The 124238-nt window shown below is 40.0% G+C and overlaps 2 protein-coding genes and 2 long non-coding RNA genes across 15 annotated transcripts; 3 read left to right on the forward strand and 1 right to left on the reverse strand.

Annotated features, from left to right (window-relative positions):
• The first annotated feature begins 21935 nt into the window (after positions 1-21935).
• On the forward strand, positions 21936-68348 carry LOC133558198 (uncharacterized). 8 transcript variants are annotated; one of them, XM_061909399.1, is made up of 42 exons: positions 21936-22072; positions 24596-24616; positions 31165-31327; positions 31402-31670; positions 31746-31891; positions 31975-32263; positions 35122-35284; positions 35361-35629; positions 35711-35856; positions 35983-36274; positions 37969-38131; positions 38208-38476; positions 38558-38703; positions 38832-39123; positions 40843-41005; positions 41082-41350; positions 41432-41577; positions 41705-41996; positions 47704-47866; positions 47944-48212; positions 48288-48433; positions 48541-48829; positions 50490-50652; positions 50730-50998; positions 51074-51219; positions 51327-51618; positions 53280-53442; positions 53519-53787; positions 53863-54008; positions 54117-54408; positions 58335-58497; positions 58574-58842; positions 58918-59063; positions 59172-59463; positions 64088-64250; positions 64328-64596; positions 64672-64817; positions 64896-65328; positions 65441-65612; positions 67118-67383; positions 67463-67569; positions 67646-68348. In XM_061909399.1, the coding sequence occupies exons 1-42, from the start codon at positions 21958-21960 to the stop codon at positions 67910-67912; spliced, it is 8913 nt and encodes a 2970-aa protein (XP_061765383.1). In that variant the 5' UTR covers positions 21936-21957; the 3' UTR covers positions 67913-68348. The 8 variants fall into 8 exon arrangements, with proteins under 8 accessions (XP_061765383.1, XP_061765390.1, XP_061765387.1 ...); XM_061909406.1 differs by lacking the exons at positions 58918-59063; positions 59172-59463; positions 64088-64250; positions 64328-64596; XM_061909403.1 differs by lacking the exons at positions 54117-54408; positions 58335-58497; positions 58574-58842; positions 58918-59063.
• Positions 68349-77899: 9551 nt separating this feature from the next.
• On the forward strand, positions 77900-102363 carry cenpt (centromere protein T). Of its 5 annotated transcripts, XM_061909416.1 has the most exons (15): positions 86324-86579; positions 86812-86918; positions 90037-90154; positions 90225-90369; positions 90438-90528; positions 90622-90758; positions 94831-94882; positions 94956-95095; positions 95225-96568; positions 98083-98214; positions 98287-98364; positions 98432-98525; positions 101556-101726; positions 101809-101913; positions 102016-102363. In XM_061909416.1, exons 2-15 carry the CDS (start codon positions 86833-86835, stop codon positions 102143-102145), a joined length of 2823 nt encoding a protein of 940 aa, XP_061765400.1. In that variant the 5' UTR covers positions 86324-86579; positions 86812-86832; the 3' UTR covers positions 102146-102363. The 5 variants fall into 5 exon arrangements, with proteins under 5 accessions (XP_061765397.1, XP_061765401.1, XP_061765400.1 ...); XM_061909413.1 differs by lacking the exon at positions 86324-86579 and adding an exon at positions 77900-78201 and having other exon boundaries at positions 98083-98364; XM_061909412.1 differs by having other exon boundaries at positions 86331-86579; positions 98083-98364.
• On the reverse strand, positions 96289-104396 carry LOC133558204 (uncharacterized). The gene is made up of 2 exons (XR_009807912.1): positions 102979-104396; positions 96289-96772 (listed from the first exon to the last, which is right to left on the reverse strand). It is a non-coding gene; the product is annotated as an uncharacterized LOC133558204 (long non-coding RNA).
• On the forward strand, positions 103417-105180 carry LOC133558203 (uncharacterized). Its single transcript, XR_009807911.1, has 3 exons — positions 103417-103813; positions 103903-104074; positions 104162-105180. It is a non-coding gene; the product is annotated as an uncharacterized LOC133558203 (long non-coding RNA).
• The last annotated feature ends 19058 nt before the right edge of the window (positions 105181-124238 follow it).

The raw sequence follows: 124238 nt of genomic DNA on the forward strand, positions 1-124238 counted from the left end.
TATTTTTGGTTTGTTTAATACTTAAAACAAATTTAAATATTGCGATCAGTTGATAAAACATTGTCCTTTACAATTATAAAAGCTTTTTGAAAAAATCTACTACTCTGCTTGCATGTCAGCAGACTGGGGTAGATCCTGCTGAAATCCTATGTATTGAATGAACAGAGAATCCTTTTGAATCGGGGGGAAAAAAATCGGTTCTGAATCGAGAATCGTGTTGAATTGAAAAAAAAAATAAATCGATTTTGAATCAAATCGATATTGAATCGAATCATGGGACACCCAAATTTTCACAGCCCTAATTGATACACACATATATATATATATATATATATATACATATATACACACACACACATATATATATATATGTACACACATACATACATATATACTGTATATATACACACACACACACACACACAAACAATACAGCGCTACGCAAGCTGATCTGAAGGGAGGATTCAAGGAAGCCAAGATGGAGAGAGGATCAAAAACCATCTCTCAAGCAACAACCCACGGAAGAAGTGGCAGGGCATACAGCACATCACCAACTAGAGGCTGTGACGCAAGAACCTGAGACTGGGATGTATCGCTGGCAGAGGAGCTGAACTGCTTCTTTCCTCGCTTTGAGACATCCCAACCAGTCACAGCCACACCAACCCCAGGCCCCAGCACTCCCACACTCACTCTTGAGGAGCACAAAGTCAGGCGGGTGCTCATGGCAGTGAACCCTAGGTAGGTAGCTGGTCCAGACAGAGTACCAGGGAAGGTGTTCAAAGACCAGCTCTCCTACATTGTCACTGTCCTCTTCAACTTTTCCTTGGCACAGGCACTCATCCCACTCTGCCTTAAATCCGCCACAATTATCCCGGTACCCAAGAAAGCTGCCACAAACAACCTCAACGACTATCGCCCAGAACACTGTCACCTGACCTGAAGGCGGTGTCGCGGGCCTTGAGGAGCATGCGGACCTGGCTTGTCATCCGGGGTTTCTGGTTTGGGTCAACCCGGATGTTTTTCTCCACAGTGACATTGCTGATACAGTACTTCATGTAGGAAAGTACTGACTCTGTGTGTGTGTGGGCAGGTCCTGGTCTTCAAAAACATCCCATGCAGTGTGTGCAATGCAGTCCTGTAGCTGGGAGAGTGCATCCTAAGGCCAAGTTATAACAGTTTTTGTCACTGTTTTTGTTCTTGCTCTGAAAGGGGTGTAGGAGGGGGAAACAGCAAGGAGAAGAGGTCTGACCGGCCTCGGTGGGGTTTTATATGTGGCTCTATATGCCTCTTTGATGTTTGGAGTAAACATGGTCAAAAGTGTTTCCCCCTCTAGTTGGGCATATACCATACTGGTAGTACTGTTTTCAGGTTTCACAAAAATGTGTGAAAATTTGAAAAAAATGGTGATTTGTGTTGAAGCAATTGGGAAAAACTAATGTGTTAATGTGTGTCTATAGGTGTGTAGGGAAGTGGCATGATGACTAAGGATTCAAGGTTCTTTATTGCCATACCAGTTCAAGAGACACCTGAGATGCCACAAAATGTAGTAATCCGTACCCGCAAATTACTAGTTCAGACTGGTTTCAATTGGAACACCTCCAAAGGTAAGATTTCCTACTCAGAATGTTGGAGAATCCTCACCAGCCCTTAGTTGGCTTTCAAAGATGGCTTCTCTGAGTGTAAACCACCATGTAAGCTCCAGGATTTTTTTCTCCAATGAACTTGATCGATTCATCGGAGAGAGCTGAGAAAATAATCGATATCCATTATTTGAGTTCTCCTTTTTCCCAATAAAATTAGTTATGATACACAGCACAAGCATGTTTTCTGTTAAAGTAGCATTAAATTAATTTGACCAAGGAATATACAAAACAATAGTTAAACCTAACACATGCAACTTAAGTTTCACGTGCAAAGGGGATAGATGCAGCAACCGACAGCGCTCAGACGCCAGCTAAAAACTGTCTCGTGGGGGTCTCTGTCACGTTTGGGTGGAATGATGATGCGGGATTTTGTTCTCCCAGGGATGCAAAGGGTGGTTTCCTCCGCCGGGTGGCGGGGCTCTCCCTTAGAGATAGGGTGAGAAGCTCTGCCATCCGGGAGGAACTCAAAGTAAAGCCGATGCTCCTCCACATCGAGAGGAGCCAGATGAGGTGGCTCGGGCATCTGGTCAGGATGCCACGCGAACGCCTCCCTAGGGAGGTGTTTGGGGCACGTCCACCCGGTAGGAGGCCACGGGGAAGACCCAGGACACGTTGGGAAGACTATGTCTCCCGGCTGGCCTGGGAATGCCTCGGGATCCCTCGGGAAGAGCTAGACGAAGTAGCTGGGGAGAGGGAAGTCTGGCCCCCGCGACCCGACCTCGGATAAGCGGAAGATGATGGATGGATGGATGGATGGAGGGATGCAAAGGACACTCCGGACGAAAACTTAAAGGTGGGATGATTTAATAAATAATACATAGTACTTAACAGACAGACACAAACAAAAGAACAGCGTGCCAAATGCACGGGAAGCTAAGGCTAACACTTAGCACAGAGTCTGGAAACAAAAGAACAGCATGCCGAACGCACGGGAAGCTAAGGCTAACACTTAGCACAGAGTCTGGAACCAGAAACATAAACGCGACTGTTGCTTACCGCAAACAAGGAACCCAGGACGAGCGATAAAAAGGGCAGGCTTAAATATAGTCTCTTGATTGGACACAGGTGTGTCCCAAAAAACCGAGGCAGGTGAAAATCATACGTAACTATGGTAACCAACTGAGAAGTGCACAAACAGGAACCAAATGAGTCCAAAACCAACAGAAAAACACAAGTGACCCGAAAAAAACCCAAACAGAATATGATCCATGCAGCGGATCATAACAGGTTGCATCTTTATGCGGGGTCGTTCTCCCGGGATGCAGACGGACAACTCCGGACAAAACGTGACGGTAGAAGATGATTTATTCTCCATAAAGCATACACAGTCAATACAAAGAGGAAATAAACAAAATAAATGTGTGCCGATCGCATGAGAGGCAAAGGGAAAAAACTTAGCACAGGAATCAGCCAGGAAACCAAACAATAATCTACGTGAATGATGAATATAGCAAAACAACGAAGCCAGCAACGTGAATAAACAGCTCTGTAATTAGTGCCCGTCAGCAGGTGAAGGTGCCGAACACTAACCAGAGGCAGGTGAAACCAATCAGTACCCATGGTGACCAAAACAAACCCAGAAGTGCACAAAACCAGGAACTGACTAAACAAAACATGATCCGGGTCACGGATCATGACAAAAACCAGACAATACATCCAAAATGCAACAAGTCACTTTATCTGTATTCATAATTAATGAAAATAGACAAATATGTAAGCTGGGGAACAATCGTCCATATCAGATCGGGGAGAGAGGGAGGAAGAAAGACGCTGAGAGCAGGATTTGAATCCCAGACACAGCAGAGTCATAAATAACACATTTTTATTTTTGTTCTTTTTTCCTTTCCTGCAATCGCTGTGGTGTGTCATTTGTTACATAGACTGTGGCTAGTTTAATCTGTTCTTACTGCTAATAATATGGTTTCAAATGGTAAAATATAGTCTATGAATGTACTGTATGTATACTGTATACCATTGAACACCATTTTATAGTTTATGAGGACATATTTACCTGTTTTTATTTGATTTTCTATTACCAAACTCAAAAACATATATGAGCTCTGAAATTATGTACTACAAAGATTAAAAAAAACAACCTAGTGAAGTCTCATGTTCAATTACATATTCAACAAATAACACAAACACAACCTTGATACATTCATCTATAACATCCAGTAAGATATGTACAGTAAATATACAAAAATATACAGTACATACATACAGAGAGCAAGTTACAGTATACACTATTTACACTGTAAATAAACACAAAGCAAGCTAATTGGACAACGATGGACTACAGTGGCTAAAGGTAAGTGACTTCTTCCCGGAAGTGATCAACCAAGCTAATTTGGCTGTTGTACAGCAAGCAACACGCAAACTATTCGAGTACAAAAGAGGCTTAAATCTTCCTGCAAAAAGCAGATACGAGCAAAAAATCAAGCTATGCAATGGAATAGATCCCTATACTTTATCAAAAAACAGATTTGTCGAGTGATATTAGAATTACGTTGGTCGCGTTCCCAGACATATCTAATGATTGGGCTCCAGACATCATCCTACGCTACAAAAGACATGAAAAAGCTTGAAAACGCATGGAGGTCTAATAATTCTTTGAGTGTGGCTGGGTCAAGGAAATTGGTAACAAGGCTCTGCCGGATAAACATGCATCGTTTTTGCCGGGGTAAAGTTGCATTTCATGATTTATCTTCGTGTTTACTGCCATTTTGTTGCTGTTGTGTGCGTCGTTTACAAGTAGCATGTTTTCCACATCTTTATCAAAATATAACTATAGATGTCATAAATGTCGCTTCATTTATGATTGGTGACCTTTGGTAAGAGCTTAACTCTTCCAGGTTTTGTTCACATTTGCCTTCTTTTATTTAGAGACGTCGATGAGGTGGCGACTTGTCCATGGTATACCTACACTACCGCCCGAATGCAGCTGAGATAGGCTCCAGCACCCCCTGTGACCCCGAAAGGGACAAGCAGTACATAATGGATGGATGGATGGAATTGGTGCTTTTGAAACACTTGTAGCAAATGTGTTTAAGAAATTCAAATGATATCAAGATAATATTTAAATCAGAATTATTAACCGTTAAAAGTATATCAAACAAACCTTAAACGAAGTGATCACTGCAAACTTATGCATTCTTCGACTCTGCTCCCTTGGACTGGAGTCTGAGCTGCTTTCCTCGTCGTTGTTTCCACAAATCTTGCACTTTTCCGCTGTTTTTGATTACCTCTCGAGGAACCCTGAAGAAACGTTTATTCCTTCCGCGATTTGAACGGTTCGTACAGCCGAAAACAACACAAGCAAAGGGCATGTTTTCTTCAAGAAAGGCTAAATAGCGCCTAGTACTCATTGAGAACAGAGCTAGCTTGACCACCATCCGTATTCATTCGGCGGGACGTTGGCGGACATGACATCAGTAACATCCCAGCAATGGCAAGACTGTGCTCTACTCACATGTTTGTGTAACTCTACATAAACAACAGTATGTGATTCGTTATGTGTATTGACATTTTACTACCTATTTTTGATTAATTTGGTATTACCTGACAAAGTACTGTACAGTATGTCTCTTGTCAACTCAATAGGGAAGGATGGGGGGAGGTGTCCTTGAAAACTCTTTACCATGAATTGATTAACGTGGACCCCGACTTAAACAAGTTAAAAAAACGTAATGGGGTGTTACCATTTAGTAGTCAATTGTACGGAATATGTACTGTACTGTGCAATCTACTGATAAACGTTTCAATCAATCAATCAATCAATCAATCAATCAAAAACCGAGTCACGTTTCTGCTTCTTGCAGTAGGGAAGAGCTTTATTCACTCAATTTTGATAGTTTTTGCCTTGTGTAAATGTTCACCTAATAATCAGAGGTGGGTAGTAACGCGCTACATTTACTCCGTTACATCTACTTGAATAACTTTTGGGATAAATTGTACTTCTAAGAGTAGTTTTTATGCAACATACTTTTACTTTTACTTGAGTATATTTATAGAGAAGAAACGCTACTTTTACTCCGCTCCATTTATCTACAATCAGCTCGTTACTCGCCACTTTTTTTTTTTTATCGATCTGTTAATGCACGCTTTGTTTGTTTTGATTTTGTCAGACACGCATTCAAAGTAGGAACTACGCATGCCTGCGTTTCACCAATCACATGCAGTCACTGGTGAGGTTGGACCAATCAAACAAAACCAGGCGGTCACGTGACCGCCACACGTCAAATCCGACCTAAAAAAGTAGAACAACTTATTGGGGTGTTACCATTTAGTGGTCAATTGTACGGAATATGTACTGTACTGTGCAATCTACTAATAAAAGTTTCAATCAATCAATCAAAAGTGTAAAGGAAAAAAGACACTTTTTATTTCAACCGTACTTCCCGTCAAAAGCCTAAAGACTGATCGCACAGTTCCTGTCTTCACAATAAAAGTGCTGCTCCATCGCGCCTGCGCTAACAAAATAAGAGTCGCCGAAAGCCAGCGCAAACAAGCTAGCAAGCTACGGAGTTTGCCGCCAATGTATTTCTTGTAAAGTGTATAAAACGAATATGGAAGCTGGACAAATAAGATGCCAAAAACCAACGACTTTTATGTGGTATTAGACAGAAAGGAAGAACTTTTTTTCTCTTCCATTTGAAAATGTGGACATTATCAGCACTACAGTCTGATTCCAATCAATACAAGTCATCAGAATCAGGTAATACACCAACTTATATTATTGTCTTCATGAAAGATAGGAATCTATATGTTAAACATGCATGTATATTCATTAAAACACCTTTAACATGTCAACAAAAACGGCAAAATAAATAACTATAAATTAATTATATACTGTATATATATATATATATATATATATATATATATATATATATATATATATGATATGTGTGTGTATGTATATATGAGGTAGATCACCTTGACTTGGTCATTTATTAAGTAATTGATTAACGTTGAAAAACTTATTGGGGTGTTACCATTTAGTGCTCAATTGTACGGAATATGTACTGTACTGTACAATCTACTAATACAAGTTTTAATCAATCAATCAATCAATAAATGCCTATTGAGCCTATGGTGCTGTTAAGTTATTGTGGCTCAATTTGCCTTAATTTTTTTATTTTAATGTATTATTATTTAATATATATTATTGTTTTAGTTGCTTAAGAGATATTCCTGGCTATGAATTTGCTCATTGCTATTTTTATGTTTTTGTGCATTATTTGTTGCCGTAATCATTAAACAAACAGGTTAATCATCAGTTACTCAGTACTTGAGTAGTTTTTTCACAACATACTTTTTACTTTTACTCAAGTAAATATTTGGATGACGACTCCTTACTTGTACTTGAGTAATAAATCTCTAAAGTAACAGTATTCTTACTTGAGTACAATTTCTGGCAACTCTACCCACCTCTGCTAATAATGATCATTCCTGCCCTGCAATGACCCTTTATCACTACAATGGCCAAAACTGTACATTTCATTATTTTAAAAGCAGTATTTTGCCTCGTTATGCATCCTTCACAGCACTAGACAGAGCTACAGTAAATTAAGTTTATTTGTAAATTAGATATGAAAGAGAAGAGAATACTTTGTTGACAATAAAAAAACAACATTGTTTTATTTCCCAAAATGTCAAATATAGGACTTTATCTTGTAGAGATACCTATCTTTAAAGAGTGTTACGATACTGCATAGGTTCTCGTACACTGCAGAAACGCATACGCTGTTTGCAAAATATGACAAGGTTTGTGCACACGACACATCTTAGAGAGCAGGGTCATTATTGAGCAAATACACTCAATAGCAAATAGGTTTAGTCTCTCTTTGGATTGTCGCCGTTAAAAAAATGATTGAGGTCGTGGTCTGTATTGTACGAGTGTGTGGATAACAGGTTGTAAGCTAGCGTTATCCAATCGAATAATAGACCTTTTGAAATTCGACCTACCTATAAAAAGTAAATCAAAGTTACACCGAACAAAAACATAAAGGCAACACTTTTCTTTTTGCTCCCATTTTTCATGAGTCAAAGATCTAAAGCTTTTACTATACACACAAAAGACCTAATCGTCTCAAATTGCTCAGACGCGTCCAAAACATCCACTGGTCTGAGCATGCTACCTTGGAGCACATGTACGGAGCTATTATGCCACTATCTTAGAAGGTCGCTAAGCAGAGGCTCTCGTTGGCTGGGCACTGCTATGGTGCCACTGGGGAAAACATTCAGCCACTACTGCTGTGGAAACCCAGCGGCCCTGTCTGCTACAGAGGCCTCACCTTCCCAGATTTACTAACAAGTGATGCAGGGCTCGAGAAACAGTACCTCCCCATTGCCATGGCAAACCGCGAAGTGTGGCGGCATGTAATCGAGTGTGCCCCGGTCCCCCACCCCAAAATAATTCATCTCACCACACAGGTGTGTCATATCAAGATGCTGATTAAACAGCGTGGTTATTGCACAGGTGTGCCGTAGACTGGCCACGATAAAAGCCCACTTTGAAATGTGTAATTTTATCACACAGCACAATGCCACAGATGATGCCAGTTTTAAGGGAGCGCGCAATTTGCATGCTCGTGAATTGAATGTTCATTTCTCTACCATAAGCCGTGTCCAAAGGAGTTTAAGAGAGTTTGGCAGTACATCCAACCGGCCTTACAACCACAGACCACGTGTACCACACCAGCCCAGGACCTCCAAATCCAGCAGGTGCACCTCCTTGATCGTCTGTGACCAGCAACTGCAACAATTGGTTTGCATAACCAAATAATTTCTGCACATACTGTGAGAAACCGTGTCAGGGAAGCTTATCTGTGCACTTAAGATGTGACTTTAAGGTTTTACTACTTCCGTATAAAATACTACACGGTCTAGCTCCAGCCTATCTTGCCGATTGTATTGTACCATGTGTCCCGGCAAGAAATCTGTGATTCCCGAAGCCCAAAAAGAGTCTGCGGGCTATAGAGCGTTTTCCATTCGGGTTCCAGTACTCTGGAATGCCCTCCCGGTAACAGTTCAAGATGCCACCTCAGTAGAAGCATTTAAGTCTCACCTTAAAACTCATTTGTATACTTTAACCTTTAAATAGACTTCCTTTTTAGACCAGTTGATCTGCCGTTTCTTTTCTTTTTTTCCTATGTCCCGCTCTCCCTTGTGGACGGGGTCCGGTCCGATGGCCATGGATGAAGTACTGGCTGTCCAGAGTCGGGACCCAGGATGGACCGCTCATCCAGAGTCGGGACCCAGGATGGACTGCTCGCCTGTGTATCGGTTGGGGACATCTCTGCGCTGCTGATCCGCCTCCGCTTGGGATGGTTTCCTGCCGGCTCCGCTGTGGACGGGACTCTCGCTGCTGTGTTGGATCCGCTTTGGACTGGACTCTCGCGGCTGTGTTGGATCCACTATGGATTGAACTTTCACAGTATCATGTTAGACCTGCTCTACATCCATTGCTTTCGGTTCCCCTAGACGGGGGAAGGGGGGTGGGGGGGGGTTGCCCACATATGTGGTCCTTGCCAAGGTTCTCATAGTCATCATTGTCACCGACGTCCCACTGGGTGTGAGTTTTGCTTGCCCTTATGTGGGCCTACTGAGGATGTCGTAGTGGTTTGTGTTATGGTTTGTGCAGCCCTTTGAGACACTAGTGATTTAGGGCTATATAATTAAACATTGATTGATTGATCTGCATGCTCGTCATTCTCATATGAGTCTCGACCTGACTGCAGTTCGACGCCGTAACCGACTTGAGTGGGCAAATGCTCACAGCAGGTGGCGTCTGAGGGCTGTTCTCATCACGGATTAATCCCTGTTTTCACTGTTCATTTTGAATGCACGGAGATACCGTGACGAGATCCCGAGGCCCATTGTTGTGCCGTTCACCTGAGAACATCACCTCATGTTGCAGTATAACAATGCACGGCCCTTTGTTGCAAGGATCTGTACACAATTCCCGGAAGCTGAAAACATCCCAGTTCTTGCACGGCCAGCATACTCACCAGACATGTCACCCATTGAGCACGTTTGGGATGCTGTGGATCGGCGTATACGACAGCGTGTTCCAGGTCCTGCGAATATCCAGAAATTTTGTACAGCCATTGAAGAGGACCAGCATTCTACAAGCCACAATCAACAACCTGATCAATTCTATGCGAAGGGGATGTGTTGCACTATGTGAGACAAACGGTGGCCAGTGACTGCTTTAACTGACCCCTCAGATCCTCAATGAAGCAAAACTCCACATTTTAGTTTTGCCTTTTATTGTGGGCAGCCTAAGGCACACCTGTGCAATAATCGTGCTATTTACTCAGCATCTTGATATGCCACACCTTATCTTGGTAAAGAAGAAGTGCACAATAGGGTCTTGCATAATACTTTGTAATAATGTACATACCCTCCGATGACGATCTGACATTCTAAACCAGCGTCTCCGTTAAAAACATTTCTCCTAAAGGGCCTCTATTTCCGAGTAGAATAAGAAGCGGTATTTCTGCATTTTTGCTCCATGACGCCAGTCACGTTTTCTTTTCTCACAAAACCAGTTGTTCCCATAGTTGGCCTACTAAATATTGAGAGGCTGCAGATGCTTTGTTTGACGTGTTTTGGTTTATTCAATCTAATCCAGACTCAACAAAATGGATGATCAAGCATTACCTTTGGTGCACAGAGATTCACTTGCTGTACAATCAGGTTTGTTACTCAAAGACGTCAGTGTGCAACTTAAACGATTTCCTAGATCCTACTGTTAACACTTGAGAGAAAAGACACTTACATTAAAACAAAAAAGTGCCCCCGTTCTCAAGGTAAATCCCAAACAGTATTACAACATTACTTCATAAAACTCCTATACTTGATTGTAGTACTGTATTTTCCGCACTATAAGGTGCACCGGATTATAAGGCACACCTTCAATGAATGGCCTATTTAAAGGGGAACATTATCACCAGACCTATGTAAGCATCAATATATACCTTGATGTTGCAGAAAAAAGACCATATCTTTTTTTAACCGATTTCCGAACTCTAAATGGGTGAATTTTGGCGAATCAAACGCCTTTCTATTATTCGCTCTCGGAGCGATGACGTCACAACGTGACGTCACCTAGGTAGTCAATCCGCCATTTTCTCAAACACATTATAAATATTGAGTCAAATCAGCTCTGTCATTTTCCGTTTTTTTGACTGTTTTCCGTACCTTGGAGACATAATGCCTCGTTGGTGTGTTGTCGGAGGGTGTAACAACACGATCAGGGACGGATTCAGGTTGATTTACGTAGAGTGTGCATCGATTAGCACGGCATGCTAATCGATGCTAACAGGCTATTTAGGTTAGCTGTATGTACATTTGTAGCTATATTTGCATCCAGTCTTTCCCTCCACTCACATTTAATGCCAAACAAACACTTACCAATCGACGGATTTAAGTTGCTCCAGTGTCCCAAGATGCGAAAGTCCCGATCGTTTGGTCTGCACATTTTAACGGTGATGCTAAGGCAGACATGGCACAGAGATGTATGGATATCCTGCAAATGCATTTCCAACGATAAAGTCAACGAAATCACAAAGGTGAGTTTTGTTGATGTTATTGACTTATGTGCTAATCAGACATATTTGGTCGCGGCATGACTGCCAGCTAATTGATAATAACATGCTATTTAGGCTACCTGTATGTACATTTGTAGCTATATTTGCATCCAGCGTTTCCCTCCACCCTTATTTAATGCCAAACAAACACTTACCAATCGACGGATTTAAGTTGCTCCAGTGTCACAAGATGCGAAAGTCTCGATCGTTTGGTCTGCACATTTTACCGGCGATACTAAGGCAGACATGGCCGAAGAGCGTCAATAGCTTCAGTTTCTTCTTCAATTTTGTTTTCGCTGTCTGCCTCCATACTCCAACCATCCGTTTCAATACATGCGTAATCTGTTGAATCGCTTAAGACGCTGAAATCGTAGTCTGAATCCGAGCTAATGTCGCTATATCTTGCTGTGCTATCAGCCATGTTTGTTTGTATTGGCATCACTGGATGACATCACAGAAAAATGGACGGTGGCTTCACAGATAGCGAAAATCCACTTTAAAGCCTTTTTTCGGGATATTCCATGATGGGTAAAATTTTGAAAAAAACGTCGAAAAATAAAATAAGCCACTGGGAACTGATTTTTATTGGTTTTAACCCTTCTGAAATTGTGATGATGTTCCCCTTTAAAAACTTTGTTCACATATAAGGCGCACCGCATTATAAGGCGCATAGAATAGGTGCTACAGTAGACGCAGGGGTTACATTATGCATCCATTAGATGGAGCTGCGCTAAAGGGAATGTCAACAAAACAGTCAGATAGGACAGTCAAACTTTTTTAATAGATTACAAACCAGCGTTCTGACAACTCCGTTCACTCCCAAAATGAATAAACAGGTGTCAAATTATTTTCCCCGAGGTAAAGTCAGTGACGTGGTATTTTGTTTATCTTTTAACAACAGCAAGGTATAACATGTATAACATGTATTCAAGATGGCGGTGCGCACGGACGTAGCGGCTTACAGCTCCCACTTTCGGTGCTTCCTTTTATGTTTTATATGGTTTTGGTTATGTCTATCTACTTTCGCGACACAACACAGTCGTCAAAACCTACTGGACATTGGTTTTCGACACAAGATAGCTGTTTCGAGCGATTTCCACCGCTCACACAACATACCCGACGAGATAGCGAGACCGCCGGAATCTCCGTGGATTGTTATCGGGTCAGGCAGGCGACGCAGGCGGCGGCGGGAGAGGAAACAAAAGCGGGGCTGCCGGTCTAGTCTCTTAAAGAGAATCAAGAAAGAGCCCCACAAGCCTCCGCTGCCGAGCATTTACCTCACCAACGCCAGATCCGTGGCTCACAAAATGGACGAGCTAAAACTTGAGCTAGCTGGAAATAGCCATATCCAGGTCTGCTGTTTTTTGGTCATTTCCGAGACCTGGCTTCACCCCCTAATCCCCGACACTGCGGTGCAGCCAGCTGGCCGCACGCTGCTACGGCGGGACCGAAACGAGGACTCGGGTAAGAGCAGGGGAGGTGGTCTCTGTGTTTATGTACATAACGCATGGTCTAATAACAGCACTATAATAGACAGTCACTGTTCCCCCGACCTGTAATATCAAAGAGGCATATAGAGCCATCCCCCTCCCCCACCTAGGCCAGTCAGACCACCTCTCTATGCTGCTCATCCCTGCTTACACCCCCCTCAGATCAAGGACACAAGCAGTAATAAAGACTGTTACAACTTGGCCTGAGGATGCACTCCCCCAGCTACAGGACTGCTTTGCACAAACAGCGTGGGATGTTTTCAAAGACCAAGACCTGCCCACACACACAGAGTCGGTACTATCCTACATAAAGTACTGTATCAGCAATGTCACTGTGAAAAAAAACATACGGCTTTACCCAAATCAGAAACCCTGGATGACATGCCAGGTCCGCATGCTCCTCAAGGCCCGGGACATTGCCTTCAGGTCAGGTGACAGTGCTCTATACAGCGCTGACCTGAAGAGAGGACTCAGAGAAGCCAAGATGGACTATAAAGAGAGGATCGAAGACCACCTCTCGAGCAACAACCCACGGCAGATGTGGCAGGGCATACAGCACATCACCAATTACAAAGGCTGTGACGCAGTCACAGGGGACTGGGATGCATCGCTAGCAGAGGAGCTGAACTGCTTTTTTGCACGCTTTGAGACGTCACAATCAGTCACAGCCACACCACCACCAGCACCCCCAACCCCCCCAACCCCCAGTCCCCCCACACTCATTCTTGAGGAGCACAAGGTCAGGCGGGTGCTCAAGGCAGTGAATCCCAGGAAGGCGACTGGTCCAGACGGTGTACCTGGGAAGGTGCTCAAAGCATGCGCCGACCAGCTCTTCTACATTATCACCGTCCTCTTCAACCTTTCCTTGGCACAGGCATTCATCCCACCCTGCCTTAAATCTGCCACAATCATCCCGGTACCCAAGAAAGCTGCCACAAACAACCTCAATGACTATCGCCCAGTAGCACTCACACCTGTCATCATGAAGTGCTTCGAGAGGCTGGTCCTCCACCACATCAAAGCCTGCCTCCCCCCCACCCTAGACCCACAGCAGTTTGCCTACCGGGCAAACAGATCCACAGATGACGCCATATCCATGGCTCTCCACTCCACACTGAGCCACCTGGAACACCGGGGGAGCTATGTCAGGATGCTTTTCATTGACTATAGCTCCGCCTTCAATACCATCAGTCCAGACATCCTGGTCACCAAACTGCTGGATTTAGGCCTACTCTCACCCATCTGTCTTTGGATTAAGGACTTCCTGACCAACCGACCTCAGACAGTAAAACTTGGCCCCCATCTCTCCTCCCCCCGCACACTCAGCTTCGGATCCTCACAGGGCTGTGTGCTGAGCCCTTTGCTGTACTCCTTCTACACCCATGACTAGTCCAGCCCACTCGGAGAACACCATCATCAAGTTCGCCGATGACACAACGGTAGGGGGTCCTATTACAGGGGGGGATGAGTCTGCATACAGAGATGAGGTCCTGAAACTATCAGCGTGGTGTTCAGTGAATAATTTGGCACTGAACACCACAAAAACCAAGGAACTCATCTTTGACTTCAGGAAGAACACTGCAGACATCTACATCAACGGCGAGGAGGTGGAGAGAGTCAGCTCCTTCAAGTTCCTCGGCACCCTCATATCTGCTGACCTGTCCTGGACCCAAAATACAACTGCGGTCATCCGGAAGGCCCAGCGGAGACTCCATTTCCTGAGGGTGCTGAGGAAGAACAGACTGGAGAGGCAGCTGATGGTGACCTTCTATCGCTCGGCTGTCGAGAGCCTGCTGACGTACTGCATAACAGTGTGGTACGCCAGCTGCACTGAAGCAGACAAACAGGCGATTCAGAGGGTCATAAAGTCGGCACAAAAAATCATCGGCTGTCCCCTGCCCTCCCTGAAGGACTTACACAACTCCCGTTGCCTCAACAGAGCAAAAAACATTACCAAGGACAGCACACACCCTGGCTTCCACCTGTTCGACTTGCTACCATCATGCAGGCGCTACAGGTGCATCAGAGCCAAAACAAACAGGCTCAGAGACAGCTTCTTTCCCAAAGCTGTCACCATGTTGAACTCTAACTTATAATAATAATAATTCACCCCTATACAATATAATGCCCTAATACCCTACTGTGCAATAATACCCTTCGAGTGCAATACGTCCGTCACTGATTGTTATTTATTACTTCGGTACTCCTGTCTTGCTCTGTATATTGTACAGTATTTGTATTTTGTACTTCTATAGTGTTTTGTATATTGTACAGAATTGCTTATTATTTTTATTGGATAGTAGTCTGTTTATTTCAATTGTTAGTTTTTCCTTTATTACCTCTTATGTCATTTATTTCACCCCATATTTGTTCCCACTACCGCACCTTAAGTTGGAGTCTTTAATCTCGTTATATGCAAATATAATGACAATAAAGTTCATTCTATTCTATTCTATTCTATTCTATTCTATTCTATTCTATTCTACAATATACTGTTACGGTAAATCAAACATGAGTGCAACATTAGCATGCTATCGAAATAGTGCAAAGCAATAACAATATATCAATATCTCAACGTTGCTCAAACATTAATGTCACACAACACAACACACAAAATAAACACGTAAAGCTCACTTTAAGTCATTCCTCATCCACGAATCCCTCAAATTCTTCTTCTTCAGTGTCCGAATGAAACAGTTGGGCTAATACAGCATCCAACATGGCCGGCTCCGTCGCTTCGAAGTCATCATTAATGGAGTCAGTGTCGCTGCTGTAGTCTAGCAGTTCAGTGACAATTCCTGCCTTCCTGGAAGCTCGGACCACAGTTGAGACTGATATATCAGCCCAGGCATTTACGATCCACTGGCAGATAGTGGCGCATGTCGTCCGGCGCTGTCTCCCTGTCTTGGTGAACATGTGTTCACCTTCTGGCATCTACTGTTCCCACGCAATTTGCAGTCTAGCTTTGAATGCCCTGTTGACACCAATATCTAGCAGCTGGAGTTCTTTTGTCAATCCACCCAGAATGACGGCGAGTATTGAATTAGTGTGCTTCACTTTTTTGTTGACCCTATCTGTGATATGGGAGCGCATGGAGTCGTAAATCAATAGGGACGGAACTGTGTGAAAAAAGCCACCAAGTCTCTTCACGTAAATTTCTCTCAACCACTCGCTCATCTTTTCTTCATCCATCCATCCTTTCGAGTTAGCTTTGATGACGACGCCGGCTGGAAAGTTTTCTTTTGGCAAGGTTTTCCTTTTTAAAATAACCATGGGTGGACGTTTCTGGTCATTAGCCTGGCAAGCAAGAACTACAGTGAAGGACGACTTCTCGTTCCCTGTGGTGCGAACATTTACCGTACGTGCTCCCGTTTTATCCACACTGCGGTTCACAGGAATATCAAAGTCCATGTTGATGATGTGCTCTGGCCGGATCTATTTTTCAGTAATCTTGTTTTTGCAATATGCGCGGAAAGTGGCCAGCTTTTCTTTGTAGTCTTTTGGCAGTTGCTGTGAAACAGTAGTTCGTGTGCGGATGGAGAGATTACGTCTTTTCATAAACCGAAAGCACCAAGAAGCACCGCCTTTAAAGTCATTAATGTTAAGTTCGCTTGTTAGCGCTGTTGCCTTCATTCGAATAGTGATTGTACTAACACTTCTACTTGCTGCTCTCTGTTCAACAACCCACTGTTCGAGTTTGTCCTCCAACTGAAGCCATCTTGCTTTGTTCCCTCGGAAACTCTTTTTGGTCTTCTTTAATTGGCGCAGGTCATCTTGTTGCTTCCTCCACTTCCACACCATTGATTCGTTGATGTTTAATTCTCTCGCTGCTGCTCTATTCCCGTGTTCTATTGCGTGACTGATTGCCTTGAGTTTAAACTCTGCGTCATAAGCGTGTCTCTTGGTAAGAGCCATTTTGGGATCTTTAAAAGGGGACATTATCACCAGACCTATGTAAGCGTCAATATATACCTTGATGTTGCAGAAAAAAGACCATATATTTTTTAACCGATTTCCGAACTCTAAATGGGTGAATTTGGGCGAATTAAACGCCTTTCTGTTTATCGTAATGTGATTTTCTCAAACACATTACAAACGCCGGCTCTCAGCTCTGTTATTTTCCGTTTTTTTTTTACTATTTTCTGGAACCTTGGAGACAGCATGCCTCGTCGGTGTGTTGTCGGAGGGTGTAACAACACCAACAGGGAGGGATTCAAGTTGCCTAAAGATGCGAAAGTGGCAAGAAATTGGACAAAATTTGTTCAAAATACGAGGGTGTGTTGAAAGCTGACGAAATGGTCAGTTGTTTGTTCCGCACACTTTACCGACGAAAGCTATGCTACTACAGAGATGGCAAGATTGTGTGGATATCCTGCGACACTCAAAGCAGATGCATTTCCAACGATAAAGTCAAAGAAATCTGCCGCCAGACCCCCATCGAATGTGCCGCAATGCCTGCACATTTTAACGGCGATGCTAAGGCCGACATGGCATAGAGATGTATGGATAACCTGCAGATGCATTTCCAACGATAAAGTCAACCAAATCACAAAGGTGAGTTTTGTTGATGTTGTTGACTTATGTGCTAATCAGATATATTTGTTTGCAGCATGACTGCCAGCTAATCGATGCTAACATGCTATTTAGGCTAGCTGTATGTACATTTCAAACTATATTTGCATCCAGCGTTTCCTTCCACCCACATTTAATGCCAAACAAACACTTACCATTCGACGGATTTAAGTTGATCCAGTGTCACAAGATGTGAAACTTCCGATTTTTGGTCTGCACATTTTACCGGCGATGCTAACGCAGACATGGTCGAATAGCGTCAATAGCTATTCGCTCAATAGCTTCAGTTTTTTCTTCAATTTCGTTTTCGCTATCTGCCTCCATACTCCAACCATCCGTTTCAATACATGCGTAATCTGTTGAATCGCTTAAGCCGCTGATATCCGAGTCTGAATCAGAGCTAATGTCGCTATATCTTGCTGTGGTATCCGCCATTGTTTGTTTGTATTGGCAGCACTGTATGACGTCACAGGAAAATGAACAGTGGCATCGAGAGAGCGAAAAAAAGGCACTTTAAAGCTTTTTTTAGGGATATTCCGGGACGAATAAAATTTTGAAAAAAACTTCAAACAATAAAATAAGCCACTGGGAACTGATTTTTATTGGTTGTAACCCTTTTGAAGTTCTGATACTGTTCCTCTTTAAACATCAGAATAAACACAGAAACGGCACGCCTCCCGCAGTCATATTCCAGCATGCACCACGCGCTTCTTCCTCTACAGGGAAAAGGAAGTTGGCGGCTGCTTACCGTAGTTGCGAGACCTCCATCCATCCATCCATTTCTACTGCCTATTGTGGCTCAATATTGGTCCATATATAAGGCGCACCGGATTATAAGGCGCACTGTCAGCTTTTGAGAAAATTTGAGGTTTTTAAGTGCGCCTTATAGTGCAGAAAAAAATGGTATATGCTATTGTAATGTATTTCACACCATATTTCATATCTAAGAGTTCTTTTTTTTTTTAAAGGCATGTTACATGTCAAAATTGTGGTGCTCTGGGAGGGCCAATCACTTCAAAGAAGGTAAAAAAAATATATTTATACATTTCATCCATCATTAATATGTATTTCTCCATTGTTGATATAAATGTGTTTTCGTGTAAATATTGTTTGGAATGCATTGAATGGATTAATTGAATTTATAGTATTTACAGGAACAACTTTTCTGCACGATTCGGTTTTGGCCTGATCTTTTAGAATAGATTAGTAAAAAATGAATAATTATTAATTGGAATTATAACAAAAACTAAAGTAGCACTGTAGTTGCCTGGCCTTTCTGTAAAGAGGAAATGAAAAATAAACAGGAATGACAATGGATTGTGTAAACACTCCTGGAAAGTACAGTAGTATGGGCGCATTCCATATGAGTTGAACCGCAACGGCATTAATTATTTTGTTACGTACCTGGAAAGGCACACACAAGACTGCAGTACAGCATTCTCAGCGATGATATGAAACACTCGGACTCAGGTGCCGTGAAGTGTTTCTGATGGGGGCAGATGAAGCTCATGGTTGGGCACCATTGAGCCAAATCTGCTCGAATTAAAGTTTTATTCGGTTTTTGCGACAGAGTTTGCAAAATGGGCACATTTTTTTTTAACCCTTAAAAGCCCAAACTTTTTCCGCTAAAGACCACAGGCTGAAAAACAAAGGATGCTGGGATCATTTTGGTATTTTTCACAAAACCTTTGGACATTTTTTTTGAAGAACTAGGCAATGTAATTTTAGCAGATATTGAGGCTGAAAAGCCAAAGCAGATCAGAAATGCTAATAATTAGCACACTGGCCAGCACACTGGTATAGCTCGTTTGGTAGAATGCGCATGCCAGCAACTTGAGGGTTCCAGGTTCGAACCCCGCTTTGGCCATCCTAGTCACTTCCAATGTGTCCTTGGGCAAGCCACTTTACCCACCTGATCCCAGTGCCACCCACACTGGTTTAAATGTAACTTTGATATTGGGTTTCACTATGTAAAAGTGCTTTAAGTCACTAGAGAAAAACGCTGTATAAATATCATTCTGATTTATTAAATTGTATAAAAGTGCAAAATATTGCTAATTTGTAGTGGTCTTTCTTGAACTATTTGAAAAAAAAAGACATAAAAATAACTAAAAACTTGTTGAAAAATAAACAAATGATTCAATTATAAATAAAGATTTCTACACATAGAAGTAATCATCAACTTAAAGTGCCCTCTTTGGGGATTGTAGTAGAGATCCATCTGGATTCATCAACTTAATTAACATTTCTTCACAAAAAATAAATCGTTAACATCAATATTTAAAGCTCATGTCCACAAAAAAATCTAGCTTTCAACACAGAATATTGTTGTATTTTTTTTCCCCCAGTTTATGGACTTAGATTCATATTTTGTTGAAGTATTATTTAATAAATATATTTATAGAGGATTTTTGAATTGCTGCTATTTTCAGAATATTTTTTAAAAAATCTCACGTACCCCTTGGCATACCTTCAAGTACCCCCAGGGGTACACGTAGCCCCATTTGAGAACCACTGCTTTACCATATATGGAGATGATTGCTAACGTAACTATGGGAAAATATGTCAATAAAATCTCAAATTCCAAACGGCTTGTTTGGAGCTAAAACGTATAACTATCACTGCCATGTTTCCATGGTTTGAGTTCAGATTTTGCAAAACCGAGAAATATTAGTCTTGGATATTTGGATGCATGTTTTGGTTCTGACTACCTGAGTTTGGAATTTCAGTAGCTGTCCACACAATGAATAATTCCAGGAAGTAGGAAGATTTATCCGATTATCTTTTGCTAAATGTCTTTTTTTCCCCCTGATATTTAAGTTTTGGTAATGTTTTTCTTTTTCCTTTTTACTCAACTGTCAAATGTATTTTTAAAAAAAGAAGCTTAGAAGCAGTAGTGGAAGTACAAGTAGTAAGTACAGCGCTAATGGAGGCGGAGAAAAGGTGAAGGTTTTGGCAGAAATTTAAAAAAAAAGCAGCCTTGACAGAAAAAATAATTGAGAAGTACTGGGTTAAGTTTTGAGGTTAAGTCAGGTTTGCTGTGTACTGTATGTCCCCTCCATTGGTAAACTCATACCTAGGCCCTTGTCTTAGGGCATTATGTAAAAATTGTGCCGCCATAAAGAGTTTTTAATTTAATCTACTTTGAGTGTCAAAACAAGAAGGAACCACGGCAATAAATTGTTGCTCGTAAGCCAGGCCCAAGAGTATTAAGCGCTGCTCTGAAGTAAATGACAGGTGGTGCATAATTGCACTTGACAACTTTTGTCATAACTATAAAAAGACAGTTTTTCAACCATGGGGTATATCAAGTATTTGGCATTTTTTCAGTTTGGCCAAGTAGAAAAAAGCTGAAATGCAACCTTTAATACCGTTTCAATTCATCCATAATAATTACCGGCACAATGAATCTGTCTTTCTGAACTTTTTTCCAATGATAAAAGCTTTAAAGGCCTACTCAAACCCACTACTACCCACCACGCAGTCTGATAGTTTATATATCAATGATGAAATAGTAACATTGCAACACATGCCAATACGGCCTTTTTAGTTTACTAAATTACAATTTTAAATTTCCCGGGAGTTTCGCCTTGAAAACGTCGTGTAATGATGACGTGTACGCAAGACGTCACGCGTTTTTAGGAAGTATGAGCGCTAAGCACACACACAGCTAAATGTCGTCTGCTTTAACGGCATAATTATACAGTTTTTTGGAGATCTGTGTTGCTGAATCTTTTGCAATTTGTTCTATTAATATTGGAGAATTCACAGTAGAAAGATGGAGTTAGGAAGCTTTAGCCTTTAGCCACACAAACACACGGTGATTCCTTGTTTAAAATTCCCGGAGCTGAAACTTTCCTATGGATCAGATCGCGGTCAAGCAAACATGGATCCTAACCGAATGTCAACCAGCAGGTTTCGGTGAGAAAATTGTGGTTAAAAAGTCAGTTCTTACCGGAGAAAAGCTGAGCTTGTACCGTCCATAGCTGCCGTCGACTTCCCTGAGACACTGCGAGTCAAGACACCTGTGGAGACACCTTTCCGACTATCAGGTACTATTAAACTCACTAAAACACTAGCAACACAATAGAAAGATAAGGGATTTCACAGAATTATCCTAGTAAATGTGTTTAAAAACATCGGAATCCGTCCCAATGCAATCACGTTTTTTTTTTTAACTAGTTTATTTATTTATTTTTTTCTAGTCCGTCGCTATCAATATCCTCAAACACGAATCTTTCATCCTCGCTCAAATTATTGGGGAAATTGTCGTTTTCTCGGTCCAAATATTACTTTTTGTTAGAGGCTCCCATTAAAAACAATGTGAATATGTGAGGAGCCATCAACATGTGACGTCATCGTCTGCGACTTCCGGTAGAGGCAGGGCTTTTCTCTTAACACCGACAGTTGCGAACTTTATCGTGGATGTTCTCTACTAAATCCTTTCAGCAAAAATATGGCAATATCGCGAAATGATCAAGTATGACACATAGAATGGACCTGCTATCCCCGTTTAAATAAGAAAATCTCATTTCAGTAGGCCTTTAAGGAAGTGATTTACCTTCTTTGCAAGTATTGGAAGTTGTGAGAGGTGGTAGGTACACACCTCTAAGCACATTGGAAGGTGTGATGGGTGACAAGGACACACCTCCAAGAATGGTGAGATTATCATACAAGCTTAATAGATGGAGAGAGTCAGATATGTGCATTCACACAATGGCTGGAAGGGAATACCTCTACAAACTGACTCTGCTGAGTATTTTAACTGCAAGTAAGTTGGACTTTTAAAACCTGTTTAGGCTGTGTGTTACTTGAGACAAAATACCTGCACAATGGCTATGTTCATATTCTGGCTAATGTAGGGGGAATATTTGCCACCTTAAAAGCAGAACCGGGATTCTCACTGCTTGTTCCCTTTGTTCTGTTCAAGGACAAAACACTAAAGATTTGCTTGTACTAAAACTTATGGAAACTTTATACCGAATGCAAAGCTGATCTACAACACTGGTGCGCTCTTCAGTGAGAAGAATAAAGGGCACTTGTGTTCTCTGTCCATACACTGCAAACAAAAGAGCGGACAAAATATAATATAAAAAAATACTAGGATTTGGGCAAAACAATTATGAAAACTAGTGAAATTATCTGTCAATGCAGCAAATTAATTTTACTTGATCAGACATCCTAAAATAATATTTGTGTATCTAGAAATTAGCAGGACATTTAGCTGGAAATAAGTATTTTGTTCTGAAAACAGCACTATTTAACTTGCAATTCCTAAATTAAGCATCCTCGAGAATCTTTAAACAAGATCTTTTTATGCGGGAAACCCAAAATATCTTATTTGAACTGTTATTTTCTCACTTTTAACATTTTAAACTACAACAGACAAAATATACAGTGGGGCAAAAAAGTATTTAGTCATCCACCGATTGTGCAAGTTCTCCTAGTTAAAATGACGACAGAGGTCCGTAATGTTCATCATAGGTACACTTCAACTGTGAGAGAAAGAATGTGAAAAAAATCCAGGAATTCACATTGTAGGGAATTTTAGAAAATGTATTTGTAAAGTATGGTGGAAAATAAGTATTTGGTCAACCATTCAAAGCTCTCATTGATGGAAGGAGGTTTTGGCTCAAAATCTCACGATACATGGCCCCATTCATTCTTTTCTTAACACGGATCAATTGTCCTGTCCCCTTAGCAGAGAAACAGTCCCAAAGCATGATGTTTCCACCTCCATGCTTCACAGTAGGTATGGTGTTCTTGGGATGCAACTCAGTATTCTTCTTCCTCCAAACACGACGAGTTGAGTTTATACCAAAATGGATACATGGATGATACAGCAGAGGATTGGGAGAATGTCATGTGGTCAGATGAAACCAAAATAGAACTTTTTGGTATAAACTCAACTCGTTGTGTTTGGAGAAAGAAGAATACTGAGTTGCATCGCAAGAACACCATACCTACTGTGAAGCATGGGGGTGGAAACATGCTTTCGGGCTGTTTTTCTGCTAAGGGGACAGGACAATTGATCCGTATTAAGGAAAGAATGAATGGGGCCATGTATCGTGAGATTTTGAGCCAAAACCTCCTTCCATCAGTGAGAGCTTTGGATGGTTGACCAAATACTTATTTTCCACCATATTTACAAATAAATTCTTTAAAATTCCTGCAATGTGAATTCCTGGATTTTTTTTCACATTTTGTCTCTCACAGTTGAAGTGTACCTATGATGAAAATTACAGACCTCTGTCATCATTTTAAGTGGGAGAACTTGCACAATCGGTGGCTGACTAAATACTTTTTTGCCGCACTGTAATTATTCGGGCTAAAATTAAGATTATGATATAAAGTTAATGAATAAGCATAAGTAAAAAAAACTCTTAAAACTAGGGAAAGTTCTAGAAATAAATGGGCTGTTTGCAACAATTACACAGGTCTTTTACACCAGTGGTCCCCAACCACCTGGCCGCAGAATACTTTTTTATTAATTTACATTTATTATTATTATTTTTTTAAATAAATCAACATAAAAAACACAAGATACACTTACAATTAGTGCACCAACCCAAAAAACCTCCCTTTTCATGACAAAAATCTCCCTTTTTCATTACAAAGGAAACTGACATAGGAAAAAAACCTTTTGCGATATCTTGCAAAAAGTATTGCGTAATCTCGCAAAACATTTTTTTCCCTCCGTGTCTGTTTAGGGGCTTTGCATGTCAACATACTGTATTTGGACTGTTAGAAATAAACATGTTAGACATATATATTTATTCTATGTTCTATATCTTCTAATAGCTGCTGGATAAGTTAAGTGGGGTCGTATTATGATTTTCTTCAACACTTAAAACACTTATTTGTGGCCTACATAACATGTAATGGTTGTTTTTTGGTCAAAACTTTGCATAGATTATGTTTTACAGACCGCCATTAAGTCACTCTCTGAACATCTCTTAAAGGAGAAACTGCACTTTATTCCGATTGGAAAAAAAATCACTGATATTGCGCATCACTTTTCTAAACAGGCTTGTTTTCAACAAGGAATGGAAATAATGAAGATATGCTCAGTGGAAGTTAATTAGTGGTTAGTTGATATTTTCATTGTTAACAGTGTGTTTAAACACTGGAAACTAACAGTTGAGATTCAGTCCATTCATTAAAATGAACAGGCTTAGCAAAGGTATGCAGACTGTCGTTTTTTTCATTATTACACAAGATGAACCTCTGCAATGAACTCTGTATTGTTGGTCTTTATTCCTGATTGACTCATTTCTGTACTGTGTTTCCGCAGCGTCACATGCTCAGCTGGATGGTAAGTACCACTGGTGTACACAGACTATCTTTTGATACTCATTAACACCACAAATATTTACATATGTAGTAGTTCTAAGTGGATGTGGGTACTAAAAGGAGCTACAACTACGTATACTACAGCTAAAACAGGTTTGCGAGAACAACATATTCATGACACTAGGAATGCTAGCAATGGAGGTGGTTGAACTTTAGTATGGTACATTTATTCCACATACACACCCCGTTTCCATATGAGTTAGGAAATTGTGTAAGACGTAAATATAAACGGAATACAATGATTTGCAAATCCTTTTCAACCCATATTCAATTGAATGCACTACAAAGACAAGATACAGTATTTGATGTTCAAACTCATAAACTTAATTTTTTTTTTTTTACAAATAATAATTAACCTTAAATTTCATGGCTGCAACATGTGCCAAAGTAGTTGGGTTAGGTCATGTTCACCACTGTGTTACATCACCTTTTCTTTTAAAGGGGAACATTATCACAATTTCAAAAGGGTTAAAAACCCCCCAAAAAATCAGTTCCCAGTGGCTCGTTGTATTTTTTGAAATTGTTTTCAAAATTTTACCGGTCCTGGAATATCCCTAAAAAAGCTTTAAAGTGCCTTATTTTCACTCTCTCGAAGCCACTGTTAATTTTCCTGTGACGTCATACAATGCTGCCAATGTAAACAAACAATGGCGAGTAGCACAGCAAGATATAGCGACATTAGCTCGGATTCAGACTCGGATTTCGGTGGCTTAAGCGATTCAACAGATTACGCATGTATTGAAATGGATGGTTGAAGTATGAAAGTATTGAAGAAGAAACTGAAGCTATTGAGCGAATAGCTATTGACGCTATTCATAGCCATAGCGTTAGCATCGCCATTAAAATGTGCGGACCAAACGATCAGGACTTTCGCATCTTGTGACACTGGAGCAACTTAAATCCGTCGATCGGTAAGTGCTTTTTTCGCAATAATTGTGGGTGGAAGGAAACGTAATATATTTTCAAATGTACATCCAGCTTTAGCCTAAATAGCATGTTAATATCGATTAGCTGGCAGTCACGCCGCGACCAAATATGTCTGATTAGCACATAAGTCAACAACATCAACAAAACTCACCTTTGTGATTTTGTTGACTTCATCGTTGCAAATGCATCTGCATCTCTGTGCCATGTCTGTCTTAGCATCGCCGGTAAAATGTGCAGACACTCCGGCACATTCAATAGGGGTCTGGCGGCAGATTTCTTGCCACTTTCGCATCTTCGGGACAGTGGTGCAACTTGAATCCCTCCCTGTTAGTGTTGTTACACCCCCCGACAACACACCGACGAGGCATGATGTCTCCAAGGTTCCAAAAAATAGTCGAAAAAACGAAAACTAACAGAGCTGAGACCTGGTGTTTGTAATGTGTTTGTTACCTAGGTGACGTCACGTTCTGACGTCATCGCTCCAAGAGGGCTAAACAGAAAGGCGTTTAATTCGCCAAAATTCACCCATTTAGAGTTCGGAAATCGGTTAAAAAAATATATGGTCTTTTTTTCTGCAACATCAAGGTATATATTGACGCTTACATAGGTCTGGTGATAATGTTTCCCTTTAACAACACTCAATAAACGTTTGGGAACTGAGGAAACTAATTGTTGAAGCTTTGAAAGTGGAATTTTTTTCCCATTCTTGTTTTATGTAGAGTTTCAGTCGTTTAACAGTCCGGGGTCTCCGCTGTCGTATTTTACGTTTCATAATGCGCCACACATATTCGATGGGAGACAGGTCTGGACTGCAGGCGGGCTAGGAAAGTACCCACACTCTTTTTTTACAAAGCCACTTTGTTGTAACACGTGCTGAATGCGGCTTGGCATTGTCTTACTGAAATAAGCAGGGGCATCCATGAATAAGACAGCGCTTAAATGGCAGCATATGTTGTTCCAAAACCTGTATGTACCTTTCAGCATTAATGGTGCCTTCACAGATGTGTAAGTTACCCATGCCTTGGGCACTAATGCACCCCCATACCATCACAGATGCTGTTTTTTTAACTTTGCGTCGATAACAGTCTGGATGGTTTGCTTCGCCCTTTGGTCCGGATGACACGATGTCGAATATTTCCAAAAACAATTTGAAACGTCGACTCGTCAGACCACAGAATACTTTTCCACTTTGCATCAGTCCATCTTAGATGATTTCGGGCCTAGAGAAGCCGACGGCGTTTCTGGATGTTGTTGATAAATGGCTTTTGCTTTGCATATTAGAGCTTTAACTTGCACTTCCAGATGTAGCGACCAACTGTATTTAGTGACAATGGTTTTCTGAAGTGTTCTTGAGCCCATGTGGTGATATCCTTTAGAGATTAATGTCGGTTTTTGATACAGTGCCAACTGAGGGATCGAAGGTCACGGTCATTCAATGTTGGTTTCCGGCCATGCCGCTTACGTGGAGTGATTTCTCCAGATTCTCTGAACCTTTTGTTGTTATTACGGACCGTAGATGTTGAAATCTCTAAATTTCTTGCAATTGCACTTTGAGAAACGTTGCTCTTAAACTGTTTGACTATTTGCTCACGCAGTTGTGGACAAAGTGGTGTACCTCTCTCCATCCTTTCTTGTGAAAGACTGAGCATTTTTTGGGAAGCTGTTTTATACCCATTCATGGCACCCACCTGTTCCCAATTAGCCTGCACACCTGTGGGATGTTCCAAATAAGTGTTTGATGAGCATTCCTCAACTTTATCAGTATTTATTGCCAACTTTCCCAACTTCTTTGTCACGTGTTGCTGGCATTAAATTCTAAAGTTAATGATTATTTGCAAACAAAAAAATGTTTATCAGTTTGAACATTAAATATGTTGTCTTTGTAGCATATTCAATTGAATATGGGTTGAAAAAGATTTGCAAATCATTGTGTTCCGTTTATATTTACATCTAACACAATTTCCCAACTCATATGGAAACAGGGTTTGTAGAATACACAAGACACTTAAACAGTAATATTTTAACAGTAGCCCTGAATTAAAACCAGTACTATAATAAAATACTTAAATTTTGTTAAACACAAATGGTCCCGCACTAAAACACACACACGGCAAATATAAGGGAATACACCAAAATAAAACCAAGCCTTAAAATAACAGCAGCAGATATCAATCAATCAATCAATGTTTATTTATATAGCCCCAAATCACAAATGTCTCAAAGGACTGCACAAATCATTACGACTACAACATCCTCGGAAGAACCCACAAAAGGGCAAGGAAAACTCACACCCAGTGGGCAGGGAGAATTCACATCCAGTGGGACGCCAGTGACAATGCTGACTATGAGAAACCTTGGAGAGGACCTCAGATGTGGGCAACCCCCCCCCCCCCCCCCCCCCCCCCCCTCCTCTAGGGGACCGAAAGCAATGGATGTCGAGCGGGTCTAACATGATACTGTTCAATCCATAGTGGCTCCAACACAGCCGCGAGAGTTCAGTTCAAGCGGACCCAAGACAGCAACGAGAGTCTTGGGCTGGGCGATTTGGACAAAAAAGTCAATCTCGATATATTTTTTCTTATACTCGATATTCGATATATATGCCGATATATTTTTCGGTGAAAGTATACAAATACAGATATTAATTTTTTAGCGATATTCACTGAAATTGTAGCTTGAAAGCAAGACAACTTGAAGTATCGTTTGACACACAAAAACGTGTGCGTCGTTTATTCATCGACGCAAGACGAGAATGAATGACTGCGTACAGCCGGCGACTCAAAATGGCGGTCACAACAAACCCCCACCTTTGGGAAAATCACGTGACGGTCACTTAAAGGGGCCACTCCGAAACACTCACTCTCAACTGCATATATAAATGCTAAACAAGAACAACATTGTTACGTGCACAATCGAACAATGACAGTGAATAATGATGAGAAAGTCAAATATACAGGTCAGGTGACTTATGTCCTTAAAGCAACCGCTACACACGTCAACCCAGAATTCGCCATCATAAAAAACTAAACAGTCAATGGACATGGGCACGGACGGGCCGACCAGACCGGGTGCGCCGGACTGGTACTAATGCCGGGGAGTCAGCGGGAGGGACCAGCAGGGCATCTGCACTGTCGAAGGTCCCGGGGGCACACGTAAAAGGATGCAAAACATTATCATGGGGCCCAGGAAGAGCGGGCAGACGACGCCAGTTCGGGGGTACGATCGTGGTAACCGGCTGACTAAGATTCAAGTGGTTATTTCAGACCGACCCCCGATATCCAACAGGAAATGCTTGTTTCCACTCTCCAGGACGCAAAATGGCCCATTGTAAGGAGGCTGAAGGGGGCTGCGGAAAACAAATGCCATTCTTTGTAACGAATCAGGGACATGAGACGGCGTAACGCCGTGTTGGGAAGTGGGGATGGGGGCAAAACCCTTGGCGGCATCGAGGAGAGCAGCTCGCTGCTCACCGGCGGACCAAGGTGCCGTAGTGCTAGGAATAAAGTCATCTGGCACTCGGAAAGGCTGGCCATACACCAACTCTGCCGAGGAAGACTGCAGGTCTTCTTTGGGGGCAGTCCGAAGCCCCAGCATCATCCAAGGGAGTTTGTCTACCCGAGCGCTGCCTTCATGGAACGGTGTAACCGCTCTTACATACCAATTGCCTGTGGGTGATACGCCGTCGTGTGGTGGAGTTTCACTCCCAAGCTCTCTGCCACAGCAGCCCAGAGCTCAGAAGTGAAGTACCAGCCCCGGTCAGATGATATGTTTGACGGGGTATTGAAACGGGCAACCCATGTCCCAATGAACGCATGAGCCATCTCTGCACAGGCTGACGTCAGAGGTACTGCCTCCGGCCAGTGGATGGTCCTGTCGACCATCGTGAAGAGGTATGTGCAGCTGTGTGAAGATATGAGAGGCCCGACCAGGTCCACGTTGCCATGGTCAAAACGGCGCTCCTTAACCATAAACGGTGTCAGCGGAGCTCATGCTTGTGGATTCATGATTACAACAGCAGTCTTGACTGATTGGCAGGGAAATCAAATTTCCAAGTTCAACAGTTTAACTCGGACCCCATGGTATGGCACGGAATGATAAATCCTGAACGAGCTTGCCTTTCCCCTGCGGGAGTTCCAACTGTACAGTAGGATTGGGCATCATCGGTGAGAACCTGGTCTTACATTCTGGTTCTCTCGGAGCCGTCCACATTTTTAATCGTCTATTTCAGTTCGTAATGCTCAGAGGCGGGTAAGCTTTTTATCTCCATACATTGTGTGGAGTACGTAATCTAAGTCAATTGTCCTCCATTGTGGCAACTAACAACTAACATTATCACTGGGGAACAAAGCTAAACAAGCTAGACACAAAGTAAGAGCTGGGAAGAGCAGGCAAGGTAATCGCCAGGCTAACCGCTAAGCTACCCAGTAAACTACTTGGTACTTAGTAAACTTTAAGAAGTATATATGGAACCACGTTACAGCAGAAAGCAAGCAGCTACTGACCGGAAATGAATAAGTAGCTTTAAAGCTATAGTTACTTTCTTTCCTGTTTAAAGCTATAGTTACTTTCTTTCCTGTTTTTAGCCAACCTCTTTTCTTATTGTCTGTTACATGTTTTATATACAGTGTGACATTGTTTGTATTTTAGTGCTGTCTGCCACCTGTGTTGGTGAGCCAATGACAATTTTTCACCCCGGTGGACAATAAAGATGTACTGTATTCAATTCTGTTTTTATTACTGTAAGAGTCAATAGTCTATAGCGAGGACAATATCACAACTGTTGGTCTCCTCTTTTGCTGTTTAGCAGCCACTACCAGGCCTACACGCAAAGTAAAAAATGGATTGATTGATACTGTAATTTGATAGTGTTCATTCAAGGGTAACCTCAGTATATGATGGATACTAGAGTGACCAGATTGTTATTATTTTCCTTATAATTTTTTTTGCTGAAGTCATGTTTGTTAATGTTTGCAAATTCAAGAAATAAGGCCGCTGGACACAGGAGGACTTGGAACGTAAAAAGCAAAGGATTTAAATGAGTAATAGATAGTAGTTTTTGTTTTGTTTAGTTATTGTGTACTATTGACTTTGTTTAGCTCAAACAATGTTATTAATAAAAAATAAATTAATCAATACTTGTTTTAAAATTGTTTTTGGAGGTTTTTCAAAAATAAAGCAAAAGTGTACCCTCGTGGAAATATAACTACATAACATAAATATTTCGGTTCAAAGGATCAACTTTTTGATCCAACCTCTTAAATGAATTGAATCCTTGACAACCAAAATCGAAACCAAGAGCCGGAATTTAAATTGGAATTGTCCAAATTCAAACTCTACTCAACCCTAAGTTGCAGTGTTCTAGCGCCAACTTTTTGGCTCGGTAACACGTTATATCCTCTCCCAAGGATAATTTGCCAAGGACATTGGTGCAAGAGTGTTAATTATTTCAGCATCCTTCACAACTGTTGACTTTGTGAACTCTGACAGTATGTATTCGGCAAGAAAAAGACATTTGCGTAATTGTCCTTCTCCGGCTATTGTGTACCAGTTTCCTTGGATTCTAATAAGATTGCATGTTTGCAGTGTGTGGCATCCCACCAAAGAACACGAGGATAGTTGGAGGTGAAGACGCTCAAGAAGGAAATTGGCCGTGGCAGGCCAGTCTGCAGTTTTTTGACAGCCATGTTTGTGGTGGTTCACTCATAAACAAAGAGTGGGTGATGTCTGCTGCCCACTGCTTCTCCAGGTAGGTCACCTGAACCTGATTTTATATATTTTGAAACTATTAGAACCATCTAACCTTCGGCATTGTCTCTGTAGCACAAATACCTTTGGATGGTCAGTTTCTCTTGGTCGTCAGAACCTGCAGGGCAACAACACAAACGAAGTGTCAAGAATTGTTGAAACAATCATTTTGCATCCAAACTTTGACCAATTTAGCTTTGACAACGACATCGCTCTGCTAAGACTTTCCTCACCGGTTAATTTCACAGCCTACATCAGACCTGTGTGTCTGGCAGCCAGTAACAGTAACTTCATCAATGGAACCGACAGCTGGGTCACTGGTTGGGGAACAGTTCAGGAGGGAGGTAAAGTAGTTAACTAGTAAAAGAATATAATGTTTCCTTTGACTACACCTAATGGATTTTCCCTCTACTGTTTAGTGTCCCTCCCCTTCCCTCAAACGCTACAAGAAGTGGAGGTTCCAATTGTGGGGAATAGACAGTGTAACTGCCTGAATGGTGAAGGTTCTATTACAAACAACATGATCTGTGCTGGTTTCCTTGAAGGAGGGAAAGATGCTTGTCAGGTAAATTAGTTCTTCTCATTTACCTCTTTGGCATAAAATATTTCAGGTATGATCTGACACACAATTCGTATATACACCATTAGGGCGACTCAGGAGGTCCAATGATGAGCCAGCAGGATTCAATCTGGATCCAATCAGGAATTGTCAGTTTTGGTGTTGGCTGTGCTCGACCTAATCTGCCGGGAGTTTATGCCAGAGTGTCCAGCTACCAGTCCTGGATCAACTCACACATCAGTTCTGATAAACCAGGTTTTGTCCAGTTCAACTCCACTGGGCTGGATACTGACACCAACTTCACATGCTCTGGTCCTTCTCCTGTTACTAGTATTATTCCTACGACAGAACCAGAGCCCAGCATCTCAAGTGCTAAACGTAAGTATCTCAATCGTCACTGCACAGACTTAATCCTCTGCATTTACTGCAAATTCACAAGGATATACGAACCCCGTTTCCATATGAGTTGGAATATTGTGTTAAATGTAAATATAAACGGAATACAATGATTTGCAAATCTTTTTCAACCCATATTCAATTGAATGCACTACAAAGACAAGATATTTGATGTTCAAACTCATAAACTCAATTTTTTTTTTTTTTTTTGCAAATAATAATTAAATTAGAATTTCATGGCTGCAACACGTGCCAAAGTATTTGGGAAAGGGCATGTTCACCACTGTGTTACATCACATTTTTCTTTTAACAACTCTCAATAAATGTTTGTGAACTGAGGAAACTAATTGTTGAAGCTTTGAAAGTGGAATTCTTTCCCATTCTTGTTTTATGTTGAGCTTCAGTCATTCAACAGTCCGGGGTCTCCGCTGTCGTATTTTACGCTTCATAATGTGCCACACATTTTTGATGGGAGACATGTCTGAACTGCAGGCGGGCCAGGAAAGTACCCGCACTCTTTTACTACAAAGCCACGCTGTTGTAACACGTGGCTTGCCATTGTTTTGCTGAAATAAGCAGGGGCGTCCATGATACCCCGTTTCCGTATGAGTTGGGAAATTGTGTAAGATGTAAATATAAACGGAATACAATGATTTGCAAATCATTTTCAACCCATATTCAGTTAAATATGCTACAAAGACAACATATATGATGTTCAAACTGATAAACATTTTTTTTTTGCAAATAATCAACTTGAGAATTTGATGCCAGAACACGTGACAAAGAAGTTGGGAAAGGTGGCAGTAAATACTGATAGAGTTGAGGAATGCTCATCAAACACTTATTTGGAACATCCCACAGGTGTGTGGGCTATTTGAGAACAGGTAGGTGCCATGATTGGGTATAAAAGCAACTTCCATGAAATGCTAAGAAACAAGGATGGCGTGAGGGTCACCACTTTGTAAGCAAATTGTTGAACAGTTTTAGAACATTTCTGAACGAGCTATTGCAAGGAATTTAGGGATGTTACCATCTACGGTCCATAAAATCATCAAAAGCTTTAGAAAATCTGGAGAAATCACTGCCCGTAAGCGACGATATTACGGACCTTTGATCCCTCAGGCGGTACTGCATCAAAAAAACGACACTGTGTAAAGGATATCACCACATGGGCTCAGGAACACTTCATAAAACCACTGTCAGTAACTAAAGTTGGTCGCTACATCTGTAAGTGCAAGTTAAAACTTTACTATGCAAAGCGAAAGCCGTTTATCAACAACACCCAGAAATGCCGCTGGCTTCAGTGGGCCCAAGCTCATCTAAAATGGACTAATGCAAAGTGGAAAAGTGTTCTGTGGTCTGACCAGTCCATATTTCAAATTATATTTGGAAACTGTGGACGTTGTGTCCTCCGGAACAAAGAGGAAAATAACCATCCGGATTGTTGTAGGCGCGAAGTTCAAAAGCCATTATCTGTGACGGTATGGGGGTGTATTCGTGCCCAAGGCATGGGTAACTTACACATCTGTGAAGGCACCATTATTGCTGAAAGGTCCATACAGGTTTTGGAGCAACATATGTTGTCATTAAAGCAACATTATCATGGACGCCCCTGTTTATTTCAGCAAGACAATGTCAAGCCACGTGTTACAACAGCGTTGCTTGGTAGTAAAAGAGTACGGGTACTTTCCTGGCCCGCCTGCAGTCCAGACCTGTCTCCCATCGAAAATGTGTGGCGCATTATGAAGCATAAAATACGACAGCGGAGACCCCGGACTGTTGAACGACTGAAGCTCTACATAAAACAAGAATGGGAAAGAATTCCACTTTCAAAGCTTCACCAATTAGTTTCCTCCGTTCCCAAACGTTTATTGAGTGTTGTTAAAAGAAAAGGTGATGTAACACAGTGGTGAACATGCCCTCTCCCAACTACTTTGGCATGTGTCGCAGCCATGAAATTCTAAGTTAATTATTATTTGCAAAAAAAAATAAAGTTTATGAGTTTGAACATCAACTATCTTGTCTTTGTAGTGCTTTCAATTGAATATGGGTTGAAAAAGATTTGCAAATCATTGTATTCCTTTTATATTTACATCTAACACAATTTCCCAACTCATATGGAAACGGGGTTTGTGTAAAGCGATACTAGAGAGGGAAAGTACAAGTATCTGACCAGAGAATGACTTTAGCAGAAGTTGAAGTCATACTTTAGAAAAGCACCTCAGTAAAGGTAAATAAGTACCTGATACAAAATGCACTTAAAAATTAGAACTACATTTTTTTTAAACAAATTAAACAAATATAATGTTTATTTGTTATGTGGCTTTTTTATTAAAAAAAAAACAAATCATAATACATATTCAGGTACAGTAAAATAGAAGAGGCTTTACCTTGTTAAACATTGAAATTAAACCCTTACAGTCATGTAGAGCTCTCTCCCTCTCTCTCTCTTTCTCTCTCTCTCTTTCTCTCTCAACCTCTCTGTATGTTATAAAAACAAACTCAACTTGTTTTTAACAGAAACCTTAAGTGAAAATGCACTTTTTTTGGGGGATTGTGTCTATCATATACTATCAATATGTAAAACAAGCACTCATTAGTTTTGCTTTTTTTATGCATTCTAACCTGTAAATAAATGCAAGTGAAACTGGAAAATGGGTAGCTCTTACCACCAAGACTTTCTGTGTTGTTCTTTGAGCAACACTGCAACATTTTACAGTTTAGCAGCAGACGTGTTAGCGGTTTCTGGGGACGCCGCTCTGAGTTGAACAGTGCTCCCTGACTAGTTTTAACTACAGTATGTGTTCATCAACTTGGATTCTAATGAGACCTGTTTGCAGTGTGTGGCACCTCTCCACTGAACACGAGGATAGTTGGAGGTGAAAACGCTCAAGAAGGAAGTTGGCCTTGGCAGGTCAGTTTGCAGGATCTTGGCAACCATGTTTGTGGTGGTTCTCTAATAAACAAAGAGTGGGTGATGTCGGCTGCCCACTGCTTCTTCAGGTGGGTCACCTGAAAATGATATCATATATATTTTGAAACTACTTGAACCATCTAAACATTGGCGTTGTCTCTTTAGCACAAATACCTTTGGATGGTCCGTTTCTCTTGGTCGTCAGAACCTGCAGGGCAACAACACAAATGAAGTGTCCAGAACTGTTGACACAATCATTTTGCATCCAAACTTTGACACTTTTAGCTTTGACAATGACATCGCTCTGCTTAGACTTTCCTCACCGGTCACTTTCACAGACTACATCAGACCTGTGTGTCTGGCAGCCAGTAGCAGTAACTTCATCAGTGGTACTGATAGCTGGGTCACTGGTTGGGGAACAGTCCAGGAAGGAGGTAAGGTAGTTAACTAGTAAAGAAATATAACGTTTCCTTTGACTACACCTACATGTAATAGACTTTCCCTCTACTATTTAGTGTTACTCCCCTTCCCTCAAACGCTACAAGAAGTGGAGGTTCCAATTGTGGGGAACAGACAGTGTAACTGCCTGAATGATGAAAGTTCTATTACAGACAACATGATCTGTGCTGGTTTACTTGAAGGAGGGAAAGATGCTTGTCAGGTAGATAACTTCTTTTAATTTACCTCTTTTGCCTAAAATAATAAACATCTTTTAATTTCCCTCTTTGACTTATGAAAATAATAATTTGAATATGATTTGACACACAATTTGTATTCACATCATAAGGGTGACTCAGGAGGTCCAATGATGAGCCAGCAGGATTCAATCTGGATCCAATCAGGAATTGTCAGTTTTGGTGTTGGCTGTGCTAGACCTGATCTGCCGGGAGTTTATGCCAGAGTGTCCAGCTACCAGTCCTGGATCAATTCACACATCAGTTCCGATAAGCCAGGCTTTGTCCAGTTCAACTCCAGTGGGCTGGATACTGACACCAACTTCACATGCTCTGGTCCTTCTCCTCCTGTTACTAGTATTATTCCTACGACAGGACCAGGGCCCAGCATCTCAAGTGCTGAATGTAAGTATCTTAATTGTCACTGCACTGACTAAATACTCTGTATTTACTGCAAATTCACAAGAAAATAACATGAATTTCAACTGGCGTGACAGTATTTATATAGCATTTAAACCACATTTCCATCAAGTGTTACAGTTCAACTAAGCCCCCCATCATATAGTTTGGAGGAGAACACCCTTATTTGGCGTTTTTTTTCCACTGCTCACTGATCATTAGACAATTGTCTACTATGACAGAGGGAGTGATTTTAATTCAATAAGGCAATAACATGAAGAAACAAAAACAATCCAACCGTTTTTTTTTTTTCAAAAAACAAACATATAAGTCGGCTAATTTACACCTGTTGCCCGTTAGCAGTCATTGCAGCTCACATAGAAGGTTTGTTTAATCGTCACACGCTAAAAGTGTGTTAAGGTGTACAGGAATGTTGCAATTTTCTCTCTGTTCGTGCCATCATCGAGTCGACACTTGGCAAAACGTTTTCGCTCGATGATTGCAGTCAAGTCAAGGCTCCAAATTTTCAAGCCTTTGAATTCTTCATCATTGTCTAGGAAGGTCTTTTTTTGACTTCTCATTGATCGCTTCCCCTTAACCAGTCTTGTATAAAATACTTAAAAGCGATACTTGAGTAAAAGGACAAGAATTTAACCAGAGATTGACTTTGGCAGAAGTTGAAATTTAGAAAAGTTGTTTCAGTAAAAATCAATAAGTACCTGATAGAAAATGCACTTAAATATTAGAAGTACATGTATTTAAACAAAGTGAGAAATTATAATGTTTACATGTTATGTGGCTTTCTTATTAAAAAAAAAAAAAAACATAACATAATACATATTCAGGTACAGTAAAATAGAAGAGGCTTTAACTTGTTAAACATTGAAATTAAACCTCGACTGTCATGTAGATTTCTCTCTCTCTCTCTCTCTCTCTCTCTCTCAACCTCTCTGTATGTTATAAAAAAAAACTCAACTTATTTTTAACAGAAACCTTAAGAGAAAATGCACTTTTTTGGGGGGATTGTGTCTATCATGAACTATCAATATGTAAAACAAGCACTCATTAGTTTTGCTTTTATTATGCATTCTAACCTGTAAATAAATGCAAGTGCAACTGGAAAAAGGGTAGCTCTTACCACCAATACTTTCTGTGTTATTCTTTGTGCAACACTGCGACATTTTACAGTTTAGCAGCAGACTTATTAGCGTTTTTTGGGGACGCCGCTCTGAGTTGAACATTGCATCGATTTACTTACAATTTTGTGCTCCCGGTGTAAAATGAAATTGTTTGCATTTAATATGTCACAATTATGGCATTAGGTCTCAAAATCAACTTTTGTTTTAGAATAAAGAGTTACAAAGATAATTCATGAAAATGTATCTCTGTAAAGTAGTCTTTTTTTTTAAAGCATTTTGAAAAGTAAAAGCAAAAGTTGTCGAAATAAGTGTAAATGTTAAAAATGATAAAGTAAGTAATTGTACATTAAGTACAGTAACAAAGTATGTGTACTTTACAAAACTGCTTCTTACTTAAAAAAAAGAAAGATTAAGCCTTGGAGTTGGAAACAACCTCATCATTCAATCAATGCTAAAAGCTGTTCTGCCCAGTTGCAAAATACCATCCGTGCCCAACGCCCTGACTAGTTTTAACTACAGTATGTGTTCATCAACTTGGATTCTAATGAGACCTGTTTGCAGTGTGTGGCACCTCTCCACTGAACACGAGGATAGTTGGAGGTGAAGACGCTCAAGAAGGAAGTTGGCCTTGGCAAGTCAGTTTGCAGGATCTTGGCAACCATGTTTGTGGTGGTTCTCTAATAAACAAAGAGTGGGTGATGTCGGCTGCCCACTGCTTCTTCAGGTGGGTCACCTGAAAATGATATCATATATATTTTGAAACTACTTGAACCATCTAAACATTGGCGTTGTCTCTTTAGCACAAATACCTTTGGATGGTCCGTTTCTCTTGGTCGTCAGAACCTGCAGGGCAACAACACAAATGAAGTGTCCAGAACTGTTGACACAATCATTTTGCATCCAAACTTTGACACTTTTAGCTTTGACAATGACATCGCTCTGCTCAGACTTTCCTCACCGGTCACTTTCACAGACTACATCAGACCTGTGTGTCTGGCAGCCAGTAGCAGTAACTTCATTAGTGGTACTGATAGCTGGGTCACTGGTTGGGGAACAGTCCAGGAAGGAGGTAAGGTAGTTAACTAGTAAAGAAATATAACGTTTCCTTTGACTACACCTACATGTAATAGACTTTCCCTCTACTATTTAGTGTTACTCCCCTTCCCTCAAACGCTACAAGAAGTGGAGGTTCCAATTGTGGGGAATAGACAGTGTAACTGCCTGAATGATGAAAGTTCTATTACAGACAACATGATCTGTGCTGGTTTACTTGAAGGAGGAAAAGATGCTTGTCAGGTAGGTAATTTATTTTTAATTTACCTTTTTGGCCCTCAAATAATAAACATCTTTTAATTTCCCTCTTTGACTTATGAAAATAATAATTTGAATATGATTTGACACACAATTTGTATTCACATCATAAGGGTGACTCAGGAGGTCCAATGATGAGCCAGCAGGATTCAATCTGGATCCAATCAGGAATTGTCAGTTTTGGTGTTGGCTGTGCTAGACCTGATCTGCCGGGTGTTTATGCCAGAGTGTCCAGCTACCAGTCCTGGATCAATTCACACATCAGTTCCGATAAGCCAGGCTTTGTCCAGTTCAACTCCAGTGGGCTGGATACTGACACCAACTTCACATGCTCTGGTCCTTCTCCTCCTGTTACTAGTATTATTCCTACGACAGGACCAGGGCCCAGCATCTCAAGTGCTGAATGTAAGTATCTTAATTGTCACTGCACTGACTAAATACTCTGTATTTACTGCAAATTCACAAGAAAATAACATGAATTTCAACTGGCGTGACAATATTTATATAGCATTTAAACCACATTTCCATCAAGTGTTACAGTTCAACTAAGCCCCCCATCATATAGTTTGGAGGAGAACACCCTTATTTGGCGTTTTTTTTCCACTGCTCACTGATCATTAGACAATTGTCTACTATGACAGAGGGAGTGATTTTAATTCAATAAGGCAATAACATGAAGAAACAAAAACAATCCAACCGTTTTTTTTTTTTTTTTAAAAACAAACATATAAGTCGGCTAATTTACACCTGTTGCCAGTTAGCAGTCATTGCAGCTCACATAGAAGGTTTGTTTAATCGTCACACGCTAAAAGTGTGTTAAGGTGTACAGGAATGTTGCAATTTTCTCTCTGTTCGTGCCATCATCGAGTCGACACTTGGCAAAACGTTTTCGCTCGATGATTGCAGTCAAGTCAAGGCTCCAAATTTTCAAGCCTTTGAATTCTTCATCATTGTCTAGGAAGGTCTTTTTTTGACTTCTCATTGATCGCTTCCCCTTAACCAGTCTTGTATAAAATACTTGAAAGCGATACTTGAGTAAAAGGACAAGAATTTAACCAGAGATTGACTTTGGCAGAAGTTGAAATTTAGAAAAGTTGTTTCAGTAAAAATCAATAAGTACCTGATAGAAAATGCACTTAAATATTAGAAGTACATGTATTTAAACAAAGTGAGAAATTATAATGTTTACATGTTATGTGGCTTTCTTATTAAAAAAAACAAAACATAACATAATACATATTCAGGTACAGTAAAATAGAAGAGGCTTTAACTTGTTAAACATTGAAATTAAACCTCGACTGTCATGTAGATCTCTCTCTCTCTCTCTCTCTCTCTCTCTCTCTCTCTCTCTCTCTCTGTCTCTCTCTCAACCTCTCTGTATGTTAAAAAAAAACTCAACTTATTTTTAACAGAAACCTTAAGAGAAAATGCACTTTTTTGGGGGGATTGTGTCTATCATGAACTATCAATATGTAAAACAAGCACTCATTAGTTTTGCTTTTATTATGCATTCTAACCTGTAAATAAATGCAAGTGCAACTGGAAAAAGGGTAGCTCTTACCACCAATACTTTCTGTGTTATTCTTTGTGCAATACTGCGACATTTTACAGATTAGCAGCAGACTTATTAGCGTTTTTTGGGGACGCCGCTCTGAGTTGAACATTGCATCGATTCACTTACAATTTTGTGCTCCCGGTGTAAAATGAAATTGTTTGCATTTAATATGTCACAATTATGGCATTAGGTCTCAAAATAAACTTTTGTTTTAGAATAAAGAGTTACAAAGATAATTCATGAAAATGTATCTCTGTAAAGTAGTCTTTTTTTTTTAAAGCATTTTGAAAAGTAAAAGCAAAAGTTGTCGAAATAAGTGTAAATGTTAAAAATGATAAAGTAAGTAATTGTACATTAAGTACAGTAACAAAGTATGTGTACTTTACAAAACTGCTTCTTACTTAAAAAAAAGAAAGATTAAGCCTTGGAGTTGGAAACAACCTCATCATTCAATCAATGCTAAAAGCTGTTCTGCCCAGTTGCAAAATACCATCCGTGCCCAACGCCCTGACTAGTTTTAACTACAGTATGTGTTCATCAACTTGGATTCTAATGAGACCTGTTTGCAGTGTGTGGCACCTCTCCACTGAACACGAGGATAGTTGGAGGTGAAGACGCTCAAGAAGGAAGTTGGCCTTGGCAGGTCAGTTTGCAGGATCTTGGCAACCATGTTTGTGGTGGTTCTCTAATAAACAAAGAGTGGGTGATGTCAGCTGCCCACTGCTTCTTCAGGTGGGTCACCTGAAAATGATATCATATATATTTTGAAACTACTTGAACCATCTAAACATTGGCGTTGTCTCTTTAGCACAAATACCTTTGGGTGGTCCGTTTCTCTTGGTCGTCAGAACCTGCAGGGCAACAACACAAATGAAGTGTCCAGAACTGTTGACACAATCATTTTGCATCCAAACTTTGACACTTTTAGCTTTGACAATGACATCGCTCTGCTCAGACTTTCCTCACCGGTCACTTTCACAGACTACATCAGACCTGTGTGTCTGGCAGCCAGTAGCAGTAACTTCATCAGTGGTACTGATAGCTGGGTCACTGGTTGGGGAACAGTCCAGGAAGGAGGTAAGGTAGTTAACTAGTAAAGAAATATAACGTTTCCTTTGACTACACCTACATGTAATAGACTTTCCCTCTACTATTTAGTGTTACTCCCCTTCCCTCAAACGCTACAAGAAGTGGAGGTTCCAATTGTGGGGAATAGACAGTGTAACTGCCTGAATGATGAAAGTTCTATTACAGACAACATGATCTGTGCTGGTTTACTTGAAGGAGGGAAAGATGCTTGTCAGGTAGGTAATTTATTTTTAATTTACCTTTTTGGCCTAAAATAATAAACATCTTTTAATTTCCCTCTTTGACTTATGAAAATAATAATTTGAATATGATTTGACACACAATTTGTATTCACATCATAAGGGTGACTCAGGAGGTCCAATGATGAGCCAGCAGGATTCAATCTGGATCCAATCAGGAATTGTCAGTTTTGGTGTTGGCTGTGCTCGACCTAATCTGCCGGGTGTTTATGCCAGAGTGTCCAGCTACCAGTCCTGGATCAATTCACACATCAGTTCCGATAAGCCAGGCTTTGTCCAGTTCAACTCCAGTGGGCTGGATACTGACACCAACTTCACATGCTCTGGTCCTTCTCCTCCTGTTACTAGTATTATTCCTACGACAGGACCAGGGCCCAGCATCTCAAGTGCTGAATGTAAGTATCTCAATTATCACTACACTGACTTAATACTCTTTATTTACTGCAAATTCACAAGAAAATGATATGAATTTCAACTGGCGTGACAGTATTTATATAGCATTTAAACCACATTTCCATCAAGTGTTACAGTTCAACTAAGCCCCCCATCATATAGCTTGGAGGAGTACACCCTTATTTGGCGTTTTTTTTCCACTGCTCACTGATCATTAGACAATTGTCTACTATGACAGAGGGAGTGATTTCAATTCAATAAGGCAATAACATAAAGAAACAAAAACAATCCAACCGTTTTTTTTTGTTTGTTTTTTTTAAAAAACAAACATATAAGTCGGCTAATTTACACCTGTTGCCCGTTGGCAGTCATTGCAGCTCACGTAGAAGGTTTGTTTAATCGTCATACGCTAATAGTGTGTTAAGGTGTACAGGAATGTTACAATTTTCTCTCTGTTTGTGCGAAAAATTGAGTCGACGCTTGGCAAAAAATTTCGTCTCGATGATTGCAGTTAAGTCAAGGCTCCAGATTTTCAAGCCTTTGAATTTTTCATCATTGTCTAGGAAGGTCTTTTTTTGACTTCTCATTGATCACTTCCCCTTAACCAGTCTTGTATAAAATATTTGAAAGCGATCCTTGAGTAAAAGCACAAGAATCTAACCAGAGAAGGACTTTGGCAGAAGTTGAAATTTAGAAAAGTTGTTTCAGTAAAAGTCAATAAGTACCTGATACAAAATGCACTTAAATATTACAAGTACATTTATTTAAACAAAGTGAGAAATTATAATTTTTACATGTTATGTGGCTTTCTTATTAAAAATAACAAAAAACATATTCAGATACAGTAAAATAGAAGAGGCTTTGACTTGTTAAACATTGATATTAGACTTCTAGTGTATCTACTATATCCAACATTTACCAGAAGATGGCAACAAACAACTTATATCACTCTATTACATTCCTCCCCTTTTAGAGATGTAGAAGTTACTCAAAAAGAAAAAAAACACAGAACCAAAAAATGCAGCAGGCTCAATAAAAAAACGGATCCTAAGTCATATTCTTTTCTTTAGTACTGAACTCTTAACCCTTATTTGTAAACAAGAACATACGTATTATACATACAGTATTTGTACACACTTCACACAGATTTATATACTGTCTTCAAAGATTCAGTTTTTGTGGTGGTGCCTGAACCTTACTGGGTACCTGTGGATTACTGGTGAGGTTTTGGTTGTGGGTGATCTGGGTTCTGATGATGGCAACTCAGCAGCCCTTGAATCTGGTTCAGTGATGACAGTGGTTTGTGTCGGACTCACTGATGGTCCTGGTGATGGAACTGAAACAGCACCGTCCAGTTGTACTGATGGCACATTTATTGCAACTGGTGGAAACAAGATAATTGGCAGTCTCTCCACATTTTCTCGCCATGGTAACATGTGATTTTCATGCACTGTGCGCTGTCTCTGTCCCTCTTGGATCAGGTAATTGACCGTTACCAGTCTTTTCAGTATTTTTGCCTGAATCCATTTCTCCACTACGCCCCTGAAATTTCTGAGGCAAACCGCCTCTCCCTCCAGGAAATAGCGTACAGGGGGAGCCCTTTTGTCATGATGATGCTCCTGCGCTGCTTGTTTTCCTTCGATCTGTCTGGCAAGCACCGGCTTGAGCAAACTGAATTGAGTTCTCAACTGCCGTGTCAGGAATAACTCAGCTGGAGTACGTCCCGTCACTTTGTGGGGTGTGCTATGGTACATGAGAAGGAAATTTGCCAGTCTGCGACTGAGTGGCAAGGAAGACTTGCCATCTGCTTCCAGCACATTCTTCCTCGGAGCCCGTTTCAGGATTTGTACTGATCTCTCTGCTGCTCCATTTGATGCTGTGTGGTAGGCTGGTACAGCAGTGTGTTTGACACCATTACTCTCCAGGAACTGAGTAAACTATTTTGCCACCAGCTATGGACCATTGTCTGAAACTAGCTCTTCTGGCAGTCCAAACAAGCAAACAGACCGCGCAGCACTTTAACGGTGTTGTGAGAAGTGGTGGAGGACATGGGGAAAACCTCTAACCACTTTGAATGGTGACAACCAAAAAATACTGTTTATCTTTCTCTGCAAAATATATGTGAATTATTTGCCACACTCTTTCTGGCCACTGCCAAGGATGTAACGGTGCCACAGCTGGCATTTTCTGTACTGCTTGAAAGACTGAGCACTTGTTCACCAGTTCTTGAATTTCACCATCACAGTCTGGCCACCAGAGGTATCTGCGGGCAAGAGCCTTTATACGGCAGATACTTAGATGTTCATGATGGAGATCCTCCAGTAATCTCTGTCGATAACCTGGGGGTATGATGACTCGCTGTCCCCAGAGAATGCAGCCTTGATCTGCTGATAACTCCTGTCTGTGAACAAAGTAAGGCCTCAATGCTACATCTTGCACATAACTTGGCCAGCCATTTAATGTGTAGTTCCACACCTTGCTGAGTACAGGATCTTTAAGAGTAGCACTCTCAATGTATTTTGCACACACAGGGAGTTCCTCCAAGTGTGAAAAGTAGAAGATACTTCCCTCTTCGGCTGTGTTGTTCATCACTACTCGGCGTAGGGATGACAAAGCATCTGCATTAGCATGATCAGCTGACTTCTTATAATCAATCTCATAATTATAGGCCATGAGAAAAATTGCCCAGCGTTGCATTCTTAATGCTGCCAATGTTGGAACTGCTGATTTTGGCCCTAGGATGGCCATACGTGTGAATTTCTTTCCGTAAAGATATTCATGAAATTTCATTGATCCAAAATCTTTTAGCAAGTGCCTCCTTTACAATTTGGGTATACTTCCTTTCTGGTTCAGTGATTGTTCTCGAGGCAAATGCCACAGGTCGTTCTTCTCCATTTTATGTTACATGTGACATTACAGCCCCAACTCCATAAGGCGAAGCATCACATGTACCAACACCTTGTTCTGCAGCAGAAGTTGCTTTGTATCTTAAAATTATTTCGCAAATTCAACAGTCCAAACCCACTTTGAGTCCTTTTTAAGCAGGTTGCGCAGAGGCTGGAGCATGGTAAAGGGGTTTTGCAGGAATCTGCTGTAATGGTTCAGAAGGCCTAAGAAAGACTTTAGTTCTGTTACATTTGTGGGCTCTGGTGCATTTGTTATGGCAGTCACCTTTTCTTCTGTGGTATGTAAACCCGTCTTATCAATGCGATGTCCCAGATGCTCGACACTGCTCTGGAAAAACTGACATTTTGATAGCTTCACCCTGATGCCATGCTTCTCCAAACATGTGAGAACAATATCAAGTCTTGTCAAATGCTCCTCCTCCGAGGAAGCAGTGATGAGGATGTCGTCCAAAAAACATGTCACATGGTCCATCCCTTGCAGAATCTGGTCCATAACAGACTGAAATATTGCAGCAGCACTCGAAACTCCATAACTGAGGCGGAGATGAATGTACATGCCTTTGTGTGTGTTTATAGTCGGATATTTTTATTACTCTGCATGCAACTGTAGTTGTTGGTAGGCATGTGAAAGATCCAGTTTACTGAAAGATGTTCCTTCTGCTAATGTAGCGAACAGATCTTCAGTATTCGGTAGTGGATATGTCTGCTCTTCAATGCATTAACACTGACCTTGTAGTCACCACAAATCCTGATAGTTTTCTCGACCATAGGTACGGTGACTCTTGGAGCTGCCCACTCACTTTTGTCAATCTTTGAAATCATTTTCTCACTCTCCAACCTCTCCAGCTCTCTCTCTCTACAGCTTCCTTTAGTGCGTAAGGAACTGGGTGAGCCTTGCAGAAATTTGGTGTGGTATCAGTCTTGGTGTGGATTTTAGCTTTGAACCCTGTGATACAGTCTTGGCCCTCTGAGAACATTGCCTGATGTCTCTCTATCACCTTGTGTACTCCTGTGTTACAATGTATCCTTGTATGCACCTTGGGTACTGTAAAAATCTGTTTCCAGTTCAGCCATAGCTTTTTTTAGCCAGTGGCGGCCAATCAGGGCAGGTCTGCTTCCCTGTACAATGACCAGTGGAAGTGTCACTTGCTGGTCCTCGTACTGTAATGGCAACATGATGTACCCTCGAACAGCAACCATTTGGCCTGAGTCTGATTTCAACTTTAACTTTAAAACTGGTTTCAAAGAAAATATAGTGAGGTTTGCCTGGTAAAAGCTGTCAAAAATCACTGACACTGCTGAACTTGTGTCCAGTAACATTGTGGGGCTCTTGTTTCCCGGTCCAAGATCCACTGTGTAACTTTTTTCCCAGTTTGAGGTTGAGTCAACTGCGTACAATCCAAAAATTTCTGCCTCATCACCACTTCTGGATGCACTCCCTTCAGTTTCAACATACTGAGTTGAAGATTGGCCTTTAGTCCTCCTACATGCACAGGCACTGTCTCCAATTTTGGAGCAAGCATGACACTTTTCATTTTTAAATCTGCAGTCATGTGCTGAGTGCTTGCCACCACATCTGTAGACGTTTTGCCACCACACCTGTAACATGTTTTCTGCCCCCCAGTGTCTCTTTTTGTTCCTTTGCTTTGTTATTATTTTTCCATCTGGACTGTCCTTTCCTCCCCTTCTCAGAAAAATTATTAACACCTGAAATGACATTTACCTGGTGAGGTCCTCTGTGTCCAGAAAACTCCATTGTATTTTAGGAAGCAAGCTCCATTGAGTCTGCGATTTCACGAGCACGGGGAAAGGTCAGGTTTCTTGCAGACAACAGCCTGCGTTGCACTGCATCAGAATGTAATCCACCCACAAAACAAACTCTCATGGCATCGTCCAAATATTAACCAAAATTGCAAGTGACTGACAACTGCCCCAAAGCCACAATGTAATCAGAAACAGCATCTCCTTCTTTCTGATTACGTTTCTGAAAGCGAAAACGCTCCGCTATCACAACAGGTGCCGGCTTGTAATGTCCACTTAGCGCCCTCGTCAGCACATCATATCCTAAAGTACTTGGCCATGCTGTAGACGTGAGGTTTTTTAGTAGCTTATAAATGTCTGTTCCAATAACAGAAAGGATAACACACACCTTCTTGTCATCTTCAATCTTGTTAGCCAGCATGCACTGCTCCAAACGCTCCAGTTATGAATCAAAATCCTCCTTTGAATCATTGTATATGCGACCCACTGTCAGAGCCATATTAGCATCCGGTGCTACTGCTAATCCGATACATGCCCGGACCCTCCACAAAGTAGGCTACTCGTCAGTCTTACCTACGACCAGTGCACAGCCCTCCAATAAAGTCCCTTCAGGCAGTGGGCTTCTTTTAAATCCTTGTCGCCATTTAAAATATTCTGGTTTAGAGTCAATAAACAGGTGAGGTGATGAAGGTACGTCTCTTTACTTTAGACTTGAGAACAGACTCCTACACTTGCCGTCAGGTAGCACAATACAATGTAAATCATTGGCCAACCAAAAAGTAACCACAGAAAACTATACCCAACATTCACCAGGAGATGACAACAAACAACTTAGATCTCTGTATTACATGCACTTTAAAAACTGCCTCTGATTTAAAAAATGAAAATAAAAATACTAAGGCATGGATTTGGGAAAAAACCTCATCATGTAATCTTTGCTGACAACTGATCTGCCCAGTTGCAAATTGCCATCCGTGCCCCTGACTAATTTTGAATACTGTATGTGTTCATCAACTTGGATTCTAATGAGACCTGTTTGCAGTGTGTGGCACCTCTCCACTGAACACGAGGATAGTTGGCGGTGAAGACGCTCAAGAAGGAAGTTGGCCTTGGCAGGTCAGTTTGCAGGATTTTGGTAGCCATGTTTGTGGTGGTTCTCTTATAAACAAAGAGTGGGTGATGTCGGCTGCCCACTGCTTTTTCAGGTGAGTCACCTGAACATGATATCATATATAATTTGGAACTATTTGAACCATCTAACCTTTTGGTGTTGTCTCTGTAGCACAAATACCTTTGGATGGTCCGTTTCTCTTGGTCGTCAAAACCTGGAGGGCAACAACACAAATGAAGTGTCCAGAACTGTTGACACAATCATTTTGCATCCAAACTTTGACACTTTTAGCTTTGACAATGACATCGCTCTGCTTAGACTTTCCTCACCGGTCACTTTCACAGACTACATCAGACCTGTGTGTCTGGCAGCCAGTAACAGTAACTTCATCAGTGGTACTGATAGCTGGGTCACTGGTTGGGGAACAGTTCAGGAGGGAGGTAAGTTAGTTAACTAGTAAAATAATATAATGTTTCCTTTGACTACATCTAATAGACTTACCCTCTACCGTTTAGTGTTACTCCCCTTCCCTCAAACGCTACAAGAAGTGGAGGTTCCAATTGTGGGAAACAGACAGTGTACCTGCCTGAATGATGAAAGTTCTATTACAGACAACATGATCTGTGCTGGTTTACTTGAAGGAGGAAAAGATGCTTGTCAGGTAGGTAACTTGTTTTTAATTTACCTCTTTGGCCTAAAATATTAATACAATTAATAATAATAATAATTCAAATATGATTTGACATACAATTTGTATTCACTCATTAGGGCGACTCAGGAGGTCCAATGATGAGCCAGCAGGATTCAATCTGGATCCAATCAGGAATTGTCAGTTTTGGTGTTGGCTGTGCTCGACCTAATCTGCCGGGAGTTTATGCCAGAGTGTCCAGCTACCAGTCCTGGATCAACTCACACATCAGTTCTGATAAGCCAGGCTTTGTCCAGTTCAACTCCAGTGGGCTGGATACTGACACCAACTTCACATGCTCTGGTCCTTCTCCTGTTACTAGTATTATTCCTACGACAGGACCAGGGCCCAGCATCTCAAGTGCTGAACGTAAGTATCTCAATTATGACTACACTAACTTAATACTCTGCATGTACTGCAAATTCACAAGAATATAATATAAATTTCAACTGGCACGGCAATATTTATGTAGCATTTAAATCACATTTCCATCAAGTGTTACGGTTCAACTAAGCTCCCATGTGACTTTGAGGAGTACACCCTTATTTGGCTTTTGTTTCCACTGCTCACTGATCATTAGACAACTGTCTACTATGACAGAGCGACTGATTTCAATTCAATAAAGAAATAACATGAAGAAGCAAAAACAATCCAAGCAATTTTTTTTTTTTTCAAAAAACAAACATGTATGTCGGCTAATTTACGTCTGTTGCGCGTTGGCAGTCATGGCAGCTCACATAGAAGATTTGTTTAAATGTCGTACGATAATAGTGTGTTAAGGTGTACAGGAATGTTGCAGTTTTCGCTCTCTTTGTGCCATCATTAAGTCGACGTTTGATAAAACATTTGGGTTCGATGATTTCAGTCACGTCAAGGCTCCAGATGTTCGAGCCTTTGAACTCTTCATAATTGTCCAGGAAGGTCTTTCTTTGACTCCTCATTGATCACTTCCCTATAACCAGTCTTGTATAAATTTCTTGAAAGTGATACTTGAGTAAAAGCACAAAAATCTGACCAGATATTGACTTTGGCAGAAGTGAAAGTCATATTATAGAAAAGTATTTCAGTTAAAGACAATAAGTAACTGATACAAAATGAACTTAAGTATAAGAAGTGCATTTCTTTTAACAAAGTTAACAATTAGAATGTTTACGTGTTATGTGGTTTTCTTATTTAAAAAACATAATACATTTTCAGGTACCGTACAAGAGCAGACGCTTTATCTTGCTAAACATTGAAATTAAACCTCTAATGTCCTGTAGGTCTCTCTGTCTCTCAACCTCTCTGTATGTCATCAAAACAAACTGAACTTGTTTTTAACAGAAACCTTAAGTGAAAATGCATTTTTTTTGGAATTGTGTCTATCATACAGTAACCAAATGTAAAACAAGCACTCATTAGTTTTGCTTTTATCATGCATTCTAACCCATAAATTAAGGCAAGTTTAACTGGAAAAAGGGTAGCTCTTTCCACCAAGTTTTTCTGAGTTATTCTTCTTTGAGCAACACTGCGACATGTTACATTTTAGCAGCAGACTTGCTCGCGGTGTTTGGGTGCGCCGCTCTGAGTTGAATATTGCATCAAATTACTTATGGTTTTGTGCTCCCGGTGTAAAATCAACTTATTTGCATTTAATATGACAAAATTGTGGCATTACGTCTCAAAATCAACTTTTGTTTTAGAGTTAAGAGGTACGAAGAGAATTCATGAAAACGTATCTCAGTAAAGGTAGTCATTTTTTTTTTAACATTTTGAAGAGTAAAAATCAAAAGTAGTCAAAATAAGTGTAAATGTTAAAAATTATACAGTAAGTAATTGTACATTTTCTACAGTAACAAAGTATGTGTACTTTACAAACCTGCTTCTGACTTTGAAAAAAAAGATTGAACCCTGGAGTTGGATAAAAACTCATCATTCAATCATTGCTAACAGCTGTTCTGCCCTGTTGCAAAATACCATCCCTGCCCCTGAATAATTTTGAATACTGTATGTGTTCATCAACTTAAATTTTAATGAAACCTGTTTGCAGTGTGTGGCACCTCTCCACTGAGCACGAGGATAGTTGGAGGTGAAGACGCTCAAGAAGGAAGTTGGCCTTGGCAGGTCAGTTTGCAGGATCTTGGCAACCATGTTTGTGGTGGTTCTCTAATAAACAAAGAGTGGGTGATGTCGGCTGCCCACTGCTTCTTCAGGTGGGTCACCTGAACATGATATCATAGATATTTTGAAACTATTTGAACCATCTAACCTTTTGGCGTTGTCTCTGTAGCACAAATACCTTTGGATGGTCCGTTTCTCTTGGTCGTCAGAACCTGCAGGGCAACAACACAAAGGAAGTGTCCAGAACTGTTGACACAATCATTTTGCATCCAAACTTTGACACTTTTAGCTTTGACAATGACATCGCTCTGCTTAGACTTTCCTCACCGGTCACTTTCACAGACTACATCAGACCTGTGTGTCTGGCAGCCAGTAACAGTAACTTCATCAGTGGTACTGATAGCTGGGTCACTGGTTGGGGAACAGTTCAGGAGGGAGGTAAGTTAGTTAACTAGTAAAAGAATATAATGTTTCCTTTGACTACATCTAATAGACTTACCCTCTACCGTTTAGTGTTACTCCCCTTCCCTCAAACGCTACAAGAAGTGGAGGTTCCAATTGTGGGAAACAGACAGTGTACCTGCCTGAATGATGAAAGTTCTATTACAGACAACATGATCTGTGCTGGTTTACTTGAAGGAGGAAAAGATGCTTGTCAGGTAGGTAACTTATTTTTAATTTACCTCTTTGGCCTAAAATATTAATACAATTAATAATAATAATAATTCAAATATGATTTGACATACAATTTGTATTCACTCATTAGGGCGACTCAGGAGGTCCAATGATGAGCCAGCAGGATTCAATCTGGATCCAATCAGGAATTGTCAGTTTTGGTGTTGGCTGTGCTCGACCTAATCTGCCGGGAGTTTATGCCAGAGTGTCCAGCTACCAGTCCTGGATCAACTCACACATCAGTTCCGATAAGCCAGGCTTTGTCCAGTTCAACTCCAGTGGGCTGGATACTGACACCAACTTCACATGCTCTGGTCCGTCTCCTCCTGTTACTAGTATTATTCCTACGACAGGACCAGGGCCCAGCATCTCAAGTGCTGAATGTAAGTATCTCGATTATGAGTACACTAACTTAATTCTCTGCATGTACTGCAAATTCACAAGAATATAATATAAATTTCAACTGGCATGGCAATATTTATGTAGCATTTAAATCACATTTCCATCAAGTGTTACGGTTCAACTAAGCTCCCATGTGACTTTGAGGAGTACACCCTTATTTGGCTTTTGTTTCCACTACTCACTGATCATTAGACAACTGTCTACTATGACAGAGCGACTGATTTCAATTCAATAAAGAAATAACATGAAGAAGCAAAAACAATCCCAGCAATTTATTTTTTTTCAAAAAACAAACATGTATGTCGGCTAATTTACGTCTGTTGCGCGTTGGCAGTCATGGCAGCTCACATAGAAGATTTGTTTAAATGTCGTACGATAATAGTGTGTTAAGGTGTACAGGAATGTTGCAGTTTTCGCTCTCTTTGTGCCATCATTAAGTCGACGTTTGATAAAACATTTGGGTTCGATGATTTCAGTCACGTCAAGGCTCCAGATGTTCAAGCCTTTGAACTCTTCCTAATTGTCCAGGAAAGTCTTTCTTTGACTTCTCATTGATCACTTCCCTATAACCAGTCTTGTATAAATTTCTTGAAAGTGATACTTGAGTAAAAGCACAAAAATCTGACCAGATATTGACTTTGGCAGAAGTGAAAGCCATATTATAGAAAAGTATTTCAGTTAAAGACAATAAGTAACTGATACAAAATGAACTTAAGTATAAGAAGTGCATTTTCTTTTAACAAAGTTAACAATTAAAATGTTTACGTGTTATGTGGTTTTCTTATTTAAAAAACATAATACATTTTCAGGTACCGTACAAGAGCAGACGCTTTATCTTGCTAAACATTGAAATTAAACCTCTAATGTCCTGTAGGTCTCTCTGTCTCTCAACCTCTCTGTATGTCATCAAAACAAACTGAACTTGTTTTTAACAGAAACCTTAAGTGAAAATGCATTTTTTTTGGAATTGTGTCTATCATACAGTAACCAAATGTAAAACAAGCACTCATTAGTTTTGCTTTTATCATGCATTCTAACCCATAAATTAAGGCAAGTTTAACTGGAAAAAGGGTAGCTCTTTCCACCAAGTTTTTCTGAGTTATTCTTCTTTGAGCAACACTGCGACATGTTACATTTTAGCAGCAGACTTGCTCGCGGTGTTTGGGTGCGCCGCTCTGAGTTGAATATTGCATCAAATTACTTATGGTTTTGTGCTCCCGGTGTAAAATCAACTTATTTGCATTTAATATGACAAAATTATGGCATTACATCTCAAAATCAACTTTTGTTTTAGAGTTAAGAGGTATGAAGAGAATTCATGAAAACGTATCTCAGTAAAGGTAGTCATTTTTTTTTTAACATTTTGAAGAGTAAAAATCAAAAGTAGTCAAAATAAGTGTAAATGTTAAAAATTATACAGTAAGTAATTGTACATTTTCTACAGTAACAAAGTATGTGTACTTTACAAACCTGCTTCTGACTTTAAAAAAAAAAAGATTGAACCCTGGAGTTGGATAAAAACTATCATTCAATCATTGCTAACAGCTGTTCTGCCCTGTTGCAAAATACCATCCCTGCCCCTGAATAATTTTGAATACTGTATGTGTTCATCAACTTGGATTCTAATGAGACCTGTTTGCAGTGTGTGGCGCCTCTCCACTGAACACGAGGATAGTTGGAGGTGAAGACGCTCAAGAAGGAAGTTGGCCTTGGCAGGCCAGTTTGCAGGATTTTGGCAGCCATGTTTGTGGTGGTTCTTTAATAAACAAAGAGTGGGTGATGTCGGCTGCCCACTGCTTCTTCAGGTGTGTCACCTGAACATGATATCATATATAATTTTAAAACTACTTGAATCACTAAACATTGGTGTTGTCTCTGTAGCACAAATACCTTTGGATGGTCCGTTTCTCTTGGTCGTCAGAACCTGCAGGGCAACAACACAAATGAAGTGTCCAGAACTGTTGACACAATCATTTTGCATCCAAACTTTGACACTTTTAGCTTTGACAATGACATCGCTCTGCTTAGACTTTCCTCACCGGTCACTTTCACAGACTACATCAGACCTGTGTGTCTGGCAGCCAGTAGCAGTAACTTCATCAGTGGTACTGATAGCTGGGTCACTGGTTGGGGAACAGTTCAGGAGGGAGGTAAGGTAGTTAACTAGTAAAATAATATAATGTTTCCTTTGACTACATCTAATAGACTTTCCCTCTACTGTTTAGTGTTACTCCCCTTCCCTCAAACGCTACAAGAAGTGGAGGTTCCAATTGTGGGGAATAGACAGTGTAACTGCCTGAATGATGAAAGTTCTATTACAGACAACATGATCTGTGCTGGTTTACTTGAAGGAGGAAAAGATGCTTGTCAGGTAGGTAACTTATTTTTAATTTACCTTTTTGGCCTAAAATAATAATACAAATAATAATCATAATAATTCAAATATGATTTGACACACAATTTGTATTCACATCATAAGGGTGACTCAGGAGGTCCAATGATGAGCCAGCAGGATTCTATCTGGATCCAATCAGGAATTGTCAGTTTTGGTGTTGGCTGTGCTCGACCTAATCTGCCGGGAGTTTATGCCAGAGTGTCCAGCTACCAGTCCTGGATCAATTCACACATCAGTTCTGATAAGCCAGGCTTTGTCCAGTTCAACTCCAGTGGGCTGGATACTGACACCAACTTCACATGCTCTGGTCCTTCTCCTCCTGTTACTAGTATTATTCCTACGACAGGACCAGGGCCCAGCATCTCAAGTGCTGAACGTAAGTATCTCAATTACCACTGCACTGACTTAATCCTCTGCATTTACTGCAAATTCACAAGAAAATAACATGAATTTCAACTTGCATGACAATATTTACACAGCATTTAAACCACATTTCCATCAAGTGTTACAGTTCAACTTAGCCCCCATCATATGGCTTAGAGGAGTACACGCTTATTTGACTTTTGTTTCCACTGCTGGACATGAATGGTAATTTCATGGTAATAGATGGCACACAGTACTGGGAGATGTCTTCCTCAGATTCATAGCTATACACACTATGAATCACACATACTCTTCCCTTACATGAAGTGATAGCTATTGCTTGCAAAACCGAGGATTAATGTTCCGGTAGTTCGACAAATTTACTTTGCAGGGCCCGTTGAAATTGATGTTTGTGTGATAAGCTAACGGTGCGTTCAAGGTGAATACGAATGTCAAGATTTTACTGAAGGTCTCAAAGACGACCTAATTCAATAAGGAAATAAAATAAAAAATAAAAAACAATCCAACAGTTTTTTCCCAAAAAACAACATGCAAGTCGACTAATTTACACCTGTTGCCTATTGGCAGTCATTGCAGCTCACATAGAAGATTTGTTTAATACTCCTACTCTAACAGTCTGTTAAGGTGTACAGGAATTTTGCAATTTTCTCTCTCTTTGTGCCATCATTGAGTCGATGCTTGATAAACAGTTTTGGCTCGATGATTGCAGTCACGTCAAGGTTCCAGATGTTCAAGCCTTTAAATTCTTCATAATTGTCCAGGAAGATCTTTCTTAAACTTCTCATTGAGCGCTTTCCTGTAACCAGTCTTGTATAAAATACTTGAAAGCGATACTTGAGTAAATGTACGAGAATCTGACCAGAAAATGTCTTTGGCATAAGTTGAAGTCATATTTTAGAAAACTATTTCAGTAAAAGTCAATATGTACCTGATACAAAATGCTCTTCAGTATTACAAGTACATTTTTTTAAACAAAGTTAACAATTACAATGTTTACATTTTATGTGGCTTTTTTAAAAAAAAAAACACACATAATACATATTCAGGTACAGTAAAAGAGAAGAGGCTTTATCTTGTTAAACATTGAAATTTTACTTCTACTGTCATGTAGATCTCTCTCTTTCAACCTCTCTCTATGTCATAAGAACAAACTCAACTTGTTTTGAACAGAAACCTTAAGTGAAACTGCACTTTTTTTGGAATCGTGTCTATTATTTACTATCAATATGTAAGAAAGACACTCATTAGTTTTCCTTTTATTATGCATTCTGATCCATAAATAAAGGCAAGTGAAACTGGAAAAAGGGTAGCTCTTACCTCCAAGACTTTCAAAGTTATTCTTTGAGCAACACTGCGACATTTTACAGTTTAGCAGCAGACTTGCTAGTGTTACAGATCTCACAGGCTTGTGAGTTCAGTAGACAAAAGGTTGTGTTCAAAGTCTGGGTTGTGTTCATAGTCTAACCCCTGGAAAAACACAGGCAACGTTTAAGAAGAGTGAAGACATGAACAATCCTTGAATATTCCCGAGTTTCCTCAGTTTATTACACATTATATTTCCTATAATCCAAAATAACAATATAATTATTATTCTCTAAATTCAATATTACATTCTTAAAACATATCTTCTCCATAGCACAATAGCTATTATAATGATGTACACTACTGTGTATTCACATTTCTTTATAGTGTTGTTACAGAAACATCTTGAGTAATAAACTCTTTTTTTGTTGTTGTTTTACAAATGGGGAAGTACCATTTAGAAATTAAATGTCATTGGGAAGTATACTTGGAGTCAAACAAAATGTATCCACATCCCTCAGTTCATTATCTATTTACAAATATAAGAAACAACAATAATATATTTACACAGTAAATAATATGACCTTGAGTGAGATAGAGATAGAAGAGTATTTCTCTACAACACAGAACTAAGGCTGGGCGATATATCGATATACACGATATATCGCGGGTTTGTCTCTGTGCGATATAGAAAAAGACTCTATCGTGATATTCGAGTATAAGTTCTCACGCAGTTGCTTTTAGCTACGGGCATTACACTACAGGCTCTCCTCGCTCTTTCCTGTCTCTCCTTCTCACAGGCAGAAAGCGCACCTACTTACATATGTCACATACTGTCACGTCATACGTCACATACGTATACGCCCTCGCGGAGCAGAGAGGTAGCAGCATGGGTAACGTTAGCTGTGATGCTAGCAGAGCCGTGCGAGTGGTAATACGAGAGAAAGCAGGTGCGAATGAAGAAAGAAGTAATTCCCAAGAAAAACAGCAGGGGGTCCATTGTCTGACGGTGGTTTGGCTTCAAGTGGGAATATGTCGAGCAGATAACCGTAATAAATCATTACTGCTAATACTTAGCATCATTTGAAAAGTCACCTGCTAGAGAATGAAGAGTGATTACTACGCATGTCAACATCTCTGTTCGGTGCCGCACGCACACACCATCAAAATGCTGAGGCAAACATTTCCACATCAACACCGTATGAAAAAAATAGAATTTAATAACGTCCGTAGTAACCTACCGCATAGCGAAGGACGAACCCTATTTGATTTCCTATTACGCAGCTCATTTTTATTTGACACTTAAAATGTCTCTGACAATCTTACACTTTCTGTTTTGGAAATGACATGAACGGTTGTGCCATTGCTTAATAACTATTTAATAAATACAGTTTTGGTCAATTGACTTAATTGTGATTTCCTTCTCTGCATGAAAGTTTAATAGTAGCATATATTAATGCAGTATGAAGAAGAATGTTTTAATGTAGACACATAGAATCATCATAATGCTGTGATTAACTGTATCAAGTGTTCATTCAAGTCCAAGGCAAAATATCGAGATATATATCGTGCATCGCGATATGGCCTAAAAATATCGAGATATTAAAAAAAGGCCATATCGCCCAGCCCTACACAGAACTATATATACACACTGCAGTGCTCTTCGGTTGGCATAAAAAGGGTTAACTGCTCTCAACTGACCCACACGCATAGAAGAGCTAGCTAGATGCTAACACACTGTGGTATTAAAGTCTAAAGGCACCAAAACATCAATCTCTGTCGCTGAACCACTATATATTTGAATTGTAGGGTGTTTAATTATCAAAATGTTTACATTTGAGATATTTCATAACATTACTAACCTGGAAAGACACAGGCAATGTTTAAAAAGAGTGAAGACATGAACAATCCTCGAAGCTTCCCAAGTTTCCACTGAGGGGAGGGGGAGGAAATACCCACACCTATAAAGGGACCTACGGGCAACTACTTCACTACACATTAATTCCGCTCTTCATTTCTGTCTTTACATTAGCTTGGATGGAAAACGGCTATAACCTTTGTCAATCAAAAGTGATTGACAAAAAACATATATATCCCACTTTGTGAAGGCATCACACTAGCGGTTTCTGGGGGCGCCGCTCTGTGTTGAACATTGCATCACTTTACTTACGGTTTTGTGCTCCCGGTGTAAAATCAAATTGTTTGCATTTAATATGACAAAATGATGGCATAAGGTCTCAAAGTCAACTTTTGTTTTAGAGTAAATAGTTACAAAGATAATTCATGAAGATGTATCTCAGTAAAGGTAGTCATTTTTTTTCAAACATTTTGAAGCGGAAAAGCGAAAGTAGTCAAAATAAGTGTAAATGTTAAACAAATAAACAGTTAGTAATTCTACATTGAGTACAGTAACAAAGTATGTGTACTTTAAAAAACTGCCTCTGATTTAAAAAAACAACAACAATTGATTAAGGCCTGGAGTTGGGGAAAAAAACTCATCATTCAATCATTGCTGAAAGCTGTTCTGCCCAGTTGCAAAATACCATCCGTGCCCCTGAATAATTTTCAATACAGTATGTGTTCTTCAACTTGGACAATAATGAGACCTGTTTGCAGTGTGTGGCAGCTCTCCACTGAACACGAGGATAGTTGGAGGTGAAGACGCTCAAGAAGGAAGTTGGCCTTGGCAGGTCAGTTTGCAGGATCTTGGCAGCCATGTTTGTGGTGGTTCTCTAATAAACAAAGAGTGGGTGATGTCGGCTGCCCACTGTTTCTCCAGGTGTGTCACCTGAACATGATATCATATATAATTTTAAAACTACTTGAATCACTAAACATTGGTGTTGTCTCTGTAGCACAAATACCTTTGGATGGTCCGTTTCTCTTGGTCGTCAGAACCTGCAGGGCAACAACACAAATGAAGTGTCCAGAACTGTTGACACAATAATTTTGCATCCAAACTTTGACACTTTTAGCTTTGACAATGACATCGCTCTGCTTAGACTATCCTCACCGGTCACTTTCACAGACTACATCAGACCTGTGTGTCTGGCAGCCAGTAACAGTAACTTCATCAGTGGTACTGATAGCTGGGTCACTGGTTGGGGAACAGTTCAGGAGGGAGGTAAGTTAGTTAACTAGTAAAAGAATATAATGTTTCCTTTGACTACATCTAATAGACTTTCCCTGTACCGTTTAGTGTTACTCCCCTTCCCTCAAACGCTACAAGAAGTGGAGGTTCCAATTGTGGGAAACAGACAGTGTACCTGCCTGAATGATGAAAGTTCTATTACAGACAACATGATCTGTGCTGGTTTACTTGAAGGAGGGAAAGATGCTTGTCAGGTAGGTAACTTTTTTTTTAATTTACCTCTTTGACCTAAAATATTAATACAATTAATAATAATAATAATTCAAATATGATTTGACATACAATTTGTATTCACTCATTAGGGCGACTCAGGAGGTCCAATGATGAGCCAGCAGGATTCAATCTGGATCCAATCAGGAATTGTCAGTTTTGGTGTTGGCTGTGCTCGACCTAATCTGCCGGGAGTTTATGCCAGAGTGTCCAGCTACCAGTCCTGGATCAACTCACACATCAGTACTGATACACCAGGCTTTGTCCAGTTCAACTCCAGTGGGCTGGATACTGACACCAACTTCACATGCTCTGGTCCTTCTCCTCCTGTTACTAGTATTATTCCTACGACAGGACCAGGGCCCAGCATCTCAAGTGCTGAACGTAAGTATCTTAATTACCACTGCACTGACTTAATCCTCTGCATTTACTGCAAACTCACAAGAAAATAATATGAATTTCAACTGGCATGACAATGTTGACAGGCCACTAAAGCCACATGTCCAACTAGTCTTACGATTCATCTGAGCCCCCATGATATGGTTTGTATTAGTACACCCTTATTTGGCTTTTGTTTCTACTGCTGGATATTAAGAACTGCAGTAATTTCACGGGCATAGATGGCACTGAGTTCGGGGAGATGTCCCTCTCGGGATTATAGTGATACAGATCTGTTCCCCACACTTTTTTTTACATAATGTGAAGAATATCGCCTGTGAAACAGAGGATCATATTTCAGTTATTTAGACGAATTTACATTGCAGTCGTGCGTTTGTATGCTCAGTCGATGGTGCGTTCATGTTGAATATGAATGTCAAATTTTCAAACGGTCTTAGAGAGGAACTGGCATCTGCTTCTGTGGTACCTGTAGTGGTTATTAGACCATTGTTTACTATCAAAACACGAGTAATTTCTTTTCAATAAGAAATAAAATGAAGAAACCAAAAAAAACAATCCAAGGTTGTTGTTTTTTTTTGTTTTTTTTTTTTCAAAAAGCAAACACATAAGTAGGATATCTTATACCAGCTGCCTATTGACAGTCTTTGCAGCACACGTATTAGATGTGTTTGTGTGTTAAGGTGTACAGGAATGACACAATTTTCTCTGTCTTTGTGTGCCATCATTGAGTCAATGTTTAGCAAACCATTTTGTCCCAACGATTGCAGTCAAGTGCGAGGCTACAGATGTTCTAGTCTTTGTAATTGTTTAAGAAGATCTTTCGTTGACTTTCCCAAGAATGCTTCCCTAAAACCAGTCTTGCATAAAGTACTTACAAGCAATACTTGAGTAAAAGTACAAGTATACAATTCGAAAATGACTTTGGTAGAAGTTGAAGTATTTTTTTGGGAAAAGTACTTCAGTAAAAGTCATTAAGCACCTGATTTGAAATACAATTAAATATTTCAAGTAAAATAGTTTTAAACATAGTGGGCAATTAGAATGGGGACATGTATTGTTGGTTTCTTGTAAAAACCCCAAACATATTATAATACATATTCAGGTACAGTACAAAAAAGAGGCTTCAACTTGCTAAATATTGAAATATAACTTGTACTGTAATTTAGATCTCTCTCTCTCTCAACCTGTCTGTATGTTATAAGAACAAACTCAACCTAAAGGGGAACGGCACTCTTATTGGAATTTTGTCTCTCAATTACAATCATTATGTGAGACAACCACATGTATGTTTTTCTTTTTTTTTTAATGCATTCTAACTTGTATGGAAATGTTAGCTTAAGTAAGATAATATTGAAGCAATTGGGATTTGCTCTATTCTGCCTACAAAGCCCTCTAAAACATCTTCAAAACCCCCCAGAAATGTTATATTTACACAATGCATGTAGTAACAGACATGCTATTAACAATATGTAATATGTTCAATATTTACCGTATTTTGGTCATTTCGCGCATTGATTTCTCTTCCCAGAGCAGCACACGTTTGACTTCTGACAACATATGTGTTCCTACTTACGGAATCAAACACAAGTGTTTGTTGTAATCATAGCAGACTTGGTAACAGACAATGAAAACGAAAATTTTTGGACAAATGAGGATTTAGAACCTTACTTTTGAAGCTAAATATACTGTTGCTTATAGAAGCGAGCAAGAAAGAAGAGTGAGAAGTTGGAGCTGTCGGAAGCCGGGAGAGTGAGGTGGAAGCGATTTTCACGCTATAAATATGAAACTTGAAGCCAAGCTATTTCGACATAAATGGAGTGCTAACCTAAAAATCAACAGGAAACATCCCTGGCCAGTTGGACCAGACAAACACCTGTCCATTGAGTGAATCACTTTAATATCGATCATATTACACGTAGCACGCCATGTGTGTTAGTACTACTACAGTACATATGCCGTCTGGCTAGCTCAATTCTGTAGGAACAAAAGATGAAATGTGGCCTAACACTTTACAAATACTGTAATATGATAGTTAATGTTTTTCAGTCAGTACAAATTGGTGTTCTATCGTTGTGCATTACAAACTCAAACTCACTTGCCGTAGTTCGCTTTAACAGCTAATACCGTAGCACGCCGATATGTTACTATGATAGAAAAAAAGTTATTCAGTGTTCGCTCTTACAATCACAATGTCGCTATAACTTGGTTATTATATGGATTCCGGAACACAAATGAAGTATTGTTTACGGTTTTTGAATGAATTTTTAAAGTGATTTAGAAGTAGGATTGATTGCTCCCATTAGCTACATTACTAGCCACCTAGAATGAGTCGATTTTTATGTTATAATGAAGAAAGAAAACATACATTTTGTCTTCTTGTCTCTTGTAATGATCGTGAACAATAGAGAAGATTCCAAAAAAAGTGTGGATACCCTTTTAAGGCTTTTCACAAACATTAGCTGGGTAAATTTTCCTGAAAATTGCACTTCGCTATACAAGCATCAACTTACATCAACATTTCTGAGAACTTAAGTGCAAGTTGTAACTTTTTAGTACAAATATTTTCAACTCTTCCTCTTTACCCCCCCCCAGTTATTGGTGTCACGCAGTTATTATTTTCTTTAAGTCTCAAAGTCCCTGAAGCGTTGTGTCTTCACCAGTGTGCGACCTGTTCTGGTGGTTACAGACGCAACACTGTCGCCAATGTCAATGGTTGTGCTTCTCTCAGGCAGTTTACGTAGGGGCTGACTCTGATTAGGGTCCTCAGTCTTACATAATGTCCATGGATTCACTGGGAGCCCTTTCTAGAGCACGAGCTGAGGTGTCTCCGGTGTCTCCTCAGAGTATTACCAAAAGACAACTGGACTTTGGGTCAAACTGCTTTTGAACTCTGCCTTTTCTCCAAGATGTGTGAGGTGCGAGTGGCTGTATTCTCACAGAGTCACTTGGTTTCATTGTTTCAAGGTCTCTTGCTGACCTGTTGTAGTTGGCCGGGAGACTTGAGTCTATTCCAGCTGCACCTGGGTGGAAAGCAGGGTTCACCCAGGACAAGTTGCTAGTTCATTGTAAAGTCAACATAGATAGACAAACGTTCACACTTACATTCACACACTAAGGACAAGTGTTTTTTTTTTTGTTTTTTTTATTAAATCAACACAAAAACACACAAAATACACTTTCCATCAGTGCATCAACCCCCCAAAGAAAACCCCTCCCTCCCCCATTCACACCCAGCCACACCCACTCACACAAAAAAGGGTTGTTTCGTTCTGCTACCAAAATGCTGGTTCCCACAACATATATAACACAGTCTGCAAGGGACATAGTCCCTGAAACACACATGATTGTGTGTGTCGCCGGTCCACTAACACTATCATTAATTACTATTTTTTATGTAATTGTTTTATATGATTTTACTTTCTTTTTTATCCAAAAAAAATGTCATTGTTTTCCTTTTTTTTAATCTCATTTTATTTTATTAAAAAAATAAATAAAAAATAACCTTATCTTCATCAGACCAGGTTGTTAATGGAATTAAACTTGTCTAAAAGGTTTTTAAAACCAGGTTCAGTCCAGACAATGTCAAAGTGGGCCTCAGCAACACACACCCTCATCCATGTACAACAACAAAAATTTGGGAAACAAGCTATAAAAAAATTACATTTTCATAAAAACCATTTGTGTATAGTCCATATTATGTCCAAGTCAGATTCAACACACACCTTCATTTTGTACACTCAAAAAAAGGGAACACAACAACAGATAGCATATATGTTGCTGTTGTTGCATATCTATAAACATTATTACATTTTCATAATAAGCCTTTAAGGATTTCCCATCTTTTTTCATGTTTTTTGGCATCATTATCGTTGTCAATCATGTATCTTTCTAAAGTTAAAAAATACTGAATAAATGTTTTAAAGAAAGTAATACTAAGTGAATATCTATTTTTGGCCTTAAAAATAAACCTTTTACCAAGTACTATAATTAAATTGACTAAGTCATGCTTGTCAATAAACTCTCCTAAAATAACAGAAACTATATCAAACTTCATAAACAAACCAATCCTTGAACACGTTTTTTCAACTTCCACCCAAAAGGAAGACACAATATGACAATACCAAAAAAAATGCAGGGTGGATTCAGATTCCTGACAGCAAAAGCGGCAATCATCTGACTCAGTCATATTCCATAGTTTTAACATTTTCCCCGTTGGTAAGAAGTTATAAATAATTTTAAGGACAAGTGTTTATATTCATTTCCAATCTAATAATTTACTTTTAAAAAGGAAAGTTGAATCTATATTGAAAGAATAAAGAATTTACAAAATATTATTTTGTAGAGGAAAAGCGAAAGTGGTCAAAATAAGTGTAAATGTTTGATAATTATACAGTTAGTAATTGTACATTAAGTAAAGGAACAACATATGTGTACTTTCCAAAACTGCCTCTGACTTAAAAAAAGGTATATATATATTGATTAAGGCCTGGTGTTGGAAAAAAAAACCTCATCATTCAATCATTGCTGACCGCTGTCCTGCCCAGTTGTAAAATACCATCCGTGCACCTGATTAATTTTGAATACAATATGTGTTCATCAACTTTTGCAGTGTGTGGCACGTCTCCACTGAACGCGAGGATAGTTGGAGGTGAAGACGCTCAAGAAGGAAGTTGGCCTTGGCAGGCCAGTTTGCAGGATTTTGGCAGCCATGTTTGTGGTGGTTCTCTTATAAACAGAGAGTGGGTGATCTCGGCTGCCCACTGCTTCTCCAGGTGGGTCACCTGAACATGATATCATATATATTTTGAAACTATTTGAACCATCTAACCTTTTGGCGTTGTCTCTGTAGCACGAATACCTTTGGATGGTCTGTTTCTCTTGGTCGTCAGAACCTACAGGGCAACAACACAAATGAAGTGTCCAGAACTGTTGACACAATCATTTTGCATCCAAACTTTGACACTTTTAGCTTTGACAATGACATCGCTCTGCTTAGACTTTCCTCACCAGTCACTTTCACAGACTATATCAGACCTGTGTGTCTGGCAGCCAGTAGCAGTAACTTCATCAGTGGTACTGATAGCTGGGTCACTGGTTGGGGAACAGTCCAGGAGGGAGGTATGGTACTTTACACATAGTGGATATACACAATTACTTTTACTGCAATTAAAATATTTTCCCTGTACTTTTTAGTGTTACTCCCCTTCCCTCAAACGCTACAAGAAGTGGAGGTTCCAGTTGTGGGGAACAAACAGTGTGACTGCCTGAATGGTGAAGGTTCTATTACAGACAACATGATCTGTGCTGGTTTACTTGAAGGAGGGAAAGATGCTTGTCAGGTATAAAACTTCTTCTCATGTACTTATTTGATTTAGAAAAAAAAAATTGACACACACAATTACTCTTCACACCTTTAGGGCGACTCAGGCGGTCCAATGGTGAACCAGCAAGACTCAATCTGGATCCAGTCAGGAATTGTCAGTTTTGGTGTTGGCTGTGCTAGGCCTAATTTGCCGGGAGTGTATGCCAGAGTGTCCACCTATCAGTCCTGGATCAACTCACACATCAGTTCTGATAAACCGGGCTTTGTCCAGTTTAACTCCAGTGGGCTGGATGCTGACATCAACTTCATTTGTCCTGGTCCCTCTACTCCTGTTACTAGTGTTACTACTGCTACTGCTACTGCTCCTAGTACTACTGCTACTGCTACTACTACTACTGCTACTGCTACTACTACTACTGCTACTACTACTACCTCTACTGCTACGAGTACTACTGCTCCTGCTACTACTCCTACTATTACTACTACAACTTCAGCAAGTCCCCAACCAGAAATTCCAAGTTTCACTGGTTAGTGGTTTTGTTCTGTATCAGATAATATCAGTTCTACTTTTTCTGAATCTTTGCTTTTTGAATTTATTTATTTTTTTACCTTTTTTCCCTATTTGCCTCCCCTATGTAGAGCAAGTGTGTGGCACAGCTCCATTAAACAATCGGGAAGAAGGCGACACTGGAGTTGTACCAGGGGGTACTTGGCCTTGGGCTGTTCGTCTCTACAAAAACAATGTTTTTACTTGTGCAGGAACTCTCATCAGTGCCAGGTTCATCCTCACTTCCGGACAATGTTTCTCAAAGTAAGTCCTGCATACTAGCCTTCTACCTTGTGTCCGAATTAGGGCTGCATCGATTAGGAATTTTGATAATCGAATCTGATTTGTTAGATTTTGCCAATAGTCCACTATCAGTCAAATCTATGGGGTTGTTGTTGTTTGTTTTAAACAGCGAAACAAACAAATTGTGATGATGGTAATGTATACTGACTGTTAAGTGTCAGTAACATTACTATCACATGATTTAGCGGAATCTCGCAGCCATAAAGTGATTCATTTAGATCAGTGGTTCTCAAGTGGGGGTACGCGTACCCCCATTAATTTGAGCAAGGAAGAAAGATTTGTGCTTGAGGATATTGATAGCGACGGACTAGAAAAAAAAAAAAACGTAATTGCATTGGGACAGATTCAGATGTTTTTAGACACATTTACTAGGATAATTCTGGGAAATCCCTCATCTTTCTATTGTGTTGCTAGTGTTTTAGTGAGTTTAACAGTACCTGATAGTCGGAGGTGTGTGTCCACGGGTGTCTTGACGCCAATGTCTCAGGGAAGTCGACGGCAAATTTATGGACGGGGCAAGCTCAGCTGATCTCCGGTAAGAAGCGACTTTTTACCACAATTTTCTCACCAAAACCTGCTGGTTGACATTCTGTCGGGATCCATGTTCACTTGACCGCTGTGATCCATAGTAAAGTTTCACCTCTGGGAATTTTAAACAAGGAATCACCATGTGTTTGTGTGGCTAAAGGCTAAAGCTTCCCAACTCCATCTTTCTACTTGGACTTCTCCAATATGAATTGAACAAATTGCAAAAGATTCAGCAACACAGATCTCCAAAATACTGTGTAATTATGCCGTTAAAGAAGACGACTTTTAGCTGTGTGGGTGTGCAGCGCTCATATTTCCTAACAGCCCATGACGTCACGCGTACACGTCATCATTACGCGACGTTTTCATGAAGAAACTCCCGGGAAATTTAAAATTGCAATTTAGTAAACTAAAAAGGCCGTATTGGCATGTGTTGCAATGTTAATATTTCATCATTGATATATAAACTCTCAGACTGCGTGGTGGGTAGTAGTGGGTTCCAGTAGGCCTTTAAGGTTTAATGGCTTTGATCCCTTTATGATGACATCTACTGAGGCAAAGTTCATTGTGTTCTCCATGGTGTTGAAACTGCACCGATTTTTTTTCTTAGATTTTTCAACTAACGAAGTATTTTGCCAAGAGAATTCTTTTGTAATGTGTACATTTTCAAAATGTGCTGGTTCTGTTTTTGGCCAAAGTAAGACAGAGAAAACAATTTTGAAGTTGTGTTTATTTTATTATTATGCCATGATTTTATCAGTGGCGCCCGGGTGAGAATATAATTTCCTCCATCCGACCCCTGAGCTAAAAGGAGTTTGACACCCCTGATCTAATCCGACTCCTCCAAATGGAATCGTCCAACCTTTGACTATTTGAGGAAAGCCCTAGTTTGGAGTATGTGTAAAGTTTAACTGATGAACATGTTTTATCCACTACAGCTCTAATTCTACTGCCAGCGACTGGATTGCATATTTGGGCCAGAAACCTGAAAATGGCATAGAGGAATTTGAAATGATGATGGCCATTGAACAAATTACAATTAGCGAAATGACAGGTTCCAACATTGCAGTGCTACAGCTAACAAATGCAGTCAGCGTCAGTGATTACCTACAGTCTGTGTGTTTGGACATCAACGATGCAACAACCTTTCCTTTGGGAAGTCGCTGCTGGGTTGTCGGCTGGGGACAGGAAACAAATGATCAAAGTAAGACCTTTTGTAATTTGATTGGGTCTGATATTGGTTAAAACATACTCAGTATAATCAGTATTTGGATTATTTACAGTCAATGCAAGCCCTGGTGAAAGTCTAAGAGACATTGAAACTATAATCACAAGTTGTGAGAGTGATAATCAGGACAACATTTGCACTCCAAGCTTCGACATTCAACAGGTACATTCATATTTCCCGTATTCAAATATGAATTATTTGGTTCTCTTGGGGCTCATGACAATTGTTTTATTTGCAGATGGATGAGGGTGGTCCACTTGTCTGCAAGTCAGACTCATCTTGGTTCCAGGCTGCCGTTGTTACAACAGGTCAAAGTCGATCCCTTCGTGCTGACATTCAGGTCTTTACCAGAACCAAGCGTTTCGAAGCATTCTTAAGGGAAACAGTTGGCGACCTGCCGTCTCCTGCAGCTTCCTCATCGGCAGTTATGCCAGGTTGCTGTGGGTCCTCGTTGCTTTGTTTCTTTGTGACTTTGACATTTAGCTACCTGATGATGTATCAATGAACAGCTAGAGAATATTCATTTCTGCCCCTACGCTGTTGCAGTTTCAATGAATACGTTTTTATGATGTGTAATGTTTATTGTTTAAATGTACGGCAGTGAAAATTAAATTAATTTCCCCAACGGGGACCAATAAATCTAAATCTAAAACACAATGCTATCAAGCGTTACAGTTTCAAACGCCAATCTTGCTTGCTTTTATCCAGATGACAATAGCTGCCTGAGGTAAGTACTACATATAGCTGCTTTATTATAACACTATTCTAAATGTAAATTGATCTGTGAACTTTAGCATTTTGGACTGATGAAACAGTGGATGAATATGATCCCTTTAGCCTACTCTTAATGACTCTAACTGCACTACTGTGAAAAATGAATAATAATTGTAGAAAACTCTTGAAAGTGTTACCACAAAATACAATAAAACAAGAGAACTGTACAGACTGTAAAGTGACTTATTACCCAGAAACTGTTTTGCTATTATGAACACTGCAATCGTTTTTGAGACTTTGAACTGTAAATGATTTAATTGGATTCTGCATCAATTATTACTCCAAGAAATGTGGTTTCTGTTACCCTTGCAATATCACCCATTCAATTTGAACCTTTGTTTGTGTCATTTTTCTGACAATACCAAAACAACTGTATTTTTGTTTTGCTTAAATGTAATGATAGTTTCAAAAAATATATATATATATATCCATTGAAAGGGCCAAGTATGTTCAAGACTCAAATAATTTGAGTTGGTAGGCTGTACTGTCTTTTTTCCTGTAAAAACAAGAGAAAACTAACAACTACAAGAGAGCACGGTCCCATGGCGGACATCTGTGGCGCGATTTTGGTATGAAACAAAAGGAAAACATTAAAGAGCACAAAGGACATACAGCCATTAAAGGATCACAAACTGCCACTTTAAAAGTACTGTTAGTACATACAATTACAAATGTTCCAATTTTAGTATGTGTTTTACACACACATACACAACACAACAAAACATGTAAATTAAAGCAAAAAATAATACAAGTTATGCACATATAATTGCAACATATAAGAGGAGGCGTACAATCTTTTGTCAGAGCATGGTGGAAGACTGTACAAAGAGTACAGCTCACACGTTTCTCCTCAATGAGCTAAATTGAATCCTGTTTTTGCTTAATTCCTTGCTTCTTGTCTGTTTAATAGATGTCATCAGTGTTTGAACCTGAAATTCAGTGACGTTCGACTTCAATTATAACCTCTCAAAATACCATCATTCATGTCACCACATGACCATTGCTGGAGAAATACTATAGAGAAACACATTTACTGGGCATTGAACCACAGCAACAGTGTACAAAAAGGAGCATCAAAGAGGCTAAACAGGACTATAAAAAAAAAATAGGACAACATTTTACAGACAATGATCCAAAGCGGGCTTGGCAGGGAATTAGACACATTAAGTACAGGAGCAGCACTTGCTCTCTACCCAACACAGATGCCTCTCTGTGCTGAGAATAGTGGCCCCTTAAGATTTTCGGGTGGTGCACAGAAATTTGGGACTCTCCCGGAAAAATCGGTAGGGTTGGCAAGTATGTCCAGTGTGAATCGGGAGAAATGGAGGAGCAAAACAGTAGTAAGAGTTGAGTTAACTAGACATAATGAGTGAACTCAACATTTTGCAAGTGAAAGTGTTCACTTGACCTAAAATCCTATTCTTTGTCAACATATTGCTAGTTGGATTTTTTTTACAGTGTCACTTTTTTCATTTCCCCGCCACACACACGGCTTTTTATCGTTATTTGCGCTTAATGGCAGGGTTGAAACTCAACTCCCGTGAGATTTTGCTGGTCTGGTGATTTGCATGCTCGATATGGCCCTCCCCCTCCCTGATGATCATTATCAACACCATGTCAATGCAATGAAGGGCATTTCAACATTGAAAAATCATCATCTGTACAACACTGATTCAACAGCAGTCTTTCAATCGTTGAAATTGTACCCGTAATTAAACATTGATTCAACATTAATTTGTCAACCTAAATCAAAAATAACCAATGTGACAAAAATACAACATTGAATCAATGTATTTTGCTACGCTAACGTTCTTCTAATGTTATGTGTTATCTGGGAAGTATCAGACGAGAACATTTTGTTTATTTTGATTATATTTTATGATTTTAATTTTGATTATTTTTATGATTATTAAAGGCCTATTGAAATGAGATTTTCTTATTTAAACAGGGATAGCAGGTCCATTCTATGTGTCATACTTGATCATTTCGCGATATTGCCATATTTTTGCTGAAAGGAGTTAGTAGAGAACAGACGATGTGCGCGTGACGTCACTGGTTGTAGAGCTCCTCACATCCTCACATTGTTTACAATCATAGCCACCAGCAGCTAGAGCGATTTGGACCGAGAAAGCGACAATTTTCCCATTAATTTGAGCGAGGATGAAAGATTCGTGGATGAGAATAGTAAGAGAGTGAAGGACTAGAAAAAAAAAGGCAAGGGCAGTGAGAGCGATTAAGATGTTATTAGACACATTTACTAGGATAATTCTGGAAAATCCCTTATCTGCTTATTGTGTTACTAGTGTTTTAGTGAGATAATATGGTACCTAAAAGTCGGAGGGGTGTTGCCACGGGTGTGGTGACCGCCAGTGTCTCCGGTGGGAGGAGGTAAGAGAGTCCGCAGCTGCAGGAGGACACAAGCTCCGCTCATGTCTACGGTAAGAGCCGACTTATTAGCACAATTTTCTCACCGAAACCTACCGGTTGACATGTGGTCGGGAACCATGTTCGCTTGACCGCTCTGTTCCATAATAAAGCTTCACCTTCGGGAATTTTAAACAAGGAAACACTGGCTGTGTTTGTGTTGCTAAAGGCAACCGCAATACACCGCTTCCCACCTCCATCTTTCTACTTTGACTTCTCCAATATTAATTAAACAAATTGCAAAAGATTCAGCAACACAAATGTCCAGAATACTGTGTAATTATGCGATTAAAGCGGACTACTTATAGATTGGATCAGGCTGGAAAAAAATGTCCGCTACAACCGGTGACGTCAAACGCACGCGTCATCATACCGCAACGTTTTCAACAGGACACTTGGTGGGAAATTCAAAATTGCAATTTAGTAAACTAAAAAGGCCGTATTGGCATGTGTTGCAATTTTTATATTTCATCATTGATACATAAACTATCAGACTGCGTGGTCGGTAGTAGTGGGTTTCAGTAGGCCTTTAAGTACGGATGCCTTTTTGTAATTTATTTGTAAAGCACTTTGAATTGCCTTGTGTACAAAGTCTGCTCTATAAAAAAAAACTTGCCTTGACAACTTCCATTCATCCATCCATTTTCTACTGCTTGTCCCTTTCGGGGTCCCGGGGGGTGATGGTGCCTACCTCAGCTGCATTCGGGCGGTAGGCGGGGTACACCCTGGACAGGTCGCCAGCTCATTGCAGACTTAACAACTTCCATCCATACATTTTCTACCGCTTGTCTCTCTTGGGGTTGCGGGGGGTGCTGGAGCCTTATCTCGGCTGCATTCGGGCGGTATGCGAGGTACACCCTGGACAGGTTGCCAGCTCATCGCAGCCTTGACAACTTGAATGTGTCAAATGTTTAGCTGCCTTGGCTTGAGGTGACTCATTGTTCTTTCTTTCTTTACTTCCTCACAAAACCAGTTGTTCCATTCAGCGTATTTGAACATAATCATTACTCATTTCTTGGAACCCTGCCTCTCTGGAGTACTGTCTGTAGAATTATGAGGGCAAAACTATTTTGGAAATTGCCTGTAACATAAAATGTGAAAAAAGTGAAGCATTGTAAATACTTTCCAAATGCACTTTAGCGTGACTCCAAGATGCAAACACGGTAGATGGTGTGCAAGTAAAATTATGTTTTGCTATGTGGAGATGCACCTTAGTTAATGCACTCGCGGCTTTTGGCTGGCTTTTCGTTTGATAACAAACTTGGACCACTAAGTCATTAAATAAAAGAATCAACAAACCTCCTGTGTTGATTATTTCAAATGTGCCAAAAAAAAATGCTTGTGAATTGCTAATTATAGTGCCTGTTACTTCTGCCATCTGTCCACATCACTTTGTTGAAGAATGAACTTCCTCGTAACTGGAATCGCAGTCTGTGTGAAAACATCAACGTCAAACGTCATTGGCTCCTTCCTCACAGAGCCACTCAGGCACCTAGGAACAATGGCTCCACCACAACCAGCCCCTAGTTGTTTATGACCATGGAAGACAAAACAATTAATGTATTATCATCCTGGAGCCATACAAAATAAATAATTAAAGAAACTCAAACAAAACCCCCTGATTTTAAAGGGGAACATTATCACAATTTCAAAAGGGTTAAAAACAATAAAAATCAGTTCCCAGTGGTTTGTTGTATTTTTTGAAGTTTTTTTCAAAATTTTACCGGTCCCGGAATATCCCTAAATAAAGCTTTAAAGTGCCTTATTTTCGCTATCTTCGAAACCACTATCCATTTCCCTGTGACGTCATACAGGGCTGCCAATACAAACAACATAGCGGTTACCACAGCAAGATATAGTGACATTAGCTCGGTTTCAGACTCGGATTTCGGCGGCTTAAGCGATTCAACAGATTACGCATGTATTGAAACAGATGGTCGGTGTATGGAGGCAGATAGTGAAAACGAAATTGAAGAAGAAATTGAAGCTATTGAGTGAATAGCTATTGACGCTATTCGGCCATAGTGTGGGTGTACCTAATGAAGTGGCCCATAGCATGGCTACCTCATTAGCATCGCTGTTAAAATGTGCAGACCAAACGATCAGGACTTTCACATCTTGTCACACTGGAGCAACTTAAATCCGTCAATTGGTAAGTGTTTGTTTCGCATTAAATGTGGGTATATAGTTTCAAATGTACATACAGCTAGCGTAAATAGCATGTTAGCATCGATTAGCGTAGCATGTTAGCATCGATTAGCTGGCAGTCATGCCATGACTGATTAGCACATAAGTCAACAACATCAACAAAACTCACCTTTGTGATTCCGTTGACTTAATCGTTGCAAATGCATCTGCAGGTTATCCATACATCTCTGTGCCATGTCTGTCTTAGCATTGCCGGTGAAATGTGCAGACACTCAATGTGCAGAAATTCAATGGGGGTCTGGCGGCAGATTTCTTGCCAGTGGTGCAACTTGAATCCCTCCCTGTTAGTGTTATTACACCCTCCGATAACACACCGACGAGGCATGATGTCTCCAAGGTTCCAAAAAATAGTCGAAAAAACGGAAAATAACAGAGCTGAGACCCGGTGTTTGTAATGTGAAAATGAATATAGCGGGTGTGTTACCTCGGTGACGTCACGTTCTGACGTCATCGCTAAAAGACCCATAAACAGAAAGGCGTTTAAGTTGCCAAAATTCACCCATTTAGAGTTCGGAAATCGGTTAAAAAAATACATGGTCTTTTTTCTGCAACATCAAGGTATATATTGACGCCTGCATAGGTTTGGTGATAATGTTCCCCTTTAACACTAGTCATCAGGCATGAGGCAAACTTATATTACCATATCAATAACATATTACACATGATTATCCATTAAAATACACAGTTTTGTTACAGGTCTTTCAATGACACTGTTTTTTTGTCCGTAAACGAACTGACTGCACCACACCAGTTGTATCAGGGAACACTTACAGTATATTTCCAATTAACCAAGTGTTCAAGGGAGCAGTGCAATCCACATTCAAAATGTCTCCTTTTCTCAGATTGTGTTTGGTCTCAATCCAATTGTTTTTTTCTATAGTGTGGCAAGATATTCTTTTGACCACCTTTTCAAAAACAAGTCGGCGATGTATTGTGCTTGTTTCCACCTTCTTCTGTCATATTGGTCTTTGTGGTCAAACGGCCCAGAAGGAAAAACAGGTTCCCTTTTCAATGTGAGCAAATGGTTTGGTGTTAAATGTTCCAAGTCATCTGCATCCTGTGAGGCTTTGGTAATTGGCTGATAATTTAATATTGCTTCTGCTTCACACAAGACAGTGACCAAGACTTCATCAGTTAAGGTTTGTTGGTGCAGAATTGATGTAAGCACTTTCCTGATTAGTTTGATCATGCGTTCCCAAGCACCACCATGATGGGGAGTGGAAGGCGGGTTAAAACTCCATCTCATGTTGTCATGCATTAAAGCCTTTTCTATATGCCATTGTTTAACTCAGCGATTGCTCGTGTCAGGTCCTTTTCAGCTTCTGTGAAGTGTGTGCCGTTATCTGAACGGAAATGAGATACTGGTCCTCATCTACACATGAATCTACGTATGGCACTAATGCACGGGTCTGTATCCAATGAGTGGGCCATGTCCAAGTGGATGGTTCTACTTGCCTTACATGTGAAAACCACTCCATAACGTTTCACATTGGAAGGTCCTTGTTTCACCTCAAAGTGACCAAATGTGGGATTGTATAGCTTGGTTGGTAGAGTGGCAGTGCCAGCAACTTGAGGGTTCCAGGTTCGATCCCCGCTTCCGCCATCCTAGTCTCTACCGTTGTGTCCTTAGGCAAGATACTATACCCACCTGCTCCCAGTGCCACCCACACTGATTTAAATGTAATTTAGATATTGGGTTTCACTATGTAAAAATGCTTTGAGTCATTAGAACAGCGCTACTGTATATAAATATATTTCACTTCACTTCAAAATAGTCTACGCCACCGTTGGCGTAGACTATTTTGAACATCAGACTATAAGTCTGATGTTATTCTCTCATTAGGAAGGTCTGCCATTTTCTGGTCACACAACTTGGATCTATGACGTTTGCAAAAGACACAACTTGATAACACTCTCCTTGCAGCTGCATTTGCATAGGTAATCCAAAATCTTTCTCTGAGCTTGGAGAGGACATCATTTCTCCCACTATGTCCTGTTTTCTCACAGATGTGTCTGAGAATCAACGTGGATACATGTTGATCTTTTGATATGATTTTTGGGGGTTTGCTCTGCTCTGGCATTGTTGTCCTGGACAGTCTTCCAACCACTCAACACTCCATCTTTTCCTCTTCACAGGAATCCCAGTCATCAGTGTGCAGATTTCACAGGGAAGCTTTTCCTTCTGACAAAACTTGACCATAGCATCCTATGTCTTCAACAGTTCTTCAGCTGAAAAACTTTGTTTCATCGAGTTTCTGGCTTCCATCATCTCTTGATTAATGTAGTGGGTGTCTGCGCAGGAAAGCAATAAGAGACATTTTCTTCTGTGGCTGAGTTCCAATAGAGCCGTACGCAGAGGTGGGTAGAGTAGCCAGAAATTGTACTCAAGTAAGAGTACTGTTACTTTAAAGATTTGATACTCAAGTAAATGTCAGAAGTAGTCACCCAAATATTTACTTGAGTAAAAGTAAAAAGTATGTTGGGAAAAAACTACTCAAGTAATGAGTAACTGATGAGTAACCTGTTTGTTTAATGATTACGGCAACAAATAATGCACAAAAACATAAAAATAGCAATGAGCAAATTCACAGCCAGGAATATCTCTTAAGCAACTAAAACAATATTATATATTAAATAATAATACATTAAAATAAAATAAAAATTAAGGCAAATTGAGCCACAGTAACTTAACAGCACCATAGGCTCAGTAGGCATTCATTGATTTGATTGATTGATTGAAACTTTTATTAGTAGATTGCACAGTACAGTACATATGCCGTACAATTGACCACTAAATGGTAACACCCCACAAAGTTTTTCAACGTTTATCAATTATTTAATAAATGACCAAGTCGAGGTGATCTACCTTATATATACATATACATACACACATATCGTATATATATACATATCTTTATATATACAGTATATAATTTATATTTATTTATTTTGCCGTCTTTGTTGACATGTTAGAGGTGTTTTAATAAATATACATGCATGTTTAACATATAGATTCCTATCTGTAATGAAGACAAAAATATAAGTTGGTGTATTACCTGACAGTAGTGCTGATAACGTCCCGGTTTTCAAATGGAGGAGAAAAAAAGTTCCTCCTTCCTGTCTAATACATCATGAAAGTCGTTGGTTTTTGGCATCTTATTTGTCCAGCTTCCATATTTGTTTTTATACACTTTACAAGAAATACATTGGCGGCAAACTCCGTAGCTTGCTAGCTTGTTTGCTCTGGCTTTCGGAGACTCTTATTTTGTTAGCGCAGGCGCGATGGAGCGGCGCTTTTATTGTGAAGACAGGAACTGTGCGATCAGTCTTTAGGCTTTTGACGGGAAGTACGGTTGAAATAAAAAGTGTCTTTTTTCGTTTACACTTTTGATTGATTGATTGATGGATTGAAACTTCTATTAGTAGATTGCACAGTACAGTACATATTCCGTACAGTTGACCACTAAACGGTAACACCCCGATACGTTTTTCAACATGTCGGGTTCTACAAGTGACGGTCACGTGACCACCTGGCTCTGTTTGATTGGTCCAACCTCACCAGTGACTGCATGTGATTGGTGAAACGCAGGCATGCGTAGTTCCTACTTTGAATGCGTGTCTGACAAAATCAAAACAAACAAAACATGCATTAACAGATCGATTAAAAAAAAGTAGCGAGTAGCGACCTGATTGTAGATAAATGGAGCGGAGTAAAAGTAGCGGTTCTTCTCTATAAATATACTCAAGTAAAAGTAAAAGTACGTTGCATAAAAACTACTCTTAGAAGTACAATTTATCCCAAAAGTTACTCAAGTAGATGTAACGGAGTAAATGTAGCGCGTTACTACCCACCTCTGGCCGTACGTACCTTTAATATCCACGCAACTGCAGTTTTTAGTCTCTTCCAAATCAGAGTTGTAAGATATGAGCTGGCAAGTTGCGTTGCTACTTTTTACACTTACTGCATTTATCGAGAGCTGACCTTTGACCTCTGGGTCTCCTTAGTCTACAACTGACTGCACTTTGCATGGTACCCGTGTTTCCTCTTCTTTCCACAAAAACTCTTGACCCGATAACCATGTTTTGTTGTGTAGAAGCTTTTGGACCATTAATCTTCTTGATGACCTGTCTGCAGGATTCTTAGTGGTTTGTATGTTATGCCATTGGGCTGGATCTGATGCTTCTGATCACTGATATCATTTTTCGCCACAAATTTTCTGAATCCCTTGGTTTTGTTGTTTATGTATTTCAGGACTGTGCTGCTGTCCGTCCAGAATCATGACATTTCCAATTGAAGCTGTAACTCAGATTTAATCATCTTGTCTACACGGACAGCCAAAACAGCAGCAGTAAGCTCAAGTCTAGGGATGGTTATGGGTTTGAGTAGTGTTACTCTAGCCTTTCACAGAATGAATGATACATGTATGCCATTTGATTCACTCTGTAATCTCAGGTAGGTACCCTGATTCGCTGGCGTCAGCAAAGTGGTGTAACCGGGCATGAACTGGTGGGCCAAAGTCATTAGTTCTAAGCACCTGCTCACTTGAAATCTTGAAAGCACTTTCAAATCAATTAACATGCTGACCCACTGTTGGTTGAGTATTTTAGGAATTTCCTCATTCAAGACACAATTTCTGAGGCAAAACTCCTGTAAAATGTGTTTGGCTGGAAGAGTAACTGCTGCCAGATACCCTAAGTGATCGTAAACAAAGCTCACAACTGATAAAATCCCTCGTTGTGTATGTGCACGTTCTTTGCCATCCATGCGGAAGTTTCAGATCTCTGTCCAAGTTGAGCTCACTCATATTTTTAGAGTGATCTTTTTCAGAAATAGCTTGCAGCTTCTGTTGTTGCTGATACTTTGGGTTGGATGAAATCCTCCTTTATTACACAGGTCCGTGAGGTCATGATCAGTCCTGATGGCTTTTTCCACTGACTTCAAGCTTTTTAAGCAGTCATCCACGTAAAGGTTTTTGTGAACCGTGGAAATCACCTATAAAGCAAAACAGCATTTGTTTGGTAAATACACTTCATTGGTGTTGAATGGCAGCTTTAAATAGATTGCTCCATGAGATTAATGAATCTTGCCTCCTCTCTTGACATTTCCACTTTGTCCTCTCTATCCTTTTCATTGAAGTCATGCTCATACTGCTTCTTCAGTAGCAACTCCAATGACTCCACAGACTTTGTGTTCACGGAAACAGAATCATTGTTACCTTCACAGAGTTTATCAGTGCCATTACCAACCCACCACAGTAGGGCTTTGATGGGAAAAGGTTAATCTCCTTGACTATTAACAACCTCCCACGGTTCCAACAGTTGAGAAGCGTTAGTTCCAATTAACATCTCTACCTCAGCAGGAATCTCTGGGATGTCAATGTGATCAAGGTAAGACCACTTCCTGAGAAAGTATGTTTAGATTTTATTTGTTTCATTCACTGGCATTGTTTTTTGAGTGTAAGCATCAGGAAGACTATAATACCTTCTCCATTAAGATTTAACACTTCCAGGCCACTTACAATATAGGGAGACACAGACGTTTTGGGCACCATTTTTAAAAGGCATATTCTTGATCTCTTTCCATTAAGGTTCAGCTTCCTCGTGAGACCTTCAGTACACAATGCAGATGTTGATCCATTGTCCAGAAATGCATAGGTTTTAATGATTGTATTGCCTTCTCCTGCTTTTACCTGAACTGGTAGGATTAATTGAAAGCAAACAACATCATTAATGCATGGTCTGCGATGTTGATTCTCACGAATGTCATATGCAACAATTCTGAATCGTTCTCTTAATTTAATACACATTTTTGACAGAATGAGCTTGAGATTGCCAGACATGTCCAGCTCTCTCGCGTTGTTGCAACCGTAGAGAAACAAGGCATAATCCTGGAGGGAAGAAACATTTTCTGCCTTAACATGAACCTCTGTGTCATCTCCAAAATGTTTATTCAGAAGAGCTTTAGCTTTCTCAAATCCTCTATCTGCAGTAAGCAACTTTGGACAAGATCTCTATTGCGCCCCCTGGTATACCTTTCCAGATAGTACAGGCAATCTCCTTTTAATACATTTTTATCCTCCATACAATGTTTGAATGCATGCATAAAAAGATTGAACTTCAAAGGATCACCATCTAAAACGAGTATTTCTCTCAATGGAAGTTGTATTGCATTTTGGTGTTTTATTAGTAGTTCAGATATTTCATTTTGTCTTTGCGGAATCTGAAAAGTAGAATTATTGTTTGTTGCATGTGCTTGTGCATGTATGACGGTTTCATTCCTCTGTTCCCTTGTAACAGGTATAGTTTCAATTTGTGCTGGTGTGTTGATGCCATTAAGTTGTGCATCTGAACTAACGTATTATTTTCGGGTCTCCCCATGTCTAGCATTAAAAGATTACAGTTGGTACAAAATGCGGCTGCTAGACTTTTGACAAGAACAAGAAAGTTTGATCACATTACGCCTGTACTGGCTCACCTGCACTGGCTTCCTGTGCACTTAAGATGTGACTTTAAGGTTTTACTACTTACGTATAAAATACTACACGGTCTAGCTCCATCCTATCTTGCCGATTGTATTGTACCGTATGTCCCGGCAAGAAATCTGCGTTCAAAAGACTCCGGCTTATTAGTGATTCCTAGAGCTCAAAAAAAGTCTGCGGGCTATAGAGCGTTTTCCGTTCGGGCTCCAGTACTCTGGAATGCCCTCCCGGTAACAGTTCGAGATGCTACCTCAGTAGAAGCATTTAAGTCTCATCTTAAAACTCATCTGTATACTGTAGCCTTTAAATAGACCTCCTTTTTAGACCAGTTGATCTGCCGCTTCTTTTCTTTCTCCTATGTCCCCCCCTCCCTTGTGGAGGGGGTCCGGTCCGATGACCATGGATGAAGTACTGACTGTCCAGAGTCGAGACCCAGGATGGACCGCTCCTCGGGGCCAATGATGGACCGCTCGCCTGTATCGGTTGGGGACATCTCTACGCTGCTGATCCGCTTGAGATGGTTTCCTGTGGACGGGACTCTCGCTGCTGTCTTGGAGCCACTATGGATTGAACTTTCACAGTATCATGTTAGACCCGCTCGACATCCATTGCTTTCGGTCCCCTAGAAGGGGGGGGGGGGGGGGGGGGGGGGGTTGCCCACATCTGAGGTCCTCTCCAAGGTTTCTCATAGTCAGCATTGTCACTGGCGTCCCACTGGATGTGAATTCTCCCTGCCCACTGGGTGTGAGTTTTCCTTGCCCTTTTGTGGGTTCTTCCGAGGATGTTGTAGTCGTAATGATTTGTGCAGTCCTTTGAGACATTTGTGATTTGGGGCTATATAAATAAACATTGATTGAACTCTCTCTCCTTATAGCAGGTAAGTGTTCAGGTTCCACAGGTATGAAGGACGCTTGCCTTTCACCAGGGAGTTGAATCTTTTATTTTGCTTTTTCCATCTCGCTCTGAATAAGCTCGTAACACTGATATTTCGGCATCTGAGGCTTCGATCTTTGTTTTAAGTTTAATTTTCTCCTTCCTTTAGCGCAATGACACTGCCTCCTTTTCTATCGCATGTATCCTTTCCATCGCTGAGATACGCGCCAGGAGCGCGGCTCTTTTGGCTTCCGCTTTGGCTTGTACAACACTAATGGATGCAGTACGTGTTTTACTTGAATTTGAACAGCTACTTTTAGATGAGGTATTTGTTCCATCATTTGAAACACTATCCTGACGGTTCATTCATCACCAGGATTTTCAACCATTTTGTCTGTTACACATGCTTGGTGTTTTGCAACACTCTGAGAAAATTCATTCACACTCAAAAGTTTTGCTTTAAACCAGATATCATGTTTTTCTTTTTCTTCCACAGGCAACAACTCAAGCAGTTTGTAATGCACATGTTTTGCATCATTAATCAACACCTGACATTAACCAATGAAATGTTGGTTGATGTCGTCTTCACTCATCAACATTTGTATTTTATCCTTTAAGTTGGCAGCCTTACTAAGCTTAGACTTCCTCCATGTCTCCAAGTCTGACACTTTGGTCAGCTGAGCCTTCATTGTAAACTTTACTGTTCGTTTAACTCCACCAGTTCCATAATCAATAGGTACACCATTTAAATTGCCACCTTGTGCGGCTGCTTCACACAACTCAACTTCATCGCCTTCATTTTCATCCATTTTAATTCATTTTATATCACACAAACCCCAAATATTTTTCAAAAACACCATTAGTGTTAGAGTTGGGTCGCATGTTTCAGCGTGGGTCGTTCCCCCAGGATGCAGACGAAAACTCTGGAGGTAATATGCAGGTAGGACAATGATTTAATTTCCCAAAAAATCAGACTGGATCGAAAAATAAACAAGACAAGCATGCCTATAGCACGGGAAGCTAACTGAATAGCTAACAAGAAAGCATAGCATGTAAATCACAAAACAAATGGTAAAGCTTAGCTCAGGAATGAAGAATACTTGGATGCAACGTGTTGCATGGAAGCAAACAAGGAAACCAGACATGGTGAGAGTGGTGAACAGCGGAAATAAGTAGCTCCCTGATTAGTGCCCAGGAGCAGGTGGGTGTCTGGGACACTAATCAGAGGCAGGTGAAAACAATCTGCAGTCGCAGCCACTAAAACACAAACCCAGGGGTGCTCAAAACAGGAATTGAGGGAATCGAAAACTATACAAAGCGGCAGCGGATCATGACAAAGAGTTTTGCAACATAAAAAGTTGACTTTAACTATCTTGTTTTAACACCAAAACGTTGGGATTGAAATGCTCAGTTTAGTTTTTTTTTTTTTTTTTTACTTGTGTGCACAATTTTTTTTTTATTGGCCATGCATTGCTTATGGAGTTTACTCCATTTACCCTCATTAAGGGCGATAGGGGAAATCCTTCTTTGTGCTTTTTGAGTTGAACTATGGAGACGCACCTTACTTAATGCACTTGTGGCTTTCGGCTGGCCTTTCTTTTGATAACAAACTCGGACCATAAAGTCGTTAAATAAAAGAATAAACCAACATCCTTTGTGACACGAAAGTCTGTTATAATTACTTCTCAAAAACTCACTCTGCCGTTGGCCTTCGGTCAAAAACAATAAATCTCTGGTGCGCCACACATGAATGCAATCAGTGCGCATTATTGGCTTCTTTCCCACAGTGCCACTCAGACATCTGGGGACAATGGCTCCACCAGTATGCATACTTCAAATGTGACAATTAAATGCCTATAAAGTGCTTATTATAATACCTGTTACTTCTGCCATCAGTCCACATGACTTTGTTGAATCTCAGTCTGTGTGAAAGCTTAGTGGCAGCTTCAAAAAGTCCCTTGGCATCGTGTACACCGACCAGCCCTTCTTTTCCCACGGTGCAGCCCAAAATGTTTGTCTTTTTACCTGTTATCAGCTTCTCCGGCCCCAGTTTTCTTATTATTACTAATAAGAGCTGAACTCTGGACAGGTTTGCCTTCTGCTTCCCTCCCGTCTGTCAACATGCAAAATGTTTCTGAGTACATCCATCCATCCATCCATTTCTACCGCTTATTCCTTTTGGGGTCACGGGGGGCGCTGGTGCCTATCTCTGCTACAATCAGGCGGAAGGCGGGGTACACCCTGGACAGGTCGCCACCTCATCGCAGGGCTTCTGAGAACATATTTGACTAATATGTCTTTGCTGACAGCATTTGCTTAAATATCTCTGTGACAGTCTCTCAAAGAACAAACGCTTCTGACTGATTAGCTTGCAAGAATCTAAAAACATGCCCTTCTTTTTTGGAAAAAAACACATTGCTTTTCCTTCGTGTAGCCAGAATTTGTTCTTGTTATAGGCTCAGATGGCCTTTGGATAGTTCAAATGTGACAATTAAATGCCTATAAAGTGCTAATTATAATACCTGTTACTTCAGCCATCCGTCCACATCACTTTGTTGAATCTCATCCTGTGTGAAATCATAGTGGCAGATTCAAAAAGTCCCCTGGCAACGTGTTCACCGACCATCCCTTCTTTTCCAAGGTGCGGCCCAAAATGTTTGTCTTTTTACCTGTTAGAAGCTTCTCCGGCCCCAGTACAACCAAAACGTTCATTACTAATAAGAGCTGAACTCTGGTCAGGTTTGCCTTCTGCCTCCCTACCGTCCGTCAACATGCAAAATGTTTCTGAGAACATCCATCCATCCATTTCTACCGCTTATTCCTTTTGGGGTCGCGGAGGGCGCTGGTGCCTATTTCCGTTACAATCGGGCGGAAGGCGGTTTACACCCTGGACAAGTCGCCACCTCATCGCAGGGCTTCTGAGAACATATTTGACTAATATGTCTTAGTTGTCAGCATTTGCTTAAATATCTCTGTGACAGTCTTTCAAAGAACAAACGCTTCTGACTGATTAGCTTGCAAGAATCTAAAAACATGCCCTTGTTTTTGAGAGAAAACACATTGCTTTTCCTTCGTGTAGCCAGAATTTGTTCTTGCTATAGGCTCAGATGGCCTTTGGATAGCTGCGAAATTTGTGGAAAAGATGCTGTTCTTCTTTCTAAGTCTTGGAGCATTTTCTTTGCTAACATTTAGCTCACCTCTTTGTATTGACAAAGCAGTTTTTTTTTTTTTTATAAAGAACATTACCGATATACGTCAAAATGCCAAATATCGGCCGATAATCGGTCAATCTTTAGCGGGAAGCAATTCTAGCCTGCGCGAAACCATTGAAAAGGTGTACCCCATGGTTTACAGAAGAAACTAAACTCATTGTACAAAAGACGGTCTCTGAAACGCTTGTTTTCTTTATGTGTCATTGAGTTGCCTGAGTGTAGTTCACTTTTACGGCACTGAAGGGGGCATTGAAGGCATCATTACATCAGCAAGCTCTGAAAGTTAAGGTGAACTTCGATGTCAATTGTTTAATTGGCTGTGTGCGTCAATACAAAGTGTGTTACTTTATAAACACTTTAATATCACCTGTTGTGTGCTTAAAACGATATTGCAACTCATTTAGTCAGTTTTATTGTAGTCTAATGGCTGTTTGGCATCAGGTTCACAAGCTAACTTCTAGCTAAATATCATACCCTGATTGGGGCCTTTTTGTAGCATTGGACATGTTTGTTAGCCCCAATTGACAATTTGTTTTAAATATCTTGTCTTTGTAGTGCATTCAATTGAGTATGGGTTGAAAAGGATTTGCAAATCATTGTATTCCGTTTATATTTACATCTAACACAATTCCCCAACTCATATGGAAAAGGGGTTTGTACATTAGCAGATAGGTTCGCAAAACAAGCAACCACTAAAACAGAAATAAACAGAGAGATTAAGCACAGTAAAGAAGAAGTGAAGAGTATAATTAAGATAGAACACAATAAATAGTGGCAGTCGTAATTGGAATAAGGAAATAAAAGATAGTGAGTATTACAAAGTCCAGAGGAGAGGAGGTAGAAATAGGAAGGAAGAAGACATTATTACTAGAATGAGATTAGGACATACATATCTAAATCCGCTTGGGATGGTTTCCTGCTGGCTCCACTGTGGACGGGAGTCCCTCTGCTGTGTTGGATCCACTTTGGACTGGACTCTCACGGTTGTGTTGGATCCACTACGCATTGAACTTTCACAGTATCATGTTAGACCTGCTCGACATCCATTGCTTTCGGTTCCCCTAGACGGGGGAAGGGAGGGGGGGGGAGTTGCCCACATATGCGGTCCTCTCCAAGGTTTCTCATAGTCATCATTGTCACCGACGTCCCACTGGGTGTGAGTTTTCCTTGCCCTTATGTGGGTTCTACCGAGGATGTCGTTATGGTTTGTGTTGTGGTTTGTGCAGCCCTTTGAGATACTAGTGATTTAGGGCTATATAAATAATCATTGATTGATTGATTGATTGATAAATAGTTCATTGAAATTCATAGGGAAGAATAATATTACAGGGCTGTGTGTGACTGTTCCCATCAGATGTAGGACACGTTTTAATACATTGGAGGAAATACAATAGAGAAAGGGAAATACTGGAAAGTAAGTTAGCAAAAAGCTTTGGGTCATGACCGAAAGGATAAGATCACGGGTACAAGCGGCCGAAATGAGTTTCCTCCGCCGTGTGGCGGGGCTCTCCCTTAGAGATAGGGTGAGAAGCTCTGCCATCCGGAAGGGACTCAAAGTAAAGCCGCTGCTCCTCCACATCGAGAGGAGCCAGATGAGGTGGTTCGGGCATCTGGTCAGGATGCCACCCGAACGCCTCCCTAGGGATGTGTTTAGGGCACGTCCAACCGGTAGGAGGCCACGGGGAAGACCCAGGACACGTTGGGAAGACTATGTCTCCCGGCTGGCCTGGGAACGCCTCGGGATCCCCCGGGAAGAGCTAGACGAAGTGGCTGGAGAGAGGGAAGTCTGGGTTTCCCTGCTTAGGCTGTTGCCCCCGCGACCCGACCTCGGATAAGCGGAAGATGATGATGATGGAAGTTAGCAAAAGAGAAGATTAGTTTAGCAGTGGAAGATATTTTAGGATTGCACTTAGAAAACATAGGTTAAAAATGATTAGACACATGTTTAAAAAAAAAACTGGCTTAAATAAAAGAATATAGAGTAGTGCAGTGGTTATCAACCTTTTTTCAGTGATGTACCGCCTGTGAACATTTTTTTTAATTCAAGTACCCCCTAATCAGAGCAAAGCATTTTTGGTTGAAAAAAAGAGATAAAGAAGTAAAATACAGCACAATGTCATCAGTTTCTGATTTATTAAATTGTATAACAGTACAAAATATTGCTCATTTGTAGTGGTTTTTCTTGAACTATTCTGAAAAAAAGATATAAAAATAACTAAAAACTTGTTGAAAAATAAACAAGTGATTCAATTATAAATAAAGATTTCTACACATAGAAGTAATCATCAACTTAAAGTGCCCTCTTTGGGGATTGTAATAGAGATCCATCTGGATTCATGAACTTAATTCTAAACATTTCTCCACAAAAAAAGAAATGTTTAACATCAATATTTATGGAACATGTCCACAAAAAAAAATCTAGCTGTCAACACTGAATATTGCATTGTTGCATTTCTTTTCACACTTTATGAATGTAGCGGTAAAGTCCTATACTATTACTGCTACTGGTTGCCAAATATAAATGAAGCTAGTTCAGACGTGTGCAGCCGGCTAATAATTGATGTCCAAAATTGTGTCCATGTTTAACAAAAATATTTTATTTCAGAAGGTCACATTTATATAACACACTTTGTACAAAAACAGAAAATACACGGGAGCAAACAAACACTAGCCTGGCACATTCAAAAACAGTTGCGCCTCTACTCAGCAACACCTGAGCAAGATCCTGACCCCTCCTTAAATAGACAGGCACTTGGCCTTGGAGCTAACCCCTTTAGTGACGTCATCAATTTGACAGACAGAAAGTGTATTTGGCTCTAACAATGAACTTACATTCATATTTTGTTGAAGTATTATTCAATAAATATATTTAGAAATATTTTTTGAATTGTTGCTATTTTTAGAATATTTAAAAAAAATCTCACGTTCCCCTTGGCATACCTTCAAGTACCCCCAGGGGTACGCGTACCCCTATTTGAGAACCACTGGAGTAGGGATCCACCTCGTTCCACACTCCATTTCAGTAGGCGGCGGCAATGCACAGCAGAAGGTTGCTTGCCAATCGCCAATAACCAAAAGACGAAGAAGAAGATGTAGTTCTCGCGAGGTTTCACTCAAAAAATAAGGCGGGTCACCAACTGAAGCACGTCGATTGAATTGCTTAAAAAGACGTAAAAGTAAAACGACAGAGTTTGGGTATCCGGTAAGACTTGTTATTCATCCCCGGGTTTAGACATCTAATAAAAAACAACTTTGATTATTTCCGTTTCTGTTCGTTGTTGTTGTTAGCTTACCTTTAGCATGAATTGATTAACGTGGACCCCGACTTAAACAATTTGAACAACTTATTCGGGTGTTACCATTTAGTGGTCAATTGTACGGAATATGTACTGAACTGTGCAATCTACTAATACAAGTTTCAATCAAACCGAAAGTCGAGCAGCTAAGGTGGCGAGATGGAGCCGACGGGGGATTTGTCTGCTCGGGTTCTTGTTGAACAAATCCTCAGTACCGAGCCACCAATGACTCCTGTGACTCGCAGGTAAGAAACATAACACAAATCAAGCATCTAACTGAACCGCTCATACTTTACTATAAACTTTATTAATACTGGAGTTCCATCCTGTAACTCAATTTCTCTGGCTGCGAACAACACATGAGCGTTTTTATGTTATGTATACTATTAATGTAGGGCAGGTGGTTCAAACTCATTTTTATTAATTGCCACATTGCAATTATGGCTGTCCTCAGAGGGCCGCGTGTAACTGAATATGTATATACAGTAAATGTAAAGAAAAAGAGCCTCGTTATACAAACCACATTTCCATATGAGTTGGGAAATTGTGTTAGATGTAAATATAAACGGAATACATCCATCCATCCATTTTCTATTGCTTATTCCCTTTGGGTTCACGGGGGGCGCTGGTGCCTATCTCAGCTACAATCGTGCGGAAGGTGGCGTACACCCTGGACAAGTCGCCATCTCATCGCAGGGCCTACACAGATAAACAGAATACAATGATTAGCAAATCCTTTTCAACCCATATTCAGTTAAATGCGCTACAAAGACAACATATTTGATGTTCAAACTCATAAACTTTCTTTTTCTTTTGCAAATAATAATTAACTTACAATTTCATTGCTGCAACACGTGCCAAATTAGTTGGGAAAAGGGCATGTTCACATCTGTGTTACATCACCTTTTCTTTTAACAACACTCAATAAACGTTTGGGAACTGAGGAAACTAATTGTTGAAGCTTTGAAAGTGGAATTCTTTCCCATTCTTGTTTTATCTAGACTTCAGTCGTTCAACAGTCCGGGGTCTCCACTGTCGTATTTTACGCTTCATAATGCGCCACACATTTTCGATGGGAATCAGGTCTGGACTGCAGGCGGGCCAGGAAAGTACCCGCATTCTTTTACTACGAGACCATGCTGTTGTTACATGTGGCTTGGCATTGTCTTGTTGAAATAAGCAGGGACGTCCATGATAACGTTGCTTGGATGACAACATATGTTGCTCCAAAACCTGTATGGACCATTCAGCATTAATGGTGCCTTCACAGATGTGTAAGTTACCCGTGCCTTGTGCACTAATACACCCCAATACCATCACAGATGCTGGCTTTTGAACTTTGCGCCTATAAAAATCCGGATGCTTATTTTCTTCTTTGTTCCGGAGGACACCACGTCCACAGTTTCCAAATATAATTTGAAATGTGGACTCGTCAAACCACAGAACACCTTTCCACTTTGCATTAGTCCATCTTAGCTAAGCTCAGGCCCAGCGAAGCGAGCAGCGTTCTTTGGAGTTGTTGATAAATGGGTTTTGCTTTGCATAGCAGAGTTTTAACTTGCACTTACAGATGTAGCAACCAACTGTAGTTACTGACAGTGGTTTTATGAAGTGTTCCTGAGCCTATGTGGTGATATCCTTTACACACTGATGTCTGCTTTTGATGCAGTACTGCCTGAGGGATCAACGGTCCGTAATATCATCGTTTACGTGCAGTGATTTTTCTCCAGATTCTCTGACCCTTTTGATGATTTTACGGAACGTAGATGGTAAAATCCCCTAAATTCCTTGCAATAGCTCGTTGAGAAATGTTGTTCTAAAACTTTTCGACAATTTGCTTAGAAATTGGTGACCCTCACCCCATCCTTGTTTGTGAATTACATAGCATTTCATGGAAGCTGCTTGTATACCCAAACATGGCACCCACCTGTTCCCAATTAGCCTGCACATCTGTGGGATGTTTCAAATAAGTGTTTGATGAGAATTTCTCAACTTTCTCAGTATTTATTGCCACCTTTCCCAACTTCTTTGTCATGTGTTGCTGGCATCAAATTCTAAAGTTAATGATTATTTGCAAAAAAAAAAAATGTTTATCAGTTTGAACATCAAATATGTTGTCTTTGTAGCATATTCAACTGTATATGGGTTGAAAATGATTTGCAAATCATTGTATTCCGTTTATATTTACATCTAACACAATTTCCCAACTCATATAGAAACAGGGTTTGTACAATTGCAAAAGGAACTTTGATTTTTATCCTTTTTATGGAATTGAAATGTAATGTTTGTATTTGGTAGATATTTGTGTAAAATTCATTTAATTGAAACCGGTTTCTGACAAGTCTTGTGACAAAAAAATTAAAATGAAAAATATATATTTTTTTCAATGACACCATTCCGAAGACATAGGAAAACACTTTCCAATGGTATTCGAACCATTGCGATAGGCCAAAAATTAAGGGAGCTGTGAATTTTTGAAGTTCAAAAATGTATTGCATTTTTGTCCTGGATTATCCATTAAGACTACAGAGAAATGTGTGACCTGCATTTTGGAAAGTGAATTTCAAAACAACATAGCTCCTTTTATTATTTGTCTTAAATTTATCAAATAAAAAGGTAAAATGGATTAGTTAAGTAACTCAAAGAAAATCACTTAATTGAATAAATAAAAAATTGTGATTGTTTATTTTTTGATTATTTGATTAAGTTGAGAAGCAACATTACAATTATCAGAAAAAAAGCTCATAACGTCCATATTTCCTGGAATTTTACAATGGGGTTTTCAACAGAGGGTACCTTTTCTGTAAAAGGCAATCTAAGTCCTTCATACCAACAGCCATCAGACTGTATAATGCACATGTTCCTTCTTGACTGCACTTAAATGTAGAATATATTTATATTATTCATATATTATATATATAATATATATTATTTATTATTATTATTGTTTATTGTGAGAGAACTGTGGTGCTGAATTTCCCCCATGGATCAATAAAGTACTTCTATTCTAAAAAGAATCTAATAACATAAAAACGTCATAAAATGCCATTTAGAGCAAATAACTGCGCATTATACAATGACACCATCTGACCATAGTGGATAATTTTTCTGAATAAAATGTGACAAATGACAGCAGTGAGCGTCATGGCTGTCGCCTTGAAAGGACATTCAAAAACTATAATGGAATTTACAGACTGACTTCATAATTTAGGATTGTAAAGACAGACATAATGCTGTAATTCCTAAATGGTACATTTTTTTTTTTTTTCTATGTGCATCTCTCTGCCGACATTTCTGTAATATATTCTCTTTGGTTAAAATGTAATTATTTCTGAGTATTGTTTTGCTCTGTCTCTACTTCAGCGTCTCCAGACAGCAAAATCCCTCATCTATCTACCGCACCAGATTGAGCGTAAAAAAGGCTGATGCACAAACGCCACAGAACATCTTGAGGCGCAGTCTAAAGCATAAGATGCGTGAGGTAAGGTTTAAAAAAAAAACACTTCCCGGAGTGGCATTTGACACTTTTAAATTGTGACTTCTCTTTCTAGAGCATATCCAAGACGAATCTTCCACCTGCGAGCAAAGGGAGAACCGTCTCTCTTGGGCTGGGAAACCCAAACACGCGGGCTTCGTCTTCCATGCTTTTAGAGGGCGACACGCCGAGGCACATTCTAATGAACATCTTGCAGACGGGTATGAAAAACACTGCTCTTATCTTAACGTTTTTGTCTTCTAACAACGTGATTACTTGTGCACTTTAGAGCCTATCAAGTCCCCTGTGATTCACGAGGGAGCTGCACCAGTGGAGTCACAGTCGTCTTCAGCAGACCACAGCATTGCCACAAATTCCAGGTAAACTCTTCTTTTTTTCCATATTTTTGCCATGTATTTGTAAAAAAAAACTAAGTAAAAGTATGTTGGTGCATTTTTGTTTTGTTTTTCTAGCATTGAGCTTTCCGGTTTGGATCTGCCCGACTTAACTTTTGGCAATGCACGAAGCGTCGCAAAGAGGCTGAGCCGAAAGAGACCACGTCGCACCGTCAATGTATCTACTTTCATAAAGAAGCTCAGGAAGGGTGAGGGTAAGATAAAGAACATTTTTATAATCTTTTTGTACTGTGGAACCTACAAACTGTTTATTTTAACGTCACGAAAATCTGGATAATTCAAACGCAACTAAAGTGTTCATGCCAGGCTCGAACTGGCGACCACACATCGTCACTGCTTGAGTATTAAGTCAAGCAGCACTAACTAATAAGCTAAAAGCCACGCACTGTCCAGCACTTCCCTGAAGGGCCCCTCCAATGCTGACAACATTGGCAGCTATTTCATTAATATAAACCTAAAAATTATGTCTCCAGGTAAAATGTTCCCTAAAATAGACACAGTAGTGATTTCAGGCTTGTTTTCTAAAGAGTTTCAGCAAACTAAGACATTTATTTGAAAACAATATTTATTAACACACTAGCGTTGTACGGTATACCGGTATTAGTATAGCACCGTGATACTAATGAATCATTTTCGGTATTATACCGTCTCTGAAACGTACCGGTCCCGCACCCCCCTGCGCCCGCGTCAAAGTCATGTCCTGACATTGCTGGTTTACGAGCAGAGGAGCATTTTCGGTAGCACACAATCACAGAGTACTTACTAGCAGACACAGTGTGTATACAGAAAAGGGAGAATAGACGCATTTTGGCTTAAAAACCAACGATAAAGGTGAAGTTATAAAAACTGAAACGCCCTCAGGAAGAGGTGCTTTAAGAGCGGCTAATGTCCATTCGCCGTCTGCAGTGTTTTAGCTACTTCTAAATCACTAAACCTGGTCTCTATGGCGAAAAAATAAAGTAAGTTTCTTACAAGTATCATTCCTGCAGGACAAGGAATAGCCAAACATGCTTCACTACGCACTGTAGCTCACCTGTATCAAAATGTAAATAAACGCCATGGGTGGATCTACACCTAATGTACACTGTAATGACACCAAATACAGGCACGTATCTAGTCTATACTACTATGATTAGGTCGATATTTTTTAGCATCACAACATCTTCTTTAATTTTTAAATAAAATGATATTATGTTCATAAACTCAGGAAGTATGTCCCTGGACACATGAGGACTTTGAATTTGACCAATGTATGATCCTGTAACGACTTGGTATCGGATTGATACCCAAATTTGTGGTATCATCCAAAACTAATGTAAAGTATCAAACAACAGAAGAATAAGTGAGTATTACATTTTAACAGAAGTCTAGACAGAACATGTTAAAACAGCAAGTAAGCAGATATGAACAATTAGATTAATACTTAATTTTCTACCACTTGTCCTTATTAATGTTGACAAAATAATAGAATGATAAATGACACAATAGGTTACCGCATACGTTAGCAGACTAATTAGGAGCCTTTGTTTGCTTAGTTACTACTAAAAGACAAGTTGTCTAGTATGTTCACTATTTTATTTAGGGACTTAACTGCAATAAGATTATTTGTTAAAATAAAGCCAATGCAATTTTTTATGGTCCCCTTTATTTAGAAAAGTATCAAAATAGTTTTAGTACTGATACCAAAATATTGGTATCGTTATAACATAACACACAAAAGTACCAAAAATTGGTACTACTAAGTACCGATATAGATTCCTAGTTATCGGGTACTATCAGTTCAAATGTGAAAGGTACTCACTCACAGTGATACGTGTGTCTGCTGGCAAAGGGTCTGTGTTATGTGCCTGTGTTATGCTGCTCCTGCTTGCGACACTTTGCTTGCAGCTACTGCCGCCGGCAAACCCACCCTGAGGGGGTGTAAAGATGAATTCTGGTTCTCTGCAGCAGCTTGCACATCACTGTGTATAAAAAAAACCCTGGCCAAAGATAAGAATTCCATGGTCTCCCGTGACTGCAAATCATATCTTTGTCTTCAAGAGAAATTCACATTTCCAGCAGTTATTACCAGTGTAGGACCACGCAGGGGCATGAAAGGTTTAAGGAATGAATAAAAAGTATAAAAAATGTCATCATAAGCTGAATGAAATACCCATGGCAGGCATATTCTGAAGATAAGGAAACACGGGCTATGGTGTCTATATATGATCATTTATATTTATTTTTTTATATGAAGTCTAGCGATGGAAAAGCGTTATCTACTGATTACCTAAAAACTAATTTATATTATGGGAAATGACTGCCACATTCAATTTCTGAAGCAAAAAATACATATATAGAACTCGTTAGGGAGATTTTAGTCATCTGGACACTAAGTCCTTTAAAGTGTCGTGCTGTGATGTTTACAAAATGTACTATCGCACGACAACACTAGCTTCTTGAGGTGGGAATCTTCTGGCACCTCACAAATTCGATTCAACGATTTGGATCCGAATTGATTTTTGATTCAAACCAACTCTCGCAATGTGTTATTAGGTATAGTGAAGTGAACTGAATTATATTTATATAGCGCTTTTCTCTAGTGACTCAAAGCGCTTTACATAGTGAAATCCAATATCTAAGTCACATTTAAACCAGTGTGGGTGGCACTGGGAGCAGGTGGGTAAAGTGTCTTGCCCAAGGACACGACGGCAGTGACTAGGATGACGGAAGCGGGAATCGAACCGGCAACCCTCAAGTTGCTGGCACGGCCACTCTACCAACCGAGCTATACCGCCCCAGGTATAGGTATTATAACTGAACATTTTCAATACATGTTCCAAAATCTACTAGTGGTTGCTGAAGGATGACATACAGTATATGCACAGCAAGTAAGTATGGAGATGGCCTAAAAGATTATTTTTGAAAATTGATTCTTAAAAACAATTATTGAAAACGTATTAATCAAATTAGAATCGGCATAAATAACAATTGCGATTCAAATATGAATTTATTTTGTTTTTAGCATCCCTACTAGCTAGTATTCAATAATAAAACAAGTAACGGAGCAGATTGGATCAAACAAAAATAAAGAAACTGGAAGGGGAGTGTGGTGTTTATTTTTCCTTAGGGTTGTACAATGTTAACAATAAAAATCATATACATTGGGCTAATGATAACGCTTTTAATATTATACTCTATTCAAATGGTGGTAATGCATGTTGATGACACATTCTAGCGGTGTCCTGCAAATTTGACAGTGACAGGTTAATGAACGCATCCTAACGCAACGTATAGTCCTTGCCAGCAGCTAACGACCCTCTACAGTGTTAAACTTGTTTTTAAGTCACTAATTGTCAACTCCTTGGCGGCAAATACATAGTATTTCAAGAATCATTATTACTGGAAGACATGCTACACTACACACTGTAAGAGGATACAATAAGCAATGCCGAACGCTCAACTAGAATGTAGACAGGTGTGGGTGGATCGATACAAATATCGACAGTAACAATACCATGTATAGTAACAGTATATGATGGATACTACAATGATTAGATTGATATTTTTTATTATCATGAACTTGTGTTTTTTGTTGTTTACAAACACAGGAGGACTTAAGTGCAAAAACCAAATGATTTATATCTGAGCCAAAAGTAGTTTAGTTATTTTGCACTATTGACTTTATTTTGCAGAAAACTTTGCATTTAAAAAAAGAGGAATTTATAAGACAATAATTTATATATTTAATTGATATTGTTACATTGTCATTCTGTGTTCTTGTCTGATTATAATTGAGATCATTTTAAGTATCAGCATTAGTGTGGCCAATACTGCCCCTGTTCCTTCTTGATATTGGATCTATAACCAAATTTTTAATATTTCCCCAAAACTAACATTAAGTATCCAAACAATAGAAGAAGTGCTTAATAAATGTTTTACAGAAGTGTAGACAGAACCATGTTAAAGAAAAAATAACCAGATATTAACAGTTAAATTAATAATAGTTCTGAAAAAAATAATACAACTGGAAATGATGCAATATATTACTGAATTTTGAGCATATATATAGTCTGTATTGGGAGCGTTTGTAACATGTTTAGAAATTGTTCTATCATTATTGCTAAATTATGTATCGTGATATTCTGTATATCATTATCGCAAGAGGCTACAATATACATCGTGATACAGATTTTAGGCCACATCACCCATCCCGAGTATCACATTACGTTCCACGGTATAATTTTTTGCTGTAAGTTTTTGCTTACTAGCTGCTTGTGCAAACAGGTGAAAACGAAGAGGATTCAGCACAAGAGGATCTGTCGCTGTCTTCATCGAGGTATAAAGTGTTGTCTACAATGCTGGTGTTTATTGTCGCTGCAGTAACATAATGATCCTACCTTGCTTTGCAGCACCACTTCCTTCAGTCTAAAAACACCCTTTGAGAATGTTCAGACTGATAAAAAAGGCCTGCGGAGGAGAGTTTCTCAACGTCGAAAAACCACAAAGGAGGGTTTTGGTGATGCTGTGAATAGGATGCTTTTAGATCATGGTGATAAAAATATGTTTGTAGCCCTGATTATTTTTTTTCTATCAAATGTTTAGCTATTGTTTGTTTGAGCAGCATAGTGTTGTGCTCCGTCATTGCTAATAAATTTGTTTCTCAACGTTTCCCTCACAGAGACAAGCAGCTTGATTCAGGGAGAACAAGGCCTCTGTGAGAGCACCCTGGCCCAGGATTTCTCTCCCAAACTAAGCAACTTGAAGAAACAAGAGCTCATCAATGAAATTATCCACTCTAACACGGCTCGATACGACACTGGTGATGTTCCTGTCGGCGACTTTGCCGTACTCGAGACACAGGACCAGTCCACTGTCATGGCGTCTGCGATACGCAGTGTGATGTCAATTGGGGCACAGACCCAGCCAGATGGAAAAGGTGAAGTTATGCAAGTGTCTGAATGCCAGGAGGAGAAGAATACAACTGATTGTGAAGCTGAGTTAGAGACCCCTGAGTCTGAGGAAGAAGACGACAAAGGGGAAAGAGAGGAAAAGGCTGCGGTTAACCCTCAAACTGAAGAGGTTGTTGTAACGCCATCTGTAGAAGAGGACAACATGGAAGAAAAGAGTCTTGTTTATTCTCAAACTAAAGCGGATGCTGCAACGCCAACAGAAGATGAGAATGCTACTACAACACCTGAAGATGAATACCACATTGAAGACGATAAAGTGGCTCTAGTTGACTCTCAAACTGAAGAGGACGCCACAACGCCACCAGAGGACGAAGACAACATGGAAGAAGAAGAAATGGTTATGGTTGACTCACAAACTAAAGACGACTCCACAACGCCATCAGAGGGCGAGGATGCTACTTCACCACCAGAGGAAGAAGACAACATGGAAGAAGAGGAAATGGCTCTAGTTGACTCTCAAACTGAAGAGGACGCCACAACACCAGAGGACGAGGACGCCACAACGCCACCAGAGGACGAAGACAACATGGAAGAAGAGGAAATGGCTGTGGTTAACTCACAAACTGAAGAGGACTCCACAACACCATCAGAGGGCGAGGATGCTACCACACCACCTGAGGAACAAGACAATATGGAAGAAGAGGAAATGGCTGTGGTTGACTCACAAACTGAAGAGGACTCCACAACGCCATCAGAGGGCGAGGATGCTACCACACCACCTGAGGAACAAGACAACATGGAAGAAGAGGGAATGGCTGTGGTTGACTCTCAAACTGAAGAGGACGCCGCAACACCGTCTAACGAGGATGCTACTACGCCGTCAGAGGGTGAGGACAACATGGAAGAAGAGGAAGGGACCAAACTCCCAACCGAGGACTCTGCTGCAGTTCCATCCGAGGAAGAGAATGCTCTTGCTGCCAGGTCTCAGTCAAAAGGAAAAACGGATGAGGAGCAAGAGTTGAATCAATACATTGAGCACATTGATCGTCAAGCTCATCGATTTGGGGGCACTTTCATCATACCCGTTGGAGAGGACGACACTACGGAGCCTGGTAAGGATCAGTTCATCTATTTAAAGACACTTTTATTAGGTACATATTCAGATAGAATGGGAAGTGTTGGTTTTCATCCAGTATGTCTCTGTACATTGCTGCATTCATCTTAGTCTAGTCAGGGAGGTGACCAGGAATCCGATGTTCAATCCGTCAGAACTACAGCATTCCTCTGTGGAGAACCTACCAGCAGGAGAACCGTCTCTGTAGCAGACAGAAACCATTCTTTGGTAAAAAAAAAAAAAAAAAAAGTTTGCCAAAATGCATCTGAAAGACTCTCAGACCATGAGAAATAACATTCTGTTGTCTGATGAGACGAAGTTTGAACTTCTTGGCTTGAATTCTAGGCGTCATGTTTTTTGAGAAAACCAGGCCAATACCATCCCTAAAGTGAAGCGTGGTGGTAGCATCATGTCACATTCTCATCATGGGGTATTGTCTGTAGAATTTTGAGGACAAAAATGTATTTATTCCTTTTTAGAATAAGGCTGTATCATAACATGGGGACAAAAGTGCGCTGTGAATACTTCACGGATGCACTGTAGGTGACCGTATCGCATTAGTATGTGATGGGTAATTTGACTTATTTATTACATATTTCATATATTCTTTACAAACATTAAGATGTTACTTACAATAATGTCTTTACAGTTTCATTATAGAGTTTGGAACATTATTTTTTTATGGTTTTGGTTGAGTGTTTATTTTGATCATTGAATTTAAGTGAATGAATGGGAATTGGAAAAACAAGAAACTATTTTGAAACTTAAAAAAATTAAGTAGAAAACAAAGTGTTGTTTTTTGGTGTCAAAACAATAACTACATCTGGAAAAATAGTTTTTGTTTTGCAGTCAGCATAAACATTTTTTTTAATCCTGACACCAGAACCGGAAGTTTATTATTCACAAACAAGCTACTGGTTAGTCTGCAGGAAAAAAAAAATGTGGTGTTGTATCCTGTGTCAGAAAGATCAGATGATCACGGATCAATATGTTTTCAATTACAAACAACACAAAAAATACTCTTTTTTTGGTCAGTTGATTTTTATGTTATATATGAAATAAAATAAAAAGTTCAAGATCTAGTTATTGGCTTTCAATACTTGAAAAGAAAAACGCTATGTTTTTCACTTTTTGTGTGTGTTTAAAAAAAAAAAAATTCAATCAAACGAATGCATTTTAGTTAAAATTTTTAATCATAAAATAAAAATTAAAAGCCCAAAACATAAACTGGTTGTTTTTAAAATTACCGCTACTTAAAATGACGGATTATCTAACTTAAACTTCACAAAAAAAGGCAAAATATAACAAATAAGTACAACCACAATTAGAAACATATCAAACAGATAGCTAGCTAGCTGTCAGAGCATTTGTTGTTTCATATTTTTATACATATATACTGTATATTGTTTTGGATTTCATAAGATAATGATGGTGGGTTTGACTGCTCTGTGCAATTGTATGTGATGTTATCATAAAAACATAAGTGTTTACATTTTGCTTCATTCTATTCAGGCTTGTCAGAGCAAGACGTGGCTGGCAAGAACAGTTTGAGGGATTCTCACAGCAGCATCAAAGTGGATTCCAGCGACCTTGAAAGTAGCGGTCCTCATGCTCCACATCCAGACTCGGACCCGGATGAATCTGGTATTGAAGCACAACCCTCTTTTCATCTTCTGGAGGTGAGCAGTGGCAAAAGAGCTGGTGATTCCCCCATAGAGGCGCCCCCCGTTGAAGGTGCGGTCCCACATGAACAGGATGAATGGGAGGAATACGATGACGAAGAAGAGAATAAAGGTCTTTCAGTCTTTCAGTAAAAGGTTGTTTGGAAAAACTTAAACATCTGGGATTTTATTATCTGCAGAAATCCCCATGAAGACTCCAGCGTTTGTTCGAGAAAAAAGGACATTTCAAATGGCTTATCAGGTCTCACCCACTGCTTTCAATCCCCAAACCAGGCAAGTCCAATTCAATCATCACTGGCTACATTTATCGTTTTTGAGATGCCGCATTATGCAAAATTACCTCTTTAATGACTGAACAAAGGTGTTATTCTTTGGGTTACCGATGATGGCAAAGAGTAAATGATAACCATAGAAACCAGAAATACTGTATAATCTGAAGGGCAGTGTTAAAGAAGTGATCGGGTGACTGTATCGCACCACCACTGCAAGATAAATACCGCCACGCATTCAAAATACATTACATGACAACAAATTAAGTAATATATTGTATGAATACATACACTGTACATAGTCTATTTAGGTACTACTCTAATTCTTTTAACATTACTACCAATAATATCTAAATTTACACCGTGTACATCTTCGAATTTCCGTTTGTACATCTCTGTGTGGAGTGTGCAGCATGTTGTTGTGTTTGGGTTTCTACGGGTACTACAGTTACCTCCCACAGTCCAAAAATATGCACTGTAAAAGGTCCATAGACATGACTGTGAGTCTGAATAATTGTTTGTCTATACTGGATGTACCCAAAAATTGGCCATGTTAATTTTGGTTAGCCTGCCAATTAGGGCTTGGCGATATTGCCTTTTTTTAATATCGCAATATTTTTAGGCCATATCGCGATATACGATATATATTACGATATTTTGCCTTAGCCTTGAATGAACACTTGTTGCATATAATCACAGCAGTATGATGATTCTATGTGTATACATTAAAACATTCTTCTTCATACTGCATTCATATATGCTACTTTTAATCTTTCATGCAGAGAGGGAAATCCCAACTAAGTCAATTGACCAAAAGTGTATTTATTAAAGTTGTTAAGCAATGGCACAAACATTCAAGTCATTTCCAAAACATAAAGTGCAAGATTGTCAGAGACATTTTAAGTGTCGAATAAAAATGAGCTGCATAATAGGAAATCCAATAGTATTCGTCCTTCACTATGTGGTAGGTTACTAAGGTTATGACATTTTCTTCATTCTCTAGCGAGTGACTTTTCAAATGATGCGACATATTTGCAGTAATGCCACTTTTTATAGCAACGATTTTTCCCCCCACACTTGACAAATTACGGTTGTCTGTTCGACATATTCCCACTTGAAGCCGAACCACCGCCAGACGATGGAAACCCTGCTGTTATTATTGGGAATTAAGTCTTCCTTCATTTGTTACCAGATCCGCACCTTCTTTCTCTCGTACGGCTACTTTAGCAGCTAACGTAGCCCAGTATGCTACCTCTCTGCTCTGCGAGGGCGGAGACTTTTGTGACATATGACATGACAGTATGTGACAGTATGTAAGAATGTGCGCCTGCTTGTCTGTGAGAAGGAAAGACAGGAAAGAGTGGGAAGTGCCTAAAGTGTACGCCCGCAGCTTAAAGCAACTGCGTGAGAACTTATACTCGAATATTACGATATAGTCATTTTCTATATCGCACAGAGACAAACCCGCGATATATCAATATATGGCCCAGCCCTACTGCCATTTACTTAGTCCATTGTCCGGTAGCATTAAGCTAGCGGCATTAGAGCTTAACATGCGTAACTGTATTGTTTAATCCAATTCAAATGTATTAATTTAACGTTATTTGTGTGCGTGCGTGTGTGTGTGTGTGCATGTGATATGGCCTTTTTTTAATGTTGCGATATTTTTAGGCCATATCGCGATGCACAATATATATCTCGATATTTTGCCTTTGCCTTGAATTAGCACGTGATACATATAATCACACCAGTATGATGATTTTTTGTGTCTACATTAAAACATTCTTGTTCATACTGCATTAATATATGCTAATTTGAAACTTTCATGCAGGAAATCCCAACTAAAGAAATCACTATTTTTTCATACGGTGTTGATCTGGAAATGTTTGCCTCGGCATTTTGATGGTGCGGGTGTGTGGCACCGAACGGAGATGTTGACATGCGGATTAAACACTCTTAATTCTCTAGCAGGTGACTTTTCAAATTATGCTACGTATTAACACAGGTGACACCAACGTGGTGCCCGCGGGCATCAGGTAGCCCGTAAGGACCAGATGAGTAGCCCGCTGGCTTGTTCTAAAAATAGCTCAAATAGCAGCACTTACCAGTGAGCTGCCTCTATTTTTTAAATGTTATTTATTTACTAGCAAGCTGGTCTCGCTTTGCTCGACATTTTTAATTCTAAGAGAGACAAAACTCAAATAGAATTTGAAAATCCAAGAAAATATTTTAAAGACTTGGTGCTGTATTTTACTTATTTATCTCTTTTTTTCAACGAAAAATGCTTTGCTCTGATAAGGGGGTTCTTGAATTTAAAAAAATGTTTACAGGGGTTACATCACTGAAAAAGGTTGAGAACCACTGTTCTATTTGTTACAGTTATTTGATTGACTCTTACCATAATATGTTATGTTAACATACCAGGCACTTTCTCAGTTGGTTATTTATGCGTCGTATAACGTACACTTATTCAGCCTATTGTTCACTATTCTTTATTTATTTTAAATTGCCTTTCAAATATCTATTCTTGGTGTTGGGTTTTATCAAATAGATTTCGCCCAAAAATGCGACTTGTACTCCGGAGCGACTTATACTAAAAAAATACGGTATTAATGCAGTATAAACAAGAATGTCTTAAAGTAGACAGGCAAAATATCGAGATATATATCTTGTAACGCGATATGGCCTAAAAATATCGAGATATTAAAAAAAAGCCGTATCGCCCAGCCATTGTTACATTGTTGCATCATGTATGGCATCTATTACTCTGGACTAGTGCAGTTACTGTGAATATGTATATGGAGCCAATACTGTACTGTGTGGGATAGATGTGGACAAGCACAGCTCATTTGCATTAAAGCTACCGACATAAAAAAATAGCATGTTTCCAAGTAGGGCTTATTAAAGCACTTTTAAATAGTCTAGATTCCAGCAAGAAGGTTTGATTTTGGACAACACACTTCAGAGACTGCAAACGTCTTGAGAAATTGTAAAAAATGTGCATAATGTTGGCTGTTGTTCTGTCTTAACCCAGCAGTAATAAAAGTGAAGCTGTGCCCTCTGTGAAACCAAAACGTGTGAGAAAGCCCAAAAGTGCAACAGTCAAGAATGAAGTGGGACTTCCTAAAAACTACCTAATGGGTGTCTTCCGGCACTTTGCCAAAACAAAGGTGTCACCTGATGTTTACCCTGTCTTAAAAGAGACGTAAGTACCCTAAAGTACCATTCCTAATGCTGTTTGGCTGCTCTTTATACGTTTTTTTTTTTTTTTTTTTATGTTTAACTAGAATGGATAAATTTTTTGACCGCATGGCAGAGGACCTAGAGACGTTTGCTCTTCACGCCAAGAGAAAAACTATCGAAGTTGAAGATGTAGTACTGTTGTTGAGAAGGTTGGTGTGTTATGTTAGGCGTTACAGTCAATAGAGAGACGTATCTAATATTTTTCAGTTCTACTTAATGTGGTTTTTAAATGTGGTGTTTGCTCGCTTTAGGCAGGGGCACGTGAACGACAAGGTGCCCGTAGAAGTCCTAATTGAGAAGTACCTCCGTATGGACCAGCGCAGACTACTAATCCCCGTGGCAACCAGTGGGAACATCGTCATCCCTAAAATGAAGCGATGAATTACGAACATTTAAAGTATATTTTGTGACTTGCAATGTTAAGTCTGTTTATTATTTTCAATGTATAAATATTTATATTAGCTTGATTACAGTTCAAGGTTTGTCATTTTCCATGTCACATACTGTCAACAAATTTACGTTGTTAATACAGTGTAAGACTAATAAGTGACTGGGTAATGGAAATATGCAAATAAAGTTCCCTGATTTTCCACTTGAAATGCTTTTTTTTCTGTGCGTTTGGAAAACTGTTAAAGCTGAAACCTTGTTTGGGTGATAATATGCTAAGCAAACAACAAAACATCCACATTCCAGTTTTGTAAGTTCCATTATAGGTAGGTTTGTGTAATAGCTAACATATGTCACTCATTACAAATAATTTACTTTATTTTTAGAAGATCAGTAAACCGGCTTGAGGCTAAAAATTAACATTTTAGGAGTTTTAGGAAGTTTTTAGGCAAGTTGCTGCTGTACCCAGGAAATTATACACTATGTTGTAATTGGCAAGTATATCAATATTTCAGTGAAATTAACCTTACTTACAAAACACAAGTCAAAAAGGTCAAATGACATTATTTCCCTTTTATTTTGAGGGGATTAATGAAAGAAAACATTACAGTAGTTATTTGTACATTTAAGATCACATTTTGATTGACAATTCCTTATTACTCAGTGAGCTCAAACTAAGTAGTTGAATTATGTTTTAACACTTACAGGTCGGTTGGTAGTCAACACCTTTTAAAGGCCTACTGAAACCCACTACTACCGACCACGCAGTCTGAGAGTTTATATATCAATGATGAAATATTAACATTGCAACACATGCCAATACTCACTCGTCGGCGAGTGAAGTCACCGTGAAAGTCTGTCTGCTCAATGCCAGTTATGTGAAGGAGAAAACATCCATCCTGTGTGAGTTTATTTCCAAACAACTGGAATTCTTCGCAATCACGGAATCATGGCAAATCTCCAGGGATTATTCCTCTCTCAATGAACTGTGCCCACCTGGTTGGAGTTACCACGGCAACCCAAGACACAAAGACTGGAGGGGCCGTGGCCTTCGTGTACAAGGACAACTACAGCTGTTCTGTGTTAAGATGCCTCACACACTCCAGTTTTGAAGCTCTACTGGTGAAAATGGGCTTGTCTGGCCCCCATCTGGTTCTGACCATCTACCACCCAACGGAGAGTAGGGTTGGGTATCGAGTATCGATTGGAACCGGGACTAACTTTCCGATTCTCCCAGAATCGTTCAAAAGTTTAAATTTCGATTCCTAGTTTCAATACCCAGTCCGCCGACCGGAAGAAGAGGCCGCTGAACACCAACGAAGAAGCGCCCACCGCCGGAAGTGTTAGCATAGCCGAGCCTACTGTATGTAGCCGAGCGAGTCAGTCAAGCATGGATAGCGGGCGTCGGCGGCCAAAAGTGTGGCTTTATTTTACTAAAAAAAATTGAAATATCGGCGAAATGTAACACGTGCGACAGGACTGTTTCCTGCTTAGGAGGGTGCACGTCGAACATGATGAAGCACCTCCGAGTTCATGGAGTACAAATAAATGCGTGTCCCGTCTTCGACGCGCTGCGCTGACCGTCCTCCTCTGCCTCTTCCTCTGGCTCCGGCTCCGACGCCCAGCCTGGTACCTCGGTGACTGCACTGCAGTCCGAATCCGGTAAGTAAAACAATATATATGCAATAAATACTGTGTTTTGCGCCAACGTTGAGGCAGCTAACAAATTAGCCCGCATATTTTTTTCATAGACAATTTAGAACCTGCTAGCCAGGCTCTGCGATGTGCTCAGCGTACTCCGTTCACCCTAGCGGCAATGGGGAAGATGTCGGTGCCACAGACGGAAGAGTGCCACAGAAAGGTCACTGCACACATAGTCAAAAGACTGCATCCCTTTTCAGAGGTGGAATCTCCAACATTTAGGTTAGTTAAGCAATAACATTAAAGCTAAGCTAATTGATACTGGGCTAAACAGTAACAGCAACATTACATGTTTGTTTATGTTTGCAGGGATATGGTGAAAACTCTCAACCCAAAATACATACCACCTTCCAGGGACTACCTGGCAAACACATTGATCCCGGCATGGTACAAGAAGAATCGGAATCGAGAATCGTCAGGAATCGGAATCGTTCCAATTCAAACGATGCCCAACCCTAACTGAGAGCAAGAATGTTACAACTCAATTTTCAGACCTCCTCAGTAAAATCGTCCCCATCCCCATGATTTAAACATCCACGCTGATAATCCCACACAGTGCTTTAAAAATGAATTTTTGGACCTGATAGACTCTTTTGGTCTCACCCAACACTTTTCCGTCCCAACCCATAAAAAGGGTCACACCTTAGATCTTGTCCTCTCTGTCAATCTCCCTGTCAGCAATATGAATAATACTAATAATAATAATAATAATGGATTAGATTTCATAGCACACTTTTCTATTTTTAGGTACTCAAAGCGCTCACAGAGAGGTGAGAACCCATCATTCTTTCACACCTGGTAGTGGTAATCTACATTTGTAGCCACAGCTGCCCTGGTGTAGACTGACGGAAGCCAGGCTGCCAGTTTGCGCCTACGGCCCCTCCGACCACCACTTATCATTCATTCACCAGTGTGAGCGGCACCGGGGGCAAGGGTGAAGTGTCCTGCCCAAGGACACAATGGCAGTGATTTGGATGTCTTGAGGCGGGGAGCGAACCTGCAACCCTGAGGTTTCTGGCACGGCCGCTCTACCCACTACGACAGGGGTAGGGAACCTATGGCTCTAGAGCCAGATGTGGCTCTTTTGATGACTGCACCTGGCTCTCAGATAAATCTTAGCTGACATTGCTTAACACGGTAAGTAATGAATAATTCCGCTGGTAATCACAGTGTCAAAATAATGTTCAAAATACAAAAAATTCTTATGCATTTTCATCCATCCATCCGGTTTCCACTGCACCTGTTCAAGAAGTGTAAGAATACATGCAAGAAGTATTTTATCTATTGTTGGTTAGCTTCAGAATAACAATGTTATTAAAAAAAAATAAGAGACTTATTATACTCTAAAAATGTTTGTCTTACTTAAAAATGCACGCATTTCGTTGTATTCGGTCTTAAAAAAAATATTATATGTGTTATGGTTTAACAGGGGAAAGTGACAGCAACGGACACCAGAGGAAAATATAGCTCTATAGATTTATTATATATATTTACCATATATATAATAATCAAACAATATAAACATAAAGATGATTACTTCTATGTGTAGAAATCTTTATTTATAATTGAAGCACTTGTTTATTTTTCAACAAGTTATTAGTTATTTTGATATATATTTTTTCCAAATAGTTCAAGAAAGACCACTACAAATGAGCAATATTTTGCACTGTTATACAATTAAATAAATCACAAACTGATGACATAGTGCTGTATTTTACTTCTTTATCTCTTTTTTTCAACCAAAAATGCTTTGCTCTGATTAGGGGGTACTTGAATTAAAAACAAATTTCACAGGGAGTACTTTACTGAAAAAAGGTTGAAGAACCACTGGCCTATGGTATAACATGGAATGATACATCCTGAAAGAATTTGCAAGAGATCTTACAGTGCAGTGTTTTCTTCACCCTTTGGGCTTGGGAACACTGTTATTCCTTCTTGTAGGTAGTTCTCCAAAACATTGGTGCGTGAGCATCACGTATTTTGGTATATTTCATAAATTTTGACTTTGGAAACCTGTGTGTATTCAGCAAAGAGGAGCTGTGCTGCTTGATGGACACTTGATTGTATTGTTGTTATTAAAGAAGTATGTGGATAACATTCAAACAATTTAAAAATAAATGTAAAGATAATACAAAAAGGTACCTAGGGCATAACAGGGTTTTAAAGAAAGAAAAATCACAACCTAAAATGCCAAGCTAAAATTATATTTATGGAAAAATTATACAGAAAATTATTTTTATAATTTTTAATCATTTAATAATCGACCCTATTTTCGCTAAACAACTTCCAAAAATCAAGTCATAATGAAATTGGAGAAACTATTATAGATAATATTAATAGTATTTTTCTTGATGAAGTGGCCAAGATTGAAATATTACAAATTGTGCAGCGATGTACAAATAAGACTTTTAATGATTATGAATACATGAACATGTCATTCATTAAGAGCATCATAGATCAAGTTATTGAACCATTTGTAATGCATCATTCATGAAAGGACTATTCCCGGATCACATGAATATTGCAAAATAATACCACTTCACATAGGGGGAAATTACACACCAATATCACTGCTTCCACAGCTTTAAAAAAAATCTAAGCGGGTTAACGCAAAAATCAATATAAAAGTAGGTATAATATTTTAAGCAATATTAAACATTTGAATGTGTTCTAATCACTCAGCTACAACAGCAATAATTGTAATATATATATATATATATGGACATCGGGGGCGGTACCTCTGGATTGGCAGACCGGGGTGGTGGTTCCTCTCTTCAAAAAGGGGGACCGGAGGGTGTGTTCCAACTATCGTGGGATCACACTCCTCAGCCTTCCCGGTAAGGTTTATTCAGGTGTACTGGAGAGGAGGCTACGTCGGATAGTCGAACCTCGGATTCAGGAGGAACAGTGTGGTTTTCGTCCTGGTCGTGGAACTGTGGACCAGCTCTATACTCTCGGCAGGGTTCTTGAGGGTGCATGGGAGTTTGCCCAACCAGTCTACATGTGCTTTGTGGACTTGGAGAAGGCATTCGACCGTGTCCCTCGGGAAGTCCTGTGGGGAGTGCTCAGAGAGTATGGGGTATCGGACTGTCTTATTGTGGCGGTCCGTTCCCTGTACGATCAGTGCCAGAGCTTGGTCCGCATTGCCGGCAGTAAGTCGAACACATTTCCAGTGAGGGTTGGACTCCGCCAAGGCTGTCCTTTGTCACCGATTCTGTTCATAACTTTTATGGACAGAATTTCTAGGCGCAGTCAAGGCGTTGAGGGGTTCCGGTTTGGTAACCGCAGGATTAGGTCTCTGCTTTTTGCAGATGATGTGGTCCTGATGGCTTCATCTGACCGGGGTCTTCAGCTCTCGCTGGATCGGTTCGCAGCCGAGTGTGAAGCGACCGGAATGAGAATCAGCACCTCCAAGTCCGAGTCCATGGTTCTCGCCCGGAAAAGGGTGGAGTGCCATCTCCGGGTTGGGGAGGAGACCCTGCCCCAAGTGGAGGAGTTCAAGTACCTAGGAGTCTTGTTCACGAGTGAGGGAAGAGTGGATCGTGAGATCAACAGGCGGATCGGTGCGGCGTCTTCAGTAATGCGGACGTTGTACCGGTCCGTTGTGGTGAAGAAGGAGCTGAGCCGGAAGGCAAAGCTCTCAATTTACCGGTCGATCTACGTTCCCATCCTCACCTATGGTCATGAGCTTTGGGTCATGACCGAAAGGATAAGATCACGGGTACAAGCGGCCGAAATGAGTTTCCTCCGCCGTGTGGCGGGGCTCTCCCTTAGAGATAGGGTGAGAAGCTCTGCCATCCGGGAGGAACTCAAAGTAAAGCCGCTGCTCCTTCACATCGAGAGGAGCCAGATGAGGTGGTTCGGGCATCTGGTCAGGATGCCACCCGAACGCCTCCCTAGGGAGGTGTTTAGGGCACGTCCAACCGGTAGGAGGCCACGGGGAAGACCCAGGACACGTTGGGAAGACTATGTCTCCCGGCTGGCCTGGGAACGCCTCGGGATCCCCCGGGAAGAGCTAGACGAAGTGGCTGGGGAGAGGGAAGTCTGGGTTTCCCTGCTTAGGCTGTTGCCCCCGCGACCCGACCTCGGATAAGCGGAAGATGATGGATGGATGATATATATATATATATATATGTATATATATATATATATATATATATATATATATATATATATATATACAAAGTACAAACCCTCTTTCCATATGAGTTGGGAAATTGTGTTAGATGTAAATATAAACAAAATACAATGATTTGCGAATCATTTTCAACCCATATTCAGTTGAATATGCTACAAAGACAACATATGTGATGTTCAAACTGATAAACATTTTTTTTTTGCAAATAATCATTAACTTGAGAATTTGATGCCTGCAACACGTGACAAAGAAGTTGGGAAAGGTGGCAATAAATACTGATAAAGTTGGGAAATTCTCATCAAACACTTATTTGGAACATCCCACAGGTGTGCAGGCGAATTGGGAACAGGCGGGTGCCATGATTGGGTATAAAAACAGCTTCCATGAAATACTAAGTAATTCACAAACAAGGATGGGGCGAGGGTCACCAATTTGTAAGCAAATGGTCGAACAGTTTTAGAACAACATTTTCCAATGAGCTAATGCAAGGAATTTAGGGATTTTACCATCTACGGTCAGTAAAATCATCAAAAGGTTCAGAGAGTCTGGAGAAATCACTGCACGTAAGCGATGGTATTACAGACTTTTGATCCCTCCGGCGGTACTGCATCAAAAACAGACATCAGTGTGTAAAGGATATCACCACATGGGCTCAGGAACACTTCATAAAACCACTGTCAGTAACTACAGTTGGTCGCTACGTACAAGTGCAAGTTAACACTCTACTATGCAAAGCCAAACCCATTTACCAACAACACCCTGAAACGCTGCTGGCTTTGCTGGGCCCGAGCTCACCTAAGATGGACTGATGCAAAGTGGAAAAGTGTCTGTAGTCTGGCGAGTCCACATTTCAAATTATATTTGGAAACAGAGGTCGTGGTGTCCTCCAGAAAAAAGAGAAAAAATAACCATTCGGATTGTTGTAGGCGCAAAGTTCAAAAGCCAGCATCTGTGATGGTATGGGGGTGTATTAGTGCCCAAGGCATGGGTAACTTACACATCTGTGAAGGCACCATTAATGCTGAAAGATCCATAAAGGTTTTGGAGCAACATATGTTGTCATCCAAGCAATGTTATCATGGACGCCCCTGCTTATTTCAGCAAGGCAATGCCAAGCCACGTGTTACAACAGCGTGGCTTCATAGGTACTTTCCTGGCCCGCCTGCAGTCCAGACATGTCTCCCACCGAAAATGTGTGGAGCATTATGAAGCGTAAAATACGACAGCAGAGATCCCGGATTGTTCAACGACTGAAGCTCTACATAAAACAAGAATGGGAAAGAATTCCACTTTCAAAGCTTCAACAATTACTTTCCGCAGTTCCCAAACGCTTATTGGGTGTTGTTAAAAGAAAAGGTGATGTAACACAGTGGTGAACATGTCCTTTCCCAACTACTTTGGCACGTGTTGCAGCCATGAAATTCTAAGTTTATTATTATTTGCAAAAAAAATAAAGTTTATGAGTTTGAACATCAAATATCTTGTCTTTGTAGTGCATTCAACTGAATATGGGCTGAAAATTATTTGCAAATCATTGTATTCTGTTTATATTTACATCTAACACAATTTCCCAACTCATATGGAAATGGGGTTTGTATATATATATATATATATATATATAGTTAAATGTTTTTGTAGCTCTTCCAAAGATGTTTCATACAGTTGATCATAAATTATTATAGTACAAATTGTACAACTATGGAATAAGAGGAGTGGCACCTGTGTGGCTTTGAAGTTACTTGAAGGACAGAAAAAAATTGTTAACAATAAATAAATCTGTATTACACAATATTAGTGGTGAAATCCTACAGGGATCGGTATTTGGGCCTATAGTTTTTCTTGTGTATGTCATTGATATCACTATGGTTTCCAAACCGTTTAGGTCTATTTTATTTGCAGACAACACTAATGTATTTTATTTGGGACAACATTTTGAAGATGTGTCAGAGGTGGTTGAAAACCAGTTAAATTTAAAGATGATTTATGTAATTAGGTTATCCTTGAATTCTAATAAAACTAAGTTATCTTTTTTTTTTTTTGTAGTAGTAGGAAAAGTGCAGATGCTTGTTATATGTTGAAGGAGTTGAGATTCAAAAAACAAAAAAGATTAAGTTTTGGGGTGTTATGATTGACCAAATAATATCAATTAAATCCAAAACTACATAAAGGTTAAAATATCAACAACTAATTATATTAAAACAGGAGGTGAAGGAATTTCTAAATAAAAAAAGAGTTGTGTATTTTGTATAATTCACTGATTGTTCCATATCTGACATAATGTGTTGAGGTATGAGGTAGTGCCTGTAAAACATATTTAAATCCAATCTTACTTTAACAGAAAAGAGCTGTAAGTGTCATTAGTGGAAATGCATACAGGGAGCCCCCAAATCTTAATGAAATTTCATGCACCTGTTGAGTACAATATCCTAAAAATCATGTATAAAAAGCATGGAAAAATTTCCAGAACAGATTTGAAAACGGAGAAAGTAATTATAATCTAAAAGGAACTGAGCTTTAAAAGAAAATTCCAGTTTAGAACAACAACAATGGAAGTTTCAATCAGTTGTCCATTTTGTGGAACAAACTTGACAATGGATCAAAACAATTTAAAACTTTTTCTGTATCAAAAGAAAATGAAAATCATGATGAAAATATATTTTGAGGAAATCAAGGTTTGATTTATTTTTTAGTTTATTTTGTTGTATGTTGTGAAGTGGAAATATGGCATTGTAGTCTCCCAATTTGAACAACAAATACTCGTGTTGTGTAAATATGTGACAGATTTTCTACGTTTGTACTTATTCTTTGTACACTTTGTTTTGTATTTCTCATTGACTATTTTTTTCTTCTATTTGACACAGTCCTTTTCCTTTATTTTTGTTACGGCAATTTGTTTATTTGGCAATAGGCCGTTTGAGGCGGGAAAACAACCTTTTTGAGCATCACAAGTTTGTCATAAGACACAACTTCACAATACCAGGAAGTATAGCTAACAATACATTTTAATTGCTCATTTCAAGATCACATTTAGGTTTTAAAGCTTAAATGTAATGTCTTATGTCAAAGAATAATAACAAGACAATTTTGACAATTTTTTTTTCTCATTACAAGCTAAAATAACTTTCATTGTTTCTTTTTACTCTTTTTTTTTTTTTTTTTAAAGAGGAGCATTTTTTCCAGTGAGGATATGATACCGTATTTTTCGGACTATAAGTCGCAGTTTTTTTTATAGTTCGGCCTGGGGTGCGACTTTTACTCCGGAGCAACCTATGTATGAAATTATTAACACATTACCGTAAAATATAAAATAATGTTATTTATCTAATTCGCGGAAGAGACGAAGAAAATGTCAAACACACGTCAGCAATTGTCACACACACGTGAACCAATAAGAATTTGTCGAGGGATGGTCATGGCAGAAGTGCATTGTGGGTCATGGAATGCCAACTGCTATATGCTACTGCCGTGGCTATTAATATGGATCATTTCATCGTTGGCGGTAACTTATAAAAACTGAGAAGAGCTGAACAAAAATGGCACCGAAAAGGAAATAATGTACAGCAGATTACAAGCTGGACGTAGTGAAATATGCAGGAAGAAGATTTCATGGGATTTATCAATGAGGAGTGACAGATTGTTTGGTAAACGTATAGCATGTTCTATATGTTGTAGTTCATGGGTGTCAAACTCTGGCCAAATTGGCCCGCCGTGTAATTTAATTTGGCCCTTGAGGCAATATCAAATTAACATTACAGCTGGACCGCTGTTATTACACAGCAGCTGTGCCTCTGTAACACCTCAATTTCTCACACTTGCCAGTCCTCATGGCCTGCCTTTTCCCCGTGGCATCAAGCACGCGCCCCCCTCTCACGCACACGCTCACTACACTTTGTGTGTAGCCGTGGAGGCACCACCTTTGTCTGCCTCACTTCTGGTCTGCAGCGTTATTTTGATCAGGAAACACAGAATTTCCATGATTTTGACCATGAAAATTATCCAAATATACAGGAAGCACCCCAAAATCACATAGAAAGCATAGACCAAAAGAGAAATATTCAAACTTATTTTATTTCCTTGTTTTTTGAACATCTCATAGTTAAGTCTTATACCCCTCCTGGTGGCAAGGTGAGGCACTGCCTCACTTGCCTCCCCTGACAGCCCGTCATTGCATTTTACATACCCGTAGTTCTGCGGACATCATGTCAAACTAGTGGCACCAACATGGCATAATCAGTTATTGGCCGGTGGGGGCACCAAACACGTCCGTCAAAACTTCAAAACAAATTACAGGTCAAAGGTGGGATTTCTGAAATGACAGATCATATTAAAAAACATGCAAAATATTGTTGTAAATATGCCTGATTTAGCCCGGTGCTAGTTTCCTTCTTTAGTCCCAGACATAAAAGGAAATACGTAAAAATAAGACCTCATCATTAAGAATTACAGTTTGAAAATATATGAATGAAAAACAGTTTACACAGTGGCACACAGTACATGCAGCTTTTAATGCATTCAGGCTCATTTGAGATCTTACCAGCTAATAGTAAACTTTGGTCATTGTAGCTGATAGTTCTTGAGCAGCTTTATGTTTGTTTTTTGCATGGACATACACAACTGTATCATCAGAGAAATACACAGCAACCTGGGAGATCAGTAAATAAAAATGACATGTACCCATAATGCATTGCTGTGCCTCTACTGTGTATTGGGGTAGTTTATGGGCTAAATCAAAACTGATTCTGTTCATAACATTTATGGACAGAATTTCTAGGCGCAGTCAAGGCGTTGAGGGGTTACTGTTCGGTGGCCGTGGGACTAGGTTTCTGATTTTTGCAGATGATGTGGTCCTGATGGCTTCATCTGGACCACTGGATCAGTTTGCAGCTGAGTGTGAAGCGACCGGAATGAGAATCAGCACCTCCAAATCCGAGTCCATGGTTCTCTCCCGGAAAAGGGTGGAGTGCCATCTCCGGGTTGGGGAGGAGACCCTGCCCCAAGTGGAGGAGTTCAAGTACCTAGGAGTCTTGTTCACGAGTGAGGGAAGAGTGGAGCGTGAGATCGACAGGCGGATCGGTGCGGCGTCTTCAGTAATGCGGACGTTGTATCGATCCGTTGTGGTGAAGAAGGAGCTGAGCCGGAAGGCAAAGCTCTCAATTTACCGGTCGATCTTCGTTCCCATCCTCACCTATGGTCATGAGATTTGGGTCATGACCGAAAGGATAAGATCACGGGTACAAGCGGCCGGAATGAGTTTCCTCCACCGTGTGGCGGGGCTCCCCCTTAGAGATAGGGTGAGAAGCTCTGTCATCCGGGAGGAACTCAAAGTAAAGATTGAGAGGAGCCAGATGAGGTGGTTCGGGCACCTGGTCAGGATGTCACCCGAACGCCTCCCGAGGGACGTGTTTAGGGCACGTCCAACCGGTAGAAAAGGCCACGGGGAAGACCCAGGACACGTTGGGAAGAGTATTTCTCCTGGCTGGCCTGGGAACACCTCGGGATCCCCCGGGAAGAGCTAGACGGAGTGGCTGGGGAGAGGGAAGTATGGGCTTCCCTGCTTAGGTTAGTGCCCCCGCGACCTGACCTCGGACAAGCGGAAGAAGATGGATGGATGGATGGATATTCAAATATTTTCCTGGGCGCAACCAATGACTGAATAAAAACAACCAAAAAATAAATATAAAAATAAATATTATTAAAAACGACTTTAAAGGGTAAAACCAATTAAAACAATAAATAGAAATCCATCCATCGATTTTCTACCGCTTGTCCCTTTTGAGGTCGCATAATGCATTGTTGCGCCTCTACTGTGTATTGGGGTAGTTTATGGGCTAAATCAATGTTTTTTGATTACTGAGATATATATCACTTGGAACTCCTAATTGCAGTCATGGTTAGTTATAAGGGAAAAAAAAGAAGTTAAGACCTTAAGTGAAAATTGGTGGAAATAGAAAACAAAAAATCCCCCAGTTGTTACAGAAAACCAGGAAAAGCGTCACAACTGTGAAGTCTCAGAAACACCTGGCCCTATTGTCCTGAGGAGGAATGTTTCCATTGTGAAACAGTTGGTTGGTTGGTTGGTTGAAAATGTGGGTGGAGTAGTTGAAAGAAAAATATCCAAATAATTATATCACAGGCAAAGTACAATTCTGACCAAACCGGGAATTTTGGGAAAGGTTTGAATGCCCTGAATGGCCCAAACATCTTGAAGTTGGAATGGAATGATTTAAATGATAAATATGGAATTTATAGGGGGACGAAACGGGCTACGGAAGAAGAAGAAGAAGAAAAAATAGATTTTGGCATACAGTATGCCTTTGGTAATTGACATAATTGGCCCCAGTAATTATTTGGCAGCGTTTTTAATGACTAAAACTTCAAGACATGACGGGCACACACCTTAAAGCAGGTGGATTGAAGCTTAAATAGACGGACTTGTCAGATGTGCATGCACACGATGGCTTAAAATTTAAATCAATCAATCAATCAATGTCCCTAGTGTCTCAAAGGGCTGCACAAACCACAACACAAACCACTACGACATCCTCGGTAGGCCCACATAAGGGCAAGGAAAACTCACACCCAGTGGGACGTCGATGACAATGATGACTATGAGAACCTTGGAGAGGACGAAAGCAATGGATGTCGAGTGGGTCTAACATGATACTGTGAAAGTTCAATCCATAGTGGATTCAACACAGCCGCGAGAGTCCAGTCCAAAGCGGATCCAACACAGCAGCGAGAGTCCCGTCCATAGCGGAGCCAGCAGGAAACCATCCCAAGCGGAGGCGGGTCAGCAGCGCAGAGATGTACCAAGCCGATACACAGGCAAGCGGTCCATCCTGGGTCCCGACTCTGGACAGCCAGTACATCATCCATGGCCATCGGACCAGACCCCCTCCACTAGGGAGAGTGGGACATAGGAGAAAAAGAAAAGAAACGGCAGATAAACTGGTCTAAAAAGGGAGTTTATTCAAAGGCTTGAGTATACAAATGAGTTTTAAGATGAGACTTAAATGCTTCTACTGAGGTGGCATCTCGAACATTCCAGAGTACTGGAGCCCGAATTGAAAACGCTCTATAGCCCGCAGACTTTTTTTGGGCTCTGGGAATCACTAATAAGCCGAAGTCCTTTGAACGCAGATTTCTTACCGGGACATATGGTGCAATATAATCGGGAAGATAGGCTGGATCTAGACCGTGTAGTATTTTATAAGTAAGTAGTAAAACCTTAAAGTCACATCTTAAGTGCACAGGAAGCCAGTGCAGGTGAGCCAGTATAGGCGTAATATGATCAAACCTTCAAGGTACTCAAAGCGCTTTGACACTAATTCCACATTTACCCATTCACACACTGACGGAGGGAGCTGCCATGCAAGGCGCTAACCAGCACCCACCAGGACACAACGGACGTGACGAGGTTGGTACTAAGTGGGGGTTGAACTAGGGACCCTCGGATTGCACACGGCCACTCCCCCACTGCGCCACGCCGTCCCTAAAACCTTGGGGACCTTAACACCTGTTTATGCTGCATTATATTTCGGCCGGGCTTCACGGTGGCAGAGGGGTTAATGCGTCTGCCTCACAATACGAAGTTCCCGCAGTCCTGGGTTCAAATCCAGGCTCGGGATCTTTCTGTGTGGAGTTTGCATGTTCTCCCCGTGAATGCGTGGGTTCCCTCCGGGTACTCCGGCTTCCTCCCACTTCCAAAGACATGCACCTGGGGATAGGTTGATTGGCAACACTAAATTGGCCCTAGTGTGTGAATGTGAGTGTGAATGTTGTCTGTCTATCTGTGTTGGCCCTGCGATGAGGTGGCGACTTGTCCAGGGTGTACCCTGCCTTCCGCCCGATTGTAGCTGAGATAGGCGCCAGCGCCCCCCGCGACCCCGAAAGGGAATAAGCGGTAGGAAATGGATGGATGGATTGATATATTTCGGCCAAAACACATGTTTATGTTATGGCGGTGGATAGTAAAATTGAGATGTTTATTGTTTAGTTTTTTTAACTTGACATTTTATTTTATTTTTTTCAAAAAATGTATAAAGTCCCCAAAAAAAAATAACGCCCTTTATAGGGCCTAAATATCCATGTTTGTGTGGATATAGCCGCCATATCTGGCGTAACTCCTTATGGAAACAGACTGTATGTTGCGCTGCCATTTCCTTATAAAGAGATTTTAAAAAAAAAGTATTTTTAGCAGCGCAGTACAGAGTGTTTACGTTTCCTTTTTCAGATATGATTTAACTTTGTCACTGCTACCTTAGTGATTGTAAATCCAATAAAGATATCGCGTCACTAACAAGGCCCAGAGCTACCTGCTGCCATTGAGAAGAAGTTCATTTCAGTTCAGTTTCAGTTTATTTCGAACATGCATACGATACAAAGTAATGCATCACATATTTGAAAGTTGTTTCATTATGGCACAGTGAGTGGAAATGATGGGCCGGATAATGACGTTCCCTATAGCCACTGCTGTGTTCAGCCGGCTTTTTGAGGTGATTGTCAATATAACACATGTAAGGATATATACACAAAAAAGTGTTGTTAGCATGTGTTTGGATGAACTCCTACAGAATAGCTGACTCTCTGTGTTGTCAGAAATTTGGTCACTATGATGCTGTTGCAGCAATACATCACATGTGACCATGTTAGTAGTTAGAGAAGTGGTTCTTAACGTTGTTGGAGGTACTGAACCCCACCAGTTTCATATGCGCATTCACCGAACCCTTCTTTAGTGAAAAATAAAAAGTTTTTTTTTCAAATTCAAGACAAAGTTATATGTTTTTGGTAACACTTTAGAATGGGGGAACATATTCTAAGTAACAAAGACTTAATTTAGAGTTATTTGGTTAGGGTTAGGGTCAGAGTTATAATAAGGCCATGCCGAATAATGTATCAATAAGTACTTAATAATAACTAGTTAAGAGCCAATATGTTACTAATTTGCATGTTAAAAAGCAACTAATCAATGGTGAATATGTTCCCCATACTAAAGTGTTACCATGTTTTTTTTTACTGGTGCACAAAATGAACCGTGCATGAACATCACCTTGTTCAAACAAGAAAACCAACACAGTGCATAAACTCACAACAAATTACACACCTGTTGCCATATCCGTAGTATGCCGATAGGGAGAAATTTGTATTTACTCGATGAGTCGGGTGTGTTTTGATCTCCGCCCAACCCCTGAGGCCGACTCACCAAACCCCTAGGGTTCGATAGAACCCAGGTTAAGAACCACTGAGTTAGAGGTTTATGCAATGGTAGAAATCCGATCGCTACGATACTGTCCTGACAGTTTATCTTGTGCGGTGACCTAGTCACTATGACGCTGTCATATGTGACCGTGTTAAAGGCAATCACAGTTAGGGGAACATAACACCAGGTGAGGCATACATACTTTTTTTTCTTTTTTACTTAATTTAATATATGCAGCTCTAGTCATTGTTGATTTACGTTGCACATTTGAGTAACAGGAAAAAAAAGGGAGTTATTCGCTTTCATAAAAACGTTATCATAATATGATATTATGATATGATAAATGGGTCCAAAAAGTATTTGATAAAGTTGTTGTTAAATATTGTTTGGTCCCATTTGCTTTTAACTAAATAAATCAAGTATTATGAGTGTATATTACCTTTCTGTATTTGTATCTGAAGCAGCAATAGCTATCCTCCATGAAAATGTACTTTGTATGATCGCATTCATTTAGTCTTAAAGTCCAGTTTCCAGAAGTATTTAATCTTGGATACAGTATATAATCCTCCATATTGTCAGAAACATTCATTTAATTCAATTTCAATCCAAGAAATTAAACAATAATTTTGCCTCTGACAAAAAACACCCACAAACGCTGGCTTACTCTAATAAAAATGCGATGTTTGTTATAAATACAGTTAAAAAAAAAAAAGAAAATAAAAAAAATGCTGGCTTCTCTGGAGAGACCTGTGTCTGCTAGCTTGAGCGCCCCCACTTCTCCCAATGTGGTGAGTCAGAGTACTGCTGAGGCATTGAACTGCAAATTGACAATGTATCGCCCCCGACCTTGAGGCAGAGATACTTGCTGCCTCATGACCTGCCTTTACCCGGTGGCAACAAGCATGCGTCCCCTCACACGCACACGCCCAATACATACTGTGTGTAGCCGTGGACCGGAGGTGGGTAGTAACGCGCTACATTTACTCCTTTACATTTACTTGAGTAACTTTTGGGATTAATTGTACTTCTACGAGTAGTTTTTTTGCAACATACTTTTACTTTTACTTGAGTATATTTATAGAGAAGAAACGCTACTTTTACTCCGTTCCATTTATCTACATTCAGTTCGCTACTCGCTACTTTTTTTTAATCGATCTATAAATGTTTGTTTTGGTTCATGACAGAGCTTCAACGTAGAATCTACGCATGCCTGCGTTTCACCAATCACATGCAGTCACTGGTGACGTTGGACCAATCAAACAGAGCCAGGCGGTCACATGACCCGATTTAAACAAGTTGAAAAACGTATTGGGGTGTTACCATTTAGTGGTCAATTGTACGGAATATGTATTTTACTGTGCAATCTACTAATAAAAGTTTCAATCAATCAATCAATCAAAAGTGTAAAGGAAAAAAGACACTTTTTATTTCAACCGTACTTCCCGTCAAAAACCTAAAGACTGATCGCACAGTTCCTGTCTTCACAATAAAAGCGCCGCTCCATCGCGCCTGCGCTAACAAAATAAGAGTCCCCGAAAGCCAGCGCAAACAAGCTAGCAAGATACGGAGTTTGCCGCCAATGTATTTATTGTGAAGTGTATAAAAACGAATATGGAAGCTGGACAGATAAGATGCCCAAAACCAACGACTTTCATGTGGTATTAGACAGAAAAGAGGAACTTTTTTTTTCCTCCATTTGAAAACGTGCACGTCTGATTCCAATCATTGCAAGTCCTCAGAATCAGGTAATACACAAACTTATATTCTTGTCTTCATGAAAGATAGGAATCTATGTGTTGAACATGCATGTATATTCATTAAAACACCTTCAACATGTCAACAAAAACGGCAAAATAAATAAATATAAACAACCCCAAAAAAAGGAAATGAGCGGTAAGAAATGGATGGATGGATGGAAATTATATGCTGTATATATAAATGTATATATATATATATATATATATATATATATATATATATATATATATATATATATATATATATATATATATATATATATATATATATATATATATATATATATATATACATACATACATACATACATACATACATATATATATATGTATATAGGGACGGCGTGGCGCAGTGGGAGAATGGCCGTGCGCAACCCGAGGGTCCCTGGTTCAAATCCCACCTAGTACCAACTTAGTCACGTCCGTTGTGTCCTGAGCAAGACACTTCACCCTTGCTCCTGATGGATGCTGGTTGGCGCCTTGCATGGCAGCTCACTCCATCAGTGTGTGAATGTGTGTGTGAATGGGTAAATGTGGAAGTAGTGTCAAAGCGCTTTGAGTACTTTGAAGGTAGAAAAGCGCTATACAAGTACAACCCATTTATCATTTATTATATATATATACATACATACATACATACATACATACATATATATATATGATTTGTGTGTGTATAAATGATGTCTGTGTATGTATATATGAGGTAGATCACCTCGACTTGGTCATTTACTAAGTAATTGATAAACGTTGAAAAACTTATTGGGGTGTTACCATTTAGTGGTCAATTGTAGGGAATATGTACTGTACTGTACAAGTTTTAATCAATCAATCAAATCAATGAATGCCTACTGAGGGTATGGTGCTGTTTAGTTATTGTGGCTCAATGTGCCATTTTTTTATTTTATTTTAATGTACTATTATTCAATACATATTATTGTTTTAGTTGCTTAATAGATATTCCTGGCTCTGAATTTGCTCGTTGCTATTTTTATGTTTTTGTGCATTATTTATTGCTGTAATCATTAAACAAACAGGTTACTCATCAGTTACTCAGTACTTGAGTAGTTTTTTCACAACATACTTTTTACTTTTACTCAAGTAAATATTTGGGTGACTACTCCTTACTTTTACTTGAGTAATACATTTCTAAAGTAACAGTACTCTTACTTGAGTACAATTTCTGGCTACTCTACCCACCTCTACCATGGAGGCACCGCCTGTGTCTGCCTCACTTCTCGTCTGCTGCATTGTTTTCATCAGGAAATGTGGAATTTCCGCGATTTTGACCAGGGAAATTATCAAAATATACAGGAACTGCACCTAGATCACATAGAAAGCATAAACCAAAAGAAAAATACTAAAACGTATTTTATTTGATTACTTCATTTTGGAACATCTCATGGTTAAGCCACCTGCCTCACTTGCCTCCCCTGACTGCACGTCAATGGAACATAACTATAATGAATCTATAAGAAGTAACATTGTGTTAGCTCACTGTGATGTCTGTCAGTATGTATATGAAATTGTGACATTGATTCATCATGCACTTGGATAGTCTCCTATGAGAAAAACCAACATGTTTAAAGTTACAGTTATGGACGAGATGGTTCTAATACGAGTCAAAATTACAAGCTGTAATAATCTTGTCAGTGTCAGAGGTATTAGGTGTCATTGAACCCCAAGATGCAGAGATGGAGGCAGGCATGGTATATGAAGACATGATTTAATTAAAACTACACAAGAACAAACAAAAAGCACGCACGTGGGCGGAATAACAAACTAAGAAAGCTAGCACTGGAAGCTAGAAAACAAAAAGGAACTTTAGCATGGAAGTTAGTGGATAGCAAACAGAAAAACTGGAAATAACTAATGGCTAAAAAGAACAGCTTACCGCTACGACAACCAGGACAAAATGTAGCATGACAAGTAATAGCTGAAAAGAATCACATCGACACGACAAGAGCAACATATGGCAACGACAAGTCCAAATGACAATAAAATGATCCAGCAACTGACACAAGACAAAGCATGTACAAATAGGAGCAGGCTGATTGGCAACAGGTGTGGCCAGGTGCCAATCAGCCGTAGCTGAGTAGGAACACAGCACTCAGGGAACAAGACAGGAAGCTGACAAAATAAGAGCACCTGACAGGAACTAAAGACAGGAGATACTAAACACAGAGGAAACGGACTAATGCAGAGGAAACAACTAAAACATAGACAAACTGTCAGCGGGAAAGTCTGACCGTCAGCCTGTATAGGTCATAACTCATTAAGTGCTACAACCAAAATGGCAGATGGCTTGAAAAAAACGACTAATAAAGTAAAATGACTAGTAAAATATGACTGTCTGGCTCCTCTCACCAACACCACAAATTGGCGACGAGGATAAGCGCTTCAGTACCGAATCCACCACCCTTCCTTCCTCATGTGGGTGAGCCGCCGATACCGTTTTGAGACGTGTCGGAGGATGTTCGACAACTACATGCTCGTCATTAATGCAAGAGGAGACGCATGGCCGGATGCAAGGCAGTGTTACTCCATTGCCCGGATCCAGAGGGACAAGGGCTTTTCTACACTTTGCCAGACCAAGGTACAACTTATGACGATGCCGTGTCTACTCAAGAGAGACACTTTGTACCGGAAGTTAATGTCGTGGCCAGCAGACACACATTCAGACAACGCACTCAACGAGCGGAAGTACGTGGCCGCGTTGAGAGCGTTAGCTTCCCCGTGTGATTTCGGACACATGGAATACGAAATGATACAAGATCCGCTGATTTCATATACGTATCTCGATTTTGTGAGAGAGAAATTACTGCTCGAAGATGACCCCTCTATGGAGAAAGCTCTCAAGATCGCATGCCAAGTGGAAGCAGCGGTTAAAAATGCCACACTTCTTTCGTCAGCTAAAACGGTTTCGAGCGCGCCAGTGCAAGCTGTCGGCGCATCAAAAGTACATTTCCGAGGACAAAGAGGAGCTCGCTATTCCAAAAACCCAGCTCCAGACTATGATATAAGTCTATGAGCAAGAACTGATGAAAACTGCTTGGATGAAAGGCCAAACATTTTCTAAGACAAACTAAACAGTCGACTTATCAGTTGAATGCCGTGTAAATAATAATAACCTGATGAATGACAACACCCATAGGCACATTCATAAATGTGACATGTGTACAGTATTTTCAAATGTCTGTAATACTACTTATATCCTCAAAGATGCTGTAAGGCCAGGATAAATTAAAAAGACAAAAGAATCACATGCCAAAAATATAAAGTTACAGTCCTAATGATTGTCACACACACACTGGGTGTGGTGAAATGTGTCCTCTGCATTTTACCCATCCCCATGTTCACTCCCTGGGAGGTGAGGGGAGCAGTGGGCAGCAGCGGTGGCGGCGCTCGGGAATCATTTTGGAGATTTAACCCCCAATTCCAACCCTTGATGCAGAGTGCCAAGGGAGTCAATGGTTCCCATTTTTATAGCATTCAGAATGACTCGGCCGGGGTTTGAACTCACAACCTTCCAGTGTCAGGGCGGACACTCTAACCACAAGACCACTGAGCAGGTCTAATTAAATATAAACATAAATAAAATATGGCATAAATACAGTCCTGGGTTCAAATCCAGGCTAGGGATCTTTCTGTGTGGAGTTTGCATGTTCTCCCCGTGAATGCGTGGGTTCCCTCCAGGTACTCCGGCTTCTTCCCACTTCCAAAGACATGCACCTGGGGATAGGTTGATTGGCAACACTAAATGGTCCCTAGTGTGTGAATGTGAGCGTGAATGTTGTCTGTCTATCTGTGTTGGCCCTGTGATGAGGTGGCGACTTGTCCAGGGTGTACCCCGGCTTCCGCCCGATTGTAGCTGAGATAGGCGCCAGCGCCCCCCGCGACCCCAAAAGGGAATAAGCGGTAGAAAATGGATGGATGGATGGATAAATACAGAATAGCATAATCAGCTACTGGCCAGCGGTGCATCAAACATGTCTGTCTGTCAAAACTTCAAAACAAATTGCAGATCATCAAAGGTGGGATTTCTGAAATGACAGATCATATTAACAAACATGCAAAACATTGATTGGTTGAAACTTTTATTAGTAGATTGCACAGTACAGTACATATTCCGTACAATTGACCACTAAATGGTAACACCCGAATAAGTTTTACAACTTGTTTAAGTCGGGGTTTACATTAAATCAATTCATGGTAACGCAGTGCTAGTTTCCATCCTTAGTCCCAGACATAAAAGGAAATACGTAAAAATGGTTAGACCACATTATATAAAACACTAAGAATTACATTTGAAAAATATATGAATAAAACACAGTTTCAGTGGCACACAGTACATGCAGTTTTGATGCACTCAGGCTCATTTGAGAACTTACCAGCTAATAGTAAACTTTGGTCATTGCAGCTGATAGTTCTTGAGCAGCTTTATTTTTGTTTTTTGCATGGACATACACAACTGTATCATCAGAGAAATACACAGCAACCTGGCAGATCAACAATTAAAAATCACTTGTACCCATAATGCATAGCTGTGACTGTACTGTGTATTGGGGTAGTTTATAGGCTAAATCAATGTTTTTTGATTTTTTAAAAAATACATCACTTGGAACTTTTACTTGCAGTCATGGTTAGTTTTAAGGTAAAAAAATAAAATAAAAAGATGTTAAAACCATATGCAAGAATCAGTGGCGTGCAGGCCTCATGCAAAGAAATAACATATAATGATAAAATAATTGTAATTGTTAGTTTTTAATTTTCATTTAGCTTCACCAATTTGGATTCTTTTTTCTTCAAAATCGCTGAATTTTCGCAATCCCTCGTAAACTTCTCTGTCTGCCGTGCGGCCAGAACGCGTTCTTGTCTGGTGTGTTGGTGAGCGTTCAAAACAGAGAAAAAAGTTTAAGGGGAGGCAAACTGTTCTCGTGTCTCACGATAGGGGTGCTCATGATCAGACACATATGGTGGCGTAAGCCAGTCAAGTGCCGCAGCGAGTAACATGTTTTGTGTGTTGGTTGAGCCATCAAAACGGCAGAGAAAAAAGTCTGAAGGACCAGATGAGTCGCCCGCTGGCCTGTTCTAGAAATAGCTCAAATAGCAGCACTTACCAGTGAGCTGCCTCTATTTTTTAAATTGTATTTATTTACTAGCAAGCTGGTCTCACTTTGCTCGACATTTGTAATTCTAAGAGAGACAAAACTCAAATAGAATTTGAAAATCCAAGAAATTATTTTAAAGATTTGGTCTTCACTTGTTTAAATAAATTCATTTATTTTTTTACTT

This window comes from Nerophis ophidion, linkage group LG08 (assembly GCF_033978795.1).
Source record: "Nerophis ophidion isolate RoL-2023_Sa linkage group LG08, RoL_Noph_v1.0, whole genome shotgun sequence".
NCBI lineage: Eukaryota > Metazoa > Chordata > Actinopteri > Syngnathiformes > Syngnathidae > Nerophis > Nerophis ophidion.

Bases quoted from the DNA above. Each gene is read 5' to 3' on its own strand.
- LOC133558198 (XM_061909399.1), top strand. From the start codon at position 21,958: ATGGTGAGATTATCATACAAGCTTAATAGATGGAGAGAGTCAGATATG. The intron at 31,671-31,745 runs GTAAAGTAGTTA...TCTACTGTTTAG, and splicing joins GGGAACAGTTCAGGAGGGAG to TGTCCCTCCCCTTCCCTCAA. The intron at 38,704-38,831 runs GTAGGTAATTTA...TCACATCATAAG, and splicing joins GAGGAAAAGATGCTTGTCAG to GGTGACTCAGGAGGTCCAAT.
- cenpt (XM_061909413.1), top strand. From the start codon at position 86,833: ATGGAGCCGACGGGGGATTTGTCTGCTCGGGTTCTTGTTGAACAAATC. The intron at 94,883-94,955 runs GTATAAAGTGTT...CTTGCTTTGCAG, and splicing joins CTGTCGCTGTCTTCATCGAG to CACCACTTCCTTCAGTCTAA. The intron at 98,526-101,555 runs GCAAGTCCAATT...GTCTTAACCCAG, and splicing joins GCTTTCAATCCCCAAACCAG to CAGTAATAAAAGTGAAGCTG.